The 144,179-nt window shown below is 39.2% G+C and overlaps 1 protein-coding gene across 8 annotated transcripts; it reads right to left on the bottom strand.

Moving 5' to 3' along the window:
* Positions 1 to 43,819: 43,819 nt before the first annotated feature.
* NNT (nicotinamide nucleotide transhydrogenase) lies at positions 43,820 to 136,862 on the bottom strand. 8 transcript variants are annotated; one of them, XM_033852850.2, is made up of 22 exons: positions 136,755 to 136,862; positions 128,751 to 128,954; positions 123,476 to 123,705; positions 120,955 to 121,172; positions 117,245 to 117,332; positions 112,267 to 112,355; positions 108,308 to 108,495; positions 91,076 to 91,209; positions 90,390 to 90,581; positions 89,687 to 89,840; positions 86,159 to 86,320; positions 85,234 to 85,344; positions 84,232 to 84,377; positions 82,831 to 83,026; positions 79,763 to 79,996; positions 78,308 to 78,468; positions 76,958 to 77,137; positions 69,589 to 69,748; positions 67,386 to 67,467; positions 48,509 to 48,627; positions 46,333 to 46,448; positions 43,820 to 44,787 (listed from the first exon to the last, which is right to left on the bottom strand). In XM_033852850.2, exons 2-22 carry the CDS (start codon positions 128,899 to 128,901, stop codon positions 44,638 to 44,640), a joined length of 3,261 nt encoding a protein of 1,086 aa, XP_033708741.1. In that variant the 5' UTR covers positions 128,902 to 128,954; positions 136,755 to 136,862; the 3' UTR covers positions 43,820 to 44,637. The 8 variants fall into 8 exon arrangements, with proteins under 8 accessions (XP_033708741.1, XP_019785618.2, XP_019785619.2 ...); XM_019930059.3 differs by having other exon boundaries at positions 136,623 to 136,762; XM_019930060.3 differs by lacking the exon at positions 136,755 to 136,862 and adding an exon at positions 136,221 to 136,366.
* Between the last annotated feature and the right edge of the window lie 7,317 nt (positions 136,863 to 144,179).

The raw sequence follows: 144,179 nt of genomic DNA, 5'->3' as shown, positions 1-144,179 counted from the left end.
ATTAAAACAACCACTTAACACTCCAGCCTAATGCCTGCAGTAAATCAAATGTCTTTGCTGTTTAGATTTTAACTGAACAGGTCCATATAAAAAAGGAGTTTTAGCACTATTTATAAGAGGAATTGTCTCTCCAAACCCATCCAACAATTTTTTTCATTCTTTAGGTAAAAACTTCAGCAGGAACTTAAGTGGGGTAGAGGCAGGCTACCAATGTCTGTTTTGTGCCAGACATTATATAACAAGGTCAAATTTTAATGTACACACAAATGTACAGCAGCTTAAAAGAAGCAGTTGTTCAAAAACATGTCTAATAAATCATTGCCAAGGAGCTGGGAGGGCTGCAAGGGCATCTGTGTTAAACCACAGCTCTGTCATTTGTATACCGTGTGACCTTGGACATATCACTTAACCCCTCTGCTTCTCAGCTTCCTCTTATATGATCTCTCTACCACTCACTCTGCATCTTTCCTGGTCCTACGCTCTATAGAACAGTCCACGTGGTAGAGTATTCCTTTGCATTCTCCCAAAGGCGTTTGCCTCATGACTCTTTCTACAAATCCATTCTAAGAAGAGTATAATTCCATGGCTATTCTTTTCTGGACAAAGCGGGCTCTTCCTTGTAACTAAATTTGACACTCTCACCAAAGACAGTGGAGGAGACAGATGAGAGCAGCACAGCACAGAAAGAAAAGAATCATGTTTTAAGTCAAGAAAACCAGTCTCCAGCTCTGGCTCTGCCACTGCCTGGTTTGGGAAGAGACACTCTGTTTCCTCATCTGTAAAAGATGAGGTTAGAATATGATCTACCTGTATGTAAAACCATGCAGTACTGGCGCATAAGTAAAAAAATGGACCAAGGGAATACAGGAGACAGTCCAAAAACAGACCCAATTATGTGTGGAAATCTAGTATATGATAAAGGGAATATCTCAGATAACTAGGACAAAACGGTACTTTTATTAAATTCTATTGGGACAACTGCATAGCCATTTGGAATAAAGATGAACTTAGATCAATTCCTAACAACGTATATAAGAACACACTACAAACCGATCTGGAATCGATATGTAAAAAAGTAAAGCCGTGCAAGTGCTTAAAGAAAATATGGATGAATTCCTCTATAACCTATGATTCAAAACCCATATTGTAATACTGTATTGTGATTTATAATAAGAAATTTATATTTGGTCTTCAGCCCTGTTTCTGGCACAGATCTCCTAAAACTCCTGGAATTTCCTAAGTGTTGAGAACCACAGAGGTGTCTTTTGTTATGCTAATAAGGTTACTTTGAGACTAAGATGGGGGCTGGTTGCCAGGAGAACCAACCTTGCGATTAAAGGGTTAGAACTTTCAGTCCCACCACTCCCTAACCTCTGGGGAGGGGAGAGGGGCTGGAGACTGAGATCAATCACCAATGGTCAATGATTTAATCAATCATACCTATGTAATAAAGCCTCCATTTAAAAAAAGGAGGGGGGGAGTGGCGTGCCCCAAGAGCACGGAAGCTCTGCACCCGTTTCCCCATACCTGCCCTATGCTTCTTTTCCATCTGACTGTTCGTGAGTTACATTCTTTTATAATACACCAGTAATCTAGTAGTAAATGTTTCTCTGAGTTCCTGAGCCTTTCTAGTAAATTAATCAAACCCAAGGAGAAGGTCATTAGAACCTCCAATCTATAGCCCGTCAGGAAGCCCAGGAGGCAACCTGGATTAGCGATTGGCATCAGAAGGGGAGGCAGGAACGGGGTGAGGGATCTTGTAGGACAGAATCCTTAACCTGTGGGGTATGATGCTATCTCCAGGCAGATAGTGTCAGAATTGAGTTGAAATGTAGGGCACCCAGCTGGTGTCAAAGAATTACTTGGTGGTGTGGGGAATCATCCCCCCCCCCCACACACACACACGCGCACGCGCACGCGTAGGAACTGTGTGTCAGAATTATAATATGCAATAAAGGAATGATTAGTAAATTTGAAACTTTTGCATAGCATAACAGAAGACAAAAAACAAATGGCAAATTACAATACAGAATATAGATAAAGAACTAATTGTTCCTAATTTTTTTTAACTTTTAAAATTTGAGAAACAAATTTAATAGAAAAATGGGTAAATGAACAGAAAATTTAGCAAAAATAGATATAAAAGTCCTTAAGTATATGAAAAGGTGTTCAAGTTCATTATAATGAGACATGCAAGTTAAAGCTGCACTGAGATACTATCTTTCTCTCATCAGATTAACACATATTCAAAATATTGACAATTCATTTTGTTGGCCAGGCTGAGAGGGAAAAGAGCTTAGAAGAAGTAAACCCAAGTAGCAATGTGCAGCACAGCTTAGTGCCCCATCTTGTTTTCTAGATTCCATTTCTTACTTAAAGGAAAGAAATGGCACCTAGAGCCCCTAGAAGAAATGACTGATTGCAGGGCTATCGGGGAAATTATAATCTGAGCCTGAAATATCTTGTCGGGTACAAAAATAAATGCTTCAAAAAAATGATGAGAGCATATCAGGAGGACACAGGAGCCATTTTGAAGGGGCTCCAACTAGTCAAATCTATGATCATTTGAGCATGAAAAGAAATAAGGCTAAATAATAAATTACAACCTTCTGAATAAAATAGGATTCATGAGTCAATACTGATAATAAATGGATAAGTGAATAGGAACGTACAGAGGGTTCTTCCTTACAGTAAAATTCCAACCGATAAATGTGAAGGAAGTGGAGGAGTTTGAAAATCAATATTTGACTGTCGTAATTTATTGTATGACAATTGTATGATATAACAAATGGTCAATACTACTATTATGGATACCAGTGAATGTCTACTTATTGTTTTTTTGTTGTTGCTTTGTTTGTTTGTTTTCTACTTATTGTTTTACAATCCTTGACAAAGAGTTTTTTTAAAGCATAAATGAATACATTTCCGAGAAGAAAACAGTAGGTTAGGGAACTTGTTAGGGTTTTGGTGCTCAATTCTTTACCATTTCCTCCTTAAGGTTGTCAATCAAAGGCAATAACTGCTATTCAAGGAAATAACAACCAAATGGAAACTGGGTGCTGATTTACGAATTGCTGGGAGAGAGTCCAGTAATCTACAATTCCAGAAACTGTGCTGGGGATTAGAGATATAAAGCTAGCTAGTAATGTAGCTAAGAACTAAATAGAGAAGGGGGATTAGGAACAAAAGGACTTTTAATTTTTTCCCTGATTTTGGAGGAAGCTGATAGTAAAATGCTAAGAATGGGAAAAATGACCACTCAGATAAGTCATGGAAAATGAAGGGCCACCCAAATGACTTTTGAGAGAGAATTCTCTCGAAATATTGAGAGTGGGACCTCTGAAGAAGAGTCAGACATCGCCAAGGGCTTCAGGATTTCAAGGACTGGAAAATTCCTTGGACCCCCTTAATGACGTGAGTGACCCCATATACTATTTCAAGATAGACTTTGTTTCCATATGTAGTCCATAGATTCACTTTTAGGAGTGGTAAACAAGAGGGAAGGACTTTCTTTTAAAGCACTATTTATAGAGCTAAAGCACTGGGCTTTCCTCTTGGGTGGATTTTTCCCAGATGTGCTATGTGGACAGTCAGCCAATAATGTGTGATTTCCCATCCACTAGTCTATTATCACTCCTTGGTCTGAGGATAAAAGTGATTAAGAAAGTTTACAAAGTAGAAGTTCCAGATTGAATTACATGGAACATTGAAATCCCATGAGCAAATATGGCAAAACCACCAACCATGTAATTATAGGTTCAAAACAACTAAAGAAATCAAGTGATTGAAACTGGACCCCAGAATCTTTAAAAGATCACATCTGGAGATGTCACTTATATTGTGCAGACCATAGCATCATAAAGAAGCAAGTCAAATGTGAAATGGAACCCAACATTGAAATTTTGAAAGTACGTTCACTTTCTAAGTCAGTGTAAACATCCAGGATATTGTTGAGTCCCTCTTTAAGTTCACACTTAAGATAGGCCCAACCCACTAGAATTTTTGCACTGCTCCAATCTCAGCCAGTCCAGAGAAGACTCCAGGAGAACGGACTTTTGCCTTTTCCTACACTATGGTTTCTTTCAGACAGTGATGCCAATTAGAAGAACAGGTGAGGCAATATGTATAATACATTCCGTTAATGACATATTACCTACCAAAATTAGGTCAGTCAGCAGGAAAAGCAACAAGTCTGTAGTAGAATTTCCCGATCATGTGGGCTTGGTTTTATATATTTCTGTGAAATCACCTCACTGCTTCCTCCTTTACAACTGTTTTGACTTGATGCAGATTCTTTCCTCATACCTCCTTTAGGAAGGTTATACAGGCTCACTCTCCTTGGACATAACTAGGTCAGTTCTTCCAATTACTTCTCTATGTTAACATTTTAACATAGGAGTGGTTTAGAGTCCCATTTAGTTAGGCACATACATAGACCTTCCTTTGTGGCAATTAAATTAAAGCCAATTTTTAGTCCATATATTATATTTCTCTGGGTAAATCTTTGTTAGAGCTAGACAGTACTTGCATTATTTCTTGAGATGCCAATTGGTATTGAGCTCTTTCTTGCCATCCTTTACTTTTGGTTTCTTGGCAAAGGTCTCTTTTCTTAGATTATCCTTATTCTTATTCACTTGTTTCTAACACACTATGAGACCTGCTTTTATATTTGATCTTACTCCTATCACAAGGAACTTTTCCATGTCTTTGGTCTGTTAACATTGGGCCCTGCATACACCAGATACTTTGTCCATGTTAGACCAGTTAGAGAAACCAAAGAAGTCTGACATCAGAAGCAAGTTTCCAGAAGAGATTCAAAAAGGTAGAAATGGGACACAGTGACAAAGCATTCCTGATCAGGACCCTGAATTATATGCCTACGGCTTTACATACTTGATTAGGCCTCAAGTAACCCATGATCATCTTTGCTTCCTACCAAGGCAACTGTATTATAAGAAACCCTAAAAATACAAATTCCATCTTGGCTTTCTGGACCAAGAGATCATCATTCAAATAATACTAAAAAAAAAAAAACCAGAAAAACAAAGAAATGTAATAGTAGTAAAATTCAGAGCCAAGAGAAAAAAATTCACATTAGTGAGAGACAGTGGAACCACCTGAGGAAAGATATAAAGACGATACCTTTTAAGAAGCTCAGTATAGCTGCTGAACCATGAAAAATACCACATCCATAAGAAGCACATAGAAGAAAAAGAAAGGTACTTCAAAGGCCTCCATTTTCCAGCCAAGATCAGTAAGATAAATACATGAAATAAAATTACTGTGGAATTTCAACTCTTTAACTCTTCAGCTGAAATATATTGTGCTAGAAAGTGAATGATTCTGGAATAGAAAACCTCAGACCTCCAGGTCATGTGTTTGTTCACACCAATGAACAAGGTATCCTCAGTTCCCTATGAAACCATTTATTCTAAATTGTCAAATCTTTCCCCATAGTTCTTTGAGAAGGTCATCACTAGCCATGTTTTCAAGCATATTTTCCTAAAAATAAAATGATTCTGAATTCATTTTTGGTTAAACATACTGCTTTCTAATAGAGATCGTTTCCAAATTCACCTTATACTCCTAGTCTGCAAGATTTCCTTATCCTTCTAGAAGTTACTATCTACCATTCCAAAGCCTATAGTGAACAAAATGAACATGAGAAAAGTGAAAAGCATAGACTACATTAGTACCTACGATTCTTCTTAGAATGCCAACTATCAAAACAACTGCTAGCCTTCTTACTACAACTTTATTCCACACAAATCTATTCCTGGGATTCCTTATTCTTAAACCAGTTTTCTCCACCAAACCTATGCTACCATACCCAGGCCCTTTTGTGATCCCTCCATCACTCATTATATAACAAACAGTACAAAGATCCATTTTATGTTGGCTCATAAACTGAAGAAAATAAAACAAGTTTCTGTTGACCAGGCCAAGTATTACTGTTGAGTAGAACATGGTTTTCTGTGGGGTAAAAGATGTACCTGTCTCTAAAAACCTATTTCTCATCTATCAAACTCTATACCTATATCACAGATCTTTCATTATTATTCAACAAACACACATGGCAGCCAAGGTTACCAAGGTCCCTCAGGATTCAACCCATCTTCCATGCCTCCTTGTTTGAGTTCTACCTTTTCAAGCAGGGTCATGTTCCACCAACAGAGGACCAAGCAAAAGAAAGCAGGAGTTTAGCTCTGGGGTAATCCAGGAGGAGCATCTCTTCTCCTAGGCAAATTTAGGTATCAACACCAGAAGATGAATCTTGGGTCTGGTGTAACAATTCCAGTCATCTCCCAGAACCCCCCAACTTTGATTAGGTGCAAGTTTTTCATGGACAAATTGCAGCAACCTTTACATATCATTTATTCCTCTTTTCCCTTGTACAGAAAAAAAAAAAAGGAATTACTAAAAGAAGGGGTCCCAACAAAGGATTTAGTTAGCCTCACTCCAAGAAAAAACTCTTTTTAAACAATAAAAGAGAGATTATCCCTGTCCTGAGATGAATGTGTTATTGTATGAACCCACTTAACTGTTCAGGGTTTGAGAAAATTTCCTTCATCTCTGGGTCCTGTCTTTTTCCTTATGCCTGGCTAATGTCCCAGCTTAAAATCCTACTCTTGCCTATGCCCAGCTACTGCACCTAAACCTCTTTACTAAACCTTGTCTGGGATCCCTGAATACAAATCTGCCTTCCCTGTTCCACCAGGCTGCTGCAGACACAGATTTCTGCATTCTCTAACCATGGACTTGCCTATAACTTCTGCTCAGTTTGAACCTCTGAACGTCCACCCCAAACTGTCTTCTCAAAATCCAAAAAAGTCCAGCTTGGGCTAAACTTTGACGTTCTAACCTCCAATTTATCCCTAAAATTCTCATTAATCAACCTTTCCCTCTGCTCTGCTTTCCCTGTCCCTCCTCCCTCCTGACCTAACATTTGTTCATGCTTACCACCAAGTCCAGATGCTAACTTAGAAGACATCATGGAACGCTTCAGGAATTTCTTGAATGTAATGAAGAAATGAGAGGCCTAGGCATATTCTCTATCAGTTCCCACATCAAGCAGAAAAAAGAAATGGACCTCAGTTGATCATTTCAAAAAAGAGTTATAGTTACAGTGATGCGAGGAGAGAATTGACTGAAAACTATACATTTTTTTGACAAACAATTCTACCAGTTTGTAAAGTTAGGGTTTTTTTTAAATGATTCAAGGAATCATTTAAAAAAGGAAGGTACCCTAGCCACACGTGTAAGGACTTGTTAGAGTCAGTCAGGTTTTAATTGTTCTGCATCCTAAAGTGTCCCTCTTACAAGAAAGAAAAAGTTAATTCTTTTAGGGAATTGGCATTATATAACCATCAAATATTTCACCCTCATAGATTTAAGACAGTTTTGAAATCTTGCTACATTCTTCCACAGTTCATTCCAATCTTAACATCAAAGGTGAAATTCCTGAATGTGTAAGACTTAGGTCTTTACATTAAGTTTTAGTAATACCTCTACACAACATCTCTAAATCATTTCTGCCTCAGGGTTCACCACTGGTCATTCACTGTGTGAATAGTGAAATATGCGGTGTTTTTGCAAATGGTACAATATTCCAGTGAAAGACATAATGCCCGGGCCCCTCATTCCATCTGCCTCTGGTTTGTGTCAAGCTGACACTCTGTAGGTCAGTTCACTCATCCTTAATACATTGTTTAAATATACAGTAAAAGCAATATTCATAGGGCGGTATAAATATCATACCCCCAAATTACAACAGTTTTATTTAAATACTTCCATCTTCTACAGAACTCATGGAGACTTCAATGTTTCCACAACTTGGGATTTAAACAGACCAAAAGAAATATTCTGAGATGGATGATACAAAAGCAAAATACAAGAGACATAAGTGCAGTTTTTAAAGTCTTTTTTTCAAAGATCATTGCTTTGCAACTTTGGGGGGGAATGCTAGTGAACATATGGATCATTCTAAGGGTTAAAGATCTATAAAACACTTCTATTTATAAAACCCTTTCTCCATCTCCACTGAGGAAGTCAGAGTGATGAAAAGTATAGATGCTGGTGTCAGCAACACCAGACTACATTCATCATTAAGGCAACAAGACTAAGAATCAAACTTCTCCATGTAGAATGAAACTACTGAGACTGTTAAATTGCTATACTCACCCAGGTGAGTTAGTCTAACACACGATCAGAAAGTAATATATATCATTAATCACCAGCCTCTCTGATGAAAAGGACTCGCTGTTTTGATTTCCCAGAAGTCTGACTATGCTGGTATTTTAAACAGTATGCAGTTCACATTGGGTCTAGGGAATGCTCTGAAAGGGGAAAAAAAACCCTTTATTTCTCTCCCAAATAATTGCTAAATAAATGTGTGACTTAGCTCAGAAATTAGAGAATAATTTGACTCTTCTTTTAAATATTTATCAAAAATAACCCCCTAATCCAGAAAGAATAAAATATTTCCTTAAACATGAGAATTTCTAAAGCCAATACCTGTACTTCTGTTTCAAAAATTGTTATAAGTATTTATCATTATTCATAAAGAAAGTAGATTTCATTTGGAAAGAAATATAAGAAAAATCAAAATAAATGTATATCTCGATATTTCGCTTAGTTTAATTGTTTGCACCACATATATTTACCCCCTCTTATGGTGATTCAATGCTAAAAGGAATACAAACAAGCCTAGTTGAAACAAAGCATATTAAAATAATTTTTCTTTTGAGAGGAATGCATGGCATATCTAAACAAATAGTTTCAGTAGATGAAGAGCTTCCTGACATGAGAGATGGCAACAGATAGTCGATAACATAAGGTAACACTGAGTCATAAACCAAAACTTTAGCTGAAAGCTTCAAAGACCCAAAGAATTACTAGTGAATAACATTTAAATCCATTGATATGAGAAGAATTTTAAGTATTTTTCAAATGCAGATGTCTGTAGAATAATGAATTCAGTGAATACTTGACCTTTATTGAGAACTTTTTTAAAGAAAACCCATCTCCTGATGTTGGTTCAACAATAAAATTTATTGAAATTCAATGGTTGTTAAGTGGGGCCCCCTTCCTCTGCTTTTTTGTAATTGTGAGCGATCACTAGACACAACATTTTCCTGATGTGTGAGCCAAAGCCCCAGATGCCTGCCCAGATTCTATCCTTTCCAATTTACTTTGACATCCTCAGTTCCTTTCATAGGAAATGAACATTAGCCTCTTGTTCATCTTGCCTCCTTGGTGATGTCCCATCCGAAAAGCTATTGTCAGAAACCAGTCAGTTCCTACCTGACCCAGACACATCATTGAAATTTAATTCTACAGGTGTTTGGCAGATGAACTAAGAGAGAAGCCTCTGCAATTTCCATTTTCATTCTATAACCCCGCTGTCTGGTACTTATATCATTTTCCCCTTCTTCTCCTTGAATGTAACTGAATGTTAAAACAGTTAATAAAGTAAGACCACATTGTAATTTCTGCTATTTGCTGAAATCTGCCAAGCTGGTGTATTGTTTTCATTATTTTGTGACCTGTTCCACATTCTGACATGGGCCTTCTCCCCGTTTGACATGATGAGCTGTGGCATCATTCATGGAAGGATGAAGAGCTTGCCCAACAGCTAATTCCTTGACCATAGTAGTACCTTGTAAGATTTGGCCAAGGCCTCAGCCTGCAGACTTCGGGAAAGCCAGAAAATGGGGGGGTGGGGGGGGGCAAATATTGCATTTTGGGGTTTTTTATACAAGTTACCTCTGATACAATTTCCTTATGAGCTTGCTGGCAATTCTAGAAGAAAACGGACTATTTGTTCCTCCATGGGAATTTTCAAAGCCACAGGATAATGGTTTCAAAGAAAGTAAGAGGGAATGATGAAATAAAAACAATGCTATTACCATTTCAAGGATAAAAGCTACCAGCATATTTCAACTGGGTGGTCCAGTGATTACAAATGAATATTTATTTTTTGTTTTTTGGTAGTGTGACTTATTCCAGAAAAGATTTAAAGCAGCTTCAAAAGAAACATGAAATACAGCAAGTTAAAATAACTCTAAAATACATATGGAAAAAAATCAAAGGAAAATTCAGGAGATGGAAAGTGAGAGGGAAAAAGGAATTCAGTAAATAAAATTTATGGTATGGCCTTTGGTTTGCTAAAGGTACGTCACAGATTATTATTATTAATTATTAATTAAATAATAAATCCACAAGTAACGAAAGTACTGCTTGTAGAAGGAGAATATAGAATTCAAGAGCTGTAAAAGTTGTACTTGAAATGAAGATTGTAGAATTCTTTGTAGGACAGACATTGGTGTCACTAACAGATGACCTCATTTTACTTTGAAAGCAAACATGCATATGCCATGACTGAGATGCTCTGCTGCAGTTTTAGTCCCCAAGTTCCTAATTATTAAAGCTAACCTGAAATATAGCTTTACTGTGAGTTTATATTTATCTGTTAGGGACCATGGCCTGAAATTTTCCACATACAGAAGTATTCCTGATTTGCATCCTGAAAGCTGATATCCTAGTATTTCAAGGCAATGATAGATGAACTGTGGCACCACCTAATCACCCGTGCAATTTGCGTCCAGCTCTCTGTCGACTCAAGAACGGTTTCTTGCACACCTGTGGAAGAAAATGCACCACCAGATTAAGCAGGGGGAAATGACTCCCTTTCCCAAAAGAGCAGTCCTCCATGGTTTTGGATGAATTATTGCTCTGCACTGTGAAGTTGGCACCTAGAAAGCCAAATCACTGTTCACAGAATTATTCTATTCAAGAATCCTGTGCATGACAGGTGTTCTGATGTGGCAGGGTGATTTTTCAAAATCACTAGTGACTGTCCTTAGCTTTCCCCCGCAAGAAGCAAAGGCTTGAGAACTGCACTGGCTCCTCCTCCATTTCTGCTTTCTCTATTGCCAACTGGACATGTGAAAACATATATGGACATATGGACATAAGAGAAATTCATATATGGAAGAAATTCATATATGAATTCATATATGGAATTCATATATGGAATTTATGAAGAGATATTCATAAGAGAAATTCAACTGGTTTTAAATGCCTCTTGAATCTCTTATGCTACTCTATCCTTCAATGACATCATGGACTTTTCTGTACTGGCCAAAACACTGGCAACATTTTAAGCTAATGTTAAAATTTTCATCTTAAGGTACAGGTGGCTTGTATGAGCCTTTTCCTTGGCACCAGTGTGGTGAGGAGTGGTGAAGCTCCAATGAACATCAACGTGCTGAGAAGTGTCCTTGGAAACATAATGCTTCACTTCACAGTACAGAATTGAGATTTTCAAAACTTCTTCAAGATTGGTTCCAGCCCAAAGTTAAAATATGTCACAGAAGATGGCCAAATTCTCCTTGCTACAAATGAAACACTGGTTATTGGGAGGTTAAGAAGTGTTGAAGCATGCCTCCAGAACCTCCACTTTCATTTCCAGAGGCCTCTTTCGTGTATCACAGGCAGAATAACAACCTACCTATGTGCTCTCTCACTCTTATCCAGATTCACTCATCTATCCCTGTATCCATGGAAGTAGAAATAACCCACATCATCCTACCATCATCAAAACACCAATAATAATAGCAACAGTTCCCCTTTACAGAAGGCCTACTGATATACCTGGCACCATACTAGATGTTTTATTATGTCCTTTCATTTGGCCTTCACAATGGGTTTATGAAATTCCTTTTATTACCCTCGGTTTGCAGAGGAGGAACTCAAAAGTTAGAGAAATGAAGTAATTTGTCCAAGATCACCCAACTAACAAGTGCTAAGGTTTTAAAAGTGTGAGGCTAATGAAAATTTCTTTCAACTCCTCGGAGAAATATACCATATAAATTACAAATTATCTGAAAAGTACGAAAAATTTTCCACACTATTTATAGACCAACACTGAAATTATTAGGAAATATAATTAATGAAGCATAGAAGGCCACATGGACAACACAAGATCTGCCTCCAGGCCAGACAAGCTGAATAGCTTGCTGGTACTATGTTTATGAGTCTGTTGCAAGTTGCTATTTGTTAACCTACACAAATTAAATAATGGCCAATTAAGTGTAGTAACCTTCAGGTCTTCCTGGGAAGGTGGGGCCCACTGGGTATAGTCCACAGTCATTCCTTCGTTCATGATCCACCCAGATACTCAAACTAGCGCAAGCTCCCTGAAAACACCCTATTTGTTTCAAGAATCCCAGCAAAACTCTATCCAACTGAGGGCTTAGTAAAATGCCTACAACTAATCCATGGCCTGTGGGTTCATTGGGAGCTAGTTCGGGAGGTCAAAGCTTAACGCACAAGGGAAAACAGAACATGTGCGAATGTAGATGAATCTTTCATCCCAAAGTAGTGCTGGAAAACTCATGTAAATATACAAATATGCTGAGCTGTATTGTGAAAGGAGCCATTTGTTTTACTAAAACAAGTTGGTATGGTGCAAGATTTTTCTTGGCAAATAAACAGAACACAATGGAAAAATTTGTAAACAATGAGGTTTTCTGGCAATCTTTTAAAAACTGAATGAACAATCTTTCCAAAAGGTAAAAAACTTCCTTTTCCTCAATCCCCCATGAGATACTACTCACATATTATCACTTTGAGACTCAAAGCAGATGAAGAAATATGGCTCAGTGACCAGCAGAATTTGTTAAAAGGACCTTTTGGTCACTAGTGAGCTAACCTGCCAAATTTCCAACTTGGAACTATATAGGCCAAGCCATCCTAGCCAGAATGAGAAGTCACTCGATGATGGTCACGTACTAGAGTTCAGGAGGTGAAGAAATCACTCCTCTTCCCAGAATTCTTCTTAATGTGTAGTCTTCCTCACACTGACAAAGGTTCAAATACAGGAATTGCTTTACTTCCCAAATGTTACTACAGAAACTAAATGTTCTTGCTTAAACACAGGTTTCATTGGAAAAGTGTTGGCTAAAGTTTAAAAATACAGAGGAGAAAAGTTCTTCAAAGATAAGGTATATGATGTGGGCTTAAGAAATCTCAGCCTAGTATGGTCACACCTCTCTTCTGAGTGGTGCCAAACCAAATGGATGAAGTCTGTAAGTCTGTCCATAGCAAACTATACATCTCTTTTTTCTACTTGGTCATTCAAAAGTGTTGGACACACACACACCATTTTGGAGTCATCGTCTGATTCATTTCATTCTTTAACATGCTCGGAAGTACATTTACATCATTTGTGTCTTAAAACTGCAAAGGACTGTGAATTAAATCTTTTCTTAGATTAATTTATGTCCAAAACATTTTTAACTGAGAACTTTGTACACTTTACCGTATATAACTGTATAAAACGACACATAAAAGATACACATTAGGTTTTGCTATCCAATTCCTTCTCCCTATGGAACTGGTAATAACCCTTAATTACTGTAGCTAAGAGAATAATTCTGGTACCATTCTAGGTCCTCTTTTCTGTATCCCACACTAGGCTTATTCCACCTGGTTTGCACTGGGATGTATCGTTACTTCAGCGTTCCCCCCATCAAAGTTCATAGATGCTACTTAAGTGCTTAAAGTCCTATCTGCCCTCAGCCAAGTAACCAATGTTAACAATCTGTTAACAACCTGTGTGTATATTTTATACTCTTCTGCATGCTCATATGTTCATGTATACACATATATATATTACATAGGTATGTGTATATACATAATTTGATATATATACTAACATACATGTTAGGAATTTTCTTTGACTGTCAAGAATGAGGCTACATACCTACATACATATATATTTTTCTCACTTAAAAATATACCATGGAAATCTCTCCAAGGATTAATTTAGCTTATTCCTTTTAATGGTTGTTTAAAAGGTCATAGCAAGTATTTGCTAGAATTTAATCAACCATTTCTCTGTTGAGGGGAATTCATTTCCTATCTTTTCCCACTTAAAACGGCTCTTTGCAATTAGAAGTAAAGCAAAGTGGAGATACATGTAAAAGCTTAATCTGAATAGCTAAGAGTACGCAAGTCTTACTCCAAATAGAACACCAAAGAGGGACTATACATACACCCTTTCTATTCTTTCTCCCCCTTCAATCCCATGTCACCACATAAAATGTGCAGTGGTTCCCAGCTGGTCTCTCTACTCCCACTCTTGCCCTTCTACATTCCATTCTTCACACAGCAGCGGGTGAACTGTGAAAATAATGAATCATTCCTTTGCTCAGGACCTTCCAACATCTTCCATTCACACAAAAAATGGAGTCCACAGCCAACCAAGTCCTCCGTGGTCTGGTCCTTGGCTGTCTCCCCAACCTCATCAGCTGACACCCTCCCCACACTCACCCCGCTAACCAAATTTCCTTTGTGTTGTTCCTCAGCTGCACCAAGAACCCTCCAAGTACCCATCTTTGCACCTGCTGTTCAAGATACCTGAAACCTCTTCCTCAGAAGTCCTTCACTTTATTCATCCTCTGCTTAAATATCCTCTTATCAGAGAAGCCTTCCCTAATTATCTTTTTTTTTTTTTTTTTTTTTTTTTTTTTTTTTTTTTTGCGGTATGCGGGCCTCTCACTGTTGTGGCCTTTCCCGTTGCGGAGCACAGGCTCCGGACGCGCAGGCTCAGCGCCCATGGCTCACGGGCCCAGCCGCTCCGCGGCATGTGGGATTTTCCCGGACCGGGGCACGAACCTGTGTCCCCTGCATCGGCAGGCGGACTCTCAACCACTGCACCACCAGGGAAGCCCTAATTATCATATTTTAAATAGCCTCTTACCTTGCTATTTTTGTCTTTGACTCCCTGATCACTTCCTGACATTACGTCACGTAATTCTTTTTTTGTTTTTTGGCTGCGTTGGGTCTTCACTGCTGCGCGCAGGCTTTCTCTAGTTGCAGCGAGCCATGGTTACTCTTCGTTGCGGTGCTCAGGCTTCTCATTGTGGTGGCTTCTCTTGTTGCAGAGCACGGGCTCTAGGTGCGCAGGCTTCCGTAGTTGTGGCTCACGGGCTCTAGCGTGCAGGCTCAGTAGTTGTGGCGCATGGGATTAGTTACTCCGCAGCACGTGGGATCTTCCTGGACCAGGGCTCGAACCCGTGTCCCCTGCATTGGCAGGTAGATTCTTAACCACTGCGCCACCAGGAAATCCCATGTCGCGTAATTCTATGATTATTTCTTTTCCTCCATTAGAATGTAAGCTCTGTGCCTTGTCCTCCACAGTATCCCCAAACCCTAGAACAGTGCATAGAACGTAGTAGGTGCTAAGTAATTTCTGTTGCATAAATGAATGAACAAATCAATGAATCAAAAGAGTTAGAAAGGTAACAGTATGAGCTAGATACCATACATGTAGACTTTGAGTCTTTTAGGAGAGTCGTACTTGGAGGAATTTTGCCTGAATTGGCTCCAGCATATGCTTCATCTTGTATTAATACTTTATGTTACTAAATCTTCTCCACAAGCCTAGACAGTTAAAATTTTCTATGAAAGTAGGCAATTATGTATGGCCCTAAGGATTCATTATGTCATTTGTACTATTGCACACAGTTGCCTGAGTTTCCATTTAATTTCATTCTTTGTGGTCTCCCCGAGCATGAATGCAGAGTTATTAGTGGAGACCAATGACAACACTGGAGAGAAAAATATCCCTACATGTGAGAGGTGTTCTGTTTCCCTTTGGGGAGTTATATGAAAAGGAATAATGGGAAATGCTGAATTGTATTGTTTCTTATTTTCCTTTGAGTCCAATACAATTCAAAAGATAGACATTCCCATTATCTCCTATTTCAAATATTCATAGTTTGTATACGGATTTGAGTTTCAGTAAAAAGAGCTAGTTAACTAGTATGGGACGAGCGTTCTATGAAATGGGAAGTGGTTGAGGATTCTGTTAAGCAGAATATGAGTAGACAGGGTTAGCTCTAACTAGTTTTAATAGAACAGTCTATCTGCTGACTTGTCATGATTTTACTGTTGTTTCTGCTCCCAGGGCTTTCCTTCAGAGGCAGCAAATTTAGCTGATTGCCTCTACCACAAGCTTTGTGGGATCCTATTTCTTATACTGGGCAGACTCAGAGGAATTTCCCAGTGGATGGAAGGAGGTAGGTTTACCAGATGGTGGAGAGACACGGGTCATATGAAAACAATCAGCCTGTGAATCCCTCCACCATTATTACCACAACAAGTGAAGCAGAGTCATGCCTTTCCTGGCTTGAGCTTTCTCCCTTTGTCCCTACCCCTACCTAAAGGCATCTTTGATGTTGATTTTGACTTAACTTCATCTGAAACAAGATGCTGACAAAGACAGTTAAGTGAAGTATGTTCTTTTTGTTTTTAATTCATCGAAGAGTTACATAGCTTACTATTTGTCAGACATTGCTCTAAGCGTTTAAAATGTTATCAGGGGCTTCCCTGGTGGTGCAGTGGTTGAGAGTCCGCCTGCCAATGCAGGGGACACGGGTTCGTGCCCCGGTCCGGGAAGTTCCCACATGCCGCGGAGCAGCTAGGCCTGTGAGCCATGGCCACTGAGCCTGCGCGTCCGGAGCCTGTGCTCCACAACGGGAGAGGCCACAACAGTGAGAGGCCTGCATACCGCAAAAAAAAAAAAAAAAAAATTGTTATCAGATGCTCTAAGCGTTTAGAATGTTAGCTGATTTAATCTTCACATCAACACTATTAGGTCAAAGCTACTTAATGATTAATTTGTTAATTGATTTGTCCACGTCACATAGCCAGAGACTAGCCGTTCCAGTATTTGACCCTAGCAGAGTGCCTCTGGGGTCCACGCTTATAACCACAACTATGTTGCCCTTATGCCACTTGCCTCTGACAGTTTGGGGAGAGCAAAATCTTATCACAACTTTTTCTTTTTAATTAAAAAAAGCTATTTGTAAAAACTCAATTAAAAATGGAATAGCAACAAAATGGAATGACTATTTCTGTTTTAAAGCGTATCTACCACTTTAGCAAAACCTAGCTTGAGAAAGAAAATTTTTATTTGAAGAAAAGAACAAGTAAAATATTAATGCTTAATGTCCTGGATTTAGGTTACACCACAACTATTTGCCAATGATAATTGCACTTTCATTGATAATTTAACAACCTGTTCCAGAAAGTGGTTCTCTTTCACAGGAACATCCATTTATAAGCCTTGTAATCTGTGGTTAATTCCTATAGGATTTCATTTACCCCAAGTTGTACAAACAAAATTAGGTTTGTGTTGTATATACATTTGATTTATGTAATTAAGAATATATGAGCTCAGTATTTCTATTATCTAATATTATTTTATAGCAAATTTTCAGAATGTTCTGTACTGTGGGGAATTTGTCTCATGCAATATAATATGAGGCAGGAATTGAAAAAGAGATTATGTGCTTTGAGAGAGGAAAATGTTAAGGAGAACTGTTTATAAAATACATAAACTAACAATGATGAGTTGAAGAATACCTTACCACTAGCTTGCATTTTATAGCTCCTCTCATCCCACAGTCTGAGATCTCAAACAAGACCTGTTCCCTTTATTCCAAAAAAGAAAATTAGATTACAGATTCATTGGTGGATAGTCTAGAGTGTTGTAGCCAATTTGCAGTAGAGTAAGGACTCAGATTTTCCACTGATTTAAAAAATCAATACGGAGTATTTCCTGCCTTATCAAAACAGCAATGATCCAAGGCATACTTTTAAAGCAGGTTAAAAGAAATATCCAAAACCTATTTGAGAAAATTTTTAAAATTCTCTGAAACTCACAAAAGCAGAACAAATGGAAATATCTACCATGTTCTTAAAGAGAACTCTATCTACATCATATAGATGTCATCTCTCTCTACCTTTATTTATAAATTAACTAAATCCAAATAAAAATAGCTCTCATAATTTTTTTCAAAAACTAGACAAGTTGGTTATAAAGTCTGGAAAAAGAGATAAGCAATAACAGTAAGCAAAATTCTTAAAACGAGAGCAATGAGAAGGGGTGGTCTTACAGACATTTAATATATTTTAAAGCCCCTGTACTTAAAATTGTATGATATTGACAGACCAATGAAATAGAAAATCTAGAAATAGACCGAAGTACATACAGAAATTTAATACATAATAAACAAAGCATCACAAATAATTGGGGGAAATGAGTTCTTAATAAGTGGTTTGGAGACAACTGAAGAGTCATATGAAAGTCAGCTTTCATACCAAGTAAATTAGGGATCTAAATGTATAAAACCACGAAAGTACTAGACACAAGCATAACCAAATTTCTGAATGATCTGAGAGTAAGAAAAACTTTCCTAACCAGAACTCAAAACCCAGAAGCAATAATCACAAAGACTGATGTATTTGACTACATTTATACAAATTTAAAAATAATAATTTTAGGGCTTCCCTGGTGGCGCAGTGGTTGAGAGTCTGCCTGCCGGTGCGGGGGACGCGGGTTCGAGCCCTGATCTGGGAGGATCCCACATGCCGCGGAGCGGCTGGGCCCGTGAACCACGGCTGCTGAGCCTGCGCGTCTGGAGCTTGTGCTCCGCAACGGGGGGCCGCGACAGTGAGAGGCCCGCGCACCGCGATGAGGAGTGGCCCCCGCTCGCCGCAACTGGAGAAGGCCCACGCGCAGAAACGATGACCCAACGCAGCCATAAATAAATAAATAAATAAAATTTTAAAAAAAATTAATAATAATAATTTTATAAGGCAAAAAATTTCATAAGCTAGGTAAAAACACAAATGACAAAATGGGAAGATTATTTGAAATTTACATCACAGACAAAAGGTTAACACCCTTAATATAAAAGAATTATAGCCATCACAATAGGTTAGATTTTGCTGTAGTAACAAACAACCTGAAACGTTTCAGGGGCATAAAACATTATTTCTCACTTACACTTTGTGTCCTTTTTTCGTCAGCAGTGAACGCTATAATCATTTTGCCTCAGGGACCCAAACTAATGGAGGCTTCATCTCAACACACGCTTCCGCCGAGGCAGAGGAAAAAGGGCATGCCTGACCATGGGCTGTTTCTTCAAGCATCTACAGAGAAAGCACTTCAGTGCTCATTTTATTGGCCAAAGCAAGTCTCATGGAGATGCTGGATTCTATAGGTGGGAGTATCAATCTTCGTGAACAGTGATATCAAACCCTACAAAGAATTTCTAGCAATGAGGAAAAAATTAAGAAATACAACTCTATATGAGAAATGATCAATAGACACATTTCCAGTAGGGTTTTTCAAACTTGGCACTATTGACATTTTCAGCCAGATAACCTTTTGTTGTGGGAGTGCTGCCTCGTAAATTATAAGATGTTTAACAGCACCTCTGGCATCTATCCATGAGATGCCAATAGCACCACCCTCCAGTTGTGACAAACAAAAATGTTTCCAGATATTGCCAAATGTCCCCTGGGGGGCAAAATCACCTGCAGCTGAGAAACAGTGGTTTACAGAAAATGAAATGCAAATGACCCTTAAACATATGAATATCTGATCAACCTCACCCATAATAAGAGAATTATAAATCAAAATTACAGCATACCATTTACCACTCATAAGGCTGGATAAAATCTAATAGTTGATCAACATAATCTCTTCCCAAAGATACAGGCGATAACTTCAAACTATATTAAATGGAAAATACAAGGTATTTTCCCGACCAGGGATCAAACCCTTCAAGGGAAGCACAGAGTCCTTTTTTGTTTGTTTGTTTGTTTGCTTTTACTTGTTGAATAGTTTTCATTTCATTTTATTTTATTTATTTTTTTAACATCTTTATTGGAGTATAATTGCTTTACTGGTGTGTTAGTTTCTGCTGTATATCAAAGTGAATCAGCTATATATGTACACATATCCCCATATCCCCTACCTCTTGTGTCTACCTCCCACCATCCTTATCGCACCCCTCTAGGGGGACACAAAGCACCGAGCTGATCTCCCTGTGCTATGCAGCTGATAAAGCACAGAGTATTAACTACTGGACCGCCAGGGAAGGTCCCCAGTTATACCATTTTAAATGATAAAAATTAAACTTCTGAAAAAAATACTTCTGAGTCATAGGAAGCACACAAGTTTTGGAGTCAGGCAAAGCTACATTCAAGGGCTTCCCTGGTGGCGCAGTGGTTGAGAGTCCGCCTGCCAATGCAGGGAACGTGGGTTCGTGCCCCGGTCCGGGAAGATCCCACGTGCCGCAGAGCGGCTGGGCCCGTGAGCCATGGCCACTGAGCCAGCGCGTCTGGAGCCTGTGCTCCGCAACGGGAGAGGCCACAACAGTGAGAAGCCCGCGTATCGCAAAAAAAAAAAAAAAGGAAAAAAAAAAGCTACATTCAAATCCTACTTCCCCATCACTTACCCAGGTGTGTATCCCATGTGCAGGCTGTTTAACTTCTCTAAGCCTCACTTTGTCAAGTGGATACGAAAATGCCTATTTAACAAGGCTGTTGTAAGCTTTAAAGAAGATCTTAAACACACACACACACACAAAGTGCTTAGTAAAACACATAATGAGAACTAAATAAATAGTAGCTATTACAGTTACATAAGATGGATTGATGAAATTTTCTAGCCGTTTGTAACTATTTTGCTACAAAACTGGAAAAAAGTATTTCAACAAACCATTTTAAAGACTATCTCAGTTGCATAACAAAACATGAACACTTTATGGATCATTTATTCCTCATGTGGTGGGAACAGATATCTAACTCTACATTCAAGAGCAAAAATTACATTACTGAAAATGCCTTGGGTGAAGAGAACTGTTGGTCAGTGGAAATTTCAGTTCAGTTTCATACTACCACTCATGAATTTCCATCGCTCCATTTATCACATCACTTTGTTTCTCACTGATTCCTGCCCAGTCTGATATGCAGTTCCCATGTCTATGCCCACATTGTGTGCTCATCCATTATCTTGCCTCTAAAATACATTTACATTTCTCTTTGTCATGTAAATACAGACTTTCTTCAATGCCCGAGGGGTATTGGGTCAGGACCCCTCCCCATGCATACCAAAAATCCAAGGGTGCTCAAATCCCTTATATAAAATGGCATAGTATTTGCATACAACCTTTGCTCATCCTCCCATATACTTTATATCATATCTGGATTACTTATAATACCTAATACAATGTAAATACAATGTAAATGCTATGTAAACAGTTGCCAGCATGAGGTTCAAGTTTTGCTTTTGGGGACATTTTGGAATTTTTTATCCAAATATTTTCCATCTGCAGGCCCGGAGATACGGAGGACCAACTGTACTTGGTTGCCCATTTTTTATAGTATAACTTCATAAATTTATTAGGAAGGTCATTTCTTGTGTATGATAATTTGGGTAGGCTAACTCTCACCTATTGCTTTGCAAACACCATTTATGGAACAAACTAATAGTGTAAACATGCCTCAGTCAGTTGCTCATTCTTTGGCATTTACAAAACACTTTGTATATGTTTGTCTTAATAATAACAATAATAGCTAATATTTATTGAGAACTCATCATGAGCTAATAACTCTACTAAGTGTCCAAAATGCATTAAATAGCATAATCCTAATAACAACCCTACAAAAAAGGTACTATTATTATCTCCATTGTATAACATGGAAACTGAGGCTTAGAAAAGTTCAATTCGTTTCTGAAATTCACATAGCAAGTACATGGAGGAATTGGAATAAGAGCTCAGTAAGTCAGATTCTAGAACCCTTCCTATTATTCCTATCATCTATTAGTATTTAGGATTCTGTCTTGTAATTACTGTATAAGCTCTTAATTTTATGTATCAAATAATAAAAATACAAGCTCCAAGCCAGTAGAGATCATGTCTCCTTCTTCTGTGTGTCCCCAATGCTTTAAACTAGACCCTGGCACATATATAAACAACCAATCTTTGATGAATGAATAAATCAATTGATATCAAACAAAAATGTAAAATTTTCAGTAAAGTTGTTAGATTTTGCTTTGTTTTGTTTAACCAACTGGAGAATTTAGTATTTCCCATTTACCAACAGACTAACATATTAATTTTTTTAAACATTCTGATTTATTAATTTAATACAAAACCCCTGAGAACTTTACATGAGCAATATTTCAGTAGCCTAGCATTTTTTAGGTACTTCAGAGTCAACTCCCTCGCCCCTCTCATAAATTTCTAGTTGTACTAAAATCCAACTTTCTGCCTACTCTGTGCATATCCTAAGAAACCCAATGTGGCTAGAGAAAAGCAAACCACCATACAATGGGTGTCACTTTACACTTATTTCCAGCTACGTAAAAAGGGCTCTTCTTACTGCCTGGCAATTCTCATTTCCCTGGTCCATTCACTGTCCTACTTGCCCAGAAATCTATTTCACACTTCTCTATTCAAACTGCAAATACATCCTCTGCCTCCTCCCCCTCAGCTCTGGGCTTTAGTTCCTATTTTACTGAGAAAATAGAAGCCATCAGAAGAGTAACTTCCATGTGTTCCCCCCACCGCACCTACCACTCTGCATACCCTGCCTCCCTGCCTGTTAGAATCGGTGAACTGCCCATGCTCCTAGCAAGGACCAACTCTTCCATGTTTCCATGGTTCTCGCCTGCTCTCACTTAATCAAGGTCATGGCTTCTGCAGTTGCTCCTACTCACCTCTGCATTACCAGTTTTCCTCTCCACTGGATCCGAAATCTTATTTCATTCTTTTGAAACACTTCCTTCTCTTGGCTTGAGACGTCACTCCCTTTTGGTTCTTTTTCTACTTCAACGGCCACTCTTACTCAGTCTCCTTTGCTGATTGTTCCTTATCTTCCCAAACTTTAAATGTTAGAGTACTAAGACCTCTTCTGTTCTCTATACTCACTCGAAGATGAGCTCAAGTCTATAAATTCCATCTATACCCTTATGACGCTCAATCCCAATGTCTCCCTAAACTCCTGCCTCTTATATACAGCATTTCCATCTAGATGATTAAAGGCATCTCAAATTTAATATGTCCAAAACTGAACTTTTGATTTCCGACCCCAAAACTTACTCCTCTCCAAATTGTTCTCATTCCAATAAATGGCAACACCATCTTTCTTCTCGTTCAGGCCAAAAACTTTAAAGTAATCCTTAACTCTTTTCACTCTATCAGCAAATCTTATTGGCACTATCTTAACAATAAGTATAGAATGTGACCACTGTTCACTGCCACTGTTAACACACTAACTGGAATCACCGACATTTTACTGAGAGATGACTAGCCTCCCAGCTGGGATCCCTGCTTCTGTCTCGGGTCCTCTTCAGTCTGCTCTCAACAGAATAGCAGAGAGATCTTTTTAAAAATATAAGTCAGCTCTTCCTATTTCCCTTCCCTTTTCTTTCCTTCCTTATCTTCCCATCCCTAGAAATTGGGTCCTAAAGCCATTAGGAAAAGCAAAGCAAGGTAGGCTCCCCCTAGTTGGAGGAGCTATGGTAGCTCAGAATAGGGTATCATAGCCTTGAGCGCAGTAAGTAGTATCCACATAGGAGGGTTTCCTGTGGTGGGAAGTCAGAGCCTTACTGAGGGGAGGACTGAGGGGAGGAGGGCATCCATAGACAGGGGTGGCTCGGGGTAGGGAATCACGGGCCAAGCAGCGTAAAGAGAGGATCAACGTGGGAGAGCAGTCTTAGCTCAAACAGGGTGAGAAGGACATCCATGCAATAGGGTGGTCTGATATGGGGTGTCCAACAGAGAGGTGTCCTATGCAAGATGAGGAAGGAGTCCACATGGGTGTGGAGGGGATGGCCAGGGATAAGGCATTAGGTTCAAGACACGGAACAGGGGGAGGAGGACCTTCACAAGGGAAAGTGGCCAGGGAGTATCAGAGCCCAAGTGAGGCAAGAAGGATATCCAAACCACTACTACTGTCTGGACACTAGAGTGTGTCCATACAGGTGAGTGACCAAGTGCAGAGGTGAAAACCTAAGCAGGATGATGAGGATGTCCACACACAGAGGTAGCCCAGCAGGGGGAAATAAGGATCTGAACAGAAGAGGGTTCCATGCAGGCAGGCAGCTAGTTGTGGGTGTCAAAGCCCAAGCAGGGTGAGGAGAGCATTCACATAAGGGGAGCAGGTGCGTATAACATATTGGAGAACCAGTGTGGTAAAAAGAGCATCCCCTGGGACGGTGCCCCAGCAGCATTAGGAACCTGGATACCTACAGCGGGATTGGTCACGTTAGTAAATATATTTAGGGTAATGTGAGCAAGTTTTCTCATTGTTGAGTTACAAATGTGGAAAGAGAGAAAAATAGAACCCCGCTAGAATGGGGATGGAATATTGGTGTGAATTTATGGTTTTCAATATATAAAGAGAAATAAATATAATTATAAATATGTATGTGGTTGTGTGTCTATACGTGCATGTATGTAAATGGCTAGATTTTTAACAATGAAATCAAGCAACGAACTATTTCCAAGTAACATATCTAAAACAGAAGGGCATAGAAAAGTTGAAAGTAAAATTATCCCAAAAAGGTACACCATGCAAAAACTAAAGAGGAAATCAAGAACCAAATTTTGAAGAACTTTATGTGACACACTAAAGACTCTGGATTTAACCACCATGATGGGTTGGGTATAAGAGGTACAATCTAGTTCTTGAACAAGGTACGTTCATGGGTGAGAAATTCACTCCCTGTGGCAACTGGATAACTCAAAGAGTGTTTAAGTTGAGATAATAACTGTAAAACTTTAATCAAAGAAGTACAGCTCATTCAACTGTGAAGTGGTTGGAGTATTTCTTTTCTGCCTGAGGGAGGCCCATTGACTGCTCACACAATCTAGCACAAGGCAGCATTATGGTGAATTCTCCAAGCCCAGACTCTTTTTGTTTCTCCAGAGCACCATCCCAACAGGATCCTAGAGTTCATCAGACTCGGGGAAATTTACTCTGACAACACTTACAAAATCCCGGTTTATAAAACCAACATGCTGATTCATCAATATTTAATGAGGAAAAACACTCACGGGTCAGGCCGACCAGCGTATTCTCTCCGTGTACCTACATCAGAAGCCGTACCGTAAGATGATCTAATGAACTTGGAATTTATGTGGTTTTTCTCTGCTCCCTTCCCTTACTCCAGATCCATTTTTCTGCCCTTCTTTGCTTTGCACTATATCCAGAGAGGCTGGCCCCCATGGCCTGTACACACGCCCTTACCCTCCTGGCCAGAGGCTTCTGTTTGGATTCAGCTACTGAAAGGCACCAGCATGAAATTAGAGAGTGGGAAAAGGAAGAGTTGGGATGTTTCTTCCTTGCTCCCTCCTTGCTTGGTTCCATTTGTCTGGCAGGAGCCTCATCCCTCAAGACCACAACTGCCACTGGGAAGCTCAACATCTGTGGTCCAGCTCCACTCTCTCTGGGCTCTGAGCCTGGAAACACCACTTCCTCCTCCAGGTAGGTAATAATTTCCAGTTGTTCTAGTCTCTGTGGACCACCTCAGTATACACTGTCTGATCTCTCAACCTGTTCACACCTCTGTAAGTCTCTTCATTAGAATTATCTGAGCTGAACTGCATTTCCTGCCATTTGAATGAGTGACAGAGCATTCCTGAAACACCAAGCATTCTCATATTCTACGTAGGGTGACCTAGGGTCTCAATTTAAGCAGAACTGAGGTGGGATTCAGTACTTTCTGTTTTCCAGTCAGGATGAGTTGGTCACCCTAATCCTACCTGACTTCACCATACCTGCTTACCACACCTATATGATTATTTATTTAATGTTTTCTTGAAATGGGTTCATTTTGTTTTCTTATTAGTTTTAAAAGAAACTTTAAATCACTGCCTGAAATAGAAAACTAACATCATTTGCCTTTGATCAATTTAAGAAAATATATTATAGAAATAAAAGTAAATGGAAACTAAGCAATAATAGTAAATTTAACTAGAAACTATTACTACCTGTGAAGGAAGTTTCTAAGCCTGAGGCCTGCTCTCTCTATACTTAAAAGGAAGATTAGTATCAGGCATTAAAGACATACTAGCCCCAAAATTAAACTTTCTGCTTGCTGTATCAGAACATCTGGTAGAAATTTTAAGTGGATAACATTCTCACCACACAAGTCTACATTATTTACGAACGTACATACATGACCTACATCATCTTGACTATGCCCAGTGGTATGTGCTCCATCCTTCGGGAGACAACAGTTTAAAGGATGATCAAACACCTAACAAAGTCAGGCTCTACTACTCTGATGGCCCAATCTCCACAGTAGATATAACCAGCAGACTAACTGGGTGCTACATTGGCCTGACAGGACCTACTTTACCCATCAGTGGTTGCTTCTGACTTTATTTCTATGAATATAAGCCCTATTCTAATGGACAAAGCTTTTTCTTTGAATCCAGTAATTCTTTTACAGGAAATAGTCAAATCTTTTAAGCCACAGAACAATTCGGTCTCTTTAAGGTAACTTTGTAAGTCTATGTTATAGTATGCATTTATTACACATTTTAACTCAGAATACAATCTTATTTCCTTCCTTTTCATATTTTTAGGTCACTTACTGTTACATTCATGTTCTACCTATAAATACAAAATGCTCTGGCACCTTGTTGGAGTGGGAGTGGTAGGTATATGAGCTGTGGCCAGCCCTAACGTCATAGAAGAGAGGACATTAGAGCTCAGGCTATCAAGATTAAGATGTTTCTCTAGATGGAGAGTGGAAGCAAAGTTAATCTACGTAGAAGGAAAAGCATGGGAAATAATAAGTAATTCTACCCATTTCATAGAGTTGTTATGAGGATTAAATTAGATAATATCCTTAGACCAGTGGTTCTCAACTGGTAATTTTGCCCCTCGCCCAGGGACATTTAGTAATGTGTCTGGAGATATTTTTATTGTTATGACTAGGGGCGGAGGGGAGGCTGCGACTGGCATCTAGTAGGTAAAGGTCAGGGATGCTGCTTAATATCGTACAATGCACTGGACAGCCCCCCACCACAAAGGCTTTTTTGGACCAAAATATGAAAGGTGCAGAAGCTGAGTATCGCTGACTTAGCCTAATGCCTGGCTTACAGTATGCATTCAGTAAATGTTTCCCAAAAGAGGAGGAGAAGGAAGATCTGGAGGAGGGATGGTGTTGTACAAAGGAGATGAGTTCACTGCAGCTGTTTTCTGTTATGGTGAATGCCAAGCCATCATGACCTGCTGTCATCAAGTGCATTCCCTAATCTCAGCCACCAGCTGTCTATCTACATGGACAATTGGTCATAGGGTGACTAGATAAGAAGTACAAACTGGTGAGCCCTTGAAGAGCAGTCAAGCACCAGACCACAGTGAAGTTTTATAAAAACAGAGAGAGTAATCAAACCTCCCTTTAACTCTAACACACAGCCACCATCCCCCATCCTGTGAACACGTGTCTCAGGCCTGAGAACAACAAATGGTAAGACCCAGTAGCCAAGGCTGCAGTTCATTTGGTCCACCAGCCTTGAAAGAGTGAATCATTACAACTCAGATCTGGTGGACCAGACATGGTTTTAAAAGGGACCATAGCACACTATTTAAACAGGTCTCGCATATAAAATCTGGGAGGCTTAAAGACTTCTGATGAACTTTCAATCCAAAGGATGGTGTGGCAAAGCTAAAAATGGCTGGGGACAAAAACAGAGAACGCCCTGATGAGTATATAGCATCAGTGATAGTGCAGTCTTGTTCAAACTAAGCTTCAGCTCACCACACTTTGGCATAACGAAATACAGAAGTGAGGCTCTGCCAACAGAGCTTGAGCCACAAACCAAAGAGCAATCTGCATGTATACATGATGTGGGAAGAACTGCTTGTCAGATGTTGGTTTTTCTCAGCCACAGCCTCACAGGCGGTGGTATCATCTTCAAATTATGAAGGACAATTTGATTCTTTAACTGTCCAGGCATGAGGAGAACTAAGGAAGCATAATGCCCTGTGTCGACAAGTTAATGTCTCAGCAGGGAAGACCAATTAGGAAATGTGTCATTTAGGGTGCCGTCTATACCTCCAGAATCAACTCAAACAATGTCTTTGTTTGAACTGACATCTCAGTAAATGCTGAGGCTCTGGAGTCAGACAGAACTGGGTTTGAATACTAGCACCACTGTTCACTGACTATGTAATCTAGGAAAAGCTATTTAACTTCTCCAAACGCCAATTGCATCAACTCTAGAATGAGGATGATAGCTACTTAGCAGAGTTGCAGTGAGAATTCAATGTAATACTTCAGGTAGAATTCCTACCACCACACCCAGTACAGAGTAACTCTTTGGTAAATACCAGATGCCTGTGGCCATCATCTTATGTTCATATATCATCTCCTACATTTGAGAGCAAAGGACACAGGTTCTATCAAACATATCACATGTTAATAACTGTGAATTGGGGCACCGGGGTCCATACACACTAAAAATAGAACTGTAAACAAAAATTCTGACTCATGAATTTGTTCATGATTCTTCCTAAAAGTGGACATAGCCTTTCTTCAGTTTTAATATATCTATTCGAATGTTTGTCCTTCCATGGTTTTTCTCACATCTGTATTGCCACTATTTTGACAATATGTATATATTTCTTTTGAATAATTTCTTCCTCATATATTTGTCTATCTTTGCCATGATACTGGCCAACCATTGTGGCAAACTTCAGATACCTGTCAGCAACAGATGCTCCACTAGGAAAAGTTTGCTATCAGTCACTGCAATTGTTCAGTCTCAGAAACTATAATGAGGAAATAAAACCATCTTTTCCTGAAATTCAGAAGTTAAGCTATCCCAAACACCACACATTAGAATATAAATGCCTCTATTGAACTTTAAGCGACAGTCTGCTCCCAAAATAAGTAATTTGGTAAAACATAAGTCAGTTTCATAGATAGAGGCAGAGGAGGAATAGGTTAGAATACCAGAATGAGAGAAAGGAAGGAAAGGGCGTTAGTGTAATTAAATTGGTATTTCCCCGAATTGTTTTGTGACTGGGAACTTATCAGTCTTCATTAGTAAGTGAAAAATGATAAGAAATGTCATGAAAGTTAACATTTTTTGAGGGTTTACTATGTCCCAGGCACTGTTCTAAGTCTTTTACATATATTAAGTCACAGTAATCTTATGAAATGGAAACCACGGCACCCTCGTTTTGCAAGATGAGGAAAAGGAAGGTTAGAAAAGTAAAGTACCAAGATCACACAGCTAGTAAGTGGCAGATCTGGGGTTTAAACTCAAGCAGTATGAATCCAGAGCCTTCCCTTTTAACTTCTACACTTTTAACTTCTAATAACTCTAAATGGAAGTAAAGGAATATTGCCTATCAGACACCATTTAAAATCTAGTCAACAACCCATTTCACAAAATAACATTATGAAATGAAATGATACTGTCATCATATAACAATTTAAATGGTTTTACTTCCAGCCAAAGATTAATGTTGTATTTTAAGGAGAGTAAGGAGAATTTTTTAGTTCCCTAGACTTGGACAATCAGCCCACAGAACATTCAGAATTTGGTGATTTAATGGTCTTAATGCACAATTTTTTTTCTCCCTAGAGCTTAACATTTTTATCAGAAAGGAAGATGAGATTTTTCTCCGAGTAGTCTAACAACTGTAAAGAGCTGTCTTAAGTTTTTCTAATTTTTTATTGCCTTATTCTATTTAATTCACAAGTTTGTGTTTCCCCTTAAATGAATAAACCATGAACTCAATCTTTTTTCTCATTAGCTCATAAGCACCATCTAGTGAAGAAACAGAATAACTACAGAATGATTCTTCCTGGTGAACAGGATTTAATCTGTACTAACAAAGCCTAAGTTAGCACCATTTTATATCACTGTTCTCAAACAGAAGATTTGTTAAATGCAAACATTACGGCTAAGGTTTAAAATATGTATTTCAAGCTTTCTTGTTTTAAATTTTTAGAAATGAGAATTAGCTTGCTTTGTATTTCCAACTCCATTGGCCTTTCTGCTACTGTTGACTGTATGTCCTTAGACAGCATTTTATATGGCACATTTTACAGTACCAATAACCCTGGATGGTTTTTGAAATATGTTTTTCCATATCAGCCCATGTTCTGCTTTTTTCCTCCTTCTTTTCATGTATCACATTATGATTTCTTAAATACATTCACCTAATCATTTATCAAGGACAATCTCTGCCCTCCATGAGCCCATAGTCTAGTAAGTACAGACTTTAGGGAAACAAAGTATTACAGGTGTTATGATAGAGTATAATGTAGTGTAGAATCACTATACTACAATTAATCAATTCTAAGCAGAAGGGTCAGAAAGAATTGGCTTCCATTTTGCAATTTCCTCAGAAGGCAAGGAACACATCTTATTCTAACCTATTCTATGCTATAGAATTCTAATCTATTCTAACCAACTCACCACATTAACCAAAGCTCTCCATTACGTCTATAAAATATATTGACTCATATTCACTGCACAGTGAATGCTTAGGGCTAGAAGGCTTTCTAAACACTCATGAACATCTGTTCCTACCAGCTGAGTTGGATGCTTAACAAGAGGCAGTTGGATTTTGTTCCAAAATATGTTTATGCCAGTTTTAGTTGTAGTTACACAATATTAACTACACAACTTAAATAATTACTACATCGATCAATCAAATATAAGTTCGAAAACTGCTGTCCAATTAGGTAGGAGTTAGACAAGTGTAGACGATTGTGGGGAAACAGAACATTCTAGAAGAATTCTGCATTCAAATTGGTTTGAAGATGTTTTTAGATTCTTGCCCTAATTTTTTAAAAAACTTGGAAATCTTAGCTGATACTTATGGGCATATTTTATGCAAGAAAGACAATGCACGGCATTCCTAGGATCTCGAACTTTAAAAGGAAGTAAACATCATAAAAGGATTCATAATCAAGAATAGTATTTTAAAAGTGGCACAGAGGTATAAGAAAGTTGTCAAAGAAGGTAACATATAACATGAGGTCAAGATTGTGGAACAATAGAACAATAAACTAGGCTCTTTAAATCATATTTAGATAAAAATGAGAGCATGAGAGGTGAAAGTCTTCGAACCATGGTAGCTGAGGCCATAATAACAAGGAGCAGAGGCAAAGTTGATCTCCTCGAATCCTATTTTCCATTCTTCTGTGTAAAGTATATTGAACTTTAGCTGGAAAAGGTAGAAGAGAGACTTTATAAAGAACCTCCTAACTTCTCTACAATGTGCCCAAATGGGACTCGTACATACTATATCCAAGTATAAATTCAGAACACACCTTGAGATGGATGACTCTGTCGTCAGCCATCTTTGAGGAATCGGGAAAAATGCTACCAGACTGATCATGGGCAAATATATTCCTTACCTTCCAGAAATGGCAAGAAGTTGATATTGAAAATGATGGATTGGAAATATACTAATTGTCCTCAACAACATTCTAGAACAAATTATTAAAATCTCAGACTATAAGCATCTAAAAAGGGAACAGTGTTGAGTGTGAATCATGATTAGTTCATAGGAAACAAACGCTACCAAAACTAACCCGTAACTATTTTTGTATGTTTATTAAGTTAGTCACTTCCCTATTTCTCTGTATTTTTGGAAAACATTTAACAAAGCTTTTAAAGATACGCTTCTGGACAAAAAGTGAAGAAATGTGAGTTCAATAGATTTATTGCTGTTTGTACTTTAAATGTCCTGATTAACAAATCAAAGTCACTCTCTTGGAGAAGAGTGTGTAGCATGTGTTGTCCTGTTTCGTCCTAAGCCCTACAAAATAAGGAAAATATTTTTCTTCTCAATGAATTCGATGAGAAAATTGATGCCATACTTGCAGGTGACACAAAGTTCACCTGACTCAAGTTCCTGATCCCCAAGGATAGAAAATAGGCCCAGGGACTTCCCTGGTGGTGCAGTGGTTAATAATCCACCTGCCAATGCAGGGGACATGGGTTCGAGCCCTGGTCCAGGAATATCCCACGTACCGTGGAGCAACTGAGCCCGCGAGCCACAACTACTGAGCCCAAGTGCCACAGCTACTGAAGCCCTCAGGCCTAGAGCCCGTGCTCTGCGACAAAGAGAAGCCACTGTAATGAGAAGCCCACACACCACAACAAAGAGTAGCCCCCACTTGCTGCAACTAGAGAAAGCCCACGCACAGCAACAAAGACCCAAACACAGCCGAAAATAAATAAATAAATATTTTTTAAAAAGAAAATAGGCCCAAATAAGTTAAAAAAAAAAAACTAAAGAAGTGTAAATGGGAGAGAAATTAATTATCAGCAGCCTGTGTAAGGAAAGGGTTAAGGATTTAGTTAAGTTCAATATAATAAAAATAAGTGTCAAAGAGGTAATGTGCTCACAGGCTAAGTTAATTACAGTAGTTACAGTAGTAGGACCCTAAAAAAGGAGACATTTTCCATACTGGCTGGTCAATGGTGTCAAATGTTAGAGATGTCCAAGAAAATGAGTTCTGAGGTTTACATTTGGTGATAAGGGCATCATGGTTGACTTTCAAGAGAATAATTTCTGCTAAATAATTAGGGTAGGAACCAACAACAAAGGTTTTTGAGGCCTAAAAAGAGTATGAGCAAAAGTAAACTACCCACTTGAGAGCCTGACTGGTAAAGGAAAGAAAATAGCATTTAAGTAGAGAAGATAAACTAGTATTGGATTAACGTTAAGTTCTCTTGCTTTAGAGAACTTTGCTAATTTTATGCAATTGCGAGCAAAAACCAAAACTATAATTAAAACTGAGAAGCAATATTAGTTTCCTTAGATTATTATACAGCTTCAGCTATGCTCTGCCCCTAATAATCCATATGGTTTTGTATCTTATTTTAATTTTACATGTATTATATAAATAAGCATATCAGAAAGACTAGTTCTAAGGTAATATAGAGGAACTAGAAAATAGTTTAGCAGAAATATTGGGCTAGTATAAAGAAAGGAGGAGTCTAAACTGTGGATGGAAAGGCAATTTTCTGCAAAAATTTGATCAGCTCTACTGTAAAGAATCAACCTCTACAGGAAACATGGACTAGCATGAAATAAAGAAGTTCAGAAGATAATGGAGAACTCAGATAATAACAAAAAGGAAAGCCAGAAATAGAGGCAGGACAGAGAATCTGCCCAAACCAGACTAGACAACAGCCTTCATAACTTTCCAGTAAAGAAGGAGAAGTAGTTAACACCAGAACCACGATGTGCTTTTGTAGTCGAATTATTTGTAGCCTGTTGTATGGCTATGTATGCATAAGTACATAACAAGATCCACAGCTACAGTATTAGAAAGAAACAAAGAGAGAAAGAGAGAGAGAAAGAAAGAGAAAGGAAGGAAGGAAGGAAGGAAGAGAGGGAGGGAGGAAGGGAGGAAGAAAGAAAAGGAAAACTCAAGAAGGGCCTGCACTTAAAAACAAGTAGTTCATATTCTAGGAGTGATCCTTCTCATGGCACCATGTCAAAATGACAGATTCTGTATTTCTAAAAGGTGAAGAAATCTTTCGGAAAAATTGACTCTGCCAAACACATGCATGATGTTACGCGAATGTCAAACCGGTACATTAAACTGTACTTCTTTGCTTCTTTGTTTAGAATCCCAAAGAGTTCACAAATTACAAATAGTTCCCAACTTACCAAGAAGTTGTTTTCTAAAAGTTACTTGGCAAATGGCTTCCCTGGTGGCGCAGTGGTTAAGAATCCGCCTGCCAATGCAGGGGACACAGGTTCGAGCCCTGGTCTGGGAAGATCCCACAGGCCGCGGAGTAACTAAGCCTGTGAACCACAACTACTGAGCCTGCGCTCTAGAGCCCGGGAGCCACGACTACTGAGCCCACGTGCCACAACTACTGAAGCCCGCATGCCTAGAGCCTCTCTGTGCTCCACAACCAGAGAAGCCACCGCAATGAGAAGCCTGCGCACCGCAACAAAGAGTAGCCCTTGCTCACCACAACTAGAGAAAGCCCGCACACAGCAACGAGACCCAACGCAGCCAAAAATAAATAAATAAAATAAATTTATAAGAAAAAAAAGTTAGTTGGCAAATCAGTTCTATGACAGCATAGTACTGTGGTTCAGAGTGGAGCCAGACAGCCCAGGTTCAAATCCTGACTCCACCACCTACGTAATTAATTGAACTCTGAGCTCCCACATCTGTAAAATGGGATACCTACTGAAAGGATTGTTCTGTTGTGATTAATGAGTTATTACATTGAAAATCTTTAGAATCATGCCAGGCACATAGGGAGTATTCAATGAGTTTTAGCTGTTATTATAATTAGCACAGTTGTAGGAACAGAAACACAGTTAAGTAGTTCCTAGAATAGGAGGCTCATAGGGCTGTGGTTAAGGGAAACGACAGGAGAGAAATATGTCACCAGGGGTTTGGTAAATTTCTATACCTTCCCATATGTGTAAGAGGAGACTTCTCTCTGGGTTACATGTCCCAAAGTGTTTAGCAGAATACATTTAAATTCCAAAGAACATGTTAAGCAAAAAATAAATAAATAAAAATGCTTAATTAAATTTAAAAATTCAGTGATCAGATGACAATGGGAAATGCTGTATATTATATCCTTTCTTCTTGGAAATTTACAGCACATATCAGTCCTGTGATTAAAAAGAGAAAACTACCATTGAATTTTGTTTAATCCAGCATTTCTAAACTTCTATAACCATAGAACCTATTTTTCTCTTACCTGCCATTCCCATCACATTTTGGGAAATGCTTCCCCTGGTCAATTACTTCCCAAATATTCTAAATTGAAGAACAAATAGCAGTTATCCCTAAAGAAATAAAACTGGAGGCTTTTGACTCAGAGCCCTCAAAGAATTATAAAAATGCTATTCATAGTGGAATATTGGTTAAATCATGATTGCTCTTCTTTTTTTTTTTTTTTTTTTTTTGCGGTATGCGGGCCTCTCACTGTTGTGGCCTCTCCCGTTGCGGAGCACAGGCTCCAGACGCGCAGGCCCAGCGGCCATGGCTCACGGGCCCAGCCGCTCCGTGGCATGTGGGATCTTCCCGGACCGGGGCACGAACCCGTGTCCCCTGCATCGGCAGGCGGACTCCCAACCACTGCGCCACCAGGAAAGCCCCATGATTGCTCTTCTTGCTCAACCCATTCAAAGTCAGAACAGCAATGTTAAAATAAAACATAAAGCTCCAATACTTCCTTTTTCTGCTCATATTAGTAAGCCCACTCTAAGCATTTTTTCTGTTCAACTTAATTATTACAGACTTTAATGAAGATAAATCTGAGAACTGCAAAGTGTATTAAAGCATTAGAGTTCTGACTCATTGTGATCATTTCACAGTGTATACAAATATAGAATCATTATGTGGTACACCTGAAACTAATGTTATACGGCAATTATACCTCAATTAAAAAAGCATTATAGTTCTTCCTTCATAAATCCAAAATTGTTTAATTATAAAAGAAAAGGAAGCTTTTAACTATTATTGCATGGAAAAACAAAAATAATTTTTATGGCAGCCCAGTGATGTTTTTACAATGCATGCTAGTACTCATGTCAGCTCTTACTAGTTTTCTTGCTTCTGGGAATGTTTTTATCCATGGGTTAGAATTTAAATGAAGAGGCATTGTAAGGGAGTCCACATTGCTCTAATAAGTCTTAGTTTCAGTGTAGCGCTCTTAGCTTTTATTTCCCCTCTTGAAATATCTCATGGAGCTTTTAGAATGCCATGTGCCTGCTTTCTTGCCCACAACAGTAACGAAACACCCAGTTCAGGCACAAAAATTTCTAAAGTACAGAGGTAAGAGAAGATTTAATTGTTCAGAATCTCAGTTCATTCATTCATTCATTCATTCATTCAACAAATATGTATTGAATATGTTCCAGATGTCAGAATATATGCTAAGTATTGATGATACTACAGTGGGCAAAATTAGACAAGATCTCTATCCCTTTGGAGCTTATAGTTCCAGGAGGTACAAATATAATTACGTATAAAAAAAGTTGAATTAAAATTTCTCTGAAGAAGAGATATTTGGTTCTATGCGTACATATAACATGAGAACTGATTTAATTGGGGGTTCTGGGACACTTCCCTAAGAAAGTATCAATGGAGTCAAGAGCTGAAGGAAAAGTCATAGTTAACTGGATGGCAAAATCAGGGGAGAGCCTAGCAGGCAGGAGTAAACATGTGGGCAAGGCCCTCTGGCAAGCAAGGGCCTGGTAGCAGTCGCTTTCCTTTAGCCCTTTCTTGGGAAAGGAAACTAACAAACTAATCCTGGCTCAGTAGTGAATGACAAAGAATAATGCTATGTGTCCAGATAGCTGCATGTTCATCATTGGAGATGTAAATTCTTAGCTTAGCGGGAAAATCATTATTTAAATAATGTTGAAGATTCAAGCACCAGGACAGACAGATAAGGAAGATATTCTGGGGTAAGCAGGGTTTCCAAGTGTCTCCCAACTCATGCTGCCTAGAAGAATGACCATTATGCTTCCACAGGAAAAGGGGAAGTGGAGACAATGGAAAGAAATAAGGAATCCAAGGAAGGGGTAGAAAAAGGAACAGTCAGAACTAAGTTAATGCATAGTTTAAAAAAAAAAAAGGGGAACCAAGTTTGCTCTTAATGCTTTGTCATAGTTTCTTTCAGTGTTCCACTGCAGTGTAACCAACCACATCCAAACAACAATTTGTTATTTCACAGAATTCTGTTTGTTAGACATTCTGGCAAGGTTCAGCTGGTGGTTCTCCTGCCCCATGGATGTAGCTCATGCAGCTGCCTTCAGCTGGTAAGTCCAAGACAACACCAATCCTCCAAGACTCTCTATAAGTTGCCTCTCGTGATTCAGCCCAGCTTCTTTATATCAAGGCAACAGGTTCCTAGGAGGGAACTTTCAAAAAGGCCAAGCCCCAAGGCACAGGCACTTATCAAGACTCTGTCTGCACGTCACTTGTTAATGCCCCACTGCCCAAAGCAGAGTCAGAGAAGGACTGATCCCCACATGCAAGAATGAGTGCTCTTTGAATTCCTAAAAATGTTGTATTTCTCTGTATGTGAGCATATACTACACCAAAGCATCACTAAAAATATTTAGCCTTGGGCTTCCCTGGTGGCGCAGTGGTTGAGAGTCCGCCTGCTGATGCAGGGGACACGGGTTCGTGCCCCGGTCCAGGAAGATCCCACATGCCGCGGAGTGGCTGGGCCCATGAGCCATGGCCGCTGAGCCTGCGCGTCCGGAGCCTGTGCTCCGCAACGGGAGAGGCCACAACAGTGAGAGGCCCGTGTACCGCAAAAAAAAAAAAAAAAAAAAAAAAAAATTTAGCCTTCTCTTTTTATCAAATGTTCAAACATTCTCCCCCCACACCCCCACTGTCTGCCACAAAGAAGACAGATTTTACAAGTGTTTTAAATCCCCCATGGTAGTAAATGATGTCCTCTGGAAAAAGGAATCATTCATTAGGAGAATCACTAACTGAATCTACCATTCAATCTGTTTGTAAAAGGTGGTGAAATGTGATTCACCTAATTTTAATATTTGTTAGGAGAAATGGTTGAAGTCATTAAATGAGATGTTTTGATCATCATAACTTCAATGACTTATGTAAGGAACATATTGTGAAAAATCCTAGGAATGTTATTTTTATTTTACTTTTGCTTGAAAGCAGCATAAGGAAAGCAAAATTGGCAAATGGCTATTTGTCAAAAAGCTTATGGATAAAATAGGAACCATGACATTATTGAAACAACCAAGCACCCATAATTTAAGAAAAAAAAAAAGTGACTATTTCAACAGTCATGACGCCCAGCCTCCTCCTCACAAATAACCTAGAAAATACTAGTCCTCTAGCACAAGTTTTATTTAAAACATTAATAGCACTCAATAAAAAAACTATATTGTGATCCACATTGGAAGAGAATGACTACCTTTGAATTTTGATTCCGTTAATTTTCACATGCTTTCTCCTCCATTTAAATATTTACCTGTTCCTTCCCTGTGTGCCTAATCATCTCTCATTTATCTTCCAGAACACTTCTCTGCAAATGCTCACCAGAATTTCCTACTCTTCCCCAGGCAATGATTCTCTTCTATAAGCTACCTCCGTAACTTATACTTACAGAGAAGAGGCCAAACCAAGTCAATGGTGGAGGGAACAGAATTCAGAACATTTCAAGTATAAGCAATTTCTCACATCATCTTCTAATCTAGAAAATGTCATTACTGCTACCATTAACTCTTTTTATGGCTTCTGTTACTTTGAATTGCAACTCCTTACTCCACATCCCTTCCAAAAATATCATGCCAATGATTGATTCTTCTCTCCTTTGACATTCCTTACCTCCATATTTGGAATCTACAGTAGTTTGGCTTTCGCCCATCTCATGAAATGCTCCTTTGGTCTCTCTCTTCCCAGGGGTTTTCCTCCCCATACCACAGAAGTAAATGGTCCCCCATGCTCAGTGACTCTTCTCACGCTCTGTTCCACCTTGACAAGCCCCTCTCATCCTCAGGCTCAGGTACTCTGGGAACACCTATTACGCTAAGCTCTTCCTTATTGCCCCATGTTCTCCCTTGTAGTCTATTGCAAGTGGTAGCATGAAAATACTAAATCATGGCAGCTGTAAATAGCCGTGATTTAATATCTTCTTTGTTTTGCTCAATTTCCTGCAATTCCATGGGGGGAAAATACCATTCCAGAGGCCCAAAAGCTTATGCATAAAATAGGAACCATAACATTATTGAAACAACCAAGCACTCATAATGTAAGAAAAAAATAGTTAATTGAAAGAAAATATGGTTCTTGTTGTTCCATCTGCCACAGGGTAATTACAGGAAGATTGCGATGCTCTGTTTTCCAATTTCACCAGTTCAAAATTACAATTAATAACATACACAGGGGCTTCCCTGGTGGCACAGTGGTTGACAGTCTGCCTGCCGTTGCAGGGGACACAGGTTCGTGCCCAGATCCAGGAAGATCCCACATGCCGCGTAGCGGCTGGGCCCGTGAGCCATGACCGCTGAGCCTGCGCGTCCAGAGCCTGTGCTCCGCAACGGGAGAGGCCACAACAGTGAGAGGCCCGCGTACCGCAAAAAAAACGAAACAAACAAATAAAAAGTATTTAAATAGTTTCTAATGATGTGGATCTTCCCTTTCATGAGTGCTATCCTTTTCTTCAGCTATTTTTGTTTAACAAACATCAACAGGGTGGATAGTGGACCTGCCGGCTGTCAGCCAGATCTGGGTTTAAGTCCCACTCTACCATATGGCAGAGTGCACTGAAAACCCTCAGGATGTTGATAGGAGGTTCTCTAGCACAAAATGAGCATCATTAACTAATAGCTACTGTTACTATTACCCACTCACTGAGCTACTAAAGTGAACTATAAGGCAGAGTCTTGCTATCTAGAATTTTTTTGTAAAAGCTAAGATAAGCTTCAAGATAATGAGTCCTAAATACTGAATAGAAGTCAATTGTAACACACATAAAAATGCACCCCCTCCCTCCTTCTGCCCTGCATGGTAATATATTTATTAAAATAGCTTAATTTACCAAAAGGTGACACACTCCAGAAGTGTAATAAGCAGGACCAAAAGTGATTCATTATGTAGAAACAGTAACATCTTTCATAGTGACACTGCTATCCAACTATTCAATCTGGGTTCATCACTAAAATCCACCTTTGTTGCTACTTTCACGGACAGTATTCTGGGTGAGACGCATTACAGCAAGGACCAAAGCCAGTATAGGTACTCTGAAATTCTTATGTATACAGTATCCTCATAAGATTTTTTGCCATAGTCTTTAAATGTTCTATTAGTCTCATTTACAATGATCATTCTAATCTTTATGAGACCATGTTTCCAAGTTACTATAATTCTACCCAACACTAATGAAGCAGTTATCCCCAGACACAAGGGTGTGGACCTGAAGTATGCCTAAGCTTCCATGCCCATATATATCCCAATGGGACAAAACCACAGAGCTAACTATAATTTGCAAGAATAAAATTTTCCATGAATCAGTAAAGCCCTGAAAGCTTTCAAAGGCCTTTTCTAGAAGGTATGATTTCTGAAGCATAGCATTCCAGTAAACTTGGGGAGTAGTGACGAAACATTCTAAAGATAAAGCCATGACATTCTGTTTCATCCCTCTGGGGAAAAAATCATCACCCTGCTGACATAATTCAGAGGAGTTATGTATTTAGTCACACTTTCTCCCATTTCTCTGGAGAGCTTTAGATGTGACCTTTCAGTTCTAACCCTGTGTGTGCAGTAGAGGACTAGAATCGCAAGGTCTGAATAGAATTAACCAGCACAAGACTCTGCTGTACTGGTTTACCCACCGTATTATACTCCGGAATGTGCACTCCCTAACTGGGAGAAAGAAGCAAGAAAAAAACCAAGGCTGGTGGATAGCAACTCACTGGCATTTGAAAAATCAGTTCCAGGAAAGGACTGGTTTAAATCAAAGTTCACAGGCTAAATGTAGTCCTATACCTTACTGTAGAAGTTTCCAAGTTCTGCTTTTCCTACTGTAAACCAAAAACAAAGTAGGAGGATGGGGGAAAAAATGGCCTTATTTCAATTCCTAAATGACTCATTCCATGGGGTTTTACTATCCTGTACATCAGATCACATTGCTGCTGTGTTTTTCATCTTCCCAAATGCAACAGGAAGGAGAATGAGAAAAAGTTTATCAGATATTCCTCTTCCATCTTTATAGTAGAGGAAACAGGAGCACCCTTGGCCCCCTGCTGAGTTCTCACTCCCCTTTTCACTTCTCTCCACTGCGAGGGGAAGGAACTGGCCACCATCACCTCAGGTGTCACCTGCATACCCCAAATCCACATCCCCTCCTCAATTCTTCTCAAAGTCCGTGACAACCACTTCTGGTCCCTGCCAGTCCACTGCTGCCACATGGACTTCCCCCTGAACTCACCAGCACCCTCTCCATTCCAGTGCCTTCATGTCTTTGTTACTCACAGTGACCAAGACAATGCAGCCCAAGCACCCAGTTCTCTGAAGAAGTTGGTCTATGAGTGAAATTTGAAATATCCAGGGGCAAACTGGACTCCATATCATTTAAGCAATCTTTCCATTAGTATTATTCTTCACAGATGGCTTTTGCAAAGAACTGATAAGCAGAGCTCAAGGCTGTAATCTTTGGCAAGAATATGAAGTACAAATATTTCATATAGAACAAGGCAGTCATATGCTTTGACAATCAACATGACTGAGATCCAATATGGTTTTCCACTCTTCCCCCCAATGAATTATCTACTATGATCCAACTGTTTTTTCCTACCACTATCTTAATCATTATATGTAACAGTTTCAAATATTGGTCATTCTAATTACTGTCTCATCATCTATATCACTATTTTACCAGCATCCGAAAGATCTGCATCCAGACTTACAGTATATACCATGTTAAATGTCTATAATTACTTAAATAGTGAAGAAAATAGTTCAATTCCTCAGCCCAATACATAAATCTAAGAAATAAGAGTTTAAGAACAGCAATCTTGAGTGCTTTGAAATTCAAATGTTACTATTTTTGCTGCCTTAGTAAATCAACACTTCAAAAATTTCACTTAAAAAAGTTTTTTTTTTTTTCTCCTTGTTAATTAACCTAATTCTTCTTTCCCTTGAGAATCTAAAGAGCAGCTGGATTATGAAAGTTGCTGCCACTGGAGTGAAGTTTTGGGTTTGGGTTTGTTTTTGTTTTTTACATTCTGCCCCACTAATATTTGTTGGCAAAGACTCTCAAAAACTGGCAAGAGCTATAAATTAGATATCTGAACTATTCTCCCCTATCTATACAAAAGAGCTGTCCAACTTTCCAGTACTAAAATGCCTTAATTAAAAAGACTTATGCCTTAGGGGACTAGAAAATTTGCCTCTAAGTCACATGAACATATGGGTTATAAGTTATTAATTATACAAACTAAGGCTTTGGGATCAGATAAATTGAATTAAACCCTAAAGCTAAATGATACATAATATATCCCATATTTGTGTTGGATAGGAAAACAGTAAAATCTGAAAGTTAGGGTAATGACTTAAATGGAATCAGAAAGGCCAAGGCCCACCTTCCAGATTCATTACCAAATACTTAACTGATATTCACTGGCTCAGGAAAAACTGAAAGTCTACTGCATGAACAGATTAGTCCTCTCTATTAGTCTCTCTATTACAACCCTAGAAAGAAGAGTATGTAGAATGATAAAGAGATTCATGTATCAGAAAACTGTCCAAGGTTAGATAGATAAATCAGTAGATAGATAGATAGAATGTATAAAAACTTATACATTTACTATATACTATTCCTTAGTTGGATGCGTAACTTAAACACAAACTCCCAAATTAAGACAAACATGAGAAAATAAAGGATGGTTAATAAGGGCAAAAAGACAAATCAATGTTAGCACTTTACTGCCTTTTTTTTTTTTTTGGTAACAGATTGTAGGGTATAATGGATTTTTAAAAAATTATTTCTAGGGCTTCCCTGGTGGCGCAGTGGTTGAGAGTCTGCCTGCCGATGCAGGGGACACGGGTTCGTGCCCCGGTCCAGGAGGATCCCACATGCCACGGAGTGGCTGGGCCTGTGAGCCATGGCCGCTGAGCCTGCGCGTCCGGAGCCTGTGCTCCACAACGGGAGAGGCCACAACAGTGAGAGGCCCGCGTACCGCCAAAAAAAAAAAAAAAAAAAATTATTTCTAGTTGAATTTCAAAAAGACATAGCGAACAACAGATCAATACAGAATAAAAATAAGTCATTATTTACCAGTTATATGACTTATCAGAAAGGGAGGAATAATAAAATAAGATGAACAAAAATTATTTTTGTTGCTTTTAGACCTCACCATAATTAATAACCCAAGATCAACAATCTTTTGGAGTATTACTTTAAGAAATTAAATATCTAAAAATCCCTTAAATCACTTAAACAATAAAGTAAAATAAAACCAACCAGAGCATGAATTTTCAATTCAATTAACACAACTGAATGACAAAGGATTAGCAAGTACCAAAGAAATGAGATCATCCTAAATTTTTAAAATATAGAAAAATATTTACTATAAATGATGGAAATAAATCAAAGTATAATTATTTTAATTTAAATTGAATGCAGGAATTATCTCAAAAAAAAAAAAAAATCCAAGTTGCTGCTTCCCAGATATACCTACAACTACTTTGAGAAAAGGAAAAGGGCATGACTCAAGATACTATTTACTTTCTTCTAATAGAACTTTCATGATATAATTCAGTCTTGAGGTTACAAATGACCTGAGATCCATTAACAAATTGCATTTACCACTTAAAAATTAAAAAGGACTCTTTCCTGATTTAAAACACATGCACACACAAACAGATCTTAATCTCAGGCACAGCAAGAAAGAAACTGATTACTAAACCAACAAATACTATGAGTTTTCAACTCAATAAACATGAGTATTATAGTAAAAAATTTCACACCAGTTATTTCTTTTTCTGATTTAGAGATACTTTTTACATGTTAATAATTGTTTCAAGAAACTTAATGCCAAATTAATTATATATAGAGAGAGAGATATTCCAAATATTCTTCACACATTCAACCTATACAGAGATTTTGGCATAATGGCAAAGTCACGAAGAAAATCTACACTTTTACTGCAAAAGACATAATCTTTACTGGTGCTAAAAAGACATAATCTTTACTGGCGCTTAAACAAAGAGGTAGCTAAAACGTGCCACCATTTCTCTCAAATGTTATCATTTACATAACACCTTAAAACACACTCTGATTTGGGAAAAAAATTATTCTTCCAAGCAGTTAAGACAGATTAATCTCATCTATTTCATGGTAGCAAAATCTTCCTCAGATATTAATAACAGGCAGAATTACTTGAGTTTAGCCTTTCGTCACCAGAGACAATTGCTACATCACTATGCAAACATGGTGAACTCATTTTATTAGTCAAATAGTTGAATTCCATTCAAGTGCACTTAACACAGTACTACACATTATAAATTGATTGAAATTAGAGAGATCTCCAATTGGAAATGGGGTTTAAAAAATACAATTAATGCTGATTTCAAATTATATGTTTCATTGGTGTTCTAATGAAACATACAAAGCAAATGATTTGTTTCCAGCATCTCTGAAAGATTATCTAGTCCTTTAATGTATTAAAATAGAAGTGAGAAAATACACCCCTGAAATATAGAATCAGAAGTACAGTTTGAAAAATTGAAACTGATGTGATATGTTTAATTCAGATTATGGTTAAATGGTAAGAGGACAGCTCAAGAGTTGATGAAAGTTTCAAATTAGTCACATTTGTTGAAAACACATAAATGCAGGTGGCTGTAATGTTTACACTGAGTCAGATTTTTTCAAATCTATGTATAATGTAAGTCCTAAAAAATTCATAAAGACTAATTTCTTAAAACACTGCTGACTGTTGAGGAAAATCCAAATGGATTACATCTAAAATGACGCTGTTCCTTCTCCTTGTGTAAAATACTTTTGGAATTCATAACACAAAAACTATGCACAGGAAGACATTTAGACTTGTCAATCCTTTTTTTAAAATTGAGGGATTGTTGCTCTTGAAAATTTTCCCTGTATTTGCTTTGCTTTCTTCAGAGTCTTCCTTTTCTTTCAAGAGCTCTGATATAGATGTGTATCAGTTGTATATGTTAATAACTTATTTGCCTGTTCCCACAAGTGAAGAGGTGGCTTTGTTAGACAACAGCTTGATCTTTATGTTTTACTTCTGGTAGGATTCTCTAACTTTCGCCTGAAGGGCATCACACGTCTTCTTGGCATCACCTAGAAGCATGGCTGTGTTAGGTTTGTAGAAGATTGGATTGTCCACTGCAGCATAGCCAACACCTAAGGACCTCTTCATAACAATGACCTAAGAACCAAAGATTAAGTGAGATGGTGTATTTAACAGACCTGGCCAGGACTTGTTCTGCAAACAAACATTGCCCTGCCCTGACTTTGAACAAAGCAGGTACCACTACTAATTCTTTACTACAAAGACTTAAAATACACAAGGAGTAGTTTTAAATGCATGTTTACTCTGTATTAACTTTAATTATTTAAATGTGCCCATACTCTTACATCCATTAGAGAAAAGGTCATGTTAACAACAGTGTACCTCCAAGTGATAAGTGATTTTTTTTCTCAGTGCTTTTCTCTATAAAGACTATGTATAACATTTTCTAGTCAGAAAAATAAGCATCTTTCTCTGAATGGGCTAAAGAGAACAAATTTAGTGCATAAGCTTCTACTACCCATCCTAAGATAAATGTAGTTGAGTGGGAAAATGGTATGATTCTTAGTCCATTGCTTTAAAGTAAAGGATATGAGACAGAAAGGATATAAGACAAGAACCCAAAGAGCAATCTAGTGTGTCACAGAAGAGAGCTAATTACTAATAGAATGCCTCCACGAAGAAAAATGAAGGGGTAAGTCCATCCATCTCTAATACTGATGTGTTCTAGACATTTACAATTAATGTTAATTAATTAATTAATGGATGTTGCTGTCCTGTTGAATATCAAGTCAATTCTTCATGAAATGAAAAGACCTTTCTATGGTCTTTTAGGACACGCATTCTATTCAAAAATGGAAGCAGAGCAAATTTATTCATGTTCCATATACCATTGATACAGTAATGTACCCTACAAACTCAAATACTGGTGATCGATGCAACTGTCCATATACACATGAACAAGTGCATGTCGTATCTACTCACTCACCACAAATACTATGTTTAAAACTCACACATTTACAATAAAGAGAGACAAATTAAAGGGAAAATATACGTTACGTTATAATGATTCTTAAAATGCAGATATGACTTGACAGTGTAAAGAAACTTACCCAGTCGGGGCAGAGGAAAATTTATAAGTGTTTGCATTCTCTACAATCTAGCAATTAGCTTTTTCAGAAGTAATGTGCTGTGAGCAGGGCTTGCTTCCTTCCATGTTATTATTTGGTTTTCTAAATCACCCTTCTTCTGTACACTCCATAACATACAAATTCCCTTTCAAAAAACTTAAATGAAAAAATGTGCTCATCTTCGTATGTGAAGGCGATGATACTGACTCACTGTCCTGGAGGGAAGCCATCTGCTTCACTGGACTCGGCCTGGAATTCAGCCAGACTCATCCCAAAAGCTCACAGGTCCTTTTTCAGCTGTAGTTACAGACTGTGTTAATCCATCCAGATAATCTCTTTTAGTTCTAATCGAGATCAGGGCATTCACTCAGGTTCTCTGGTGACAACAGGACAGGCAGAAGCTGGATATAGACAGCTGGACCCTAAATCTACTCTAACTCCTGAGCCTCCTAAAAGGCATCATCATTTCTCATCAAGTGACCAAGGAAAGTTCTGTGTATGTGTTTTAAGAGACCTTTAATTATTAGAATGAAACACAAGTCTGAAACTTTACCTGCTTTGATTTCCAGACCTCGAGGACTGGCATGCCTGCAATAATAGAGTTGGGGTCTTCTTGAGCCGCTGAATTAACAGTGTCATTAGCTCCAATTACAAGGACCAAATCAGTGTCTACATAATAAAAGAAAATATAAAAATTAAAAGGGTCACTTTTACTTTCAGGCAAATTATGGTGACCTGACTTTATAACAACAACAACAGAAGCTAAAATTTATAGGACAAACACTTGTGCTAGGTATTGTACAAAGAGCTTTATCAGAGAGGTTCAGTAACTTAGCCAATGTCACACAGCTTAAAAGCAATAGGTCCTGCATCTGAACCTGAGCACCCTGACTGGAGCTTGCATTATTATGCTTTCCCTCCCCTCAATGGATCTACCTAATCTGACTTTATAGCTCTTTTATGATCCCAAAATGATCTTGCCGGTAACATTAAAGACCTGCACTCCCATAAATGGGTGCTGAATTTTGTCAAAAGCTTTTTCTGCATCTATTGAGATGATCATATGGTTTTTCTCCTTCAATTTGTTAATATGGTGTATCACACTGATTGATTTGCGTATATTGAAGAATCCTTGCGTTCCTGGGATAAATCCCACTTGATCATGCTGTATGATCCTTTTAATGTGTTGTCGGATTCTGTTTGCTAGTATTTTGTTGAGGATTTTTGCATCTATGTTCATCGGTGATATTGGTCTGTAGTTTTCTTTCTTTGTGACATGGATAAAGAAGATGTGGCATATATATACAATGAAATATTACTCAGCCATAAAAAGAAATGAAATTGAGTTATTTGTAGGGAGGTGGATGGACCTAGAGCCTGTCATATAGAGTGAAGTAAGTCAGAAAGAGAAAAACAAATACCGTATGCTAACACGTATATATGAAATCTGAAGAAAAAAAATGGTTCCGAAGAACCTAGGGGCAGGACAGGAATAAACATGCAGATGTAGAGAATGGACTTGAGGACACAGGGAGTGGGAAAGGTAAGCTGGGACGAGGTGAAAGAGAGGCATGGACATATATACACTACGAAATGTCAAATAGATAGCTAGTGGGAAGCAGCCACATAGCACAGGGAGATCAACTCGGTGCTTTGTGACCACCTAGAGGGGTGGGATAGGGAGGGTGGGAGGGAGACACAAGAGGGAGGAGATATGGGGATATATGTATATGTATAGCTGATCCACTTTGTTATACAGCAGAAACTAACAACATTGTAAAGCAATTATACTCCAATAAAGATGTTAAAAAAAAGATCTGCATTCCATTTTCAACTTTTAAAATGACTACTTAATATGCAATTCAATGTCTAAAAGAAAATGGTCTAAGAGTCTGTACTATATTAAAGCTGTGTCCATAATTCCTGGAACTGGCAGGTTTCACACATAATTTAACAACAGTGAAATCTGAGAGGGGGCATAAAATTAAAATGGTCTAAATTCCCTCTTTAAGGATCATAATATAAGGTACATTAGAACTCTGCCAAAAATGCCATGTGAATCTAGACATACACACAATTTCATTATGTTTCTCTAATAAACAGTACTTTTTAAGTTTACAGTGGATACGTGCCAGAGGGAACTGGTTTAATTTTAACAAACATGATCTTGGGCCAAATGTCATTAGCATTCAACATCCACCCAGTGACAGCCACAAAGTCCAACACCTTATCTAGTGAAGTCCTAGTACTTTAAAGAAAACAGAAAACTACTTACTGACCATGAGTTGGTACAACTGAAAACCAGTAAAATCTCAGACACTGGCAAGAATCAGACACTAAATCATCAGCAGAAGCAATTTCATAAATGAGGAACCTGAGGTTGAGTACCTAGTTCAAGGCCACAAGCAAATGAGACTCAGGACCTGGATTCCAAAGCCAGGTCTGTTCCAAATCCCTCTGCAATGCAGTCCACTGCACTGCCTCCCAAGATTTTCACCATCCTTCAGATCTCCTCAGAGGGAGAACATGACCCATGCTGCTTACAAACCTGCTGCACCTTTTTCAGTACTGTCTTTCGCTTATTTAATTTCAACTGCATCCTTACTAGGAGCAGGTTACTCTTCATCTGACTAGTAGGTCTTCAGTAATCCCACAATTTATGCCCTAAGACTGGCATCACTCTATTCATCTAAGAACACCTAAACTTCACCATTATCCCCATCACTTACCTGGGAAATCATGGTTTATCTCATCCATCTCCAACACAATATCATACGGCACCCCAGCCTCAGCCAGCAGCACATTAAGCTGACCAGGCATCCGGCCTGCAACTGGGTGAATTCCAAACCTAGACATGAAACAAATGAACAGCTGGCCTTACTTGATGGGCCGAAACGTACAGAGACCCCAATATCACCTCCAAATCTGCACACTTTGTTCTTGGCATCTCTGCTTCTCCTGGTACTATCTGATCTCTACAAGCAGGAATAGAATCCGTCTAGATATACGGTCAATCTACAAATAGTAAGGTTTGGAGATTCAAGATCTCAGTATATACAAACTGTAACTCCTCTCAAAAAACAAAGTGTGACTTTAGAACCTGACTCTTCCATATATGTTCTAAGTTCAATGAACTCCCAACAACATTAATAATATCACCTTACATTTAATAAGCATTATGTTCTCTCATAATACTTTATAATTTTTGAATCTTTTTGAAGTCAGCCTGGAATTAAACGTTTGCCATGAAAAACACTGTCATGCACATAAGTTAAAGGCCTACTTTCAGCGAGTAATATGCAGCATTGCTCCACATCACAGAAGAAATGTGATAGTAACACGCTGGAGTGTTTGAAAGGCAGAGTAATACACAAATCAGATATCTGCTCTTTTATTAAGGCCAAAGAAACCGAAGCATCAGGCAATTTCGTTCAACCACAGCCATAATGGGATCCCTGAAGTCATGTAATCCAACCTCTTGCCCACAGTATTGATCTCTGTCTCCCCAGCACTGGGCACAGTCCGTAGCACACAGGAAGGACCAAATAAAAAGTGAGTGAGTGAGTGAATGAATGAATGAATCCAGTGAAGAAATGCATTTTATACTACCTCTAGGCAGGGATCCATCCAACCTCAGCTTAAATACCTTCAGTGACAGAAACTAACTCCATTCTAGCTCTATTCCATTACTAGAAAATCCCAATAACTATATATATATAGTTATATATATAACTATATATATATAGTTATATATATAGTTACATATATATCACACACGCTCATCATATTAAACCAAAAAGAACCCCCAACTCATTGCTTTCCAAGGTCTGTAGTCTGAGGGTCTACTCCCTCTTTCACATGTGGATTCCTCTGAGCTAACCTAGGATGCCTATTAAGCAAAACATCTTCAATTCTTTCAACTGTTCAATGACTGACAGGACTTCTAGACTCACTGCTGTCCTAGTCACCTGTTCCTATATTGTCACTGTCCAGCTCAAATTTCAGTCCCCCACCGTAAATACAATATGCTGGATGTGATCTAGATGCACAAGGCACAGCAAGAAAGTCATACCCTCAGGCCCCTTTCAGAAGCCTAGGTCTGTAACAGCTCCCACACCACACTGCTGGTTTTTATCACTGACAGTTATGTAAGATGCCCTATTGGAACTCTACTCAGTGCTCTGTGGGGACCTAATTGGGAAAGAAATCCAAGGAAGAGGGGATATATGTATACGTGTGGCTGACTCACTTTGCTGTGCAGCAGAAACTAACACACCATTGTAAAGGAGTTGTACTCCAAAAAAAAAAAAAAGATGCCCGGTTACTTTTCACAGGAACTGCTGCCAAGCCAGACTTCCCCACTCGTAACACAGTGCGTTAGGAACAGATTAAAAAAGCATAGGAATTGACCCCTCCCAAAGGCAGACCTGAAAAGAGCTATAAAATGGCTGTTTATATTGTCCAAATAACTGATATATGGTTTTCTACATCTTTGAATGAAGTTAATGAAGATAATCTGATAATGAAGAGCCTGAATTACTGGGGAGCTTGTAATTGGAAAACAAGATATCAAATGATAGGTTCTCTTTAATCAATTTATTTTTTTATTTATTTTTGGCCACATTGGGTCTTCGTTGCTACGTGTGGGCTTTCTCTAGTTGCGGCGAGCTGGGGCTACTACTCTTCCTTGCGGCGTGCGGGCTTCTCATTGCAGTGGCTACTCTTGTTGCGGAGCACGGGCTCTAGGCACAAGGGCTTCAGTAAATGCAGCACGTGGGCTCAGTAGTTGTGGCACGCAGGCCCTAGAGAGCACAGGCTTCAGTAACTGTGGTGCCTGGGCTCAGTAGTTGCGGCTCGCGGGCTCTAGAGCACAGGCTCAGTAGTTGTGGTGCACAGGCTTAGTTGCTCCACGGCATGTGGGATCTTCCCGGACCAGGGATCAAACCCGTGTCCCTTGCACTGGTACGCAGATTCTTAACCACTGCACCATCAGGGAAGTCCCTCAAATTCTCTTTTATATAATCTTCATTCTGGGACCGCTGAAAGTTCCTAAATAATCAACTTATGTTTAAAAAACCAGAAACTCAGGGCTAAAAGGAAACAAAACAGTTATCTCTAGGTGGTTGTACAACAGATAATCATTTTACTTCTCCTCTATTTAAAAATGTTTTTCAAATTTTCTATGAGAATGAACAATTTTATGGTGGGAAAAAATGAACTTCATTTAAAATAAATTAATACTTCATGCTTTTATATTGTGATATAATTTACAAATTTCTTATATATTATTTCATTCTATCCCGAATCATCTTTAATAATCTCCATCAAGAATTAGAATTTAGAGCAGCTGATTCAAATCCAGGACTTAGTTAAATAAACTGGGCTTTAGAGCTACATTCCTGTACCTTAAAAAAAGAAGAGAGCAAGAATATATGTAAGAGGGGCTGCTGGCATATATTCTGGCACAATGACTAATACTGACTCTTTGAGATGTGCTATACAACTTGCACAACTTTTTTAGTATAGCTAACCTGTAAGTCAAACTCGGGTCTTTCTGCCTCAAGAGTCTTTTCACTACTATACAATATAGGCAGTATAGTCAAGCATTTAAGAGGTATTTTTGTTTAGTTAGTAGCTCAAGTTAACTAGTTACATGATGTTCAGTACGTTACTTAATAGCTCCCTCTCTCTCAATTTTCCCATAGAGTACTAACCAGATGTTATTACAAGCCCACATCATGCCAAGGGCTATATTAAACTCTGTAGAAGAGGTTTGAGAAATACCTATTTATCTCTGCTTGAATGGGTGAAATAAGGAATTCTAAGAATCCAATTTACAGTGTTGAGAAAAACTGAGCACCCAGAAAGTTTCAAACAATACTATAAGCTATAAATTGTTTTAATTTAATTAAGTATTTGCATGGACATAGGAGACAAAAAATGTCTCTTAGTACACAAAGTACCTGCAACAATGCAAAACATTTACCAGCACCTCTTAAATGATGGGGAAGTAGGTTCTGAAAAATTACTAGGGGTAGGAGGTAGAATGAACTGTATAGAATGGACCATTAATAATCTAAGACTTTTTAAAATTTTTTATTGGAGCATAGTTGATTTACAATGTTGTGTTAGTTTCTGCTGTACAGCAAAGTGAATCAGTTATACATATACATATATCCACTCTTTTTTATTTATTTATTTATTTATATTTATTTTTGGCTGTGTTGGGTCTTCGTTGCTGCGTGCAGGCTTTCTCTAGTTGCGGTGAGTGGGAGCTACTCTTCGTTGCAGTGTGCAGGCTTCTCATTGCAGTAGCTTCTCTTGTTGCCGAGCACGGGCTCTAGGTGCGTGGGCTTCAGTAGTTGTGGCACATGGGCTCAGCAGTTGTGGCTCACGGGCTCTAGAGCACAGGCTCAGTAGTTCTGGCGCACGGGCTTAGCTGCTCTGTGGCATGTGGGATCTTCCTGGACCAGGGCTCGAACCTGTGTCCCCTGCACTGGCAGGCAGGTTCTTAACCACTGTGCCACCAGGGAAGTCCCTCCACTCTTTTTTAGATTCTTTCCACAAACAGGCCATTACAGAGTACTGAGTAGAGTTCCCTGTGCTATACAGTAGGTCCTTATTAGTTATCTATTTTCTATATAGTGGTGTGTATATGTAAGACTCTTTTAAAAGGCATTTAGCATCTCTTCCCTCAGTGGGCTACCTACAGTTTTTTTTTTTTATTGAAGTATAGTTGATTTACTACTTTATTTTGGTGAGAATAAAATTAATAAATAAATAAAATTAATCATTTTTTGGAAATGTAACAGTTCAACAGTTGAGTAAAAATTTTTAAATGTTCTCTAAAACCAAGATTTTTTTTTTTGGCTAGACACTGCTATCCTAATGTCATTGTCTGTTCCAAACCAGGGTTTTTAATCACTCCTGAAAACAAAAGAAATGAGGCAAAATACTGACAATTCATGTTCATACTCTCCATGTAGTTAACACAAACTATATTCAGCACGACTGCAGCTATTTTCAAACTGCCTCAAGCATTTGAGGAAAATGCTTTTTTGGAAAGAAAGCATTTCCAAAATGTTACACAGACTCTTGAGTTGAGATGTCTACTTTAAAATTTTAATACCTCTACAATGGCAATAAGATAAAACATTTGAAAAAAAAATTTCTCCAGGCACCAAACTATATGCTCATTAAATGGGAGTTATTAATACTAACCCTCAATCCTGAACATGAATGTCATTTTAATATTTTAACAATAATATAGAATTTTAAGCATGAATATAAAATATAGAGAGAAAAGTGCAGTATATTGAAATAACCAAAATATACTCCTAAGCCTGCTGATTACATGAATGTAGAAAAAGAAAAGGCATGACGAATGAAGTTTCAGAGGTGCTTGATTTTGTAAACAAGCATCACAGTCTCTAGTTCAGGACTTTTAAACCTTTCTTCAATGATGGGGAGGGATGAACAATCCCTTAGGTTCACAGGAAATAACAGAAGCAGTAAGAAAAAGACAATAACAAACTCAGAGAAGGTAAAGCTCACTTACATGTAATAAACAACTGAATTGTAAAAAAGAGGAAAGACTGAATTTGTGTAATCCTTACAAAAAGTGAGAAAGAAGGCAGAGCACAAAGCAAACTGAATGCGCATGAAAGAATGACATGGACCTGGGTCTTTAAAGGCACGTATGACACTAAGGTGTATAAAGAAAGTAATTTGAACATCAAAATAAATAAGGATAGGGCTTCCCTGGTGGCGCAGTGGTTGAGAGTCCGCCTGCCGATGCAGGGGACGCGGGTTCGCTCCCCGGTCTGGGAAGATCCCACATGCCGCGGAGCGGCTGGGCCCGTGAGCCATGGACGCTGAGCCTGCGCGTCCGGAGCCTGTGCTGTGCAACGGGAGGGGCCACAGCAGTGAGAGGCCTGCGTACCGCCATAAATAAATAAATTTAAAATAAATAAATAAGGATAGTCATGGATTATAACCCACTATGGAAAGCGGGAATTCATGAGTCAAGACCGATAACAGATTCATAAGTCAATAAGGAAAGGATGAAAGGAAGGAAGGGAGGGTGGGAACACTCTCCCCTATAGTGGTAGACCATCAACTGATAAATGTAGTGGGGTTATAAGACCACCATTTTGCCACCATCATAATAAAGTTTGGTTCAGATAAAAATCAGCAGCAGCACATGCTCAGTCTAAGGAGTAAAGCTTGAATGAGGAGTAGGATTTTGCAAGGTCTTAAAGAGAGCTCAACAGAGAAAGAAAACAAAAATCAGTAAAGACTTTCAGTGCTTTCTCTGACAGCTACTTTATTGAAATTGATCAATAATAAGTAGTTGTTAGAACGTCTGGATACTTTGCTCAATGGGCATTTGGTTAAGTGGGCAGAGTCTGTATTTCTTTTTCTCCCCAGCTAACAGTTCCTTATAATACCTAATAAAATAAATTACCAAGATTAACAAACCAAATCTCAGCCAAGAAGAACTTAAATTGAAACTAATTTTTTATGTATTTTAAGGCACTGTTTGGTATACACAAAATATTTGGTGTACAGAATATTTTAACTTTATGTTCTTTAAATGTCAAGTGGAAGCAACAGCCAGCTCTACCCACCACGAGCCCCTCCCATCAGGAAACTGGCACAAGCCTCTTAGAGAGCCCCATCCACCAGAGGGCAGACAGCAGAAGCAAGAAGAACTACAATCCTGCAGCCTGTGGAACAAAAACCACATTCACAGAAAAATAGACAAGATGAAAAGGCAGAGGGCTATGGACCAGATGAAGGAACAAGATAAAACCCCAGAAAAACAACTAAATGAAGTGGAGAAAGGCAACCTTCCAGAAAAAGAATTCAGAATAATGATAGTGAAGATGATGCGGGACCTCGGAAAAAGAATGGAGGCAAAGATCGAGAAGATGCAAGAAATGTTTAACAAAGACCTAGAAGAATTAAAGAACAAGCAAACAGAGATGAACAGCACAATAACTGAAATGAAAACTACACTAAAAGGAATCAGTGGCAGAATAACTGAGGCAGAAGAACGGATAAGTGACCTGGAAGACAGAATGGTGGAATTCACTGCTGTGGAACAGAATAAAGAAAAAAGAATGAAAAGAAATGAAGACAGCCTAAGACACCTCTGGGACAACATTAAACGCAACAACATTTGCATTATGGGGGTCCCAGAAGGAGAAGAGAGACAGAAAGGACCTGAGAAAATATTTGAAGAGATTATAATCGAAAACTTTCCTAACATGGGAAAGGAACTAGCCACCCAAGTCCAGGAAGCACAGAGAGTTCCATATAGGATAAACCCAAGGAGAAACATGCCAAGACACATAGTAATCAAATTGGCAAAAATTAAAGACAAAGAAAAATTATTGATAGCAGCAAGGGAAAAACGACAAATAACATACAAGGGAACTCCCATAAGGTTAACAGCTGATTTGTCAGCAGAAACTCTACAAGCCAGAAGGGAGTGGCAGGACATATTTAAAGTGATGAAAGGGAAGAACCTACAACCAAGATTACTCTACCCATCAAGGATCTCATTCAGATTCGAGGGAGAAATCAAAAGCTTTACAGACAAGCAAAAGCTAAGAGAATTCAACACCACCAAACCAGCTCTACAACAAATGCTAAAGGAACTTCTCTAAGTGGGAAACACAAGAGAAGAAAAGGACCTACAAAAACAAACACAAAACAATTAAATATCAAGTGGAAGAACTAAAGGCACAAAGAATGTGCCCCATCAAAGGCAGAGATTCTATAATTAAATTCAGGGACCCTCATGTGTCATTATTTTTTAATAATGATGAAACAAAATAATTTCCAAAAGAACACATCTTAAAATCAAAAATTTTAGTTTGAAAAGGTCATTTCACATTATGGAGGTTCTTAGTAATATAGTTAACATATCAAATTGCATTAATCAGCTGATTTGTATTCAAAGTTAATGCCAATCTGTATTTCAACTGTCAATTTCAAGTCAACATTCAAAATTAATGCAGGGTTGTTTTCGCACATCAGGAAAAGGTACTCTATCTTCTACCACTGACTAGATCCAATGATAAAACTAAATAACTAGATTTAGTTCAGGGAGTTGCAGCTTAAAAGGATCAGAGGGCACTTGGATAAGTTTCCAGAGAAACACAAAATACCTAACAACTTAGAAAATAACATGCTCTAAGTGAAAAAAGATAAATTGGCTAGAAAAAGAAAGGCAAAACTGATTTTCAAGCAGACCAAATAAAACAGAAGTTGACCAAATATTCCTCATTTTCATTAAACAGAAGAAAAGAAAACAGTCTTCAAATGCAAGAGAAAGAGTTGCAATTAACTTAAAAAAAATACTTTCTGTCAACAATTAGAACAAATTTCCTAGTTAGGGAAAGTTTCAGGCTTTTCTGTGGATCAGGCAGAGACAGGTTCATTCATCTGAGCTGACATACAAACCACCAATTCAGTACAAAATGGATTCAAGGGGATTTGACAAATAAATGTAAAGGATGGTTGGCTGGCAGTGGACATAGTCAAGGCAGTTATGATAGCTGAGACAGCTCTTCATTCATGGGAGGAGGAGGAGGGATAAAAACTACTAGTAAGCGAGAGCAGCAGCTTTGGTGGAACTGAGGATTCCCAGAACAACTGCAAGACATTGCTCTACCTCAGTCCTATACTACTAACTGCAATGAATGTGCTCTTTTGAGATCTTCATAGTAAATCTTGGACGCCAAAAATTTCTCCTAGGGCTTCCCTGGTGGCGCAGTGGTTGAGAGTCCGCCTGCTGATGCAGGGGACGCGGGTTCGTGCCCCGGTTCGGGAAGATCCCACATGCCGCGGAGCGGCTGGTCCCGTGAGCCACGGCCACTGAGCCTGCGCGTCCGGAGCCTGTGCTCCACAACGGGAGAGGCCACAGCGGTGAGAGGCCCGCGTACCGCAAAAAATAAATAAATAAATAAAATTTAAAAAAAAAATTTCTCCTAATTTCCCAATCCTTCTGAGCATCAATAAGTGCTTCCTGTTTCCCCCAGGTCCCTTCCTCTCCCCAAAACCTGATTGGTGAGGCTTAAGAAAGACTAAGAGTCACTGTGCTAACATGACATTTAAGGTCTGTACTAGCTTCCTATTGCTGATATAGCAAATCACCACAACTGTAGTAGCTTAAAACAACACAAACTGATTATAGAGGTCTGACATCCAAAATCAGTTTCTCTGTGCTAAAAAATCAAGGTGTTGGCAGGGCTGCACTTCTCTCAGAGGCTCTAGGAGAAAATCCGTCCCTTGCCTTTTCCAGCTTCTGGAGGCCCCCATTCCGTGGCTTGAGGCTACATCACTCTGACTCCTGCTTCCACTGTCACACCTCCTTCTCTGATTCTGACCCTCCTTCCTCGCTCTTGTAAGAACCCTAGTGATTACATGGGTCCACCCAAATAATTCAGAATCATCTCTCCAGCTCAGAATCTTCACTGAATCTACAAAGTTTCTTTTGCCATATAAGGTAACATATTCACAGGTTTGGGGGTTTTGGAGGTGGGTATCTTAAGGGCCATTATTCAGCCTACCACAAACTCCCTTTCTAGTCCTAAAATTCCATGAACCAGAGATTCTAATTTAGCTGAGTAAACCAATACATACTTTGTGGTTTACTTTTGTATTTCAATTCTGTATCCCTCCTTGATTCCAGTAATTAAAAAAAAATTTAATTTATTTATTTGTTTTTAATGCTGCCTTTGCTTATCTTTAAATTATTCCATCTGGCAATCATCTTTATGCTTTAAGTGAGGTGTCTTGGTCCAAATTAGAAATTAAAGACCTCCAAATGTATTTGTTATTATTGTAATATTTGATTAGCTGCAGACTGCATAAAGACAATGTTTCTGTTGAGCTAGTTGTGAAGGGTAAACAGTCATAAAGCTAACTAACATGTTATGCTGAATATCCCAAAGGACAGATCACTTTATATCTGTTTGCACAATAATTTGTTATAGTAAACTTTAAGAATCTAAAGTTGGAAAGAAACACATGCCAGACGATTCCAAGAGAATGCCAATGTTTTGAGAGAAATGACAGAACACACTAAATTTGGAGAAATATATATGTGCAGGCTGATGAGTCCATGTGAATTTACAACAATTCTGGCCCATGCAACTGGCTAATCTTCAAAGTATGGATTAAAGTTAATTATATCGGACATTGGTTGCCCATGACCAGCAAATGCCAGGAACTAAGGGCCAAAGCTCATCAACATTCCGTCACCACATGAAGAATATCCAGAATTCCAAAGTGCAAAGCCTACCAGCCTTTTGGTTCTTCCCCATGAACCATGAAAATTATCTTTATTGTATACATGCTTCACAAAACAGGATCAGCTGTCCTTGTCTATAACGTAATGCTACAGAAGGGGAATAACTACTAAAACGCGATCACGGAAAAATCCTCCATGCTCCCAGAATTCTTTCTTTATGCTCCCCCTCCTTACGATGCACTGCAGCATAGGAACTGGCTGAAGACTGTGCTCTCCAAACTGGGAGCAACTTGGGAATAGGAACTGTCTCTTATTTATCAGTTCCCCCAGTACCTGGCACTCTATTAGAGCGACTCAAATAAAGGGAGGGAAGGAAAGGGTTTTGTTTGTTTTTTTTTGCGGTACACGGGCCTCTCACTGTTGTGGCCTCTCCCGTTGCGGAGCACAGGCTCTGGACGCGCAGGCTCAGCGGCCATGGCTCACGGGCCCAGCCGCTCCGCGGCATGTGGGATCTTCCGGGACCGGGGCACAAACCCGCGTCCCCTGCATCGGCAGGCGGACTCTCAACCACTGCGCCACCAGGGAAGCCCAGAAAGGGTTTTAAGGAACATAGTGTGCCCAACGAAGTACACTGACTCAAACTTTCTATCATCTCTTTTTAGAGAAAGATTTCAGGGAAGTAGTAAAGAGTAGCAGTTAAAAGCTCTAGAGTGCCACTGCCTGCGTTCAAAACATTTGGACAATTTACCCGTGTGCCTCACTTTCCTCATGTGTACAACGGGATTCATAATAAAGCCTCTTCAGAGGATTATTGTGAGATTTAAGGGAGACAGTTCATGTAAAGAGCTTTTTATACTTTAGACCACTGCCTGGCATACATAAGCCCTTAATAAATGTAACCTGAAACTATAATAGTCTATTGAAATACATTTTGTGATATAAATGCTCATCTGTATTGCTCAAATAAATGCGCATTTTTAATGATCATTTACATTTAAAAAAACCCACAAATTTTTACACTAAAACAAATGTGGTTTGTTATCAACATTTCCGAATTAATTTTCTAATTTTTACCTTGAAATCCCACTAAGTATCAATATGGTCCAACGAAAGCCAGAAATTCTTTGTACTTGCAACTACACAAAAAAAACTAGAGAAATTATATTGTCAATATAGACTGAGGCCAATAATTGCCAACAGCGCACACATTGGTCGCAGTTAATATTCAAGTGTCGAATAGTGTCAAATTTCAAAAGGCCACGTTTAACCCTTCTATAGATACCATTAAGGCAAAAAAGTACTGTTTCCTAGATTGGTTCAAGAAGGCGGAGTAGAAGAACGTGCACTCACTCCCTCTTGCGAGAGCACCAGAATTACTCATCGACAGGAAGACACTGAAACTAACCAAAACAGACACCCCACATCCAAAGACAAAGGAGAAGCCACAATGAGACAGTAAGGGGGGGCGCAATCTCAATAAAATCAAATGCTGTAACTGCTGGGTGGGTGACTCACAAACTGGAGAACACTTATACCACAGAAGTCCACCCACTGAAGGTTCTGAGCCCCACATCAGGCTTCCCAACCTGGGAGTCCAGCAACAGGAGGAGGAATTCCCAGAGAATCAGCCTTTGAAGGCTAGCAGTATTTGACTGCAGAACCTGGACAGGACTGGGGGGAGCAGAGACTCCACTCTTGGAGGGCACACACAAAGTAGTATGCGCATCGGGACCCAGGGGAAGGAGCAGTGACCCCATAGGAGACTGAACCAGACCTACCTGCTAGTGTTGGAGGGTCTCCTGCAGAGGCAGAGAGTGGCTGTGGCTCACTGTGGGACAAGGACACTGACAACAGAAGTTCTGGGAAGTACTGCTTGGCATGGGCCCTCCCAGAGTCTGCCATTAGCCCCACCAGACAGCTGGTAGGCACCACAGCTGGGTCACCTCAGGCCAAACAACCAACAGGGAGGGAACCCAGCCCCACTCATTAGCAGTCAAGCAGATTAAAGTTTTACTGAGCTCCGCCCACCAGAGCAACACCCAGCTCTACCCACCATCAGTCCCTCCCATCAAGAGGCTTGCACAAGCCTCTAAGACAGCCTCATCCACCAGAGGGCAGACAGCAGAAGCAAGAACTACCATCCTGCAGCCTGTGGAACAAAAACCACATTCACAGAAAGACAGACAAGATGAAAAGGCAGAGGACTACGTACCAAATGAAGGAAACCACAGAAAAACAACTAAATGAAGTAGAGATGGGCAACCTTCCAGAAAAAGAATTCAGAATAATGATAGTGAAGATGATGCGGGACCTCGGAAAAAGAATGGAGGCAAAGATCGAGAAGATGCAAGAAATGTTTAACAAAGACCTAGAAGAATTAAAGAACAAACAAACAGAGATGAACAATACAATAACTGAAATGAAAAATACATCAATAGCAGAATAACTGAGGCAGAAGCACAGATAAATGACCTGGAAGACAGAATGGTGGAATTCACTGCTGTGGAACAGAATAAAGAAAAAAGAATGAAAAGAAATGAAGACAGCCTAAGAGACCTCTGGAACAACATTAGATGCACCAACATTCACATTATAGGGGTCCCAGAAGGAGAAGAGAGAAAGAAAGGACGCAAGAAAATGTTTGAAGAGATTATAGTTGAAAACTTCCCTAACACGGGAAAGGAAACAGCCACCCAAGTCCAGGAAGTGCAGAGAGTCCCAGGCAGGATAAACCCAAGGAGAAAGACACCGAGACACATAGAAATGAAATTGACAAAAATTAAAGACAAAGATAAATTATTAAAAGCAACAAGGGAAAAAGACAAATAACATACAAGGGAACTCCCATAAGGTTAACAGCTGATTTCTCAGCAGAAACTCTACAAGCCAGAGGGGAGTGGCATGATATATATAAAGTGATGAAAGAGAAGAAACTAAAACCAAGATTACTCTACCCGGCAAAGATCTCATTCAGAGTCAATGGAGAAAATTTAAGCTTTACAGACAAGCAAAAGCTAAGAGAATTCAGCACCACCAAACCAGCTCTACAACAAATGCTAAAGGAACTTCTCTAAGTGGGAAACACAAGAGAAGAAAAGGACCTACAAAAACAAACACAAAACAATTAAGTAAATGGTCACAGGAACATACATATCGATAATTACCTTAAATGTGAATGGATTAAATGCTCCAACCAAAAGACACAGGCTCGCTGAATGGAAACAAAAACAAGACCCATCTATATGCTGTCTACAAGAGACCCACTTCAGACCCCAGAGACACATACAGACTGAAAGTGAGGGGATGGAAAAAGATATTGCATGCAAATGGAAATCAAAAGAAAGCTGGAGTAGCAATACTCATATCAGATAAAATAGACTTTAAAATAATGTTACAAAAGACAAGGAAGGACATTACATAATGATCAAGGGATCAATCCAAGAAGAAGATATAACAATTATAAATACATATGCACCCAACATAGGAGCACCTCAATACATAAGGCAAATGCTAACAGCTGTAAAAGAGGAAATCGACAGTAACACGATAATAGTGGGGGATTTTAACACCTCACTTCACCAATGGACAGATCATCCAGACAGAAAATTAATAAGGAAATACAAGCTTTAAATGACAAAATAGATCAGATAGATTTAATTGATATTTATAGGACATTCCATCCAAAAACAGCAGATTACACTTTCCTCTTGAGTGCACATGGAACACTCTCCAGTATAGATTACATCTTGGGTCACAAATCAAGCCTTGGTAAATTTAAGAAAATTCAAATCATATCAAGCATCTTTTCCAACCACAATGCTATGAGATTAGAAATCAATTCCAGGGGGAGAAAAACATCACAAACACATGGAGGCTAAACAATACATTACTAAATAACCAAGAGATCACTGAAGAAACCAAAGAGGAAATCAAAAAGTACCTAGAGACAAATAACAACCAAAACACGATGATCCAAAACCTGTGGGATGCAGCAAAAGCAGTTCTAAGAGAGAAGTACACAGCAATACAAGCCTACATCGAGAAACGAGAAAAATCTCAAATAAACAATCTAACTTTACACATAAAGGAACTAGAGAAAGAAGAACAAACAAAACCCAAGGTTAGTAGAAGGAAAGAAATCATAAAGATCAGAGCAGAAATAAATGAAATAGAAAGAAAGAAAACAATAGCAAAGATCAATAAAACTAAAAGCTGGTTCTCTGAGAATATAAATGAAATTGACAAACCTTTAGCCAGACTCATCAAGAAAAAGAGAGAGAGGACTCAAATCAATAAAATGAGATCAGAAAGAGAAAAACAAATACCGTATGCTAACACATATACATGGAATCAAAGAAAAAAAAATGGTTCTGAAGAACCTAGGGGCAGGACAGGTATAAAGACGCAGACGTAGAGAATGGACTTGAGGACACGGGGAGAGGGAAGAGTAAGCTGGGACGAAGTGAGAGAGTGGCATGGACATACTTACACTACCAAATGTAAAATAGATAGCTAGTGGGAAGCAGCCACATAGCACAGGGAGATCAGCTCAGTGCTTTGTGACCACCTAGAGGGGTGGGAGGGAGACACAAGAGGGAGGGGATATGGGGATATACGTATATGTATAGCTGATTCACTTTGTTATACAGCAGAAACTAACACACCTTTTTAAAGCAATTATACTCCAATAAAGATGTTAAAATACATATTTTGCTCTGAGGGATTACTGGCAATTTTATACCATAGATTGAATATAGAGATGTAAGTGAATACACATGTACTCTTTAGCTTTCCTCTCTTCTACCAAAAGTTTCACTCATTTGACTAATTACACAAATAACTCCCATCACACCCACCCACCTGTCACCATGTTTTACAAGAAGGCAGGCTCAGTGCAAAGAAACACACCGTATTCTTTCAGAAAACCAGAAGCACTGGCTAACTCATCACCAAATAGTGCCAGCTGTAACTCTGAAACTCAGATATAATGACCTATGCTCTTGCTGTTCTTCATCATTTCAACTAGCGTCTGAATTGGAAACACAATGAGGTTATAAGCGTCCTCAATTCAGAATATCTTAACACCTATTATCTAAGTTCCCAGCAAATGTAAAACTCCACAGGGTCAGGATTTTTGATCTTTGTATTCACTGATGTATTCTCAGGACCTAGAACAGTGCCTGGCACAAAGTACTATATAATTATTCATACAGTGAATTGTCATTAACATGAATAGTCATGGCTGATAAGAAAGTATTGCAAAGCTGGTAAGAAACTCATAAATAATATCTATTTCTTTATTTAACTACTACACTGGATCTTTTATCTGGCCTAACTTCTACTGTCAGACGCATGTACCTTTATTACTTGATAAATTTGCATGTCCTAGCTCTTCCCGTACCCCAAAACATAACAAAATCGAAGACGGCTGAACTCTTGTTTATTTAGATTACATTTAATCCATGAAAAACAGGAAAATCCAGTTAGATCAACAAAATATTTCATCTTCAACTGTCTCCAAAGAATGGGTTTCCTAGTAAAAATAACATATATTTAAACTTATAGCCAGGTCACACAAGACTGTAAAACACTATTAAACTGCAAATACCACTGGCAGCTAGATGTGTTTAGGCAGAGGATGAAAAAGTAAATATTTATTTTTTAAAACCTGCAAAAAAAATGTCATGTTATGAGTAGTATAAAAAGTTTAAAATATCCCCCGGACAGTTATCTACTCTTCTCTTTTGCATTCCTACCTTCCTTCTACTCTACTCTTCTTAGCATACTATCACATTAAATGGAATTCATTCACTGATTCATTTGTTGATCAATTTGTTCTCTTTATATCTATAAACTTTTGAGAGTGGGAACTGGGACTTACACATTCTTGTATTCTCAGTACCTAGTAATAAGTTTCTATCAATAAATTATTAATAGAAAGATAGAGTTGAACACTAACACGAAAGCAATATATAACATCAGTTAGTCGATCAAAGAAGTTGAAAGGTGGTTTCATAAATTTAAAAGCAATAATGCCTTTATACAAAGAAAATCAAGCAGTGATTAACTGCAAAAAGAAAAACATATATACCTCTTTCTAAGAATTATTCCTTGGAAAGATTATCTCAGCTTTACAATGAAAAGCCTATCACATCAATCCAAAGACTGGGAAACAAAGAGAAAAAAATGTCTGTGCTCTTGTATCGTAAGATTTTTGTAATAAAATGCTTTCAGAGATCAAGCATAAATTAGGTGTTCTGGGTGCCCGGGAAGCAACAATATCCTGGCCACTAAAGAACAGCTAAGTCAGTGAACTTCCATGACATGAGCTCTTGTCATGAAATGTCATGTGCTTCACTAGATAATCTCAACTCTCTGTGAGCATGTTAGGACTATGGCCAGAGTAAAGGAAAACAGGAGTGTCTCTAAATCAACCATGGGCCATGAAGCCAGACAGACTGTACGACAGATGCAATTTTTCTTGGCACCACTTGGGCATAACTAATTGATGGCAATCGTATGTCCACACTGGCACGTTTCCATGCGGAATGTGTGCTAATATGTCACCACATCTGGATGCTGGGCATGCTGGGGTCCGGAGGCACAAAGATCTACTAACAGCAGAGGCCCGGCAGCTGTGCTCAATGAACACCGTGGGAGCTCCACAGAGTGATGAAAGGACTAAATTACCACAAACTGTAAATACAGATTTATTTCATTAAAATACGAGGTAACCGCTGCAGCCATCTCTTGTTCAAACAGACATTTGCCTCTTAAGAAAAAGCTAACATCCATGTATATACACAGTCCTAACTTCATAAAGAAAATCTGCATCTCTCCTATGGCAAGATGACACAAATAAAGCAAAATCAACAAAGTTGCTATATTCCCTTTAAAAAAAAAAAAATCCCACGGACACTAGGAAGGAAAAATATGATAATATACTCTCATCATGTTAGCAAGAATAGTTCTCTTCCATTTAATTCAAATGTGAGATTTACATAACTGATTACAAAGCCCATGTTGAAAATTCAACATATTATAGTCAAAAAAAACCCTTGGACATATTAATATATATTTCATCTTTAATATGAAATAGATCAGTATAAATGGCTTACTCTTCCTAACTCACAAGTAGAGATTAGGCTGACCAATAATTTTATTCTGATCCTACATAATAAATTATTAATAAATTTATTATTCATAACTTATTTGAAAAATCGATGACGATTATATGAAACAAAAGCTCTCATGAAAAGCCTGATGCTCTGGCCACAGAATTACTTCAATAAAAAACAAATTATAACTGAGAAACTCTTCATATATGTTTAATTAAATATCTGCTATAAATCTTAAGTCAAATAATTACTTTTCCAATGCAGTGTGACAGAAATCCTCCTCTTAAAACAGCAGTTTATATTATGTCCTCATGGATAAAATTCAAATTTTAATCAGGTCAGAAACTAAACTTTCATTTGTCTTATCCCTTTTTTTTTCAGATGATTTTTTTCCTTCCCTCTTAATTCCTTTCCTTTCACATCCTGCCTTCCGTCAAGCTGCTCAACCTGCACCCACAACCTGGACTGACCAGTGGGTAATAAGAGAGGTATGTCAAATTAATCATTCCCCTCCCTAAGGATAACTAAGACATGAAAGCCATCTTTCTCTGTTTTATTATGATTGCCACTCACCTCCTAAACAGTTATGTGGTGATAGAAGGCATTACTAATACATTAGAATTTTTCACATGTGGATTGAATAAAGAGAAACAATTTCTTTTTAGGAAAATCATGAAAGATTCTGTAACACATCCTTTCCACTTGCAGGTCTGCAAATGCTTTAAGTGGCAAGACTATGACTAAAAGGGAAGCACTGTTTAACACCCTCTACGAAAACAGGAATAAGTTATGAAAATGAGACCTTTTATGTGAAAAGTAGAAAACAAAGAGGATGCCTTTTCTCATTTTCTATCTTCAATTCATCTAAGGTTTTACCAAACGTGGAAACTGTCTACATCACAGAAACGATGGTCCTATCATGAAACAGTATCTTGATTCTGTGTATTTGAAAAGCACAGACTCACTATATAGGTCAAAAGCAAGAAAAGGACTGAAGAAGGAAAAAAAGGGTGAGAAGAAGGGAAGAAATAAAATGTAGCTGACACTAAAATATTTTAGATAACCCTCTGATTTCATCATCTAAGTCTCTTTTACCGCTATTAATAGTTGGGACATTCAAGCTGGAGATTATAGGACTCTGCATCCAGTCTGGCACAGGTAGTCTGACTAGTTCTAGGCACACTGTGGCTTATTTTCTTATCATCTGCCTCCAGACAAAAGTGTAAGATTGACAGCTCAAAGGAATTTTTATTAACAGACATTAACTGTTTTGTCAACATACATTAACATCCTGGTGAACAAACTAATTGTATTTAACAAGAGAGTTATCTTGCCGCTCTGACTTACGGTACCGTGTCAGTGAAACTGCTAGGGAACCCGTCTCCCCACGCAACACGAAGCAGCTATGCTCCAGGGACAACTCCAGACGGTCCCTTCTTCGCTGCTTCCTAACAGCGGAGTTCCAGAACGTGGATCCAAAGGTGCGCAGAACAGACGCAAAGTACTGCAAGGGTTCACCACCCCCCGCCCGATTTTTACACCCCACAAAACGCTTTATCCAAGGTCATGGGGAATAATCTAGAAATGCAGAGTCCTTGACTTTGCCATTCTGCTTAATATCCGCCCAAGAGCAGAGTCCAGTGCCCAAATGGCAAGTAGCAGGAACAGCTGCCATTCTAATTCACAATTCAAAAAGTGTATGGCTTTATTGATTACCTATTTTATATATAGGAAAAGAAATTTTTCTGCAGTCTTTTCCAGCCTGAGTGTGAGAGCTTTATCAGTCAACTATTAACCAGCCACAGTTTCACCACCGGGTCTCACCCTTCAGAGACCACTCATTTGAGATGTTTTTCTTCAGTGTAAACAACAGACACCAAAAAGACACAACTTGACGTGATACAGATGCCTTGCTTGACCTCCTTCCCCAAATCAAACCACAGAGAAACCAGGTTTCTCTTTTTCCCTACTGATAACTATCCTGGAATTTAGTACAATAAAATTTCCTTTTCTAAAATGAGACTATATTTAGGTTCGAGGCTATCAGAGGTAGCGACGACTAACAGGTAAGCCTAAGGCTAGAATAGAGTCTTTTACAACTTATAATAGTTTCTCTACCTAGTGTTCACAGGTAAAACTCCACTTGAAGAAACAGTCACCGAAAGGAGGGAAAGGAGGTCATCTATTTTCCTTTCCTTTAACACACGAACTGCAAGCACTTACCTGACTTTTTTGCCCTGTTCGGAGAGCATCTTTACCAAATCAGCAATGGGGTACTGAGCTTTGGCTGCACAGAGACCGTAGCCTACAAGGAACATTAAGAACACAGAAGAATGGGGTTTTATTTCAGATTGTATGAACTACAATTTCTCTCTTGATTGAAACATATTTTTATGCCAAAAAGGGCAATCAGTTAACAGGACTAGAGGTGAAAACAAAAAACTTACAATATGCACTTTTAAAAATATTGGCCTAAATTTCAAATTCAAATTCTCATGGTCCCTTCTCAGTCTCCTACAGTGTCTGACACTGCTAGGCACTCGCTCCCTACATCACATATCACACATCTCACATACACACTCACACACTCACACACACACACACACACACACACACTTGTGCACAGGCTCTCACTTGCTCTCACATAAACATTTTCAAACTGTCTCCCTACTTGGCTTTGATAACATTACAGTCCCCTGGTGCCCTTCCTGACTTTGTCACTACTCCTCCTCGATTTTCTTGAACAGATCTTCTCCTTCTGTGCCCTCGCCCTTAAATGATGAAGCTCCCCAGGGCTTTAACTTTGCACCTCATTCTCTCTTTGGAAAATCTCAGCCCATCCCACGGCTTCAACAACCACCTGACGGTTCCCAACCTGTCTCCAGGCTCACTGAGCTCGAGTTCAGCCTGTCCGCTGTCCCAGCTCCACCATAAACTTAATGTCTCCAAATAAGAACTTAAAACCTTCCCCCTCTGCCAAAAAATAAATAAATGAATACAGTGTTCCGTATTTCTGATGGTCCTACAGGTATGACCGAAAATGTCAGTCATCTCCCTTCCCCTTGAACCCCTGTGCTCTGTCCCTCCTCTCTGTGCAATGAATCTCACATCTGTCCCCACTTTCCTACACTCATTTTTCCAAAGACCAAGTCTCTGCTCAAGGTACTCCCTCTGCCCCCGCCCAGTGCCATCCATCCTCTAGGGCCCCATACAAATCCTCACTTCCTAACAGTCCTTCTTAGGTTTCCCATGGTAGAAAAAGTGTCTATATCATCCAATTCAGCCCTATCATAACCCACCGTGCATTATTTATCTATCTCACTTCTCCACTAGACGGAAAATGCCTAAAGGGAAAAGAGTGCTGTCTCTTACTCTCCCCCTTCTCACTCCAGCACAGCGTTTCTCAACAGGTAATGCCAAAGCGCTCTGGCTGGGACAAACCATGCTGCAGGAATGTCCCAGGCTTTACAGAATATTTAGTTTACCTGCTCCCACACACCAGCTGACAGTAGCAGCCCCGTCCTGGAGACAAACCACAACCCCAAACCCACGTGTTTCAAACGCCCCTAGAAAATGATATTGCCTCCACTTGAGAAGGCTTGCACCTGAATATTCAATCCTGCTAAGGTTTGTCATTTATTTACATCTTAGTATATAACCAACCAGCAAACTACACACATATCAAATCAATTGATTTTCTTTATAGAAAACTTCTATGATAGCATGATAGAGTTAAAAATCCTAATCTGGAATCAATGTATCGCCTGTAATAAATACAACAGCATTCTGCGATGAGTAAAGAAGTACTGGGCTAAACCTCAGAAAACTGGGAAACTGAGGCCTGAAGAGATTAACTGACTTGGTCCACATATGTCAATTGTCAGAGGCAAAATTAAAAACAGAAGTAAGGTGTTATGACTTCTAGATGAAGTCCTTTCTACTGGGCCTTGTTACCTCATCTTGTTGGAAACCACATGATTCTCAGTGATTTTTTAAACATTTACTTTTGGATATAAAGATATTAACATTTACTAACCTTTACTGAGCGAGTCTAACAAGTAAGTTAGACACTTTCATATACTAATTTAATGCTGACATAGGCCCAAAATTTACCAATGAGAAAAAAAAATAACCAAGACTCAAAGATGATTTAAACATTTGTACAGAACCACAAAAAGACACAGGTAGAATCCACTTCCTCAATTTATAGAATCTCTATGTGATTCCCAGTATATTAACCTAAGCCAAGAATTCTCAGGACTTTCCACTTAGTAATCACAGGGCTGCTTCTAAATTTCCATTACGTTTTCAAAAGTGAAGACGTTCCACTTTGATTTTTTTCCCTATTACAAGAAATTACTTTAATGTAATCAATTACAACAGCTATTACAGGTTGTTTGTTTGCTTTGGGGTTTTGGTTTTTTACCTGGAGTAATAATAATGCTATTAGCTTCTCGAATCATGTCAATTGCATTGTCAAGGTTGATTTCTGTATGTGTGCCAGAAATTTCCATGGGTTTTCCACCAGCTGTTGAAGTGGTACCGTAGCCTCCAAGAATCACATTAGCCAGGGAGCGATTCATTGCCTGGAGAGTAAAATTGTAGCTGTGAGAGCTTAATCCGCATAACTTTTGAAAATGGTATGAATCCTGTGTATATGGTATTCAGAATCATTTGAAGAGGCTTATTTGATCACCTAAAACATCGTAACCAAACCAATTTGATCTAGCTTCTGAAAATTATTTCAAAAATTTAAAGGATAAGAAGACATCTGGGAAATCACATCATTTTTTTCTATAAAATCAAGGGTACACTGATATCTTTTCAGTCAAAATAAATTTTTAAAAATTTAATGGAAAATTACCAGTCATATTGACATAGATGTGAAAAACTCAGATCTAGTCATTATTATCTGTGTACTGATTGAGCAAGTTCTACCTCCATATTGACATGTATTTCACCAGAGTAAAAGAGAATGACAGCTATAAGAAATTTTACAAGGGGACTCTACGGATCTCAGGTGAATTCTGATACCAGCTGCAAGCTGTCAAAAGGCAACAGGGAGGAATCAAAGGACAGGGATCCCTATCATTTAGAAGTCTGCTGCCCTCTGTCATCAGGAAAAAAGGAAATGTGGGAGTTGATACTGTCTTATTTTCCAAATCAACTACAGCTCCATGAAGCAATAACAGAAGTGACTGGATTCATCATTAGCCTTCTAAAATATTTCACTTCCAAAAAACGTAAATGAGTTAGTTTATACACTGCTTCGCTAAAATTTACACCCATCTTTTAACTAGAAAAATAATGTCAGGAAAAAGTAAGAGGAAGGCATTTATTGCATGCTCATTTACAATCATCCAACAAAGTACCATACAAACACCACGGCTGGAATATGTGACAATAACGGATCTGGTTTTGAAAACTGGAGACCTCTAGAGGTGTGGTGGTTAAAAAAAAGACAGGAAACTAGATGTTTTGAGTAATCAAAAACATTTTAAGGGGCTTCCCTGGTGGCGCAGTGGTTGAGAGTCCGCCTGCCGATGCAGGGGACGTGGGTTCGTGCCCCGATCTGGGAAGATCCCACGTGCCACGGAGCGGCTGGGCCCGTAAGCCATGGCCGCTGAGCCTGCGCGTCCGGAGCCTGTGCTCCGCAACGGGAGAGGCCACAACAGTGAGAGGCCCGCGTACCGAAAAAAAAAAAAATTTTAAGAATTCAAATCACTGTGTGATCAAAGTAGTCATTCTAAATGATCATAGCTGAATGTATCACTTCATAAAGAATTCCAAAAAATTAAATCCTATTTTAAGGGTTGTAATAAACATATCATTGATCCATCAGTTATACTATTTTAAAGCTATATAAGTGTCAACCTATACTTTAAAAAAAAGACAACACTTTATTTTTAAAGAGCAAAAAGCACCTGGAGATTTTCAGTGATAAGGAACACATCAGAGAAAAAAAAACATAACCACTCATCCAAAGATAGGCAAGCTTGCTACCACCTTAGGAGAGAAAATTACATATACTGCAGAAGTGGGACAGAGGCAAAGGCAGGGAAGAAACGAGCAGAGAAGAGGAGCAAAGGGCCACACTTGACTTATCATAAGTTTCAAAGATGTGGATCAAAATGTTGTCAGAGTTTTTTAAATTGTTCTTTTGACCTAACCCCATTTACCAGATATAACATTCACATTTCATAAAGCCCAGAGTCTGGTGGATTTGTCTAAGTTTCTTACATATAAAATAAAGTTCAGAATATATTTATGCATATTACTAACAGACAAGAGGGTCAGAGAAAAATTAAAGTGATGCTTTTAATTAAGTTCTTCATCTCAATCCAACGTGGAGTTTTAAATTCTTAACACAACCTCCTATACTTAAATCCAAGGTTGAATGAAAATCCAAATAGCCATACCTGACACTTCCCAAACATTCAACATTTGCTGATTTTGATAAATCTTTTCTAGTTTTAAATCACAGGATTCTGAAACAAAATTACCAGAAATACATTCTACCAAATTCTTGCCCTTAAAAACTGATTCAAAGGCCAATTTCAGACACTGAGATATTTCTGCAATAGATTACTTTAAAAAAAAAAAAGTGAAATGTACAAAGAGGCTTCATCACCTGCATCACACAGTCCTGTATAAAGGGAGAGATGACAGAGGCACAGAATGTAGAAGAATATGACCACTTTAACTTGGCTTAAAAGGAACCCTCCTTTTCTTCCTATAAAACTGAATGGAGGAGAGGGAAAGAATTTCTGAGGACATTTTATTAATGTGTACCCACTTCTGATGGTATCTTACAAAGAGAAATTAGGAAACCACACAGTAGTTTAACAATCAAAGTCAACTTGTTAAATACATATCCACAATCATATCACCATTAAGCTAATTCCATGTGGTCTCTTAAAAACTAAACTAAATTAATTTTCATCTCTGAATTTACCAACGCAACATCACAGTTCCAACAAATGTTTAGGGTTTAGGGCTTTGTTTTGTTTCCTTCTTTTTTTTTTTTTTTTTTTTTTTGCTTGCTTAAGTGATTAATGAGACTATCCTGTGACCACTGATCCACAGATTGAAGAGTTGCCAACTTCCAAGACAAAGTATTTGCAACACTGTCCAAGACTGTTCCTTTCAAGTTATTAAGTCCTGTAATGAAAATTGTATGCTACATTAAAGAGATCCTTAATTCACATAATTCCAAGCAAACTAAGAAATAAATATGAAAACAAAGGAAAGGTCATAATACAGACAAAGCAATAACAACATGTACACCATTGACTAGCATCTCTCATTTCAATGCTTTGTAGGTGCTAATTTGTTGATTGCAAGGCAAAAAAAAGTTATTTTTGGTTTGGCTTTGATCTACTTCATTCTGTTTTCTTTTCATTTGGAAACAAGCAGCAAAGTGCAAAAATCAGAAAATTTGCTCGGAGAATGCCGATGCATTTTTGTAAGCCTTCTATATCCCAGGCAATCTGGACACTATCTCAAGTAAATGGACTGCAAAATCATAAAGAGTTTAATGTCTATACGACATCTGGATAGAAAGCAAATCATTCATTTGAGCTGGCTGTTTGACACTGTCAACATTTTTCAGCTTTTATAATACTGGGTGTTGTGTAACCAAGCATTAGGCTCAGAGGATACCCAAAAGAATTCTTTGTCAGAACAAAAATTCAATTTTCGGGATGCTGATTACACTTAGGGTGCATTCCATTCCCTCTCACATAATAAAACCACTCTGTGCTGGTTTGGACTTGCATGTTTCCTTCAATAAATAACAAAATAATGAAGGTAAACATACTAGTAATATTAATAGATGTTTGATATGTGGTAGTGCTTCTGCTACCATAACCTATCTGGAGAGGATTCCAAAACGTGAAATGAGCTAACAAATAGAATATTCATCTAATGTTCATTTAACAATTATTATATTCATTTGAATGTGCCAGGTGCTAGGGCAGGCTCCATAAACACAAAGGCGAATAATAAATGGTGTCTTAGGGCTTCTCTGGTGGCACAGTGGTTGAGAATCGCCTGCCAATGCAGGGGACATGGGTTCGAGCCCTGGTCCGGGAAGATCCCACATGCCGTGGAGCAACTAAGCCCGTGCGCCACAGCTACTGAGCCTGCGCTCTAGAGCCCGCGAGCCACAACTACTGAGCCCACGTGCTGCAACTACTGAAGCCCATGTGCCTAGAGCCTGTGCTCTGCAACAAGAGAAGCCACTGCAATGAGAAGCCTGTGCACCACAATGAAGAGTAGCTCCCCGATCGCCACAACTAGAGAAAGCCCACATGCAGCAATGAAGACCCAACGCAGCCAAAAAATAAAATAAAATAATAAATTTAAAAAGATAAAAAATAATAAATAAATAAATAAATGGTGTCTTAAAATATCTTGTAAAGTGAGAATAATATTTCCTACCTCCAGAATTAGTTTGGGGATCAAAAGAGTTAATATTTGTAAAGCACCCAGCATATTCTACTATGCCCAATTACGAGGAGCTATTTCACTTATATTATTATTATGAACCACTCTGAGCTGCTAAGCACAAGCCATGGAGAAAGTTTCTTATAATAAACAGTTTATTATAAGAAATAAACAATTTCTTATAATAAAGATAAGAGTCAATGAGTATTAATGTGAAAAGTCAGAGCAGGAAAACTTAGAAGAAAAGGAAATTTCTATCTTTGAAATTGAAAACCATGCAGGTGTGTTTTTGTTGTTGTCTTGTCTGTTTTGTAATAAGTCATAGGAGTAGAACATGAGCAGTAAAACAAGCACTCTGCACATCACACTGGTGGGAGCTTTGACTGCAGAGTCCTTTGGAGATCAATTTATCAATATCTACACCCAACAAAAAGATCTTATTCCGTTTAATCAAGTAATTGTACTTATAGAAATTTGACCTAAGAAAATAATAAACAAGACACAAGGAAGAATACTGCAGAAAAAAAAAGTTAAGAACAACTAATATCATGGACTTGGATAAATAAATTATGGTATATGTTTGTGATACAATAACATGTAGACACTAAAATTTATTGGTTAGAAAATTAAACGTTAACATAGAATGTATTTAAATATATACATATGAAAAAAGACAAGAATTAGATATTAAGTGTTAACAGTTAAGTGGTAATGGCATTATAGATTATTTTATATCCTTATTTATCTTTTTCTATTTCCTTAATGAAAGATGTTTCATTAAACATCTTTTATTTTTGCAACTGAGTAATATTTTTTAAAAATTAAAGCTTCAACTGCTTTCAAATCCAAATTACTACAATTTACTATTACAAAAAACATATCTGACCCAGTGTGATACTTATGGTCACAGACAGCTATGAGACCTTGTTAGCCTTACATACAATATAGGAATAAAAAATATCTGAGGTATGCTGACAGTGGAATGGCATGCCTGAGGCAGTGGAAACAGAAAGAAAAGAAACAGAAGAACTAGAAAAAACAGATCAAGAAATATGAAAGAATGGATAAAAATTAAGAGAAATATGGTATAATTACAAAAGCACATGTAGAAAAGAGTACTTTCAACAAGTGCCTTTTATACCTTATTCTAGTTAATGCTACTGCAAAGGTTACTATAGTTACTATAATCAACAATAAAAGAAACTAAATAAAGAAGGGAAAGGAGAGGAAATAAAAGACACAGACAGAAATTTGGGAAATACTGTTGATAAATTTAAGAACCTAAAGAAAACCATTTAAGAGAAAAAGGATAAAGATAAGAAGGTACCCATGCTGACACTCCAAGAACAATATACAAGCCCCGACTTCCTCTCCCCATAAGTATGCCACTGGCCTTGTAAAAATACAAATACTCCCATTTAATTTTAAAATCAGTATTTGACAAACTGTTAAGTATTAATGACAATCTGCTGCCCCCTGCTGGTCACTGAAATTCACCAAATGAAGCAAAGTCAAACTAAGGGTTAAAAGTTCATTTTTAGAGAAAACTATTTCTAATACAACTGAATAAATTTTTCTCCTTCATAAACATTTGTTTTTAAAAACTCCACATCCTCGGGCTTACCTGGTGGGGCTGTGGTTGAGAGTCCACCTGCCAATGCAGGGGACATGGGTTCGAGCCCTGGTCCAGGAAGATCCCACATGCCACGGAGCAACTAAGCCCCTGCGCCACAGCTGCTGAGCCTGCGCTCTAGAGCCCGCGAGCCACAACTACTGAAGCCCATGCACCTAGAGCCCGTGCTCTGCAACGAGAAGCTACCGCAATGAGAAGCCCGCGCACCACAACGAGAAGCCCGCGCGCAGCAATGAAGACCCAAAGCAACCATAAATAAAAATAAATTAAAAAATAAATAAATGTATTTTTAAATAAATAAAAACTCCAAATCCTGACACTTTTCCAGTAGGAAACACCTGTCCAAACTCCTTGAACTTGGGGGATTTAATTTAAAACCTCTCAGCTTGTTTTGAACTTAGGCTTTCAAATTTTTGTTTTTTACAATATAGCCAAAGCAAACTAATTTTTTTATTATGAAAAGATAACTTCAGCATTCAATTTGCAATGAGATTTTTCAATTAAAGACGTAAGAGGAATTCTGAGTTGTAAAATAAGGTATTTTTATAATTGTAATAAAAGAATGAAGGTGAAGTTATTTTTCTGCCTGAGTTATTAATCAGCATAAAGTCACATTCTAACTTCACCCAGTTTCATGCTTGTCCTTTCACAGCCATTCAAAACAATTATTTAGAGAATAATAGCTATAATTTGAAAAAGTTTTTTAGTCAAAACTTTAATTATTTGCAGGATATCTTCTTGCCATTAAGAAGAGAATTAGAAACAAAAAGGAAGCTAGGAAGTATGTGTCTTGTTAATTTTTTTTCTAAATCATGCTGACCACAAAACTTCAAGATAGGCACTCTCACAGATGACGAGTGGGAGTGTAAATTGGAGCAAGCTTTCTGGAAACCACACAGCAGTAAGTAGGCAGAGCCCAAAAAACGAGCACACCCTTTCACTTCTAGGAATCATCCTAAGACAAAAATCAGAAGTGCCAAAATGTATTTAGGTACAAAGAGAAAGATAAATCAAACAACCTTAAAGTACAGCATTAGGGAAAATTAAATAAATCTTGAATATCCATATTCTAGATTAGTATGAAGACCCTTAAAATCATATTTAAAAAGCATTTTTAATGATAAGAAAGTGGTAAGACTATAATTTGGAAGATTAAAAAAATTCAACGTGGGCTTCCCTGGTGGCACAGTGGTTGAGAGTCCGCCTGCCGATGCAGGGGACACAGGTTCGTGCCCCGGTCCGGGAAGATCCCACATGCCGCAGAGCGGCTGGGCCCGTGAGCCATGGCCGCTGAGCCTGTGCGTCTGGAGCCTGTGCTCCGCAACGGGAGAGGCCACAACAGTGAGAGGCCCGCGTACCGGGGGAAAAAAAAAAAAAAAAATTCAACGTAAGACAGTGTACAATATGATCAGATAAGTAAACACACAGATATGCAATACACGAAGAAAAAGAATAGAAGGAAATAAAATCTTAAGTGTTTATCACCAGATGGAGGGAGTTAGAAGATTTTTATCTTATACTTAATTTTCCAAGTTATCTACACTTGTGTACTTTAAAAGCAGTATGGCAAATGTATTCAAACGAAACACTCTGATATTTCTGCTGGAGAGAAAAAGAACCAACACAGTCATTTTTACTGCAAATAAAAGAAATGACAAACAGGTCCTCATTTTCAGAACAGCATTTCCTTTTCCTCCATTGGCTGTTTCCTTACCACACACATGATGTAGGACAGTATCGCACCGGAGGAGCCGATGAGCGCACCCACGATGGTCAGCAGACTGTTGTTGAGCAGGAAGCCCTCTGCACACAGGGCCCAGCCTGAATAGCTGTTCAGCACCGTGATGACCACGGGCATGTCAGCACCCCCAATGGCAGCCGTCAAAGTCACACCCTAGCAGAAAAACCAGAGTGGAACTCAAAATTCATGCAATGAAAAGAAACCTCTGACACTGAGCATCATGGCTCCTAATCATTCCGGTTTTCCAATTAATACATTTACATGTAAGTTCCACACCTGGTAATGACCGAGTGACCCCTGTCGGACCAACTCTCCTACAGATATAACAAGTGCAAACGCTGAACCACAACCCCTGTGCAAAAACAATCCCTAAATCCCTAAAAGGGAGTGATGAAGAGCAGGCAAAAACTGGAGAGGGGTCTACACTCGGAAAAAAGTAACAGCGCTGAGTAAATGTCACAGTGTTTATGACTTTAGCTGATGAGGAGGGTCCTGTTGGTGCCAAGTGAAGCAGCTAAAACTAAAATATAAGCCCAGTCTTACTAGCTTGAAAATCTGAGGATAGGGTTTAGGGTGACTAAGCAATTACTGTATGTCTAACTTTGTGCTAAGCACTGTAGATGATTTAAAAATTTTTAAACATAAACCTTGTCTATAAAGTATATACTAAGAGTATACTAGACAAACATGAAGTAATCAGTGAATGGCACAGAGCTATACACTGCTCTATACACTGCTATAAATAGAATGCTAAACTGTGACATACAGACACCTAAAGAATACTGTAGGTATCCATATACTAAAGCAGTAACTGGAGAGGAAGTGGGGGGCCAACCTATCCTGAAAGGTTTCACTGAACTCCCTCACTGAACACACAGGGTTTATTAAAAGCATTTCATTTCATATGATTATTTGGTTTGGTATCAGAGCTTCCAACAAATGTGAGAGCAACTAACGGGCAGGGACTCTCTGACACTTATTTTATAGGGCTTGTCACACAGCAGGCACCTAATGAACAGAAATGAAACCCCTGGCTTTTTAAATTCCCATTCACCAACACATTGATCCAGTGAAAAGACCCCAGAGCAAAAAAGATGTCACATGTGACAACTTTGACAGGAATTAGTAAGTGAAGAGAAAGAGTAATTTTCTCCTTACACTTTTCTATATTTTCCAGACTATCCACAGATGAATACATAACAGCATTTTAAAACATTTTTATTCCATCAGGGGTCTTGAAGAGATAGAAATAAGATTAGACTGTAACCTAACAAAATACTTAGTTCCTCGCTAAGAATGTGCTTTCCATCTCTGACCTCTTACCATGACAGCAGACAGAGCTGACACAGAGCCCAGACAGGTAATGCCAGTGGTGAAGCTGGGGTCCATCATGAATGGGATGATTCCACCCACGCTAGCAGCCAGCAGGCCAGCATTGAGTAGGTGCCTTCCAGGGAGCAGGAGAGGGGCGGATTTCAGGATACCTAGGGCCAAGCATGTGGGAATCAGAACCTAGAACGTGTCACAAGAAACTCCCTCACACGCACACACTCTTAAGTGTGTATCATTTAATCCTAAACCACCAAAATTTAACATTAGGATAAAAACATGCTACTTAAAATATCACTTTATATCACCAGCTACTGAAACATAAAAGTAAATTAGAGTTCTTACACATAAATATTAATGGAAGTAGGAAAAGTAGGGCTTGACTTAATTGTCCTTTACTTTGATCACACAACAATTTCCTTACTCTTTGTCATGGAATCATGAAAAGTGATTTTTTTCCCCCCGTATGACCAATACAGAAGTTAAGTGTGGTTTTATTTATTGAAAATGTCAAAACAGAGTCCTAGAACATTAGCCTTTCTGATTGTATCAACTGAGCCCAAGGGAGAAGGGTCCTTGTTTGCTAGTTGGTTCTAAAGACAAAGCACGTACTAACATCTTACTTATGGTACATCTTCTCCTTTTCTTAGCCCCTTTTTGTTTCTTTTGTAAAAGTTGCCACTGCTGTTTTATTTATTTTTTGGTTTATCTTCCTTTTGATTGTCTCCTCCCCAAGAATATAAGCTCCATAAAAAAATAAAATAATAAAGACAAAGCGTGAGACAATATCGTACGCTTTAAGTTCTTTTGTGATTTTTAAGTTTCATGGAAGTTCCCCACTTAATTCTAATGACTTGATTACTGAGAGACAAGACCAGGTTTTTAAATGACAAACTAGTTTCTCTAGAGACTTGCTTTTTCATGAAAACACTGAAAGCAGCTATGTGAGGTTTTCCCCTCCACTTCTATTTTCATGATTGGCTTTAGCGGTAGCAAAAGCTGCCAGGCTAGCCCCCTAAAATGTGTATTTGTTTTAAAAGTAAGTACTGTATACTAATCACACAAATTTATTCAATAAGCCTCTCTCTATTCTGGAAAATGTATGAATCATTTCTGTGACTGTTACACCAGCATCTCTAACCAAGGATTATAAAGACGTTATTTTGTTCATACACATTATCAAAGGTCAACTAGTCCCTCTATGTGAATTTCTGTGCATTAGTTTCCTTCACTAGCTGTCTGCAGACAACATGGCTTCAAAGCTTTGTGAGATCTGTAAGGATCAATAAAGGGAAGCCATGTTTATGGAGAAAAAAAAACTTTCATAGTGTCATACAAATACTCTTCACCTAACAGGTTCCACTACTAAGCTATTTTCTGAAATTGAAATGGACCCCTAAACACCCTAAATAATAGATATTTACCTCTATGTTATACTGAATCACTTACCCTGCAATTTTCCATAGGCAACAAGAGACCCACTAAACGTGACACCACCGATGTAAGTACCGAGGTAGGCCACGGTCTTGGTAAGATTAGCTGCTGCATCCATAGCGAAATGTGGATATTCTACAATGTACTCAGCTATGCACGTAAGCACAGCTGCCAAGCCCACTAAACTGTGGAAAGCAGCAACTAACTGAGGTAAGTCAGAAATCTGGATGCGTTTCGCAATTGTCAGTCCTGTTGGAAAGTGAAAGTCAAAGAGAAATTAAAACTTGACAGACCTTTGAGAAACAACCCAATAAAGACCACACTTGAATATTACTCAGCCATAAAAAATCGGAAATCTTGACATGGATGGACCTTGAGGGCATTATGCTAAGTGAAGTAAGTCAGACAGAGAAAGACAAATACCATAGGATCTCACTTTTATGTGGAATCTGAAACAAACAAACAAACAAACAAAAAACCAAGCTCATAGATACAGAGAACAGATTGGTGGTTGCCAGAGGCGGGAGGTGGGATGGGGGGTGGGCAAAATGGGTGAAGGGGGTCAGAAGGTACAAACTTCCAGTAATAAAATAAATAGTCCTGGAGATGGAATGTACAGCATGGTGACTATAGTTAATAAAGCTGTACTGCATATTTGAAAGTTGCTAAGAGAGTAGATTTTAAAAGTTCTCATCACGGGCTTCCCTGGTGGCGCAGTGGTTGAGAGTCTGCCTGCCGATGCAGGGGACGCAGGTTCGTGCCCCGGTCCGGGAAGATCCCACATGCCACGGAGCGTCTGGGCCCGTGAGCCATGGCCGCTGAGCCTGCGCGTCCGGAGCCTGTGCTCCGCAACGGGAGAGGCCACAACAGTGAGAGGCCCGCGTACCGCAAAAAAAAAAAAAAAAGAAAAAGTCCTCAGCACAAGAAAAAAAATTTTAACTATGTATGGTGACGCATGTTAACTAGACTTATTGTGGTGATCACTTTGCAATCTATATATATAAATATCAAATTATTATGTACATCTAAAACTAGTATAATATTATATGTCAATTATACCTCAGTTTAAAAAAAGGCCTCTTAAGGTTATTCATCATTGTCATTAATTAAGTATTTATCTGCTTCCTGGCAAAATATTCTCTTACAGGGACTATTCTGGCAAGAACACTGGCTTAAATACCCTTTCAAACAGCAGGCTCTTTCAACACACCTCACCAACGCCCAACTCCAAAGAACCCAAACACACAGCATCAACGTTCCTTACAACCTTTGAACACTCTCCCGGACTAACGTTTCTTCAGATTACTTAAAGCTCCAACTAAACCCCTTAAAAACCCCCCACTGCATGAATAACCCAGGCTCTCTTCCCTATCAGCCAACATTTGCCCCTGAGCACACAAGGAACAGCTGGAATATGAAGAAGGTCTAGGTTTTCAGGTGAGTGGATGGGAGCCAAGTCCAAAGGTAATGAAATGCAAATATCTGAGTAGTAAACAACCAAATCAGGAGACTCTGAAGGAGTTGCCTGGCTACAGGTAGGGGGAATAGAAGGACTGGGGCTCACAACATTTGCAAAGATCATGCCTAAAGGTTGTCCTGCCATGAACCTACAGCACAAGCATTTTGCTTCAAGTGCTTTTCCAGGGACTGTCAAGAAAGGATGCACAGCTTTCCCAGGTAAGTATAAAAGGAGATGTAAAGCTAATGCTGTGCTTGGTAAGTATTTAACCACCAGCCCCTCAGAATAAAAACGTGCGTGTGTAAATACATACATGAGTTTTTACTCATAAAAATGTATGCAGCACACAATTTTTAAACAATAAAAATATATACAATACTCTTTACTGTAAGTTTCATATAACCAATTGACTCACAGAATGTTACCAAATTCTGGTATATGTAGCCAACCTAGTGTTTGCAACTGATGAATGAGTGTGGTTCCCACACGAATGTTGGTTGAGATTTTTGTTTACTCTAACAAGTAAGACGAGAGTGAAACAACGAGATGTATATAAGAACTTCACTCACTGTCAACCATGTGAGTGGCAATTTTGCTGAATCTGATAATAGTTTCCAAGTACTGGAAGAATATTTGCTCAATTTTTTTGTGCAATTCACAGTGTAATGACAAAACACACTTTTAAGTTTAAGCTTGCATTATTAATATTTTCTCCATCACCTTACTAGGTATGGACAATGAACAAAACAATAAATGAAACACAGATTCATAGATTTGTTGATTTCCATGGTGTAAATACAACTGCCATGGCTGCTCTCACGCTACCAACATGATGTCATTAAATATGGGTTCAGGAAGAGATGTACAGAAGCCCCATCATTACATAGTATTTCTACCACACAGACACAAGACACATGGATAATCTCAAAAGCAGAGATAATAAAAGCTAGTGAATTCATTAGAAAGTCATGAGTGTTTAGGATTATTACCTTTGTTTCTAGTTTATTTATTTTTAAGTTTATATAATTTAATTTTTGATAATAGCTGTGTTTAATAACCAGCTCGAAAGATTCTTGAAAATTTACCAACCAACCCCAGCACACCACTGAATAAGACGAAAAGAGTGTTTTTTCTGCTGGCACGTGTTTTTCACGTTTTTAACAGGTCTCTGAAGCAGAATCTTCTGCTGTTATTTATACCCAGCAGAATAAAAGATGAGCCTATAGATAGTACACATATAAGTATTCCAATTCCCTGTTCAATTATCAGCTAACTGGACAGAGTCAATAAAGGAAAACAAGAACTGAGCACAAGGCATTTCTCAGCCCACTCTTTTGACACAGATGATATTACTCAGTGTTTTAAAATGTTTACTTCTGAATGAGAATTACACCAACTGTGATGACTTTTTGCCAAAAGAATATTTACTGAAGCAACTTCCATTACGGCAATTTAATTCCTTCATCAATATGGGCCTCAAACAGAAATACGTATATTCAGAAACTGAAGTGCAATTAAAAAGTTCTTACTCCTAAAAAAGTATTCTTAAATCTCTAAGCCTAACTGCCATCAGGTGTTCAAAGGGCATGGACTTACATAAAGGCAGAAACCCACAAGTGCTTACCAATGGTACCGCCCAAAGCCATTGCTCCAGACATCTGAGCTAACAGTTCTGGGCACGGTTTTAGGCCTCCAAGGGTGGCTGCCAGGCCTCCAGCCACCCCAATCATGCCCAATGCATTGCCAAGACGCGCAGTTCCCTGGGTGGAAAGCCCGGCCAGGGCACCAACACAGCACAGGCCAGAGCCCAGGTACACAATCTTTTCAAAGGAAAGGGAAGAGAAAGAGAGAGATTATCAAAACCTTCAGTCTACTAGCTTAAGGAGAACTCCTCTTGAGGAAACATGATTCTCTAAGGACAATTTTAAATTTAGACAATTGAAGGACCAATAGAGCTCTTTTTTTTAAATATTTCAATATATTTTCCTATCCATTAAGGATATTACCATATTAAATACTTTAAATTGTACTTGCAATTATACCATTTATGTACATTGGCTTCTTCTGGACTTGATAGCATACAAATGCATATAAAAGTACCTAAATTTAAATGGAGTTATTATGGGATCTAGACCTGACCTAATGCTATAAGTGAGCCATCCCCTGAGGTTGTAAGTGCCAGAGACCATGCTGTATACTTTACTTATGCTGTAACTCAGTCTCATAAGAGTCGCAGGAGGAAAGAATCATCATCCTCATTTTATAAAAGAGAAAACCAGTGCTTAAAGAGGTCACATAATTTTTCTAAGGGCAAACGATCAGTAAATAGCAAATCTGGGATGCAGACATACGTCTCCCTGACTCACTGTTCTAACTCTTCTCAAAAAAGATTGTGTTCATTCAACAAACAGTACATGTTAGAAACAGCATAAACCAAAGGAGACCTGATTTTTCAGCTGTCAGAGAGGCTGAAATAGTCATTGAAAAGAAAGGTATGACTGAGTTTGGAACAAAGTTGAGTCTCTATTATAAATTATATTTAGACATGGAACTTTCAAAGTTCAACGTGATTATTTCTGTTTCTCTACACAGCATGCATTTTTAAATTAGCTTTTTTAAATGCACTGGCATAACATCTCCTGGATCCACAGGGGAAGAAAGTAAGTAGGAAAAGGACTAATGATATCTAATAATAAAAATGTTTTACTGATTATTTCATTGTATCCCTACAACAATCCAGCCAGATACATAAAAAGGGTACTAATAAACTTCTTGCCTCTTTTTACATGTGGAAAAACTTAGGGACAAACAGGTAAACCCATCCTTGCAGACTTGGCAGGCAAATCTGTCTCTAGAATCCAAGGTCCTGATTCTTAGAGGATGAGAATGCTCTATTTGACCAAGATGTTTCAAAAGTTACTGTCGTATTTGCTTGATAGAATTTGAATTTTGGTAATGATAATGTTAGGTCTACTTGGGATGAAGACACAGTACAAAAGTAAAAGCTTTCAAAAGAGACTCTTACTTGTTCAATGTTATAACCACTGGAGAGGGCAGCTAAGTATCCTCCAACAAAGGTACCGGCAGGGAGCAGATACAGGTAATTGTGTTCTGGGGGGTCGGTGGGACGTTTGAACATGTCCAGCATTCTCTGAGTCACCAGAAAGCCACCTTATCAAAGTAAATATAAAACAGAAAGAGGTATCTCATTGAGCAACGTAATTTTTAAAGGGCTACAAGTTTTCTATCTTAAGCACATCTTTATCATCTAGGAATAAATATCATTTTAAGTAACATTTCAGAACCTCGAAATTAGAAGTTATTCTATTATTCAAGCCAGTTACATTGAAGGGAGGAACCCTTAATACATTTAGGAAGAAAATTTGCTCTCAGAGTATAAAACCAACCATTTCTGCATGACTAACAATAAACAGCCATTCAAACAGCTCGGGAATGCAGAAGATCAAAGGCCAGGGGTTTTCTTCTAATAGGTTATTCTGTTTGTTAAACCCTATAATAAGCGATAAAAGAAAAACTACCGTATCAGCTGGCACCAGGTCTGTTTGGACACGTTAAAGAATTTATAGCTACAAAATATCATCGAATGAGTTTCATATACAAGTGATGTGCTAGGCTTTCAGTTTTCAGGAACATAGGCCAGGATAAGGCAAAAGGCTAAAGTTTTATCTAAAATTATACCCATTTAAAGATGTTATGGTGATAGCTCTAAGTCAGCTTAATTCAAAACTATGCATTAAATAACTTTCCAGTTAACCTGTAGGCATTGTAGTTAACCTTTGGGGCATTCAGGGGGAGGGGTGTTCTCTTATCAAATAGTTTCTAAAACTTACCAATGGGCAAAATAACTAATTTTCCTTCACACAGAGCATTTATCATCTGAGTGAAACATTTTTTAAAGGCATGATTAAATTCTTAAAAATCAGAATGTTTGTTTTATATTGATTTATATTTGCTTCTCGTGTCTCCACTAAAAATCGCACTCTGGGTTCTTTCACTGTCCTCATACCTGCAATGTTGACTGAGGATATGAATGTAGCAAGAGCAGCAAGGCCCTGAGAAGTTGTGGAAGGATACAAATGTCCTCCCATCAGCACCAACCCACCAACTGCGGTCAACCCTGGGAAGAAAGCATGGATATATTAAACAGTAGCTAATAGTCGTGCTGCCAAATCAAATGTCATCGCTGAAAGACCTCACAAGCACATGCATCATAAAGGAGAGAGTTCTCACACACATTCTCACTGAAGTACTTTTGTGGGCAAAGAGTTACCAAAACATATTCTCCTTTTGCATAAGAATTTTAACCTTTACTTTCTAGCTCTGTTCCCCTGATAAAGATATAAATCAGTAATGTTACTAGACAACATCGTTCATGGTGCAAAGGGACCTCTGGTGGTTACACAACTGGAAAATACTATGCATGAACAATAAATATATGATGGTGAAAGCCCATAGCTTTGGGCTTTCCTGAGCATAGTACTTCTTGGAATTGGACCTGTTCCCGGTGGAGATCCTGAAAGCCATGCCTGTGCAAGAGATGCCCAGTGGGGCCATGGTTTCCAAGCCACAGCAGCTCCCACATCTGTCCACATAGCTGTGTGGACCCTGCATGGCCCATGCTGCTGCTGTGAAACACTGTTTCCAAATTTTATCAGAGGAATCCCTTCTTTAAAGGAAATCATAACTGAAAGAAGGAACAGTAGCTCTGCACTGCTTGCAACAGGAGCAGCCCAAAGGTATGACACACTCCATCGGCCTCTCACTTCCAACCCCACCTCTGCACCCTCTGGGAGCCCGAGTCACCACAACCACCAAGATGCCAAGCCCTACAATTTGGAAAACACAGACTTTATAAACCTCACGGAAAGCACTCCTAGAGTTGAATAAGCCCTTGAAAACCTAAATTGAGGGAAAACAAGAGGCGAACAAACCTGAGATTGCATTAGTCACAGACATCAGTGGTGAGTGGAGAGCGGGGGTCACTCCCCAGACAGTGTGGTAGCCCACAATGCCAGCCAAGCCAAAAGTGGTCACCATCTGGGAAAAGGCTAAATTGGGAGCCGCAATGCCCAAACCCAGTATCCCAGTGAGACCTAGAGAAAGAGAGGAAAGCGTGTGAGTTCACATCCAATTATCTCGGGAGGATTAAAAGCACACACACCCCCACACACAAACAAACATGTGGGACAGTCAATGCTTTAAAATTCCACACCCTTGCCAATAATGAGATTTTTTGAGATGTTCCATGACTGGGAAGAGGGGTGGTGAAAGGGAGTTAAAGGTATTGCGAACAAAATTCAACTTCCTGACCACCACTCCCCAAAATAAAATAAATTTTAAACATCTAGTAAAATTTATGAGTCACCTTAATAACAATTTGCACATTTTCCTCTGTATAACTTGTCCTCTTCCCCATTTTAACTTTCACTGACAGTGCCACATGTGTTTATACAAGTGTTTTTATTCCAGAATTATAGGCCTATAAAGGATCTACCAAAGCATTTTCTACTTGGGCAACACACAACCTTTATAAGACAGACTTCTGTGAGGCCAAGTTCATGTCACTCTCAGATTTGGCTGAGGAAGAAGGATTTTAAGAGAGTAGGAAGGATTTCATTCACTCCAGCACCTCCCCAAAACATATGGCTTCCACCCACCCGGGACAGAAGTTTTGCAATTGCTCCTGAATCTGGACTGGACTGCTGGCCAGGGTAGTCAGCTCCAGCCCCAACACTAAGTCAGCAAACAGGATTTTACAAAGAAAAGGAAAAAAAAAAAAAATACGAATTAAATTAAGAATGTGCAGAATACAAACAGTCAGCTCTCAACATACATCTTTAATTATCGCCTTTCCTAATAGCAAACATGTGGATGGCTGTTCTGCAACAGAGGAAAGGGTTACCTAGTGGTCAGTGAAAACCAACTGATAATGGGTGACCAGAAAGCTGGAATTTAACTTTTTTGAATAAGGTACTTTTATCCCTTGATATAAACTATTTCTTTATAAGTGGCATAGCTGGAACATTAGCAATTGACATTCATTTTTACTTTACATCAGTCAATAAGACTGTAGTTTTAAATTTTTTAAAAATTTTTTTCACTGCCCCACACAGCATGTGAGATCTTAGTTCCCCAACCAGGGACTGAACCAGTGCCCCCCGGAGTGGAAGCACGCAGTCTTAACCACTGGACCACCAGGGAAGTCTCTGTAGTTTTATTTTCCTACCCACATACAAGATTTCCAGTGTTCCAATGGATGGCCTGTTAACCATCTGGAGGGAGAGTTAGACAGAATATTGTTTTGTGTTTCAGTTAAACATCAGAGAAGGGCTGTACAGGGTTATATTTAAGGACATGTTTTCTTAAGCCAGACTGCCTGGTTCAAATCCTGGCTCTACTGCTTGTCAGCTGTGTGATCTCAGGCAAGTTACTTAACCTCTCTGTGCTCCAGTACCCTCATCTGTAAAATTATTAACCCTCTCTGTCGTCATCTGGAAAAAGAAAATAATAATATGCCCACTTTACTGAGTACTTATAAGGAATAAACGAGCTAAGGCACGTGAAGTGTTTTAGCACAATGCCTAGCACTCATTAAATGCCCACATTAGTTCAGAAGCACTAAATTACCATAACCTGCAGTCAATTGTGTTGGGCATCTAAGATAGAAATCCCACATCTGAAGGTTTTCTTTTCTTTTCTTTTTTAATAAACTTATTTATTTTATTTATTTATTTTTGGCTGCATTGTGTCTTCGTTGCTGCGTGAGGGCTTTCTCTAGTTGCGGTGAACAGGGCCTACTCTTTGTTGCGGTGCGTGGGCTTCTCATTGCAGTGGCTTCTCTTGTTGCGGAGCACAGGCTCTAGGCACGTGGGCTTCAGTAGTTGTGCTACATGGGCTCAGTAGTTGCGGCTTGTAGGCTCTAGAGAGCTGGCTCAGTAGTTGTAGTGCATGGGTTTAGCTGCTCCGCAGCATGTGGGATCTTCCGGGACACGGATCGAACCTGTGTCCCCTGCAGTGGCAGGCGGATTCTTAACCACCGCGCCACCAGGGAAGCCCCAGGTTTTCTTATTAACTATTTAATAAACTAAAGTCTTTTCTATAATACATTCAGTAATGTCAAATGTGCTACATTTAGTTTGTGTAACAGAGGAAAAAGAAAAGAAAAACAGAGAAAAAAGAAAAGGGAAAAAAAGCAAATTACATTCTTTGAAGAATGCTAGTCAAATAGATTCCTAACAAATACACAAGAAAAACGCTTGGTTTTATTATAAAGGAGGAAGTTTTAGGGTACAGAAAATAAATATAAGGCCATCCTTTTATTCACTGGAATATGCCAATGTCATATCTATTAAAATGCAATAAACCTTGACTCAATAAACATAAGAGAAACCTAGAAAAATAAATCATCATTCATGCCTCACTACATTTCCTTATGAATTGTAAAGAGAAATGGAAATTTACAACCCTGCTGACAATACTCTCCATGCACAAAACAGTAACATGGTTTCTTTTTTTTTAACAAGTAAGAGCAAATAGGGACACTGCTCCATCTATTCACAATGTTCGCAACTAAAGGCTTTTTCAGTCATTTTGCTGAGACTTGCTCTTTATTCAAGGAGAGTTACATATTTAGCTTTAAAACATCTGGACTCACATGGGAATTTGGAGAATGCTGAGGCTACAAGAATTCTGTGTGCTTTGTACTGGTCCTTATTCTTTATAGTTGGCTTTTGTTTTGTTTTTATTTTGGCTCTAAGCAAATCTAAACATTTTTACTTCATTCTATGAGACAGAAACCAATTTAAAATCAAATATCCATATTTCAGACTCTAACAGTTCATAGCCAGAATGAATATTTATCATTATTTTATGATAATTCTTTACTGCCTTCATGAAGGTGAATTAGAAAACAAAGAATCTATGTTAAATTGTAAAGAAAGAGATAAAAATTTTTAAATTGAATTTTTTTTTTTACTAGGTGAATAACTTACTGTTTATTCTTCAATGCAAATATTTGGTTCCCCAGTCTTACCCAGAGGTGCAGATAATCACAAGTGATGTTTTATAAACCACAAAAAATAAACCAATAACCACATTTACATGCACTTAACACCAACACAATCTGTCATACATCGATACTCATTATATTTGATATATATAAAAATATTAACTATATTTTATATGTTTTCTATAAAAGTATTAACAGCCTATGTATTATTTCACACTCATTCAATCCAGCATTTATCCCAGTGCCTGCATCTCTGAGGGTACACAATGCAGTCTCCACGTCCACAGAGGTGGGACAGATGACATGTATGTGAAAATTGCTTCTAACAGGCCCAAGTCCTGATGGAATCCAACAAAGGACAACAGCATTTCATTTACTAATTTTGACAATTAATACATAACTCACAAAATTCAAAGAATTTGGACTAAATCTTCATAGATGGGACCCTCACCTGCTGTATATACAGAAGCTGATGTCATCGTCTTCCTGAAGGGCGTGACAGTAGCTGCTTTTTCGGCCTCCAGCTCAGCCACTGTCCTCTGTTTTACTGGGGCACCTTGAGGAATATTTTTCGGTGTGGGAGCAGGGAAGATCACTTCGCCATCCTAACAGAAATCAGAAAAATAGCACTTTTTAATCCAGCATTCAGTCAATCCAGTGTTGGGGAAAAACTCTTCTTTGAAAAGTAATTTTAAATAAATATAGAAATTCACGTAATTTATAATATCACTTTATATAAATATATATCACACATGTATATAAATAATGTCTGTGTCATGCATACATACATAGATGTACAATTAGTACATGTACAGAACATATAAGGAAGAATACAGAACAAACTTAAAAGCAGATAGGTGGGGGAGGGGGAATATTTAATTTTTACTTTATTCAATTCTGGGTTTTTTGTCTGTTTTTTTGTTTCTGTTTATCAAAAGCAATGCATATTTTAGGTGAGTCACACATGTATATAAATCTTGCAATATTTTTCTTTAAACTGTTCTACATTTTTAAACAATTTTTATTGGCATAAACCCAACACATCGATACTTTATTAGAATATATTCCAATTCCAAAATAGGATCGTTCTGTAAACAAAAATCCTAAAACAAATATATAATGAAAACACAGGAGAAACAGATCTCTTCACTTACCTTCATCACTACAGTTCCTCTAATGACGTGACCCATTGTACCAAAGTCAAAGTCATCTTTCACTTCAAAATAAAAATTGTCTTTGTCAGAGCTGATGGCCTTCAGGAGCTTGGTGATGTTGTTGGAATACAGGGTGCTGGCCTGAGTGGCCATTCGGCTGGGAAGGTCTGTGTAGCCTATGTGAGTAATCCCCTAAACAAACAAAAATACAGTCAGAAAGGTCTGTTGCTAAATGCCCATATTCTTTCTAGGACAGTTCTCAGTCAAGGCTAAGTTCTGAAATTACAAATCTTTATAAATATATACACACACTCACAAATACATATTTCAAAAGGAGCTTTAGGGCTTCCCTGGTGGCGCAGTGGCTGAGAGTCCGCCTGCCGATGCAGGGGACACGGGTTCGTACCCCGGTCCGGGAAGATCCCACATGCCGCGGAGCGGCTGGGCCCATTAGCCATGGCCACTGAGCCTGCACGTCCGGAGCCTGTGCTCCACAATGGGAGAGGCCACAACAGTGAGAGGCCCGCGTACCACAAAAAAAAAAAGGAGCTTTAAGTGTGACTGTTTTTAAGTTTAGAAAATTTCAGGCCTCAGTTTCTCTAAATATTTAAAGCAATAAACACCCTCTCACAAATCAATAAAGATATAGGAACAGGTTCATAGATAGAGGAAGCTTTGTGCTGTACCTTATGAACATAAAGTTCTCCTGGCTTGGTGGTTTCAAAGTTTCCGCCAGCCTCAGCAGCTAAATCCACAACAACTGAACCTTCCTTCATGGACTCGATCATTTCTTTACTAAACAAAACGGGAGCTTTTTTACCTAATAAAACCAAAGAAAAGAGTACAAATTACATGGTAATTTCTTAAAACTTTATATTCTAATTATTACAGTAGTCTCTGGGTACCCAGGAATTTAACATCTGAATATATAACTCTTTCAAAGAGACCCCCTAAAGTTCATAACACAGGTGAGACTGGTCAGTCTCCTAAGGAAGAAATAGGATGAGTGTGAGCTGCAAAGCCAGTGGGTGGGAGGGAGCCGCTTAGCCAGAGAGCAAGCCTTGTCATTTGCTAAGCATGGAAATTTCAGCTAGCACTGCTCTTCCCAACTGGTTTACACCCTGTACCACTCATGAAGAGATCAACATTTTGCCTGTTTCTTTACAAATGCATAATAAATAAGCTAGTAAGGAAACTATGTGCACCCAAATTGGACGATTCATAAAGATCACAAATGTCAAGGGAACATTCAACAGTAATCTATGAATGACAAAATAGAGTATTTCCAATCGTCTTAACCAATGGCACCAGATTTTCCCACATGCTATATTAATCTACCTTAATTTAACACAGGATAACTTCGAGGAGAGACAGCGAAGTACCATGAAATGGAAACAGTAGGATACCACAACTCCAAAAAATCTTAGGAACCACTCATACATTTTTATTCCCACTCAACAACTATTTATTCTGCACCTCTGGTGAGTCGAGCTCCATGCCTGGTGCTGGGAGTGTACTGGCAGATAAACAGAAAAGATCCCTGTTCTCATGGAGCCTGCCCCTCATGAGATATTTCACATCTTAAAATAAATCGTTTACTAATTCTTTCATAGAGGATAAAGCACCAAACATAAGGATTTTTCAAGTTAACATAAATTAATATGTTCAACAGGGGTCCACACTGTGGGTATAATACCTCGTTCAAGTTTCATAAAACAGTGTAAATATCTAAGCCAAAAGAGAAAGGAAATAAACTTGCGAGACTGGCCACAGGAAAGCAGAGAATTAATGGCCTAATGATCTTTTTTTTCTTCTTTCGAAAGTTTTCAACTCTGTGTCTACAGAATTTTAGTAAAAGCACTGTCAGTTTTATAAATGGAAATCAACTCAAAGTAAAATTTGCATGATAATAATCTGCTTTTCAATCTACTTGACTGGAATATATGCGATTCAAAAAAGAAAAATAACCTTTTTTTGTAGCACATGTGAAAAACAAAGTTGTAAAGATACATGTGGGTGTATCTCCTTTCTCAATGCGAACCTTATACTTCCAAGATCAAGCCCAACTCCTAAGCCTCCTATTATCCAAGGCCTTTCTCCCCGGGCTGAAGCACTCCTCTTAGCAGTTCTCCTCACTACTGTCCCACTGGACCTTCTGCTCCAGCCACAATGGTTTGTTAGAGAAGCTCTGGTTCTCTCTTCTGAGTCTCCATGAAAAAGAGCAAGAATGAGGAGATCTTTTCCCAAAGACAACACACCCTTTGGTCCTGGTAGTTTTGCCACTTCTCAAAATTCTCTGGAATTACGTATTCCTTTCCTCTACCCTCCCGCATTGTAGTCCACCAAAGGTATCTTGAATACTTAAACATTACTCGAGCATGAGAATTTGGGGATGCAAACAACAGCATCTGAGGACTCGTCCCAAACTAAAGGTCATGCTGACCAGCACTGCAGTGATGTAAAGCTCTGGATGACGTGGCTGCATCTACATAAAGTGGCGAGTTTAAAGGGTTAACCTGTACTTTGCAGGTATTTACTGTCGTCACCACCCACCCCCAGCCCTTGTCCAGAGCCCCTTCGTTATTAACCAGACTCTCGTTTGCCACAGCCTTTCCTCCCACCTTACTTGTACCCTCCAGTCTTAGGTCGACGTGCCTTAAGCTACTCTTCTGGCTAGAACCAAGTTGGACCCAGGCGCAACCCCTTTGAATTCTAACCACACCAACTTTACGACCATCGACCTCACAAATTGGATTTGGCATCTAACTAATTTCTCCCGCCCTAGACATTCTGGATTCCTTCTTCCTTCTGAGATATCTATAGCTACAGATCAGACCCTGCATCTGTAATGCTGCCCACTTTATAAGACGTCAAGTGGCCAAAACCATTTAGGCTCCCTAGAAAACATCTGATGCACCACCTATTTCTCTTCTTTGATTTTACTTATTCAACCTTCACAGAACAATTTTGCAGTGGCTGACACAACACACACACACACACACACACACACACACACGTGTGTCATAACAGAGATAACAGGTGTTCCGTCCATATTATCACTCTGAAATTCAACCGCTTTTGAAAGGATAGCATTTTCTTTCACTTAACAGTATTTTACTTAGTACATAGCCAAATAACTGGAGGGTAAGTTAAAAGAATAGACTTAAATTACAGAGGAATGTTTAAAAGACATGGAATTATTACAAGTAAAAGCACACAACAGAACAGTATGTATAGGATGTTCCCATTCAGTAAAAAAAAATTTACATATACATATGTATGAATGTTTCAAGAGTGTGTGTGTGTGTGTGTGTGTGTGTATAGATACATACACACACACAAAAAAAATATTACATATACTATATAGTTCCTAGCAAATTCTATAGAGTATAATGTTTAACAATAACAGGACGTCTTTGAGTAGTAAGACTAAGAATAATTTATTTCCGTCTTTGTGCTTTTTCTTATCTCCCAAGTATTCTAGAAGAGCTTGTTTTCATGTTATACTTTTAAAAATTCAATAAGGGCTACAGGGAATACAATGATGAATATAACAGTGCAGCTGCCTTTAAGAACTCACATGTGGATTAACTTTTTGAAAATTCTGAAAAGTGCAGAAATGCAAATTAAAAACAGAAGAAGGGAAGAAAGGAGCCAAAAGAGGAGCAGAGTAGCACAAAAAAGTTCCAAACGAGCAAATCCTCAAAAGATTAGGTCAAGGGAGGGAAAGACTGAGAAGGAAATTTCAAAGTACTATCCTACCCTGACGGCCTACTATGATAAAACTGTAATGTAAGGTAAGTGCAGCATCACAAAATGGAAGGAACAAAAGGAATAAGATGATTAGCTAGGTTTTGGGGGAAAAAATTCCCCAAACCTAATATCTTACTTCAAACTGAACTCTGAACTCTATAGGTCAGAATTAATTATAAAAGAAGGGCTTCCGTGGTGGCACAGTGGTTTAGAGTCCGCCTGCCGATGCAGGGGACACGGGTTCGTGCCCTGGTCCGGGAAGATCCCACATGCCGCGGAGCGGCTGGGCCCGTGAGCCATGGCTGCTGAGCCTGCGCGTCCGGAGCCTGTGCTCCGCAACGGGAGAGGCCACAACAGTGAGAGGCCCGCGTACCGCAAAAAAAAAGAAAAGAAAAGAAAAAAAATAAAAGAAAAAAATCAACCCATAAAGAAAAGAAAAAAAGGAAACACTTTGTGAATATCTCTCCTATCTTTGGATTGAAAAGTACTTCCTAAATTTACGGAAATGGGAAAAGTTACAAAGGAAAATGTCAATAAGCTTAAATATGAAAAAGGTATGTATTACTATCCTCAAAAAAAATAAACATGACAAAAAATTAATACAATAAAAATCTCACAGAAGTTTAAATAAAAACAAAACACTAAGATCCTAATTGATAAATAAACAGCAAATACAAATGGCCAATTCAAAGAGAATGGTAACAACCAAATGAAGAAAGTTCACCCTCAGTAAGACTAAAAGAAATGTGAGTACAAAGAGCGAGATACATTTTTGCCCTCAAACTGAAAGAGTCAACAAAATCCAAATACTTCTGAAATGAAACAATTAGCTGGAAAATCTACTAATGAGATTATGAACTGTGTAATCTTTCAACAAAGCATAGTAGATCAAGTGTGTATCAACAGGCCAAAAATACTGATATTCATTCATCCAGTAATTCTACTTCTAAGGTTTGATTAATCCTGGGGAAATCAATGAAAGTACAGATACAAGAATAAAGCAGAAAAAAAATGTTAGAACATTATTTTTAATTGACAAAAACTGGAAATAAAATATTAAATTTAATATTAAAATATTATTAAAATATTAAAATATATTTGCAAAGAGTTCTTATTGACTTATTATGTTAAGGGAGAAAACTTATGATATAATAATATTAAGTGGAGAAAGTAAGAAAGATATTTTATCTTCATCTAACATGATAAAAATGCATGGAAAAAAGGCTGAAAGAAAATGGTAAAATGTTAAGAGTATTTTTCACTGAGTAGAAGGATCACAAATGATCTTTATTTTCTTTTGTACTTTACTGCATTTCCAACAAGTCATACTATTTTTATAAACAGATAAAGCATAAAGTTTTAAAGTTTCCCCATTTAAGCTGAGGACAGAGATTAAAGAGTTGCACTAGAAGAATTAAAATAACTTAGAAATGCCCTTAACCAGTCTGTTAACTTACCAATTGAAAACACTGCACTCAAAATCCTCTGCCCTCCCTGCTACAGCAAAGGAAGCTATACAGTTAGGACAGCCTTTCAAAGAGTGAATCCAAACACTTATACAGGCAGACAGAAACATAACTAAGGATGGATAATAGACAGGAAGATGTGCACAGATTTTTTTATAATATATAACATAGAAAAGAATATATCCAATGTTTAATTAGAGATGTCCCATATAGAGATGTCCCATAATTACCCCAGTGACAGCCCTGTGCAGATCCTAGACACAAGGATAAAAGATCCAATGAGCATATCAGGTGTTTCAAGACAGGACTGTAGAAGGCAGAAGAGTTAATAAAAGAAGGCAGATAAGAGGTATTTTTTTAGAGGCACAATTGGGCTTTCCCTTTTTGACTGCTCATTACTGTTAATTTTATCATTTATCTGCAAAAGATGAGCTACACAAAAAGACCAAGACTGTTACATCTCTTCAAACCACCCTCCCCCAAAAATCACTGATTGAAAAAATTAACAAGGAGAAAAAAAAAATTTTAATATATTTCCTGGCACAATACAAACTGTGGGTGAAAGATGTTCAACTTCATGAAATATTTCTTGGTTCCTTATGGTTCATGGACATTAAGTTCCTGGTAAGATTACTCAGTTCCCTCCCAGATGGGAGTTTATTTCCATACTTTTGCCAAGACAATGGTAGGACAACATGCACTCACAGTCATCATTCAAGGAGTCATCCATTCATTGACTCAAGCAATAACTTAGTGCCTACCACGTGCAGGCTAGATGGGGAAGGAAAGCTTTACTTACAGCTCTAAGGTCTCATAGTTTAGGATTGAAAGAGGTTGCATTCAAAGATTAGTTGCATTCAAAGATTTATTAGGAGAATAGCTAAGATACTTATAGCACTCATCTAAAAGTTTCAATTATAGTTTCCCAATTGGATGGCCATTATTTAGGGTGAGTAGAGGTGCCATAGATTAGTGTAAGGCATCCCTGAATCTCTGTGTGCACCCAGAACTGCCAATAGACAGAAAAAAACGCCTCACACATGTGCACTGTTTCTAGACGTATGTATGTATGGCTGTGATTCACACAAAGTTATTCTGAAATGTGACTGAATTCATAGGATCTTTTCATACTCATGGGTTTTCTCATTAAACGAATACTAAGATGCAGTTTTTAAAGTAGTAAATTCAAAGATTTCTAGAAAAAAATTACTTCTTTCTAAAAATAGCTTTAACAACTTTTCACTATGCAGCAAAAGAATATACCACTGGCCTCTCTACAACAGTAAATTAAAAAAAGAGAGATTTGGCTTAAACTAAATCTCAACAGCTAAAGATTTACTGGAAAGTTTTGCAATATATTATACCTCTCTGAATAAATCAGGCCTAACGTGGTCATCTGAAATCAATAAATTCTCAGATTCTATCTTACTGGAAAAAGAATCAAGGCCTCACAAACAACTTTAATCACAAAAAAAAAAAAAGAAGGAAAAATTAATAGGAAACCACTAAAAATATTAAGAACAACAAGACACCAAGATGAAAAACGCTTACCACAAAATTTTATAATAATTCCCAAGAGCATTTAGCATTATTTACTGGAATTATTCAATGGCATTTAATCAGATGGGGAAATTCCTAACTTCCTGGCCTGTAAGCCGTCAAATTAAGCAGGCTCAAGAAAAACTTTCTGGGCTTCCCTGGTGGTGCAGTTGCTAAGAATCTGCTTGCCAATTCAGGGAACACGGGTTCGAGCCCCGGTCCGGGAAGATCCCACGTGCCGCGGAGCAACCAAGCCTATGCACTGCAACTACTGAGCCTGTGCTCTAGAGCCCGCGAGCCACAACTACTGAAGCTTGTACACTTAGAGCCCGTGCTCCACAGCAAAAGAAGCCACCACAATGAGAAGCCTGCGCACTGCAACGCAGAGCAGCCCCCGCTCGCCGCAACTAGAGAAAGCCCGCAAGCAGCAACGAAGACCCAACGCAGCCAAAAATAAATAAATGAATTTATAAAAACAAAGAAAAAGAAAAACTTTCTGCTTTAACAAGAACATGGTATATTTAACAGTATAGTAATAAAGAGATTAATAATATAAATTATAGAGTATATGTCTCCAAATGAAAATAGATTTCTCATGAACAAGTACTATAAATAAAGGATAATTTTTAATGTAACACAATACTGTATATTGACTACATGCAAAACAGAGCATGTAAAAATGTTCTGAACTTTAGTATTTATACAGTAAGAAATGTCATTCTAAGCATATAATTTTATACTGAGCACTAGTGTTTATCCAGCATCCTCTTGTCACTACTTTGATTTCCATTTTCTCCACACAGTCCATGAGCTTCAGGAGAAATGACCTGAAACTACTCCAGAGGCAGGCCTCGCTGGCTTAAGGGTAATCTCAGCACCTACTGAAGACCAGTTCAGAAATCCAGGTGTAAGCTGAGGGGCATCTCATTGCCCTGCCTACATGGATTGGTTCAGAAGTGGGGATGTAACCCAGACAAGGCCAATAAGAATGAGGGAAAGTGTGCTAAGGGATTGTGAAAAAGTAGTTCCCTTGCTCTTCAAGAGGGAGCCATGAGAACGGCTTGCCTTGCCCTCCGGATGTGTGCTGCGCACAGTGGAGGCCTGCCTCTGCTCCTGACCATGAAACCAACTCAGAGAGGGCGGAGCTAAAAGAGGACAAAGCGGTACAGCAGGGCCCCGACGCACACCTACCCAGCTATAACTGGCTTCCTTCACCTACGCAACCCAGCAAATCTCCTTTCTTGTTTAAGGCAGACTGTGTTGGAATTTCTGCTTCTGGCAGCCAAAGGCACCCTAACTGATACACACCAAAGGCTCTTCTGGAATAACAAAATCATAGATGGGGTTAAAATATTGAGTCTTTTTTTTTTAACACATTCCTATTCTTTATGATAGTCTACTTCTTTTTTTCTTTCTTTCTTTCTTTATTTATTTATGGTTGCGTTGGGTCTTGTTTGCTGCACGCGGGCTTTCTCTAGTTGCGGTGAGCAGAGGCTACTCTCCGTTGCGATGCGCGGGCTTCTCATTGCGGTGGCTTCTCTTGTTGTGGAGCACGGGCTCTAGGCACGCGGGCTTCAGTAGTTGTGTCATGTGGGCTCAGTAGTTGTGGCTCATGGGCTCTAGAGCGCAGGCTCAGTAGTTGTAGCACACGGGCTTAGTTGCTCCACGGCATGTGGGATCTTCCCGGACCAGGGCTCGAACCTGTGTCCCCTGCATTGGCAGGAGGATTCTTAGCAATTGCACCACGAGGGAAGTCCAAAATATTGAGTCTTAAACTATAAAAATGTTACAGATAAGGACAAAAGGCTTTTTATACATATATGTACACATATGAAAAAAAAGAGATAATTGGTTATGTAATAGATTGGATGTGGCAAAAAACTGCTGAACATTTGACCCACTGATCTAATAAGTCTCTGATTCTGCCAGCCCCGAGGTGCACAGAGCAACACACGGATACAATCCCTCTATCTCTGTTATCACTAGAGAGGCTACAGATAGCTCTGTTCATGAACATAAAGGGATTCTGACCCAAGCTTAACCAGTCAAGCTTTATATGTGAGTTCTATTCCTGGAACTAGATAAAAATTTTCTCTGCCTAATTAATTATTTGTATAAGGAACCAGAGAGAAAGCCAGGTGGCAAAAACTTGACTGTTACAAATTGGATGCCTTGAGATATTTCTAAATGTAATATGTAGGAAATATGATTAGTCAACAGCATGTTTTAGCAGATAAGAGAAATCCTTAAAGATCTATTTAAAGAAGAAGCCTAAAAACAAGCCTTTACCTAATAATTAAAGAACACATTTATAAAAATTTTTTGAGGATTACCTCAATAATTTACCTGCCATAGCTGCAAAATTCTGTATAGATAAAAATCAAAATCAGTCAAGGCTTTACCATGGCTTCATAAGCTATGGGAATTCTCAAAAAAAGGAAAACAACTTACCAAACCTAAATGGTAACATAAAAAGGAAACATATATATTATATATTATATATTATATATATATATAAATATATAATACATTAAATAATATTCTTATATAAATTATAACATTCTTTGTTTTCCCTCCAATACATGTCTAGATGTACATTAGCTACCAATCCCTAAAAAATTAATGAATATTTATTATACATTTGTTTATAAAATAATTAGGAGGTTATTTTTTAAAAGAGAAATAATGCTGTTTATTTCATTTTCCATGTCAGAAAACTTAGGTCAGGGGACTTCCCTGGTGGTGCAGTGGTTAAGAATCCACCTGCCAATGCGGAAGACATGGGTTCGATCCCTGGTCCAGGAAGATCCCACATGCCAAGAAGCAACTAAGCCCGTGCGCCACAATGACTGAGCCTGCACTCTAGAGCCCGCGAATCACAACTACTGAGCCCGTGTGCCACAACTACTGAAGCCCACACGCCTAGAGCCTGTGCTCTGCAACAAGAGAAGCCACCTCAATGAGAACACGTGCACCGCAGCGAAGCGTAGCCCCCGCTCACCGCAACTAGAGAAAGCCCACGCGCAGCAAGGAACACCCAACGCAGCCAAAAATAAATAAAATTTAAAAAAAAAAAAAAAACTTAGGTCAGAATGAGATTGACGGAAAAGTCTTAATGAAATGGGTACCTTCAGAAAAGTCAGATAAAAAGCAAGTTAAGCCATGGTTTTCCACAGTGAAATCCATGCTAGATTGCCATCTAATGGCAATGCTTTTGTAACTTCATGAGTATGTCCATAAGCCTGATGATTTCAGAGAACATCTTTGACATGCCACATAATGCTCAAGAATGTCTGGACTTTCTATTGCAACAGTCAGTAGCTTTCCAGTCTGGATACCATTTGCAAGACTAAGCATCACCAATGGAAGAAAGGTGATTATGCTAATGCTCTACGTGCCAGGCCCTACACTGGGCTTTTTTCTTCATGTAGTTCTCAAAACAACTCTGCAAGATAAAAAGGTTTACTTCCTTTTCAGAAATGAGGAATCTGAGGTTCAGAGAGCCACAGCTGTTAAGCAGTGGAACTGGAATTTGAATCTACTCTATCTGGTTCTAAATCCATGATCTGATTGCCAATGAATGGATTTAACATAAGCAGATAAAATTAAAAACTGGGGAAGAGGAAAGAAGCTTTTAGTTCCTCACCAAAATCCACATTTGTTATGGGCTGAATTGTGTCCCCAGAAAAATTCACATGTTGAAACCCTAACCCCCGGTAACTCAGAATACGACTATATTTAGAGACAGAGTCTTTAAAGAGATGATTACATTAAATGAGGCCATCAGGGTGGGCCCTAATCCAATCTGACTGGTATCCTTAAAAACAAGAGAAAATGTGGACACAAAAAAGACACCAAGACCATGTGAGGACACAGCAAGAAGAGGCCCTCTACAAGCCCAGGAGAGGAGCCTCAAAAGAAACCTTGATCTTGGACTTCTAGGCTCCAGACTGTGAGAAAATAAATTTCTGTCGTTTAAGCTCCCCAGTCTGTGAGATCTTGTTACGGTACCCTTAGCAAACTAATACAATGTTCTCTTATTCCTGGGGGCACAGTTAGACAACCATTCCCAGCCTCCTTCGTAGTTAGGTTTGGCCATGTGACTAGGTCTTTAGCAGAAGAAATGTAAGCAGGGGTGGCGTACGCCACTTCTGGGCATCCCATGCACACTCCTCCTTGGCCCTTTACTTCTAGCTGGCTGGAACAGAGACAGTGCCCTGAGCGACCTTCACGGCCTCATAACGATGATGACAACATTGCTGTACCTGAATCCCCAGAGGACCACCTGAAGGAGAGCTGCCCTCCAATGTGTCAACCACCTATTACTGTTAACTGAGCAAGAAGTGACTTTCTATAATGTCTGAGCTTTGGGGTGAATTTGTTTTAGCAGCTAGACCATCCTAACTAATACTGAGGCATAAGAAAGTATAGAGAAAGTGGAAATAAGGAAGAACAGAAATGCCCATGGTGGAAAGTGCTGGTTATAACTGTAACTCTATCTATCGGGTGCTGTTTCACCAGAGACGGGACAGCCTCAGCCTCCCAATCCTTTTCAACTCAGGGACTGCCACAGAGGGAAGCACAGTGCTTTCCAATCTTGCAACATACTTTGGGAGAAATAACAGACCAAACCAGAAGATAATTCTGGGCCATAAATCTTCCTACCAGGGCATCTGTTAAATTTGGCCCAGTCACTCACTAAATGTGCTCAAACACACTCTAAATAGTCAAGATTGATAAATGACGATGGAAAACTCCACAGTCTTGGCATCTTCCTCTTAAGGACAAGTTGCCCTGCCTCTGTTGAAAGCTACCAAGACGTGTATAGACAGCCTGTGGTTACCAACCCTTGATGTTGCAACATTTAAGTATTTTTCTCTGTCCTTCCAAATTCTCAAAACAAATGAAACTCTGTACAAGAAATATTACAAAATTCCATACAATCATACAATGCATTTAAAGGAGGAGAGGATGGTAGATGAATCAGAGTAGTCAGTAAAAGAAAGTTAAATAATTCAAAAAAAGTTGAAAATCCCTGATCTATCGCTGTCCTGTAAGACCACAATGTTTACAGAATGAAAAGAACAATCTGAAAAATAAAGCTTTACTTTAGAGAAAGACCTTGTGTAGTCATCAAAACAATATTATCTTTGTGGAGTTTCACAAACGAAGAGTATACTGCTATATCAATTATTCTCTTGCCTAAAAGAACAAGTGTGAAAATTACTATGGAGGGCTTCCCTGGTGGCGCAGTGGTTGAGAGTCCGCCTGCAGATGCAGGGGACACGGGTATGTGCCCCGGTCCAGGAAGATCCCACATGCCACGGAGCGGCTGCGCCCGTGAGCCATGGCCGCTGAGCCTGCACGTCCGGAGCCTGGGCTCCGCAACAGGAGAGGCCACAACAGTGAGAGGCCCACGTACCGCAAAGAAAAAAAAAATTACTATGGAAAGTTACTCTTTTGTACTATATTTCTACTTCATATGAAAGATGGCTTCAAAGAGACAGGCAGCATCCAATGCAAAACCAATGTTGATTTTCCAGGAGACTGTGAGATCCCTCAGGTTTGGTCTCACGTGTGTAAGGCCCTTGTATATCAAGGGAAAACACTCCCTCCCAATTCTCCAGAGTCATGCAAAATTGCCACAAAGCTCCTTTGATGGGTGTATACTACAGACCCTATCTGATATAGATAAAAATAAAAAGGACTGTTACCCTAACCTGGATCATACCTAAAAAGAGGCCCAAGGATATATGGCCTAAGGGATCATAATTTATAATCAAGCAATGAATATCTTCCCTCCTGGCTGATAGGACACTTTCTAACTCCTGAACAGACCTTCCCACTACTTCCTAATTCTATCTCCTGAGAGGCCTAGCTCAACACCTCAAACTGCAAACGTGGCAAGTGTCCTACTTTTGAAAATTTAAGAAAGCTAGCTTCCCAGTCTTAAACTAGCCTCTGCAGTATTCCTATCCAAGAGTGTTCTTTCTTGGATAGCACTAGAAAAATAAAAGGGATTGTACCAACTGAGAACTAAGGAAGGAACCCACATTAGCTCAGGAACATCTGCTGAGCCACAGCTGTACACAAGGCTCCCTGGTAAGCACCCTCGTGGCAGAGATGAGACAGGGCAACTAAAGGGCAGTGAGACTGAGAACTACTGGAATTTGAGGCATGGGCAAATGCTATGAATGCTGAAAAAAGAGGGTTTACTATGGAGCAGGAGACAGCAGGAACTCTGGAGAAACTACTGAGCTCAGTAGGACTTCAAAAGGCAGAGAATAAAGACACAGACCTACTAGAGAATGGACTTGAGGACACGGGGAGGGGGAAGGGTAAGCTGGGACGAAGTGAGAGAGCGGCATGGACTTATATATACTATAAGTAAATGTAAAATAGATAGCTAGTGAGAAGCAGCCACATAGCACAGGGAGATCAGCTCGGTGCTTTGTGACCACCTAGAGGGGTGGGATAGGGAGGGTGGGAGGGAGGGAGACACAAGAGGGAAGGGATATGGGAACATATGTATATGTATAACTGATTCACTTTGTTATAAAGCAGAAACTAACACGCCATTGTAAAGCAATTATACTCCAATAAAGATGTTAAAAAAGAAAAAAAAAAAAGGCAGGGAAGGGCAGGGACAGCATTCCAAAGAGAAGGAACAATACGTGCAAGGCCTGAAAGTCCTTGGCCTCCTTGAGGAGATAATAGCAGCGAGCGTGACTGAAATCGGGCCCAGAGAGCAAGACATGAGTTTCACACGAGATCCAAAAGCTCAGTCAGGACTAGAAACTGAAAGGCAAGAAATACCTGACCAAAGGGTGCAAAATGTAGAGCACCTAAGGGTGGGGTGGGGAGGGAGGGGAGGTGATCCAATCCTGAGAACTTTAAATGCCTTTACCTAATGATGCTGGGAACTTGAGTGGTCCACATTACTGTCATGACTAAACAAAACCCCAGGCTTTCCAGTGGCTATGGTTCAATTACGAAAAGAGGGCAGGGCCTGAGGTGGAGAAGGGGAGAGCAGGAAAACCAGATGACCCTATGATGCTTACGATTTTTAATTAGGCGTCATCAGGAAAGGTTCTAAATGGAGAAAGTTGTCTCTGTCAGGGTAGATTTAGCGTGTGCCCCACAGTACTCCTAATTCTCACAGGAATTTAGGCAAAATTTGCCTAACACACAGTCACTGCTAAACCACTGTGATTCCTCACACCCCCACCCCGTAATCCCTAATTTACGAATTAGATTTTCAACCTGATTCAGTTTCTTCCTGATTAAACCTTCCAAGTCTATGAAAAGTCTCTCTAAAAGGGTTTCAGAATAATAAGAATGCTGAAAAAATCTCCTGTGTCTCAAAAGGTTTACTGGAAAAGATTATGAGCACAGCCTGAACGTTATCAGAGAGGGGGGCTGCCGAACTTTTTAGTGGTAACCCTAAAGGTCACAGAGCTGGACAGGAAGGTTGGGAGCTTTCCCTCGTGGGCACAGCACCACAAAATGAGACTGTCCGCTAGGCCCTCTCTTGAAGTTACCTGCACTAAGTGAAATGCTAGCCCTGCATCCATCGCCCAACCCAATTGAGGGGGTCTAGACAATGGTACAAGACACCAGGCAGCATAAGAAGTAGCTAGCTACAGAAATGCTTCATTTTACCCAGGACCCTCATGAGTACAACGTTATTGTGTGCCCAAGTCCACTGACTGACGTGTGCCTAGGAGGAATGAAAATTTACCAGCTCCACAGGACTGCTACCTGAAGCGAGCTCATTGCCCATGTTCCTCTCTCAACGTTCTTATCCACGCCAGGTTTTCAGTACAGCCGTGAGGATCTCGGTCTAAGGAATCGCCACTTGGACAACTTCTGACATTTAACTTAATCCCCTTTGGATCCACTCAAGGAAAACTTTAGAACAACTTCTGCTCCAGGAGTCTTTCAGGAGCAAGACACACCATCAGGTGACTTATGCAAAGGCTCAGGACCAACACCAGTAAGGTACAATGCCAAGGACACTGTTTTTCAAAGGGCATGTGTACCTTTATATAATCTTTTCAATTTTTTTTTTTTTTTAATGCTCAGAGGTTTTCAAGTTTCAGTCCCCTAGGGATATGTAAGATCTTTAGAAAGATCATCTTCTTCCTTATTATATTCAAATTAGCTTTTCTCTTTTGGGGGGCTTACCAAAAAAGTAACAGAAAGGTGCTTTTCAGACCAGCCTTGTGAGTGTGAACTCTGGGTCAATCCACTGGTCAGGGACTTTGTGCAAGTTTAAAGTGCTTTGACCAGATGGCTTCAGAAAAGACTGAAAACAGGAAAGGCTCAGCAGAACAGACTCGTAAACCTTCAACAAGTCCTCTTTATCACTATCATATAATTTGAACTGCAGCTAAGGTACACTTACTGTAAACTACTTACAAAAAATAAGAAGTTAAAGTTTAGTCAACTGTTCACATGCCCTTTTTCTGTTCAAAAAAAAAAAGATACTATGGGGGGTAGGTCCTAAAAGTCCATATGTGTTTTATACAAGAAGTCTTGAGTTCTATAACTTACTTTAAGATTTACCACCAATAATAATTCTATATACTATATCCAAAGTATACTCAGTTCTTTTTTTTAACCTAGTGACATATATTTTATTTTTTCTATTTTTTATTATTTTATTTTTTTATTGAAGTTTAGTTGATTTACAATGTTGTGTTCGTTTCAGGTGTAGAGCAAAGTGATTCAGTTTTTATATATAGATATATAGATATAGATATTCTTTTTCAGACTTTTTCCCTCATAGGTTATTACAAAATGCTGAGTAGAGTTCCCTGTGCTATACAGTAAGTCCTTGTTGGTTATCTATTTTATATACAGTAGTATGTATATGTTAATCCTAAACTCCTAATTTATCCCTCTACCCTCTTCCCCTTTGGTAACCATAAGTTTGTTTTCTATGTCTGTGGTTCTACTCAGTTCTTTATAAAGAGAATGATTTAAAACTACTAGCTTCAGGGCTTTCAGGGCTTCACCATTTACTGCATGAGTAAATGCTTTAGCACCCTCTACTGGCCACTTGTTACATCCAGTCAGTTCCCAGCTCATCTCCCCAACAGGCAACTACCTTTCAACGGTCTAACGGTGGCTACAGCAAAAGCCACCCCATCCTTCCTTCAAAGCCACCTGCAACAGCTGAGCCAGAAGCCACCGCCACAAAAGGAAAGGATGAATCCTGAAGGGCTCTCCTGCCACCACCTGTCCATGAGTCCTACTGTCGCTGGCGGATTTCAAACACCACCTGTGGCCCCTGCCTTGTCTGATCTGCACCCACCTCCAGTAACCAACCCCAGCCTCATTTCCACACACACACACAGATTCTTCCAGCGGCTGAGCCCACGTCACTCTCCCGCTGTCTGCTTCATCTAGCCAGCTCCGGTGGGATGGGGATGTCTGGAGAGAAGAGCTCACCCACTGGGTATCACATGGGTAAACAGAGGACAAAAAGAAGAGCCTGAAAGGCACGTTTTCCCCCACAAGCTCACAGATATGCTGCCAATCAGCTTCCTGCCCCTGGGTGTATATTAGCCAGATTGGGGGAAGGGGGTGCCAGAGGAGGACTTCTCCTTTCCCAGAACCTCATGACAAAGCAGCTTCTCCTAATTTTCCACGGTCCCCTAGAGAAAGCAAGGCTCCTTTAGGAGGATCGAACACAAGTAACGCGAACCCTGTAAGTTCTCATTATCTGGCCCACTTTCTTTTAGAAAGGGAAAAAAATTAGAGTCAGCATGGTATTCATTATTCACTAACAGGAGCAAAGGACAGGAGAGGAGATAGGAATATAAAAGGTAGAGAGTTTCTTCACTCCCAAATCTTGCTAGATCAAGCTACTGTTTACTGTTTATTACTGATTAATAAATGCTGGCTGGTTTGACATCAAGCATCTATTCTTTAGAAGAGGATGTTGTAAAGGACTAAAAAGTAATTCCTGCCATCAAAGAGCTCATGATTTGATTGCAAAGACCAAACAAGTCAAAAGAAGTAATTACAAAGTAACAAAGCATCATAACCTTTAGTAAAAAATATATACGGGAAATTCCATAAATATATATACACACACACAAAGTCCCCCTCTCTTTCTCATGTATAAAAAAATGATCATCAGGGCTTCCCTGGTGGCGCAGTGGTGGAGGGTCCGCCTGCTGATGCGGGGGACGCGGGTTCGTGCCCCCGTCCGGGGGGATCCCGCATGCCGCGGAGCGGCTGGGCCCGTGGGCCATGGTCGCTGGGCCTGCGCATCCGGAGCCTGTGCTCCGCAACGGGAGAGGCCACAGCGGTGAGAGGCCCGCATACCAAAAAAAAAAAAAAATGATCATCAAAATATTAATAATGGGACTTCCCTGGTGGTGCAGTGGTTAAGAATCTGCCTGCCAATGCAGGGGACACGGGTTCGGGCCCTGGTCCGGGAAGATCCCACATGCTGCAGAGCAACTAAGCCTGTGCAACACAACTACTAAGCCTGTGCTCTGGAGCCCACAAGTCATAACTACTGAAGTCTGCGCGCCTAGAGCCCGTATTCCGCAATAAGAGAAGCCACCACAATGAGAAGCCCGCGTACCACAATGAAGAGTAACCCCAGCTCGCGGCAGCTAGAGAAAGCCGACGCGCAGCAAGGAAGACCCAACACAGCCAAAGATAAATAAATAAAATTTAAAAAATAATAAATAAATTTTTCAAAATATATATTAATAATGGTCACTCTGGTAGAACTTCCAATCTGTACTTTTTCTTTCATATTTTTCAGTGTTGTTTGGATTTCCTACAATAGAAATGTAGTATCTTAACAAAGAGAACAGAAGTAAATTAAAAAACAATTATCAAGGGTGTAAACAAAGCAAACTGCTTACAAATATAATACTGTACACAGAATATGATCTATGAACATAGATAAAAATACACAGAAGACTGGAAGAAAATATACAAATTATTAATGACCGTGTTTGTCCAGGGGCCACAGTGATTTTGTCTTTTCTGCCTTTCATGTGCTTTCTCATTCTCTAGAAAGTAAATCAATCTTTACTTAAAGAAATGCAAACGTTAAACAATTATTCACCCTCATTTTAAAGTATCATTAGTAAAAGTGCTTTATCGATAACCACTGATGTAATGACACACCTGGAATAAGTGCTGTGCTGATAAGGATATCCACCTCCTTGCACTGCTGAGCAAATAGCTTCATTTCAGCCTCAATGAACTCTTTGGACATCTCCTTTGCATATCCTCCTTGGCCCTCACCAGATTCCTTCAAGTCCACCTCTAAGGGCTCAGCACCCAGAGACTTGAACTGCTCCAAAGCTGCGGCCCTGGTGATTATTGAAGGGAAAGCAGTGGTCATTTCAGGTCCTTAATACAGAAATCAAGATCATCATTTACATACACATTTTTAAGAAAGCTCTATGTATTCAAAAGTAGAAACCTTCTTTTGAGGTCTCTGACCAGACCGTTTGAATTTTTTTCTAAAGGCAGGTAACACCCTTATGATGATATCTTTTTCTGGAAAAAAAAAAAAAAACTATAGGAAATTCCAACTCTTACTTAGTTAAGTTACAAAAGGAATTTCACTACTGCCAACTCCAGTCATCAGTTAGTAGAGTTTCTTGACAGTAGTCCCACTGTTGATGATGTGAGATCTGACCTACGTTCAGATTTGACATCATTCAAATCACTCAAGTTGAGGTCTTCACTTGTAAATGTTCCGACTTATGGGGACTTTTCCCACATAAACGACTCTTTTATTTAGAAATATTGTTACAAAGTGATTTTTGCCCCTAGTCCTCATTAAATTGTGTTTGAGAAAAGCGATCTATAAATGGCATAAATGGCAAAATGTGAAGAGCCAACACATTTAACTTATGTAAAAATACATTCAGTTTAAAAATAAATAAGTAAATGCTAGCCAAGTTCTGTGCACTAGTTGGGAAACCAGAGCCAACAAAGCTCTCAGCTCTGTGGCGGACAGTGTTTAACTCACCAACATCCATCCCACTACAGTGAATCCCAAACCTCCCTAACGACAACAATCGCTCCAGGCACTTGTTAAAAATTCGAATTCCCAGGCCCATTCCGAGACCCACTGAATTAAAATCTCCAGCAGAGGGGCCAGAAGCTCTATTTTTAGCAAGAGCTGTAGGTAATTCTTGCCTTAACGGAAGTTTGGGAAACAGTGGACTGAGCCCATCAGTCCCCTGGCAACTGTCATGGTCGGGGAGCAGACATAGAGGTGGGATAATGAAGGCAGGGCAGAAAAGGTAAGGCATGGATGAACAAGAGCTTCTCTCCATTTCTGCTGACTTGAACAAGGAAGCTTGTATCCCAGATTGCCTGCGGAGGTCAACTTGTGACCACAGGGGGGATCAGCCAGAGCTGAGGACAGCAGAGAGGAGAGACAGAAGGAACTTGGTCCTGGATGGCACTGACCAGCGGCTGCCTCTAGTGTCAAAAGGGAGTCCTTTCCATGGATTTTCACTTCGGAGAGATAACACATTTTCTTATAGTTTAGGCCAATCTGAGTTGGTGTTACTCAAAGGGATACAGGTTTAAAAAGTTTTAAAAATGTCTACTATTTTATTTATTTATTTATTTATTTTTGGCTGCGTTGGGTCTTCATTGCTGCATGCGGGGTTTCTCTAGTTGTGGCGAGTGGGGGCTACTCTTCATTGCAGTGTGCGGGCTTCTCATTGCAATGGCTTCTCTTGTTACGGAGCACGGGTTCTAGGCGTGCAGGCTTCAGTAGTTGCAGCACGCAGGCTCACTAGTTGCAGCATGCGGGCCCTAGAGCGTGCTGGCTTCAGTAGTTGTGGCACATGGGCTCAGTAGTTGTGGCTCGCGGGCTCTAGAGCGCAGGCTCAGTAGTTGTGGCTCATGGGTTTAGTTGCTCCGCAGCATGTGGGATCTTCCCGGACACGGATCAAACCCGTGTCCCCTGCACTGGCAGGCGGACTCTTAACCACTGCGCCACCAGGGAAACCCCAAGTCACTGTATTTCTATACAATGAATCTTGTGCAGCCATTAAATATATTTGCAGATAAGTAAAGAGCTTCATGACCTACTGCTAAGTTAAAAAAAAGTAAAAAAGTAAGTTAAATAGTACTATTAGTAAAATTACATTTTTAATTAATGTGTAGAAAAGGGAACATATATAGTAAAATGTTAATAGTTATCTCTAGCAGGGTTGTAGGATATTTTATTTTCACTTTTTGTACTTTTTTATATTTTTCTGAATTGGGAGAATAAGCATTTTTACAATCAGAAAGAAAGTAAACTGGATAAGTTATTAAACTGATTTATATTTCTTTTAACATTATGTAAAATAGGGTTATTTATTCCTATTTCATATACTTACAATAAAGAACAAATAAAATAAAGCATAGAGCACAATGCCTGGAAGAGAGTAAGCATTTAGTACAGGTATCTGAAAACTAAAGCTCTTGACCGGCCAATTGTTTTTGCAAATAAAGCTTTTTGGAATACACACCAAAAAAGGAAAGTAAAGACTTTATAAACTTTGTAATAGAGACAATAGGCAATGAGTGGAATTTCCTAGTTATTGTCTGAAAGAATTTAGAAAATCACACCCATATAATATCGCTAGGCAATGAGTTGTCCTTAAGTTTTTAGGATGTTTAACTGAAAATAACACCATTCAGTTTTCCAACAAGAATTTATAATCAAGTGTGTTTTCCAATATATTTAGATTTCACATTTATAACATGATACTAACCCCCAGTCTCAAGGTAGTGATTAGATTAACTAATGAGCTATAATTATAAGAAAAGCATTACATCCGATCAGCCACATCTTTCTTCACTGTATACTTATCTTAATAAACTGTAAATAAAATTGAAGTTAAGCAACAGCTATATTCTAGCTGTCTACTCTCTACATAATCTAAACCAAAGACATCAACATAACTTTTATAAATTCTCAGTAGTTAACTCAACACTGAGTTTCACATCATCTCCAAGTCAAATATATACACTTGCACTTTAATAGTATTGTCCACTACAATGAAAACTTGAACAACCTACTTTTGCCAGATTTGGGGGGTCTTCAATAACTTCACATCTGCAAACATTAAAAATTAAAAGCTAGGACTAATGACATGCTTAACTGTGGCTATCCCTGGCTTGTGTCCTGGTTACTTCAGAAATGCCTTTTCTCATTTCAGCAAGACAGCATTTTATCAGCACATCACCCCTCTAAACTCCCGGTAAGCACTGTAAACCATATTCTATTGGAACAGTCTTTATTCTGAAATGTCATATTCTTTTTAACTTTGAATGGTTGCATTTCTTTTTCATCATTCTATATTCAAGATTAGCAATGGTATTTTTCCTCTACTGACTTCAACTGATAATAACTAACTACATGTTTCAACCTTAAAAAAGTATTGGAACACATAAATGATAACAATACTCAATAAGCACGTAATAAAAGCTAGTATCTTCTGAAATGAAGAACAATTTTAATTGAACTTCTCTTTAAAGAAATTCCAGGAAAATGATGATACGTCTGCTTTAAAGAAATATGCAATGAACATAATCAAGTACTTTCACCTGGCAGCTCTACTGCTGCCCAATCAGCTTTATCTGCTTCCGTCTGCTGGATGCCGAGCACATCCCTCACCCCCCCACCCCAGTCTGCTCTCCAAGATGTCTCCCATACTACTCCCCTTCTTCACACTCACAAACATCTTTGTTCATGCCCTACCTAGTGACTAAACACATTCTGAGCAGAAATAAAACACAGTAGAGCAACATGTTAGAAAGTCAGGATGCAGAGAACTCTGGTCCCATTGCTAATCTACATGAAAATACAAGACTGAGTGTGAGCGGTTCATTTGCAATTTTTAAAAATTATTTCTGCTGTACTGGGCCTGAGTCCTTAAATTTTTTTTTCCACTAAGTAATACATTTTCACTTTGAGTTAACTTTGAACAAATGGATACATTTTTAAATGAAAAGAGCTTACAGAGCAGTTTCAGCGTGCTACTTCAATTTGCAAAAGGAAAGCGTAACATCCACCTAAAACAAAATGTTTTTACCTTAACAGCAATCACTAGTAAAGCCCTCACCTTGTGTCAAATCCCCGAACAATCGCACCCATCGACTTTGCTGCACCTGCAGAGGCCAGCCCTGCCACACCGCCACCGACTATCAGAATCTAGGAAAGAAGGCAGAACCCATATGTTTTAAATAAAGTTCATGATCAACTGATTATGTAAAATCATCCGCTAGTAACTCTCAGGGCCGGGTACACAGTCAGCACGCAGTAATACAACAGGTGGTGCTGGTGGCGATGATCAGCCCTGAATAAATGTACTGTGTAGATAGGCTACTCTGTACCTGGACTGCCACTGTTTTTCAGGTTTTTTCTTTCTTAGTTGCAGCACACGGGATCTTCCTTGCGGCATGTGGAACCTTCTGTTGCGGCTCACAGGTTCTTTGTTGCAGCGCAGGGGTTTCTCTCTAGTTGTGGTGAGCAGGCTCCGTATTTGCAGCACACGAGTTCTCTAGATGTGGCTCGCCGGCTCAGTAGTTGCCGTGCGGGGTCTTAGCTGCCCCGCGGCATGTGGGATCTTAGTTCCCCAACCAGGGATCGAACCCCCAAGTCCCTTGCATTGGAAGGTGGATTCTTTTTTTTTTTTTGGAAGGCGGATTCTTAACCTGGACCACCAGGGAATTCCCCCGGACCACCACTGTTTTAAAAAGTTTTTTAAAGCTGATGGCAAAGGCCAAAAACTTCACTAAAACTAGTGTGACACTCAGCATCTCAGTGTAAAAGCTATATACAGCACCATCAGTGTTACGTATGTTAAAGACTGACAGGTTCTTTCCCACACTATCAAAGCTACTTCTACTAATACTATATATTACAGTATTCTAGCTCCCTCTCCCCTCTCAAATTTTAAGGTTTTCTATGTTCATAAAATATCAAAATAAGTTTCAAAGACGGGTACAACTTTGGTGAAACACCTACTCCTATTTTGAGCTTCTAAAAGGAACAGCAGGTGACCAACCACCTAATTTTGATCCACTTTCAATGAACTGCACCTGAAATCCGAAGCAATGTAACTAATCTCCCTAACCAAGGAAGGATCAGAGCCAAGAAAATCATAGAATTCCTCAGAAACAAGAGTCTCTCCGCCTTCTAAGAAACAAACTAAGAACAATGTCATCTGGAATGGGCCTTCCAGAGAAAAGACCTATTATACTTCACAGTCAAAAAAAAAAAAAAGCCACCCACAGAAACTGAGAAGTTTATAAATTCCCACCCACCCATCACGCCCACTTTTTCTGCCTCTTTAAGAAGACTAGGCTAGTGGAACTCTGCTCTGGTGACCCCTGGGCAGTGTCTCAGAGATTATGTGAATTGATCTTAATGGGAATGCTTTCTCTGGGGAGTCTACAAGAAAGGGGACAAAGAGGGACCAGAGGGAACAAGACGCTGCTGGGCTCCAAGGCACCAATCCCCACTCCACACACTGAAGCCCCACCACCACTAAAAAAAAAAAAAAAATGAAATGAAAATAAGTAAAAGTCATAGGACTGGGCCAAGTTATCCTGAATCAAGAAATAACTTCAGGGGCTTCCCTGGTGGTGCGGTGGTTGAGAATCCGCCTGCCAATGCAGGGGACACGGGTTGGTGCTCCAGTCTGGGAAGATCCCACATGCCGCGGAGCGGCTGGGCCCATGAGCCATGGCCACGGAGCCTGCGTGTCCGGAGCCTGTGCTCCGCAACAGGAGAGGCCACAACGGTGAGAGGCCCACGTACCGCAAAAAAAAAAAAAAAAGAAAAGAAAAAAAAACAAACAACCCAATTAAAAAATGGGCAGAAGATCTAAACAGACATTTCTCCAAAGAAGACATACAGATGGCCAACAGGCACATGAAAAGATGCTCAACATCACTAATTATTAGAGAAATGTAAATCAAAACTACAATGAGGGTGCTTCCCTGGTGGCACAGTGGTTGAGGGTCCGCCTGCCGATGCAGGGGACACGGGTTCGTGCCCCGGTCTGGGAAGATCCCACATGCTGCGGAGCAGCTGGGCCCGTGAGCCATGGCCGCTGAGCCTGCGCGTCCAGAGCCTGTGCTCTGCAATGGGAGAGGCCACAACAGGGAGAGGCCCGCGTACCACAAAAAAAAAAAAAGAGAGAGTAAAAGAAATAACAAAAGACCCCATGATTTAAGACACAGAATCCATTCTTCAAAAAGGGAAGAGGGGCTGGAAATGGAGTTAATGATCCATCATGCCTACGTTATGAAGCGCCATAAAAATCACAAAAGTACAGGGTTCCAGGAGGTTCCGGAAGCTTCCAGGAATGGTGTCCAAAGAGGGCATGGAAGCCCCACACCCCATCCCACGTACCTTTCCCTAGTCATCTCTCTCAACAGGATGTTCATCTGCATCCTTTATCATAGTCCTTCATAATAAACTGGTAAATAGGAAGTAAATTGTTTTCCTGAGTTCTGTGAGCACCTCTAGCAAATTAACTGAACCCAAGGCGGGTTGTGGGAACCTCTGACTTACAGCCAACCTGTCAGAAGCACAGGTGACAACCTAGACTTGTGACTGGCATCTGAAAGTGGGTGGGGACAGTCCTGTGGGCCTGAGTCCTTAACCTGTGAGATCTGATGCTATCTCCACGCAGATAGTTTCAGAATTAAGTGAAATTGTAGGGCACCCAGCTGGTGTCACAGAATTGCTTGGTGTGGGGAAAATCCCCACACATTTGGTGACTGGAAGTATCAGAAGTGAAGTGTTCTATATGAAAGTTAAGGAGAGACACAAGAGCAAGAGTGGAGTTTTTCCTAAACAATCCTAAATCAGACATTCCCTCATCTGCAAGAGGATCTGGGACTTCCCTGGTGGCACAGTGGTTAAGAATCCACCTGCCAGTGCAGGGGACACGGGTTCAAGCCCTGGTCCGGGAAGATCCCACGTGCCGCGGAGCAACTAAACCCGTGCGCCACAACTACTGAGCCTGAGCTTTAGAGCCTGCGAGCCACAACTAGGGAGCTCACGTGCCACAACTACTGAGGCCCACGCGCCTAGAGCCGGTGCTCTGCAACAAGAGAAGCCACCACAATGAGAAGCCTGCGCACCGCAATGAAGAGTAGCCCCCACTTGCCACAACTAGAGAAAAGCCCGCGCACAGCAATGAAGACCCAACACAGCCATAAATAAATAAATAAATAAATATTTTTTTAAAAAAAAGAGGATCTGAACTCTGTAACATGACCTAGGAGAAAGGCTCCACATCATCAGATCACTCTCCCTTGCTCACCACACTCGAAGACCAATGGCCTTCTTCACTCTCCTAGAAGCACTGAATTCTTTCCCATCACGGCACCTTTATGTGTGCTATTCCCTTGGCCTAGAATCCTGAACCCCACTTTCTTTCTTCCCATCCTTTAGGTCCCAACCAAATGTCAGAGGCGCCTTCCCCATCACCCTAACTACAGTAGCTTGCTCCTATGACTCACCACCATATCATGCTGTTCCTTTCTTTCATATCTAAAATGATACTCCATATGTGTTTGATGGTTTATTTATCTCCTCGCTGTGGTCCCTACTATGTGTAAATTTCTGTGGCAGGGATTTTTTTGCCTTGTTCATGCCATATCCCCAGCTACTAGAACAGTGCCTGGCACATCAGAAGCCATCAACCGATTGATTTTAGCTCGTTCTAGACATGTAAGAACACTCCATGTTTAAAGGAAACCCCAATAAAATATTATGCAAGCTACTTTTTTTTTTTTTTTTTTTTTTTTTGGCTGTGCTGCACAGCATGCAGGATCTTAGTTCCCCAACCATTGGACTGCCAGGGAAGTCCCTAAGCAATCTACCTTGATAAGTCCATCTATTGTCCAATTCTTCAATATCAGGGAAGTTTTTCTGACATGTAACTAAAATTCCTTAAGCTGCAATTTAAATTTTCAGTAAAGAGAGTCACTTTTCCACCTTTTAAAAGCTGACTGATTCTCCTTCCTTTACACCTCTTGTCTTCCGTTTCACTTTTTAATCCCTTATATTAACAGCTTTCCTCTCACCTTCCAGACAGATTCTAACCAAAACTGAGTAGTGGATTTGTGCATCAAAGCATTCAGCCAGTCTAAGAACAGCAGCCAACTTCTGGCCACCATGAGGGTCAGACCTTTTCTTACGATCCCGAGAAAGAAGTCAGATGTAATCACTTTACGTATCACACCTCTGTGCTGTTTGCTCATACTCTCTTGTTAAGTTTTCTGGCCTCCACTTGAACCACGTGCCACCGTCTTCACCTGGTCTGTTTTTAAAGCCATGTATAACTAGATTTCTCAAAGCTGCTATTATCTTTTTTTCATTTTTTCTAGGAGATTTATTTTGTGTGAGAGCTCTGGGTTGATATAACAAAGTAATTAAGAGCAGGAAGCACCAAGTAAACCTGTACCCTACAGAGTATACTCTGCAGATAGATGACAACGTTTAAGGTCCTGTTTCCTATACTCTGCTGAAAGGCTTACACTATTATTTAGGGTCCGTGGCCTCGAAGGGTCACAGCATAATCGATTCTTTCACCTAGCCACCACCACCTCTCATCAACTGCTCTTCTCTGCTCTCAATATAGATTAAAGAAACTGCACCCTTTCCCCCTGCCAAACACCCTGGTTATACCACCTACTATTTCCTGTCCTCTTGACCCAAAATTTGGCAAAAAGTGAGAAAACCAAGTCTTTCCTGAGCCCGTGTGTCACAATCATTGGGAAGTTGAGAATTTGCTGAATGTATCACGAGGCTTTTTAAACAATTACTAATAAACAAGTCATCCAAAATCCCTTTAAGAATTCAAGTTAGAAAGTGAAAAACAGGAAAAAAAAAAATTGAACTTCCAGAAATGTGAAAATTCATTGTTTTCAAGTAACCTTAAGTAGCTTTGAGGCTCTGCCATATATTTGTATATGACATGAACATCATAATTTGCAAACAAAAAATTTTAAATAACTATTTAAAAACTACAATACCCTTGCCTAATTCATAGTATGAAGACATATTAAAGTTTTACCTACCTTAGCTGGAGGAACTTTTCCAGCAGCTGTGATCTGACCAGTAAAAAAACGTCCAAAATGATTTGCTGCTAGTACAACAGCCTTGTAGCTTAAGAAAATAGAAAAATAAATGGATACATAATTCTATAAAATTAAAGAACTTAAGTTTATATAGGAGAAATTATTAAAGGATAAGAATAATAGCTAACATTTTTATAGTGACTACTATCTGTCAAAAACAGTTCTAAGTGCTGTATATATGCTTACTCCTAATCTTCACAACAATCCAATGGATAAGTATAACTATTATCTTCATTTTATAGGTGAGGAAACAGACACGCAGAGGTGAAGAGACTTGACTGAGGTCTCTCAGCTAGTAAATGGCAGAGCCAGACGTCTGACCCTGGCATGTTGCCTACAGAGGCACACTCTTACCCGTGACGCTCTCTGACCTCTTTGTAATGAGCTCAGTTGGGATTAAAAAAAATGAAGGGAAGACAAGAAAATGCTAACAATGGTTTTCTTTGGCAGCTGGGACTACAGATACTTCAAACTTTCTGTTTTACTTTATTGTTCAAATTTTCCTTGTTGACTGTGTAGTCTTTATATAATAGAGGAAAAAAATCTTTCAAATTAAAAAAAATGGATTGGCTATATGCTTGTACATAATAAAATTCCAACCTCACAACAAAAAACACTTCCCTTGATCTCTAATGGTTGAAACCATGGGATTTTGAGACAGAGTGACCTCAGTTCAAGTCCAAGTTCTATCACTAACTAGCTTTGTGACCTTGGGCAAATTTCTTTAGTTCTCTAATCCTTGGTTTTCTCATCTCTAAAATGGGAACAAAAAGAGTCTCTTAGTGTTGTGAGGACTAAATGAGATAATGCAGGTAAAGCCCTTATCATAAAACCTGTTACAATAAGTGCTTGGTAAATATGTTTTTAGCTAAAGAAATGCTCTATGTATCAAAAACTAGTAATTTATACCACCTTTTCTTTAATAGGATATTTTTATTACACTAATTTCATTTCCTATTACATTAATTTCATTCTCATATTATTTTATACTTAAAAGGCACTTCTGCACACTCTCAGTAACACACAGTCTACCTTAACATTATGATACAAAGATTAATATCATAATGCAAATATTATAATGATAAGGTCCACCTGTTAGTTGACAAAAAACCCTTTCCCTGGTCATATTTTTGTAAAATAATACTTGATATAATAATTAATGCAAAAGCATGGAACAGTTACCACTATTACTTTAAGTTAAATCATATTAGAGCTGAAAAATATTTTAATGATTACATTATTTGTTAGTTTTGAATCCAAGTGATAGAAATTTTCAGAGAGAAAACATGATAAAGATTCAAAGGCCACTATCAGGAATTAATTTTGGAATTAACGTTTTAAGATTCAGTTGTTATACTGGAAAAAAACAAAAACGAGACTGATTACACAGGAAATGTACAAGAAAACGTTGATAGTGGGAAAAGGCGATAAAAGTGGGCCTGTTTTTGATGAAAGCAAAAAGGGTCAGAATGAACATCAGGGAACTAGAAGGAGGGTGTCTTCACGGTAGTACAGCTGTGTGTGTGAATTACATAATGATTTATCACACATTGTATGGGTAAATATACTAGGTGATTCATCTCAAACTATGCCTTTTGCATATACCAGCTCAGGACGTAAGACAGTGATTCTTTAAACTGTGTCCCTGGATCCCCAAAAGTTCAAATTTCAGCCAACTCTGGGGCCATTGTGGCCGGGATGGAGAACAGAGAGAGAATGTTTCTAGACACCCTTCCATCCCTCAATTCAATGAAGACCACTCTGTTCTTATTGGATTTGTTTATACTGCTTCATATTTCATTTCCTCAAAAGATTCTGCAGCAGAAAACCACTGATCTAGAGCTACTGGTGGGGATAACCTTTCACACATGTGCATTTCACATGACAAAAATCAACAGCACCCTTAAAACTTTACGTTGTACATTTCCTATATAAAATTTTAAGTCCCATATTGCATAACTCTTCCAGAAACTAAAGAAATATGACAAAAGTTTATTTTGTCCCTTAGTATTAATTCACATCACAAGAAATATCTTCAAACCAACCATTTGCCATATTACATAAGGACAACAAAATGTGTTGTTAACTTGTCCTTTTTGTTTACTGCATCTCATTTATATCAAATGTGAACAAGTTGAAACCCAAAGTGGAATCTGTGGCACATTTGATATGCTACATCTAAGATATGAAACCTAAGAAAACTTGCAGTTCATGTGTTAGCTTTAAGAGTCTATTCAGGTTAGTCTTTCTTCATGCGCCGTTTTATTTTTTAAACATTTTCATTTGTCGGTGCCTCATTCATATTAGCAAGTTGTCACTACTAATAGTTTTCATGCTTAAAATCTAATTCAACAGGCTTCTTAAATGAGCTGATTTCATAAGCATCATCTGACTTCCAGATTTTTCCCACTCTCCAGGCAGAGTCAGCAATACACTGTACTCACATAGTTATTCCTATCCCTGCCCCGTGGCAGGCATGGTTACTCAGTCAGAGCCACATTCCTCTGAGTTGATTGGGCCTTGGAATTCTTTTATACACAGTGGTCCAGGCAATCAATGGGGAATGAATTAGTGCTGGTGGGCGAATGAAGTTTACTGCCATCTTGGCCATAGTTAGCCCTCAGTTATCAATATGGGTTTTGACACCAGATGAAACTTCCTCAAGCGCACGCATTTTCCCTATTCATTAAATATTTTATAAATTTACCTATGTAAAAGCTAATTAAAATGGTAAATCTACCAATATGTATATATTAGATTGAACCATATGAAACTGCTAATATCCAACCATTTGTGACCCTATGACAACAGCAATTTATGTTAACTAAACTTATTGTGGTAATAATTTCACTATATATATATATAGCAAATCATTGTTTACACCTTAAACTTATACAATGTTCTATGTCAGTCATACTGTAATAAAACTGAGGAAAAAAACAGTAATTTCAACCTAATATATACAAAAATATACACATATGTACACACACACATGAAATACAGTGTATCCCTGTTAAAGTACAGATAAATTCCAAAGAACAAAATTTGGGACATTATGTATTCGGAAGTCAGAAGTACTTTCTTAGCATAGACTCAGAAGCCTTATAATTAGTAAACTAAAAATAAGACTTTCTACATTGCACCCTTTCCCTTTCTCATCCTTTATGACTAACAGTCTAAAAAGCAGTACTAGATCTATGTGAATTTTAAATCATTTGTTCTAAATTGTTATCACTACCCTTGCTATCGACTTCAGTAAAATATGAGTTTACTATATTAAGGTTTTTGGATAATTAGAAATTACTAACACTATGGTTTACTTACCATAGTTTTTCATGAAAACAGATATTAAGATATTGCATTTCATTAAAAAAAAAGTCATTTCCTTTGGTGGAAGGAAATACTACTTCCCTTCTCCCCATGAATATTAAAAAGTAGTGTACAATAGCATGCAAAGTGAAGAGCCATTTCCCACTGATGACTGTGAAACAATACAAGTCTTAAAAATAATTTAAGTGCACTCTCAGAAGGCTGCAATCTCCAACAATCATTACAAGTAAAATCATTGTGAGAGAGAAGAGCTACAGTGAGAGTGTTTCTATAGTACCATTGTGCTTTTGTTCGGCTGGAATGGAAAAGAATCAACCTACCCAGCAATGTTGGCCATGGAGCTTAGCGCATCGTATCCCTGAGCAATTGTGACTCTTGGAACCTGGTCCATCGCCAGAACTGTAGTTTTCCTTTTGGAAAGTTTATTTAGCAAGTCTGGATTTTGGGTTGGGTAAATAAAACTAATCAGTGTTCCCGATGTTTTTAAAAGGTCAGCTTCATGAACACCTAACGTTGGGTTAAGCATAGGGGCTCGCACCTAAGAAAAAAGTCATCACCAATTAAAAATGTAAATGCCTTTATAATATTTTTAAGTAAACAAAACAATTAAAATAATATGCCATGATTGAAATAACACTCCAGAAGTCATCTCTCAGCAATAAATTTCTGACTCAATTCCTAAACAAAATAAAGCACACAAAGATCTATGCCACCGATCATCTCACTGAACCTATGACCTCGTCCTGAGTAAGGAGCACACATACCTGGAAATAGTGTTGGGACAGGTTTGATAATGACAGGTAGAGCAGTAAAAAAATATGTAGGTTCTACAACAAACCTGTTCTCCCAAAATCTATTACTCTGGTAAAATTAAGACATATTAGAATAAACAGGCAGGAAGTTTTTGTTGTGTGTTCAAAGAATCAACTCTTGTTAATTTTGGCAAGCACAAACATTTGGAGTGGTGAGAAGTTAAGAACAACATAAACTAAAATATCCATGGTAATATGTATCAATTTATGTCACCTTAAAATTCCAGAAGAATATTTATAGATGAACACAACTCAAACTAGTAGCCTTACTGAATTGGGTTTAAGCAAAAAGCTACAATATATTCTGTTAAGTATCAGTCAATGAACACACACTGCACATGCTTGAAAGTTTCAAACGTCCACTTTTTCAAGCCAACTTTTTTAAAATTCCATTTAAAAAGGTGTTTTAAAATGTGTTTCACATCCCTGTTTAAAATCAATCTTAAAGTATATAATTTCATTAGCTCCCAATTTGCAGCAATAGTGCTTTTAGGCTAGTAAGCACAGAAAAAGAAAAACAACTCTGAGACTTATGTTTTAAAAGGAAACAGAAACACAAACACTGGGTCAATACTGTCATTTCACAGCATTTCATCTCAATTTACCTATGAGACACCTTTATCTGTTATTCCCATTTCAGTTGTTGATCTGGTGATGCATGTGATTTTAGGTTCTGGACTTTAATTAAGACTCTCTGACAAGGTCTATTTTTCCTCAGTGAGAATCTATAATATAGATTTAATAAAAATTAGAGGACAACTTTGAATTAATTCTCCTGGCCCCTATCAAATGCTCAGCTGAGACTGTTGACATCTGAGCGAGTTAAGCCACTAGAACATTTCCCTGAAGGTGCTTTTGGGTCTCTAGTTCCTCAGGATATTAATAGACTTGACTCAAAAAAGAGACCCTAAGATCAAGTAGTTTATTAGTACGAGTATAAGGTTACTTAAGTTTTTATATTATAGGATTTCTCAGTGCATTTAACATGCTCATACACATTGTGAATCCCTAAAAGGAACACAGAGCGTTTCTAAAACTTATGTGCACCCTACTAATCCTTTTTTGTGGGACATCTCAAAAGGTTTTGGTCCCTATAACATACATTACAATGGGTTATACTCATTTTTCTATTTTCTCTAAGCTCTTTTATTATACCAAGTTACATTACCAAGTATCAGTATACCTAAACACTTAAAAACTTAAACTGAATTACTATTTATCTCCATATCATATTGTTATTAATTTTCTATAGAAGAAAAGTTTTGTGTCTCTGCAAAAAACATGATTTAAGACCCTATCAAGTTATTCAGTGGACTGTATGTAAAAAAAACGACGTGACTGAGTTCCCCTTAGAAATTAATGTAGGAAAAAAGCGGGTCTATCCTGAAAAAGCAAGCAGCTTATTTTAACCAGATAATCATGCTTATTTAATCCATACTTCCTTACTTGCCTTGGTTACAGAAGGCTTAGGATTTAAGTTAACGTTCAGATACAGTCTCTCTTTTCTCTACATGATTTTTTACTTAAGATTTTATTTGTAGAATTGCTTTTTTATTTGTAACATTGCTTTTTCCAGAATAGTCCTCCCTCTCTAGAAATAGTACCTACGTCAGTTAAATCACTATTCCTTCAAGGTATCAGAAGAGCATTCTACATTCGGTCCCAGGAGGAGTTCCATGCCTCCTTTCCATTCTAGAAGCAGTTAAACACTCACCTGAGGGTATTGTGGACATATAGGAACCATGCACTGCAAATTTTCCCTAGGCAATAAGAAGGGCATTTCCACATAGCAAATGTAAAAAGGAAGATCACTTCTCCTTTTCTCATGGTTAAATATAGGTCACATTGCCTGATAAAAGTTCTACTGGAACATGAAGAATATTCACAACATGCAATCATTTCTTTGAGAAATAAAGCATCATTTGAAAGTATGGAAAACTATAAGCATAGAAGAGGTAATTCAATCTTTCTACAAGAAGATTTAGAAAAGTCAGCATGCCATAAATGGAAGGGGGAAAGGAATAATTACTTTGACCACCAAATCAGAAGCCAGCACTTCCTTTGCCCCTTGGATCTGGGCACCTGCTGCTCTGTAGTGATCATCTGAGAACTTGGAAGCTTCGCCAGCACCCGACTCCACAACAATATTAAAACCCTGCTTGACCAAGGCCTGAACGCCAGCAGGAGACAATGCCACTCGCTTCTCATTTTGGAAAATCTCTTTGGGGACCCCAATAGTCAGTTGCTTATATGGAATTCCTACAACAAAGACAAAAAAAAAAAAAATTTGGTAAATACCAACACCAAAAGTCAGTGTTTTAATAATACCGTTCAGAAAGCAGAAATGGGCAGTCTGTTCAAAATATACTGCACATACAGGTTGCTGTTCAAAATGGTGTTCCTGATTCATACTCATAATTTTTTTACTTTTTTTGATAAGATGACTAGAAATTTTTATATCCACTCTCCTGAAAACCCAAATATTTTATTTAACCAAATGGCTCTCTTCAAGGCCTGTAACTAGCTTAGCTTATTCTTAGGGAAAAATACGTTGAAAGGCCACTCAACAGGCTAACCCCACTCATCTAACTAACCCTCTCAGGTTTATGGTCTCCTGGTCTTTACCTTTAAGGAAGACAGAAGTAATTAACTATTTTGAAAAACAATCCTACACTAGACACTTTGATGGCCTGCCACACCCAAAGTCCTTTTCTTGGCAATTTGGCCATAGGCAATTCCTCATAGATTTCCCAGTGTTGTATCTTAAGACCTTCCATTCTTGGCCACAACTGATTAGACCAGGGGTGGGCAGCTGGGTCAGAGATAACAGTCTACAGGCCAGACCTAAGGAAAACCAGCAGCCCATGAGATGACTTATACAGGAACTCTGCCTGAGGACACTCCATGTTGGCCAATGACTATCCAACCCAATCAGGTTCTCTCAAAGGGAGTTTGGATGCAAGACCCACCGAAAAGGACAAAGAGAGTAGAAGGGTGCAGCAGCTATTCATAAACACAGCCATGAGATAATCAAAGGGAGGTCAGCAGCCACAACAGTAGAAACATCAGTAGTGGACATGCAGAGGAGTCATGGCTATGAAATCCAGAATAACATCCCACTTTTCCAAGAAGTAGATGAAGGGTTTCCCGGGCTCCCATACTTCCCAAGAATCCATAAAATAAAAATAAACCCTCATCACAAAATATAACATGATGTGATTGTGTTGCCTGCAACACAAAAGAACCTGTATAACACAGAGTTAAATTATTTATATATGGTTCAGACCAGACTTAGCTAAAGTAGACTAGTTTCTTCTGTTGTTTTACTCAATATATGGACACCAACAGATATTTTTTTTAATGAAGAGCGTCTGCTTCTATATAAGTTTTACTAAAGTTTAGAAAACCCACTCTAGCAATCTAAACTCTGAATATATATAATAAAAAGATAAATCAAATTATCTCTACAGAGTAATTTATTGAGACCTTAGAGAGACTAAATCAACCTAAAATAGCTGCATTTGGACATACAGTCTTAGATCCCACACTGTTTAAGCAGTAATAATTGACAGTAGGCCAAAGGCAAACATATGCTGAATCTTGCTCTCTACTTAAAAGAAGAGGGAGGAAAATAATTGAAAGCTGGCAAATATCTTGAATTAATGTGCAAAATTAAATCACATAAACTAATCTGGAGTTCACTTATCTGACAACCTCAAATTATCTAGGTCCTACCAAAGACAAATGAAGTCATATCAAAAGGATTTAGGATCCAACCTCAAAGGGCTTCCGCTGGCCAAATATGAGCCAATTTGAGCATCAAAAAGATAATTAATTGCAATGTAGTAAAACACATCTAAAGATGTTAAAATCCATGAGTTCAGGATAATAATAAATGTTTCAAAATCCAAAAAATAAATATTTCCTGGGCCTCCCTGGTGGTGCAGTGGTTGAGAGTCTGCCTGCCAATGCAGGGGACACGGGTTCGTGCCCCGGTCCGAGAAGATCCCACATGCCGCGGAGCGGCTGGGCCCGTGAGCCACGGCTGCTGGGCCTGCGCGTCCGGAGCCTGTGCTCCGCAACGGGAGAGGCCACAGCAGTGAGAGGCCCGCATACCGCAAAAAAAAAATAGATAAATAAATATTTTCTAAAAGTTTCATTGGTCAACTCTGGAGAAAGTAAGGTGTGACAGGCAGAATCATGGTCTCCCAAATATATCCATGTCCTAATCCTCAGAATCCAATACATGGCAAAGGAGAATTAAGGTAGCAGATGGAATTAAGGTTGTTAATCAGCTGACCTTGAAACAGGGAGAATATCCTGGATTATTTGGGTGGGCCCAATGTAATCACATGGGTCCTTAAATGTGGAAGAAGGGAGCAGAAGAGTCAGAGTCAAAGAGTAATTTGAAGATGCTATCCTGCTGGACTGGAAGGCAGAGGCAGAGGCCATGAGCCAAGGAGTGCAGGCAATCCCCAGAGGCTGGAAAAGGCAAGGGCACAGATTCTCCCCTAGAGCCTCTGGAAGTGAGAACCATTTCAGACTTTGGCCTCCATAAGTGTAAAATAATGAATTTGTGTTATATGAAGGCAGTAAGTTTGTGATCATCTGTTACAGCAGAAGTAGAAAATGTATACATAAGAAAACCAGCTGATTAGCAAAACTAGTAAATAATGGAAAATAATCAAACATCTACCCACCCTTCCAGTACAATCTCAGAGTGACTAAATACAGTTGGCCCTCCGTATCCACGGATTCAACCAACCACAGATCAAAAATATTAAAAAGATTCCAGAAAGTTCTGAAAAGCAAAACTTGATTGTATTAGGCATTATGAGTAACCTAAGATGATTTCAAGTGTACAGGAGGATGTGTGGAGGTTATGTGCACATACTACACCATTTTATATAAGGGACTTGAGCATCTGCAGATTTTGGTATCCACGGGAAGTCCTGGAACCAATTCCCCATGGATACCAAGGGATGACGTAATACAGGGAAAGATTTTTTAATAGAAAAATTCTAACTAATAAATGAAGATAAAATGATAGAATATCACCATTTTAAAGCCCCTGATAAAAATCACGGATTTACTTAATGATCATCAAATGACTGCTACAGCATTTGAGTGAAAAACTGATGAGAACTTCACAATAGATGGATCACACTGACAGCATCTAAACTCACTGATGAATCTTCTTGATGTGCTACAACAGATAGTACACAACATCACCTATGAAGTACACTTGCCAAAAAAAGCAAACCTGGGTCTGATCAAGCCTCTAGCTCTAGCTAAATGTTACAGAAAATACAAGCGACAGAGAAACTGGTTAAATAATACCAAGGGAATTCAATAAGCTAAACCTAGATAGAATGTGAGAAATTCTACAGAACTAAATTCTTCAACAAATAAATTAAAAAGAAAACAGAGGAGAGGAACATACAGACCAAAAGAGACCTAAGAGACAAGCAAGCAAATACAACACACGGACCCTGTTCGGATCACCATTTGAACAAAGCAACTGTTAAAAAAAAAAAAAAAGAAAAGAAAAGAAAAAATTGAGAAAATATGAATACTGACTGAAATTACTTTTCATGCTTTTCAATGTGGTAATGAAAGTGTGGTTATATTACGGAATAAATAGGACCCTCATCTTTTAGAGGTAAAAAATAATTATCTAGGAAACAGTCAAGAACCAGAAGTTAAACAAACAAAAAAAGTCTTATGCATAGTTGATATAGAGATCTTGAAGTCCGCGCTTTCACTCACAAGGACAATTCCCATGTGCTCAATGTAGTTATTGGCTTTTACTTTATACACAATTTTATCACACTGGATAATCTGGCTTTTCAGAACACTTTAAAAAAATCTGAAGATAAGGCTGAGGGCTCTCAGAGGCAGGTACCCTGCCAATAGTGACTTGTCATGAGAGAACAAGAAAAGAGCTGTGAAGTCTACAAAAGGCAGACATAAGAACTCAAAAAAACCTTGGGGCTTCCCTGGTGGCGCAGTGGTTGAGAGTCCACCTGCCAATGCAGGGGACACGGGTTCGTGCCCCGGTCTGGGAAGATCCCACATGCCGCGGAGCGGCTGGGCCCGTGAGCCATGGCCGCTGAGCCTGCATGTCCGGAGCCTGTGCTCCGCAACAGGAGAGGCCACAGCAGTGAGAGGCCTGCGTACCGCAAAAAAAAAAAAAAAAAAAACTCAAAAAACCTAGCAGTTTAGGCGGCCTTAATGTACAAATAGTCCTACAAACAAAAAGGGAACTATTCTATTTGGCAAAGACTTCTGGTTTCTCTCAAATAACCACGCTGTTCCTCCCCTAAAAATAACAGAATGCTATTTTTATTTGAGTATGTTGCCATGCAGAATAAAAAAACTAAATGGCCAAGTCTCCCTTAGAGCTACATATTGCCACCTGTCTGAGTTCTGGCCAATGAGGTGTAGACAGAGTGCTAGGAGGGTCTCTGGGCAAGATGCCTAAAACGATCTGACTCAGCTTAGAAGGTTCCCCTTTGACACTCTCCTCCTTCTGGCTTGCACCCCAGAACACAAGCAAGTGGGGTTCCTAGCAAGGAAGGCCTTGGAGGCCACTAGAAGACTTCAGCTCTTACTCTGTGTGACCTAGGAAGCTAGTTGCAAATTTTGAATAGAAGAGTGACATGATCTTTCATTTTAAAAAGATTATTCTCATTGTCATGTACAGAACAGACTGTTGTCGGGGACAGAAGTAGAAAGCAGAGACCACTTAGAAGACTAATGCAATAATCCAGGTGACAGATGGTAGTGGCTTGGACCAGGATGATAACAGTGGTGATGGTGGAAAGAGGAGCGATTCTGGATAAAAGGTAGAGCTGACCTATACCTACTATGCGGATCTGGAATGTCTCCAAGGTTTCTGACCTGAGCAACTGAGATGAAGTTGCCATTTACTAAATCAAGAAACATTAATGCAGATCAATTAATACACCTAGTTCCTAATTCCTGAGCATAGCTGAGCCATATATGTACAATTCCCCAACACCGACCAGGAAAGAGGAAGAGCTGCTAGGAGAAATGGATACTATGAGCAATAGTTTCTTGGGTACAACTCAACTGATTTGACATTTTTTTTTTCTATTATATTTTCTTTTCTGTTAGCACTGACAGTCAGGAACTTCCATGCATGGAAAATATAAGAAAGCACTCATTTCGTTTTTTACTCAAAATGATCACTGTCAAACACAGGGCTGTAAAACTGCATGCCTTATGTTATCTATCATCAGGAGATCTATTGGCTCCTACGACGTGAAGTGAGACTTTACCTGGTTTTACAGGGGCTTTACACCACAGCGCCTGATGAGTATGAAATGTTCGTAAAAAATCCTTCTTCCTAGGTAGAACCTTACAGGACCCCAAATTGCTAAGGAAAGGGCAGGAACAGCCAGTCGCCACTGTTTTCAGTAGGTTCGCCATGTTCACAGGAGCTCCCAACTTTCTGAATTCCCAATTTCCTTGAAGGTAAATCACTAAAGGAAAGAAAACGAAACATTTCTGTGCTGAGAAAGACATACTTTGCCTTTCGTACATCAAAAACATTAAAAACAAAAAAAAAGCTAATTCAAAGAGGTTGGAAAATAACAGTTAAATGTGGGCATCTACAATGAATTTATTTGCCAAGTCCTTTACTTACAGAAGATGCTTCAAAAGTTTGTTTCTAACTCAGGTATTTAAAACTTGGAATCCGTTTTCCCACTTAAATTGTAGTTATAAACTCACTATTCAATTCCAAGCCTAGGTCACATAAGTCTAATTGATCCTTAATGTAGCTGGAAAGTTAAAAAAAAAATGCTATAAAGTCCAGTCACATCTTACATGAAAGTTACTGTCTAAGTCAGCTTGTCCAGCAAAAATTGCATAAAGTCAAAATTACCAGTAATTTCCCTTAGATTGTCTAAAATACTGTACAATACAGTAGTACTTGTTTAGCCACCACGCTATACAGAAAACACCCACATACTTTTCAGTGCCTCAGGATATTCATCCTGTGAGATACCCCCCCAAACCCAGACTGACTGAGTGAATGATAGATTCATGTTTGTTGGGTGTACATCGCAAGAAAATTAAACATGCATGGAATATGACTCCGATTTTAAAAAAGAAAGAAAAATTCCATGGTTAACCTTATCACATAGGTTTGTGCTTGCAGATGTGGGCATAACTAGGAATTCTCTCAGTGGTTCCCACAAGTGGCCAGTTTTTGCCAGCTCTAACTGAGCTAGGTGAAGTGTCATCGACCTTTGCTGTTTCTGAGGCTTCAGTGGCTACCTCCACCACCCTCCGTGGCAGATCCCCAGGGGTACATAGAAGGCACTCCCCCCATCCCTCTGACTCCCAATGCTCTCTTTCCTTCAAAAATGGGAAGAAGTAGAGGACCTGGAACTCCATCAATCAACCTCAGCTAACTCCACTAACTATGCCTTCAGGCTCTGCCCCATCATGCGGTCCCTCCTGGGGTCCAGCACCCAAACCCAGCAGACTCCATAAACATACTTCCAGCCTCCAGAGGAAGAAGGGTCTAACTCATTTTTTATGTCATAACTACTGCCACAACTCCCTGAAGCAACTTCCTACAAACACCAGAAAGCAACAATGGGAACAGAAGTACGCGATCCAGGTAGGGCTTATTCTTAAGATGTCCTTTAATTCAACAAACATGTACTGAGGGCTGAGTCTCAGAGGCACAGCCGTCAGGAGCATCTGTAGAATTAAACTGGAATAGGTCACAGACTTGGAGATAAGAAAAGTCAACAAGTAATAACACGGCAAGCAGAGTAACACAAATCCAAAGTTCCAGGCATCAAAGGAGATCATGTCCTTCTACAAGGCTAAGAAAAGGAAGGCAAAGGCATTTGAGAAGGAGAGAATACTATGAGAAAAGCTAAGGAAGAGGGAGCATGCAAGATGTGTTCAGGCATGCAATCAAAAATGTGAATAATTCTTTGCATTCAAATAGAAGGTTTTATATTTTCACAGCATTTCCATATATGTCATTTCATCGCAGTCCTAAAGCACTCCTGAGTCAATAAGTACCTTCCTCATTCATTCACAGGTCACTTCTACGGTTATTCATGGCTGGGAATGGAGAGCAAATAAGTTCAGAATTCAGCCACCCATTGGAAACATTCACTGAATCTATGCCAAGAACTGAGGGAGATACAAAGATATATAAAACATAATTCTTCGAATTTGGAACCAAGATGGTGGAGTAGAAGGACGTGCTCTCACCCCCTCTTGCGAGAACACCAGAATCACAACTAGCTCCCGGACAATCATCGACAGGAAGGCATGGGACCTCACCAAAAAAGATACCCCACATCCAAAGACAAAGGAGAAGCCACAATGAGACGGTAGGAGGGGTGCAATCACAGTAAAATCAAATCCCATAACTGCTAGGTGGGTGACTCACAGACTGGAGAACACTTATACCACAGAAGTCCACCCGCTGGAGTGAAGGTTCTGAGCCCCACGTCAGGCTGCCCAACCTGAGGGTCCGGCAATGGGAGGAGGAATTCCTAGAGAATCAGACTTTGAAGGCCAGCGGGATTTGACTGCAAGACTTCGACGGAACAGTGGGTAACAGAGACTCCACTCTTGAAGGGCACACACAAAGTAGTGTGTGTATAGGGACCCAGGGGAAGGAGCAGTGACCCCATGGGAGACTGAACCAGACCTACCTGCTAGTATTGGAGGGTCTCCTGCAGAGGCGGGGGGGTGGCTGTGGCTCACCATGGTAACAAGGACACGGCAACAGAAGTTCTGGGAAGTACCCCTTGGCATGAGCCCTCCCAGCGTCCGCCATTAGCCCACAAAAGAGCCAGGGATGCAAGGCTTCTTCAATATATGCAGATCAATCAATGTGATACACCATATTAACAAATTAAGGAATAAAAACCATATGATCAACTCAATAGATGCAGAAAAAGCTTTTGACAAAATTCAATGCCCATTTATGGTAAAAACTCTCCAGAAAGTGGGCATAGAGGGAACCTATCTCAACATAATAAAGGCCATATACGACAAACCCACAGCAAACACCATTCTCAAAGGTGAAAAACTGAAAGCATTTCCTCTAAGATCAGAAACGAGACAAGGATGTCCACTCTCGCCACTATTATCCAACATAGTTTTGGAAGTCCCTGCCACGGCAATCAGAGAAGAAAAAGAAATAAAAGGAATCCAAATTGGAAAAGAAGAAGTAAAACTGTCACTGTTTGCAGATGACATGATACTATACATAGGGAATCCTAAAGATGTTAACAGAAAACTACTAGAGCTAATCAATGAATTTGGTAAAGTTGCAGGATACAAAATTAATACACAGAAATCTCTGGCATTCCTATACACTAACAATGAAAGATCATAAAGAGAAATTAAGGAAACAATCCCATTCACCATTGCAACAAAAAGAATAAAATACCTAGGAATAAATCTACCTAAGGAGACAAAAGACTTGTATGCAGAAAACTATAAGACACTGATGAAAGAAATTAAAGATGATACCAACAGATGGAGAGATATACCATGTTTTTGGATTGGAAGAATCAATATTATGAACATGACTATACTACCCAAAGAAATCTACAGATTCAATGCAATCCCTATCAAATTACCAATGGCATTTTTTACAGAACTAGAACAAAAAACTTAAAATTTGTATGGAGGCACAAAAGACCCGGAATAGCCAAAGCAGTCTTGAGGGAAAAAAACAGAGCTGGAGGAATCAGACTCCCTGACTTCAGACTATACTACAAAGCTACAGTAATGAAGACAATATGGTACTAGCACAAAAACAGAAACATATATCAATGGAACAAGATAGAAAGCCCAGAGATAAACCCACACACCTATGGTCAACTAATCTATGACAAAGGAGGCAAGGATATACAATGGAGAAAAGACAGTCTCTTCAATAAGTGGTGCTGGGAAAACTGGACAGCTACGTGTAAAAGAATGAAATTAGAACATTCCCTAACACCATAAACAAAAATAAACTCAAAATGGATTAGAGACCTAAATGTAAGACCAGACACTATAAAACTCTTAGAGGAAAACATAGGAAGAACACTCTTTGACATAAATCACAGCATGATCTTTTTTGATCCACCTCCTAGAGTAATGGAAATAAAAACAAAAATTAACAAATGGGACCTAATGAAACTTAAAAGCTTCTGCACAGCAAAGGAAACCATAAACAAGATGAAAAGACAACCCTCAGAATGGGCGAAAATATTTGCAAACGAATCAACAGACAAAGGATTAATCTACAAAATATATAAACAACTCATGCAGCTCAATATTAAAAAACAAACAACCCAATCCAAAAATGGGCAGAAGACCTATATAGACATTTCTCCAAATGGCCAAGAAGCACATGAAAAGCTGCTCAACATCACTAATTAGAGAAATGCAAATCAAAACTACAATGAGGTATTACCTCACACCAGTTAGAATGGGCATCATCAGAAAATCTACAAACAACAAACGCTGGAGAGGGTGTGGAAAAAAGGGAACCCTCTTGCACTGTTGGTGGGAATGTAAATTGATACAGCCACTATGGAGAACTGTATGTAGGTTCCTTAAAAAACTAAAAATAGAATTACCATATTACCCAACAATCCGCTACTGTGCATATAACCAGAGAAAACCATAATTCAAAAAGACACATGCACTCCAATGTTCACTGCAGCCCTATTTACAACAGCCAGGTCACGGAAGCAACCTAAATGCCCATCAACAGATGAATGGATAAAGAAGATGTGGTATATATATACAATGGAATATTACTCAGCCATAAAACGGAACGAAATTGGGTCATTTGTTGAGACATGGATGGATCTAGAGTCTGTCATACGGTGAAGTAAGTCAGAAAGAGAAAAACAAATATCGTATAGTAACACATATATGTGGAACCTAGAAAAATGGTACAGATGAACTGGTTTGCAGGGCAGAAATTGAGACACAGATGTAGAGAACAAACGTATGGACACCAAGCGGGGTAGGCGGCAGGGGGGTGGGGGTGGGGGTGTGATGAATTGGGAGATTGGGATTGACGTGTATACACTGATGTGTATAAAATTGATGACTAATAAGGACCTGCTGTATAAAAAAATTAAATTTAATTTAAAAATAAAAATATAATTCTTGTCTTGAGGGAGATTTTGAACTACCATTACCAAGGACCTAGTCCTATCCCAACTTCCCCACTTACCCTAGTTTCTCTTCTTGGATCATCCCAGCTCCCCAACAACCACCATTCTCACTGGTCAGGCTTAGCCAGACCTCATCAGCAAAAGAACAAAGCTGCCTAGAATACAGGCCGGGTATAGTCTAAGCCTGCCACACACTCGCTGTTTGACCTGAATCTCTCAGCACCCCAGTCTGCTCATCTATAAAAGGAGCACAGGAAAGCTCCTTTGTAGGACCCCATTAGGCTCTATAAGTTTTATGATTAGATGAGATTTTGCAATGCTTTAAAGCTGAAGTCCTATTTCATGGCCTGGAGCCTGGAAAATTAGCCCTGACTACTTGTAAATGTCACTAAGCCTAAATAAAATAAAAATGACCCTGAAAGACATTCAGAGAATATTTGAACCATGCTATCACAGCCTAGGACTTGTTAACATCAAAGATAGTACAGTTGACCCTTGAACAACGGGGGTTTGAACTGCATGGGTCCACTCCTAGGCAGCTATTTTTCAACAGTAAATATTAACATTACTACAATATACACAGTCCGTGGTCGGCTGAATCCTCGGATGGGGAGCAACGGCAGATACAGAGGGCCCTTATTCAAAAGCCAACTGTATTCCATCTTAATTGTCACATTTTCCCCTATCTTCGCTTTAAGGCTCTTTGCTGTTTTATTATCCATGTCTTCTATGGCTTTTAAGCAATGGAGAAAAACTTTACAACTCAAAATTGAAAAAAAAACTGTTTTTTTTAGTATGGCATTCATACAGCCGTTTAATGTAAGTTATTTTGGTAAATATCTCCCCTAATAGATTAAAATCCTTGGAGGCAAGCGCCTGAGAGAGGATAGTATTGAGGCTAAGAGGGTGAACTCCTGGTTGGAAGGCCCCACTCTGCAACACATTAGCTGTGTCACCCTGGCAAGTCACTTCTTTGTGTCTGATTTCACCACCTTCAAAATGGGTTAAATCATAATGGCACCTATCATATAGGGTTATTGTGAGGATTAAAAGGACACAGTATCTTCATTGCTATCAGTGTTCACTTTATTACCTCTGGCCCAGTGCCTTGCACAAAATAGAGGAAATCAACAAGTATTGTTTGACTGAGTGAATGAATAACTAGGGCTAGGTAACCTGAAGCCTGGGGATCTATGAACACATTCTCCAAGAAACTTCAGGAAATTTCCTTTAAAAATTAAATGCTGGGCTTCCCTGGTGGCGCAGTGGTTGAGAGTCCGCCTGCCGATGCAGGGGACACGGGTTCGTGCCCCGGTCTGGGAAGATCCCACATGCTGCGGAGCGGCTGGGCCCGTGAGCCATGGCCGCTGAGCCTGCTCGTCCGGAGCCTGTGCTCCGCAACGGGAGAGGCCACAACAGCGAGAGGCCCGCGTACCACAAAAAAAAAAAAAAAATTAAATGCTATGTAGCTTTGTGGAAAAGTGATTCCATCAGCAAAGCTAAGCAGCCTGAGCACGCTTGCTAATAAGAAAGCAATCCTAAACTGTCAATTAAAAAAAAAAAAAAAGCCAAAGTTTGCAAGTAAAAGGGTGCCCTGGAGAAGAGAGAAATATTTTAAATTAAAGCTCACAAGCCTCACCGTTCCTAACACAGCCTGTCCTACAAGACTCCTTACAGATTCCTTAAGGACTTCCCTGCACCAGAGGGCGAATAAAGGACGCCTGCAACTTTAATAAACAAGTTACACTTCTAAAACGAGACATACCAACCAAGGACACAATACCCTACAAAAGCTTAGACTGGCAGGCAGCGTGACTTTGCCCAAAGCCACGGGTTCAGCTCCTCCCTCTGCAACTAAACTGCCACCCTGCTGGCAGCTGCCCGGGACCGCTATTTATAACGTTCCCCGGAAGCCGATTGGCCGAGGCGGCGTAATAGTCATTCCGCCTCCCGAGTTCGAATCAGCTCTGCCCCCTCCGCTGTCTCTCCCGTATTGCCAACCCCGGCCCCACTGTTGGCCCAATAGAGGCATGCCCCGACCACCACCAGCCCGCCTCCGACATACACTCACAACTTTCGACACCAACTGTGTCTCCAGCCAGTCACCCACCCCAAATTCCCTCCGGGTTCAAGCACAATTTCGGAGGGTCCAGGTGCCACCTCTCTGGGTGCACCACGTACCAAGAGTCCTCTATGACCTCCTTCCCTTCTTCCATCCTGTAACCTGAAACAACCCCGTACAACTCCCGCCGCCCCACACAGCTCCAAAATCTGCACCTGCACAGCTGACACCTCGTTCCCTGCCCTCAGCGAAGACGCAGTTTTCGAATCCACCATCCCGCACTTGCTTCCACGTCGCCCCCGCTCGAGACAAGAAAGGGGGCCCTCGAGGCACTGTTCTCCTTCCCGGCCCAAGGCTCCCGAGGGTCCACCACGTGCAGGGGTCACTGCCGACCCCGCCCCCTTCGGCTCCTTGACAGATCTCCTTCTCCGCGGGCGCCGGGATCTTCTGGACCAGCCCCAAGCCCCCTCCCCAGCTGCGCCCCAGGAGCGCGCCCGGGCTGCCCGCGCCTTGACGCTCACCTTGGCAGGGAGGCCGGGCGGCCGCGGGTTGCGAGGGGACGCCGCGCTGGCAGACCTGGGCTCCAGCCCCGCGGCGCGGCGCCTCCAACCCGGAAGAACAGCCCCAAGCCGGTGGTGGCTGAGGCCACGTGACGACGGCACAGCCCCCACCCCGGCCCAGCGCCCTCTCCTCGCCGGGCCCTTCTTCCCGCCCGGCCGCCTCCACCAGCCCGCCCGCCCGCCAGCCCTCTCTCCGAATGAAAAAACCTCACGAAATGCGCCTTAGCGCACAAAGGCCAGTTACCCCAAGGAACACTTCCCTCTCCTTGGTGGCAGCCAAAAACCTCTTTGTCCCGGGCTCGACCTGTGGCCTACCCGCCCCCCCTCCCGCGTTTTCCCTCGGCCCGTGCTTGTCAATCAAACCTGGAGCCCAACGCAGGCGCTGAAGTTCCCAGGGCTACATTGGTCCTCTCCTGGAGAGCCAGTTACAAAGTGTGATCGCCTCTCCAGTGTCCCACCAGAACAAATGAAATAACAGAACTCCACTTTTGGTACCTGACTTTCCTCTAGCTGTCTAGGAAAAATCAGAACTTCTAAAAGGCAAGTGGGAGGAGGCCAGGAGGTGGTGAAGGGCGGGAATGGGGGCGTTGTTTTTCCATTCCGGACGGAGGGTGGAGTTAAATTCCTCTGAGGAGAAGTCAAGGCCCCAAAATTAACACACATCTGCTGACTGGTCTTCCTAGGCACGCCCATAGAAAGTCGTGTGCTTCTGTTCGTATTAATATCCAGGGGCTGGAGAGCGCCCTTGGTGGACGTTAAGTGTCCTGACCAGGCCTGGGCTCATTTCGGCAAAACAACTAAAGGACGCTGAAACGTAATGACTTGTGTTACTTAGTCTGCAGGTGTCTTCTGATTAAAAGCTGGAATAATAAGGTAGAGAGTATAAATTGGTTCACTTACCCAAAGCTGAATCATCACGAAGTGTCAGGATGGTCACTGCATTTTTACTTTAATTGAAATATCTAAGATGAGTTAAAAATTATGAATCTCAAAGGCATGAGGCAAACATATTCCATATCCTTAAAAAGAAATAAACTGCAGGGAAACCCTTATTTTGAGAAGTTTTCTTGTCTTTAACCAACACAAAAGGTCATACAAGTTGAGGACTTCCACTGCATCCAGACGAGGTAAAAACACTCTTCCTGTCCTGGAAGAATTCACAGACAGGAAAGGATAGAGCCTCATGTTTTAAAATAATAATGAACGGTGATAAGTGCAACCGTAGAAACAATTTCAAGATACTGTAAGTACAGTAAGGCAGGAGTAGTTGATAAGGATTAAAACTAAGCTCCTTTCACAATATACCTAAGTCACATCATTATGGTGTACCCCTTAAACATATGCATTGCTGTGTGTCAACTATATCTCAATAAAACTGGGGAAAAAACTAAGGTAGGTTTAAAACATGTGTTGGAGGGTGGAGCAGGGGTTTGCTTCTTTTCTCTCCCAAGGCTTAAACAGTGGTTCCCAGCTGGGGACAATTTTATCCCACAGTGTCAGGAGACATTTTGGTCATCACAGCTGGAAAGGGGAGGCATCTAATGGGTAGAGGCCAGGGATGCTGCTAAACACCCTATATTACACAGGATAGCCCCTTACAACAAAGAATTATCTGGCCCCAAACTTCAACAGTGCTAAGACTGAGAAACCCTGGCTTAAATAAATGCTCAATGGCTTATTTAATTTGATTTAATTTGTGATTATGTGACTGGACAGCAAATCCAAAGATGATATATCGATTTTCACTTTTTCTGTTAAATAGTAAGTATATGGTAATTTTATTTTTTTCATAAATTTATTTATTTTTGGCTGCATTGGGTCTTTGTTGCTGCGCACAGGTTTTCTCTAGTTGCGGCGAGCGGGGGCTACTCTTCGTTGCGGTGCGTGGGCTTCTCATTGCAGTGGCTTCTCTAGTTGCGGAGCACGGGCTCTAGGCACGCGAGCTTCAGTAGTTGTGGCTCGTGGGCTCAGTTGCTCTGCGGCATGGAGGATCTTCCAGGACCAGGGGTCAAACCCATGTGCCCTGCATTGCCAGGCAGATTCTTAACCACTGCACCACCAGGGAAGCCCAGTATATGGTAATTTTAAAAATTCATTCTGCTCATTTGTCCAACATAATTTGAGTGCATTGCTCCAGATGAAAACATTTGTCATTTGGAGGATTCTGTTTTAGGCTTTAAGCTCCTACATAATAATTACAATATGGTCATAGGAATTACCAAAGAAAATAGGAGTATTTCCAAAAGTGTGTTTTAAGTTAGTTGCTTCTGAATCTTAGACGCTGTCTTGTATAAAATTTTTGCAAAGATTTTGTATCCCCTATTAGGTGGTGAGGACTTTGTCCATTTTGATATCTGCTCCTTCCTCCTTGGCCTTCTCAGCCTTCAACCCCACTTAGAACAGTACTTCTCACATATATGCAAGTTTTCATTACAGATTGTTCTGTGATTGGACATTTTAATTTTAAATACATTTTTAAAGCAAGATACACATCAAAACTTAAACCCTCTAAAATTTAGGAGACTTTGTACACACAAATGCTTAAAGATATTATTTAATATTTAGTCCTAATCTATCCAAAGCAAAAAAGATTTAAATCTTTAGAAGAGTGTGACACACCATTAGAGTCAGCTTTGAAGCCTCAAACCACAGAGGTGCCCAATAGCCAAAAATCAAAATGTAGGCTAAGCCTGAGGAAATGTGTGATCAGAAACCGAACTCTAAAGATAACATGTTACCAAAACCCTGCATCTAGTTAAAACCAGGCCAGAGAACAGGTCAATTTAATGTGTTTTCATTGTGGTTATTACTTTAAACAGTTATCAGCAGTTTGTTTTTTCAAACTTCCCTTTTATAAGTAATTATAAAAAGTAAACAACTCCAATGAGGTGATATGCTTAGACTCTGGGGATTTTTAATTATACAGACACTTGACAGGTTTTGAAGCAACCATCACTAACCTCAGTCTCAGCCCTCTTCTCTCAGGCAGACCAATCAAAAGTGTGTTTGATTGTAGGAAGCAAATATTAACTGACTGAATGAACTTACACTAATCAACATTAATTGGAAGAGGATAGAGGAGAACTGACAATAAGCAGCCAGCACAAAGTTAAATAATTGGCAATTTAAGTTCAGTAAAACAAGTTTGCATTGAGAACTGTAAGCATCTAAAACACCAGCTCTAAGCACACCTTTGTTCTCTCCATGTAGTAAGTGCCAGTGATAAAAATCTGTTTTTTTTAATGAATACAAAAAATTATTTATTTAATGATATCTTTGGGGACCTGGGGAAATGGTGAGGGGTAGGAGCTATATTAATATCCTAGGGCTGCCGTAACAAATTACCACAACCTGGGTGTCTTAAAAATGACAGAAATATACTCTCTCATAGTTCTGGAGGCCAGAAGTGTGAAATCAAAGTGTCAGCAGGGTTGATTCCCCTGGAGGCTCTGAGGGAGAAAATATCCCATACCTCTCTCCTAGCTTGCGGAGAAAGCTTCTGGTTGTCAGCGATCCCTGGTGTTCCTTGGCTTGTAGACACATCACTCCAATCTCTGCCTCCTCTTCACATTGCTGCCTTCTCTGTGTGTCTCTGTGCCCAAATCTCCCTCTTCTTCCTCTTACGAAAACATCAGTCAGTGGATTTAAGGTCCACCCTGAATCCAGGATGAGATCCTTAACTAATTACGTCTGCAAAGACTGTATTTTCAAATAAGCGTAGTCACAAATTTTGGGGAGACACTGTTCAACCCACTACAGGGGCAGTCTGTGTGTTTAAGGGTACAAAATGTAAAGACGGGTTTTTGTTGTTTTTTTAACATGGGTAGATTTACTAGCTCTTGAGTTTAAAGTGAAAGTTCAAATTATTTGGCGGAAATTCAGGTGAAAGTTATTTATTAATAATTAGAAGAATTTTCCTATAAACTTCTTTGCTTTTTTAATACTCAACCTAATTGAATTTTTCTTCAATTTTTAAAAAAATATAACTATATATTACACAGTTACCATTGTCAAACTACTTGATCATAAACTCCATAACAGCAGTTAACATGTTTATACTTAACTTTTTATTTATTTTATTTTTTTTAACATCTTTATTGGAGTATAATTACTTTACAGTGGTGTGTTAGTTTCTGCTTTATAACAAAGTGAGTCAGCTATACATATACATACACCCCCATATCTCCTCCCTCTTGCATGTCCCTCCCACCCTCCCTATCCCATCCCTCTAGGTGGTCACAAAGCACCAAGCTGATCTCCCTGTGCTATCTGGCTGCTTCCCACTACCTATCTATTTTACATTTGGTAGTATATATAAGTACATGCCACTCTCTTACTTCATCCCATCTTACCCTTCCCTCTCCCCATGTCCTCAAGTCCATTCTCTATGTCTGTGTCTTTATTCCTGTCCTTTCCCTAGGTTCTTCAGAACCATTTTTTTTTTCTTTTTAGATTCCAAATATATGTGTTAGCATACGGTATTTGTTTTTCTCTTTCTGACTTACTTCACTCTGTGTGACAGACTTTAGGTCCATCCATCTCATTACAAATAACTCAATTTCATTTCTTTTTATGGCTGAGTAATATTCCATTGTATATATGTGCCACATCTTCTTTATCCATTCATCTGTTGATGGACACTTAGGTTGCTTCCACGTCCTGACTATTGTAAATAGAGCTGCAATAAACATTGTGGTACATGACTCTTTTTGAATTATGATTTTCTCAGGGTATATGCCCAGTAGTGGGATTGCTGGGTCTTATGGTAGTTGTATTTTTAGGTTTTTAAGGAACTTCCATACTGCTCTCCATAGTGGCTGTATCAATTCACATTCCCACCAACAGTGCAAGAGGATTCCCTTTTCTTCACACCCTCTCCAGCATTTATTGTTTGTAGATTTTTTGATGACGGCCATTCTGACTGGTGTGAGGTGATACCTCATTGTAGTTTTGATTTGCATTTCTCTAATGATTAGTAATGCTGAGCATCCTTTTTGTTGGCAATCTGTATATCTTCTTTGGAGAAATGTCGAGTTAGGTCTTCTGCCCATTTTTGGATTGGGTTGTTTGTTTTTTTGATATTGAGCTGCATGAACTGCTTGTATATTTTGGAGATTAATCCTCTGTCAGATGCTTCATTTGCAAATATTTTCTGCCATTCTGAGGGTTATCTTTTCATCTTGTTTATGTTTTCCTTTGCTGTGCAAAAGCTTTTAAGTTTCATTAGGTCTCATTTGTTTATTTTTGTTTTTATCTCCATTACTCTAGGAGGTGGGTCAAAAAGGATCTTGCTGTGATTTATGTCATAGAGTGTCCTGCCTGTGTTTTCCTCTAAGAGTTTTGTAGTGTCTGGCCTTACATTTAGGTCTTTAATCCATCTTGAGTTTATTTTTGTGTATGGTGTTAGGGAGTGTTTTAATTTCATTCTTTTATATGTAGTTGTCCAGTTTTCCCAATGCCCCTTATTGAAGAGACTGTCTTTTCTCCATTGTATATTCTTGCCTCCTTTATCAAAAATAAGATGACCATATGTGTGTGGGTTTATCTCTGGGCTTTCTATCCTGTTCCATTGATCTATCTTTCTGTTTTTGTGCCAGTACCATACTGTCTTGATTACTGTAGCTTTGTAGTATAGTCTGAAGTCAGGGAGCCTGATTCCTCCAGCTCCATTTTTCTTTCTCAAGGTTGCTTTGGCTATTCGGAGTCTTTTGTGTTTCCATACAAAGTGTGAAAGTTTTTGTTCTAGTTCTGTGAAATATGCCATTGGTAGTTTGATAGGGATTGCATTGAATCTGTAGATTGCTTTGGGTAGTATAGTCATTTTCACAATGCTGATTCTTCCAATCCAAGAACATCGTATATCTCTCCATCTGTTTGTACCATCTTTAATTTCTTTCATCAGTGTCTTATAGTTTTCTGCATACAAATCTTTGGTCTCCTTAGGTAGATTTATTCCTAGGTATTTTATTCTTTTTGTTGCAATGGTAAATGGGAGTGTTTCCTTAATTTCTCTTTCAGATTTTTCATCATCAGTGTATAGGAATGCCAGAGATTTCTGTGTATTAATTTTGTATCCTGCAACTTTACCAAATTCATTGATTAGCTCTAGTAGTTTTCTGTTAACATCTTTAGGATTCTTTATGTATAGTATCATGTCATCTGCAAACAGTGACAGTTTTACTTCTTCTTTTCCAATTTGGATTCCTTTTATTTCTTTTTCTTCTCTGATTGCTGTGGCTAAAACTTCCAAAACTGTGTTGAATAATAGTGGTGAGAGTGGACAACCTTGTCTTGTTCCTGATCTTAGAGGAAATGGTTTCAGTTTTTCACCATTGAGAACGATGTTGGCTGTGGGTTTGTCATATATGGCCTTTATTATGTTGAGGTAAGTTCCCTCTATGCCTACTTTCTGGAGGGATATTATTACTTAACTTTTTAATGTTGCATTTGATGAAAACTCTAGTTCAAATACTTTTAAAGCAGTTTTGTGAACGTCATCTCTTTGTCGATCTCTTTTTAATGCTAGATGTTGCCCATAACAAAAAAGCAAAAACCAGATTCTGGTTTTCATTGGTTTTCATCTTACCACTTTCCTATCTGCTCCTACTTCTTTAACCATTCTTTCTCAGTTCTTTCACTGCTTAAATCTGCAAATGTTCTCTTGGCCCTCTTTCCTTTTAACTCTAATATTGTCTTCCTTCCAGTTTAATGTCAACTGTGCTATCACAACTCCCAGAGCTTAATGTCCAGCCCCAATCTCTCTCCTAACCTCCAAACTCATGCAGCCAACTGCCTGCTGGTCATTTCCACTGGGATATCCACATATATCTTAAACTCAATATGAAAAAATTCTGTCCTGATCTACAAAGGACTCTTGTATTTAGAATATATAAAGAACTCTCAAAACTCGACAGTTAAAAAAAATCCAAATAGAAAATGAGCAAAAGGCATAAAAAAAATTTCACCAAAGAGGGATATAAGCACATGAAAAGATGTTCAACATCATTAGCCATTAAGGAAATGAAAATTATAACCACAATGAGGGCTTCCCTGGTGGCGCAGTGGTTGAGAGTCCGCCTACCGATGCAGGGGACACGGGTTCGTGCCCCGGTCCGGGAAGATCCCACATGCCGCGGAGCGGCTGGGCCCGTGGGCCATGGCCGCTTAGCCTGCGCATCTGGAGCCTGTGCTCCGCAACAGGAGAGGCCACAACAGTGAGAGGCACGCGTACGGCAAAAAAAAAAAAAAAAAAACACAATGAGACATCACTACACATCTATATGAATGTCTAAAAAAAAAAAGATAGTGACAATACCAAATGCTGGTGATGATGGGGAGAAGCTGGATCACTCACACATCACTAATGACAATGTAAAACGGTACTCATCACTGGAAAACAGTTCAGTGGTTTCTTAAAAAACTAAACTTGCAACTAGCATATGACCCAGAAATTATACTTCTGGGCATTTATCCCAGAGAAATGAAAATTTATGTTCACACAAAAACCTGTACATCAATGTTCATAGTAGCTTCATTCATAATAGTCCAAAGCTGGAAACAACCCAAATGTCCTTCAACAGGTTGAACAGACTGTTGTATATCCTTACAATGGAATGCTTTTCAGCAATGAAAAGGAATGAAGTATTGATACACACAACAGCTTAAATGAAACTCCAGAGAATTATGTTGAGAGAAAAAAAGTCAGTCTCAAAAGGTTACATACCTGTATGATGCCATTTATAAAACATTCTTGAAATAACAAAATTGTGGAAATAGAGAACAGATTAGAAGTTTCTAGAGTTAAGAAGGAGGGTGGATGTGACTATAAAAGGGCAACAGGAGAGATCCTTATGATGATGAAGATGTTCTGTATCTTGACTGTATCAATGTCAGTATCCTGGTTGTGACACTATACTATAG

Source organism: Tursiops truncatus, chromosome 3 (genome assembly GCF_011762595.2).
Source record: "Tursiops truncatus isolate mTurTru1 chromosome 3, mTurTru1.mat.Y, whole genome shotgun sequence".
NCBI lineage: Eukaryota > Metazoa > Chordata > Mammalia > Artiodactyla > Delphinidae > Tursiops > Tursiops truncatus.
Note: the sequence above shows the minus strand (reverse complement) of the source record. Positions and strands in the feature narration are given on the sequence as shown.

Excerpts from the sequence above, each read along its gene's own strand:
- NNT (XM_033852850.2), bottom strand. The coding sequence starts at position 128,901 with ATGGCGAACCTACTGAAAACAGTGGCGACTGGCTGTTCCTGCCCTTTC. Across the intron at positions 86,321-89,686 it reads AGCTTCTGTATATACAGCAG|GTCTCACTGGGATACTGGGT; the intron begins GTGAGGGTCCCA and ends CTCTTTCTCTAG. Across the intron at positions 69,749-76,957 it reads TGTCCTACATCATGTGTGTG|GCAATGAATCGCTCCCTGGC; the intron begins GTAAGGAAACAG and ends TTTACTCTCCAG.